The sequence below is a fragment of the Saccopteryx leptura genome, chromosome 3 (assembly GCF_036850995.1).
Source record: "Saccopteryx leptura isolate mSacLep1 chromosome 3, mSacLep1_pri_phased_curated, whole genome shotgun sequence".
NCBI classification, from domain to species: domain Eukaryota; kingdom Metazoa; phylum Chordata; class Mammalia; order Chiroptera; family Emballonuridae; genus Saccopteryx; species Saccopteryx leptura.
The window spans coordinates 227383724-227525317 of NC_089505.1; the positions used below are offsets into that span (position 1 = coordinate 227383724).

A 141594-nucleotide genomic window follows, 5' to 3' on the forward strand; every position below is an offset into this window, starting at 1 on the left:
TTCCAGTACCAAAGCAGACAGCCCCTGATGCAGACAGCTCTCCCAAGACTCCAGACCAGTCCAGTCATACATAATTCCACCCAGAAATCCTTGCACTGTTCTTCCTTTTGACCACCTTTGTTTAATTTACTGATTATATTGCTATCATAACCTAAGTTTTGCCTGGACAAAACTCTTGAGAAAACATTCTTTTCTTAGCTCTAATCTTAAATTTTTAAGACTTTATTCATTTTAGAGAGGAGAGAGAGAAGGAGAGAAGGGGGAGGAGCAGGAAGTATCAACTCTTATATGTGCCTTGACCAGGCAAGCCCAGGGTTTCAAACCAGTGACCTCAGTATTTCAGGTTGATGCTTTATTCACTGTGCCACCACAGGTCAGGCTTAGCTCTAATCTTAAAATAAACATACTCAAATGTTATGTCTGCTTACTAGAATGACTACTCTACATGCCCTTCAGCACTCTTTTGCTACTGCCATTCAATCCAACAACAGAGGTGGATTTAAAGGCGGGCACACCAGGCACGTGCCCTGGGCCTTGACTTCTGAAGGGCCCCTCAAGACCCCAACTTTACACTTTTTTCTAATGTAAGTGGCCCAATATCTTCTTCTGTGCCCGAGGCCTCAAATGATCTTAATTCACCTCTGCAACAGCACCAATTTAACTGACTGCTTTAGCATAGGATAGGTAGCTACCGGACAGGAGAAGGGAAAGGGGGAACAAGAGGGTGTCTCTCACCCACTGAATGAGTCAGCAGTAGTAAAATCTGCCAAAACAAGATTACCAGATGTTCCAACTGCTCGGTAATGACACAAAAGGGGGACCGTTGAAACTCTATATGTTAGTTCTGATATCCAAGGAGGGGACCTTGAAACTTAAAACACCTTAAAACCCTTAAAACAACCCAAAGGCAGGACACTCAGACTAGCTGAGTTTCCCACTTGTGTTTTCTGCCAAGTATATATTCTTCTAATAAATTGCTTGCTTTGCTTAAATGCTGCAATTTTTTGTTGAGCCTGAATTCTTTCTTGCAAGCATGACAAAAAAGAAGGGGAAGGCCCCTGGACTTGGGTCTTCCCCAGTGGCAACTGTAGAATAGTCACCTGAGATCATTATACTCATGATGAAACCAGAATGAGTGGCTTGGCCTTTCAGCCTTGAAAGCTTACAAATTTAACTGGACATAGAGCTGGATTTAAAGTCCTGTTTTACTCTCAAACTTCAAAAAATGTTGATGGAGCACACAACCTTCCTGCATTTGTAGACAGATTCAGCCATAAGGTTCCCCGAACCCACAAGGGAATACCCACAAACGCAATTTGGATTCTTATTGATAACTTCTCTATTTTGAAAAAAATAAACAATTCAGGCAGTATCTTGAATTTTGTCTTTTTATAAATGTGTAACAACACTCTTTTGTATGATTCAGATGAGCATGAGTAGCATCTCAATGGGCCTTAAGCAACTACCATATTACTTCCTGCATTGTCACTCTATTGTGGGGAAATTCACGGAATAACAGCACTCAATCCTGAAAAGCAGATGCCCTTTCACTCCCAATACTACTTTGAAACTAGATCAAGAATCAGTATTTAATAACAAATAAATGAAATCTATCTGTTAGGGAATCCCTGATGGGAAACTTGGAAGAATCAAACCCTTGCTAATCTTTAGATCCTGACCCAAAAATATAGAGAGCACCTGAGGTATATTATCATCTAATATATGGAGGACATAAAGTCACTGCCTCAGAAATAGGATTTATACTTTCCTCAGAGCCTGCTTTGAAGGGCCTAACTATGTGTTCTCTTTGAGAGCACCTGGTATGTCTTCTTTTTATTTCTTTTCTTAAAAATATTTTTTATATTTCAATTACAGTTGCCAGTCAATATTATTTTATAATAATTTCAGGTGTACAGCATAGTGGTTAGACATTTATATAATTTATGAAGTGATTCCCCCCACTCACACACACAAAATCTAGTACACACCTGGCACCACACATAGTTATTTCAATATAATTAACTATATTTCCTTTGCTCTACTTTATGTCCCATGACTATTTGTGCTTCTTAATTCCTTCACTTTTTCATCCAGCATCCCCAACCCCCCCTCAAATCTGGCAAACATCAATTTGTTCTCCATATGAATCTGTTTCTGTTTTATTTGTTCATTTTGTTCTTTAGATTCCACATATAAATGAAATCATATGGTATTTGTCTTTCTCTCTCTGACTTATTTCACTTAGCATAATACATTATAGGGCTATATTCATGTTGTTGCAAATAAGATTTCATACTTTTTATGGCTGAGTAATAATCCATTGTGTATATGTACCACTACTTCTTTATCCATTCATCTATTGATTGGCACTTAGATTGTTTCCATATCTTGGCTATTATAAATAATGCTGCAATAACATAGGGGTGCATATATCTTTTCAAATTAGTGTTTCGGGTTTCTCTGGGTAAATACCCAGGAGTGGAATTGCTGGGTTATAAGGTATTTCCGTTTTTAATTTTCGAAGGATACTCCATACTGCTTTCCACAGTGGCTGCAGCAATTTGTAGTCTCACCAAAAATGAATGAGGGTCCCCTTTTCTCCACATTCTTGCCAATACTTGTTTGTTGATTTATTGATAATAGCCATTCTGACAGGTATGAGGTGACATCTCATTGTGGTTTTAATTTGTACTTTTCTGATTATTAGTGATATTAAGCATCTTTTCATATGTCTATTGGCCATCTGTATACTCTCTTTGTAGAAGTGTCTATTCAAGTTCTTGGCCCATTTTTTAATTGGATTGTTTGTGGTTTTGGTGTTAAGTTATATAAAATTCTTACATATTTTGGATATTAACCCCTTATCAAATATATCATTGGTGAATATCTTCTCCCATTTGATATGTTATCTTTCGGGGTTTTTTTTTATGGTTTTCTTTGCTGTACAAAAACTTTTCAGTTCAATGTAGTCTCACTTGTTTATTTTTTCTTTTGTTTCCCTTGCCCAAGGAGTCATATCCCCAAAAAAATTACTAAAAAAAGTTACTAAGAGAATTTACTGTCTATGTTTCCTTCAGGTTTTATGGTTTGAGATCTTACATTAAAATCTTTAATTGATTTTGAGTTTATTCTTGCATATGATGTAAGAAGGTGGTCTACTTTTATTATTTTTTGCATGTATCTGTCCAGTTTTCCCAATACTCGTTATTGAATACTATCTTTACTCCATTTTATATCCCTATCTCCTTTGTTATAGGTTAATTGGCCATATAGGTATGGGTTTATTTCTAGGCTCTCTATTCTGTTCCATTGATTTATGTGCCTGTTTTTATGCCAGTACTATGCTGTTTTGATTAGTATATCTTCATATCATACTTTGATATCAGTTAGCACAAAATCTCCAACTCTGTTCTTTCTTCTCAAAATTGCCGTGGTCATTTGGGGTCTTTTGTGGTTCCATATAAATTTTAGAATTATTTGTTCTAGTTCTGTGAAAAATGTTATTTTGATAGGGATTAAATCTGCACATTGTTCTGAGTAGTATAGCTATTTTAATGATGTTAAATTTCCAACCTATGAGCAGGGTATATACTTCCCTTTATTTGTATCTTCTTCAATTTCTTTTTTCAATATTTTATACTTTTTTAAGTACAGGTTTTTACCTCCTTGGTTAAGTTTATTCCTAGATATTTCACTTTGTGTTGTAATTGTAAATGAGATTGTTTTCTTAATTTCTCTTTCTGATCATTTATTATTGATTGTTGGTATATAAAAATGCAGCCAATCTGAATATTCATTTTGTATTCTGCTACTTTAATGAATTCATTTATCAGTTTTAATGTTTTTGGCAGAATCTTTAGGATTCTTCCTATTAGTATCATGTCATCTACAAACAATGACAATTTTACTTCATCCTTCCCAATTTATTTGCTTTTAACTATTCCCTGTTGTATATGATCTCAGCTATAGGTTTGTCAATATGGTATTTATTATGTTGTGGTATGTTCCTTCTATTTCCATTTTGCTGAAAGTTGCTGAGAGTTTTTATTATAATAGGATGCTGGATTTTGTCAAATGCTGTTTCTGTTTCTGCATCTATTGATATAATCATATGATATTTTTACCCTTCATTTTGTTTTGTGGTGTATCATGTTAATTGATTTGAGAATACTGAACCAACCTTGCACTTGATCATGGTATATGATCAGTTTAATGTAATATTGAATCGAGTTTACTAATATTTTATTAAGAATTTTTGCATCTGTGTTCATCAGAGATATCTGTCTATAATGTTGTTGTTGTTGTGTTGTTTTGTAATGTCTTTGTCTGGTTTTGGAATCAGTGATGTCAGCTTTCTAACTGGAACTTGGGAGCCTTCCCTTCTCTTCAGTTTTTTGGAATTGTTTGAGAAGGACAGATGTTAATTCTTTTTTTGAATGTTTGTTAAAATTTACCTATGAAGTCATCTGGTTCAAGACTTTTCTTTATTGTGAGTTTTTGGGTTACTGATTTGGTTTTGTCAGCAGTAGTAATCGGTCTGTTCAAATTTTCTGTTTCTTCTCAATTTAGTCTTTGAAGATTGTTATGTGTCTAGGAATTTGTTGGCATAATGTTGTTAATAGTGTTTTCTTATAATCTTTTATATTTCTGTGATGTCAAATGCCATTTTTCCTCCTTCATTTCTAATTTTATTTATTTGCGTCATCTCTATTTTTTTCTTAATGAGTCTGGTTAAAATTTTATCAATTTTGTTTATCTTTTCAAAGAACCAGCCTCTTGGTTTCATTGATGTTTTGTATTACCTTTTTAGGATCTATTTTGTTTATTTCTGCTCTAATCTTTATTATTTCCCTTCTTCTACTCAATTTGGGCATTCTTAGTTGTTCTTTTTCTAGTTACTTTAAGTGTAAGAGTCAACTGTTTATTTAAGATTCTTCTTCTTTCTTGAGGCAAGCCTGTGTTGCTGTGAATTTCCCTGTGAATTTCTGCATTCCCTGTGTCCTATAGATTTTGGGTCACTGTTTTCATTTTTATTTGTCTCAAGGATTTGTTGTATTGGAACAGCGAGAAACAAATGTCTTGCCACACACACAATCAATTAGCCAAATTAAGAAATTAAGCAGTCTTTAATGCCAGCGCACAGACCACAGGGAGGCCGAAACCTTGCAAATCAATGTGGCGGGGAACATAGTTTGGGGCTGACTTTTAAAGGGAAAATTACATACTGACTGAGGAATGGGGAGGAGAGGAAGCATAGCAGTAAAACAAAGCAGTGAAACAAGTTTTCTTACAATGTTTATCTATAGGGTTAATTCAGGGAGAAACATTCTGAGAACACCTGCGACTTTGCAGAGCTAGTCCAAGGCCACAGCCTGGGAAACCAGCCTCTCGGCCAGGAATATGGAGTCTTTTCAGACAAAGTAAATTCTGCTAAAAGTCTCTTTGTTTTAGAGAAAGTAAGTTTTGCCAAAAATTATTCATGTTAAGAGCCTTTCTTTTCTACACTTCAGTTTCTTCTTTGATCTCATAGTTAATTTATTCATTTAGTAGCATGTTCTTTATCCTCCATGTGTTTGTGTTTCTAGTTGCCTACCATTATGTTCAAAGATGATTGATATAATTTCAATCTTCTTAAATTTATTGAGACATTTTTTTTGTAGCCTAAAATATGGTCTATCCTGGAAAATATGCCATGTGTCCTTGAAAAGAATGTATATTTTGCTGCTTTGGGGTGAAATGCTCTAAAAATTTCAATTAAATCTATCTGGTCTAATTTGTCATCTGTTTTCTTGTTGATTTTCTGTCTGGATGGTCTATCCAATAATGACAATAGTGTGTTATTGTTCCATAGTACTGTATTACTGTCACTCTCTCCCTTTATGTCCATCAATATTTGCTTTCTATATTTAGGTGCTTCTATGTTGGGTGCATAAAGGCTTACAATGATTATAACTTCTTGTTTTCTTGATCCCTTTGTCATTATAAGATGCCCTTCTTTGTCTCTTATGATACACTTTCTTATAAGTCAATTTTGTTTGAATATTGTTACCCCAGCTTTTTTTTTTTTTCATTTCTATTTGCAGGAAATATCTTTTTCCCTTTCTTTATCTTCAGCCTGTGTGTGTTATTTGATCTTGATTGAGTACCTTGTAGACAGCATATGTAAGGGTCTTGTTTTTTCTTTTCTTTTCTTTTTATATGCCTTAAACATGGGCCTTCAGCAGACTGAGTAACCCCTTGCTTGAGCCAGCAACATTGGGCTCAAGCTGGTGAGCTTTGAGCTGCTTTTAAGATTCTTTCTTTGTCCTTTACCTTTGCCTTTTTAAAAATTTATTTATTTATTTATTTATAGAGACAGAGAGAGAGAGTCAGAGAGAAGGATAGATAGGGACAGACAGACAGGAATGGAGAGAGATGAGAAGCATCAATGATCAGTTTTTCGTTATGACACCTTAGTTGTTCATTGATTGCTTTCTCATATGTGCTTTGACTGTGGGCCTTCAGCAGGCCGAGTAGCCCCTTGCTCAAGCCAGAGACCTTGGGTCCAAGCTGGTGAGCCCATCCAAACCAGATGAGCCCATGCTCAAGCTGGCAACCTTGGGGTCTTGAACCTGGGTCCTCTATATCCCGGTCCTATGCTCTATCCACTGCACCACCACCTGGTCAGGCTGCCTTTTTATTTTATTTATTTATTTTTTCCATTGATTTGAGAGAGAGAAGAAGAAGGGAGAGAGATGTGGGGGAAAGGAAAAGAAAGAGAGAGAAGCATCAACTCATTGTCCCATCTCATTGCTCCATTTAGTTGTGCACTTATTGGTTGCTTCTTGTATGTGCCCTGACTATCAAACCCATGACCTCGCTCACCAGTATGACACTCTACCCACTGAGCCACTCAGCCAAGGATGCCTTTGTCATTTTAATTATGATGTGTCTTGGTGTAAGCCTCTTTGGATTCATCTTGCTTGGTATTCTCTGTGCTTTCTGGACTTGTGTGTCTATTTCTTTCACTAAGTTAGAGAAGTTTTCAGTCATTATTTCTTCACATAGGTTCCCAAACTCTTGCTCCTTCTCATCTGGTATCCCTATGATGGCCATATTGTTGTGCTTGATGTTGTTCCAGAGGTCCCTTAAACTATCCTTATTTTTTTATTATTCTTTTTTCTTTTTGCTGTTCCAATTGGGTGTTTTCTGCTATCTTGTTTTCCAAATCACTAGTTTGACTCTCTGCTTCATCTGATCTGCTATTGATTTCTTCTAATATGTTCTTCATTTTTGTTATTGTAATTTTCTTTCTGACTTTTTCTTTTTTATGGTTTCTATGTCCTTTCTTTACACTTATCATCTCTTTGTTGAAGTTCTCACTAAGTTTCTTGAGCATCCTTATAACCAGTGTTTTGAATTCTGCAGCCAGCAGTTTGCTTGCCTCCATTTCATTCCATTCTTTTTCTGGAATTTTGTCCTGTTCTTTCATTTGGGAGATGTTTGTCTCCTCATTTTGGCTGCTCTCCTGTGTTTATTTCAATGTATTAGGTAGATATACTAATACAGATTACTGATTCTTAACCACCACACATGATGTGAGACATCTCCCAGTCTTGGTAGAGTGATTTTTTTTTTTTTTTACAGGGACAGAGAAAGAGATAGATAGGGACAAACAGACAGGAACGGAGAGAGATGAGAAGCATCAATTATCAGTTTTTCATTGCAACACCTTAGTTGTTCATTGATTGCTTTCTCATATGTGCCTTGACCGCAGGCCTTCAGCAGACCAAGTAACCCCGTGCTTGAGCCAGTAACCTTGGGTTCAAGCTGGTGAGCTTTTTTGCTCACGCCAGATGAGCCCGCACTCAAGCTGGCAACCTCAGGGTCTCGAACCTGGATCCTCCACATCCCAGTCCGACACTCTATCCACTGTGCCATCACCTGGTCAGGCGGGAGAGTGGTCTTATATAGTAGGTGTCCTGTGGGGCCCAGTGGAATAGTCTCCTTGCTCACCTGAGCCAGGTGCTCCAGGGGTATCCTTTGTGCAAGTTGTACGTGCTCTCTTATTATAACTGAGCCTTGATTGCTATTGGCATGTTGCTGGCTGGGATTGATGTTCAGATGAACTGGCTGTGAGAACTGGCCTTGACTACTGGGGATAAGCTCGTAGGAGGCAGGGAATAACTTCATGGAGCAGGATTCACTTTAGCAGGTCTCCAGTGTCTCTTGAGTCTACTCTTTGGGGTTGTCATTTGGGCACTAATTGAGTGGTGCCCTGTTGTGTTCTGAAGCCAGGAACCAAGTGTATTGGTTCTGGGGACTCTTGGGAGAGGCTCCTGTGCTGGTTAAAGTCAACTTTGTGCCTGGCCTAGGACCATCTGGTAGGAGCTATAAAGTAATCTGTGGTTGGTAGCTGTTTGTGCTGAGTTTGGAGGCACCTGGGTGTTATGCTGTGAACCAAAACCAGTTTCCACTAGTGCTGCGTTTAGGATCATGTAACAAGAGGTACAGGGAACTCCAGGGAGACTAGCTGCTACTTGTTTGGAGTTTATGGACCTTTTAGACATTTTAGGAAAGTTCTCAGTGCACAATCAAGACTGGCTGCTTTTGTGGATTAGCTTATTTATTTATTTTTTACAGAGACAGAGAGTGAGTCAGAGAGAGGGATAGACAGGGACAGACAGACAGAAACGGAGAGAGATGAGAAGCATCAATCATTAGTTTTCATTGCACGTTGCAACACCTTAGTTGTTCATTGATTGCTTTCTCATATGTGCCTTGACCGCGGGCCTTCAGCAGACCGAGTAACCCCTTGCTGGAGCCAGCGACCTTGGGTTCAAGCTGGTAGGCTTTTCCTCAAACCAGATGAGCTCGCACTCAAGCTGGTGACCTCGGGGTCTCGAACCCGGGTCTTCTGAATCCCAGTCCGACGCTCTATCCACTGCACCACCGCCTGGTCAGGCATGGATTAGCTTTTGAAAGAGGTTCCATCTAGGTGTATAAATTGGGTGGGGCAAGAGCAGTGGTAGGCAGATTAATGGAGAGCACTGATTTGGTTTGGCCTGTGCCTTAAGACACTGTGAGTGAGTGCTCAACAAAAGTACAATGGCACCTGCAGGCACTTTAACTGGAGAAAGCTGCTCCTCCACCTCTCCCTGAAGCCAGACAATTCAGTTTCTCCTTCTATGTCCTCAGCCCTGGAACTTGGAGCAAATGAATCTGTCAGCAACTAAATCCTTGCTTGGCCCTTTAAAAAAAAGAATACATGGGACTTCAGCAGCTCACTGTCCAATGTGAATGGAATCCCCATTGATTTCCACAGCCAGATGTTGTGAGGACTCCTCTTCTCAACACTGGTAGTCTGAGTTGGGAGGGGCCCAGTGTGGGACTGGGACTCCTTGCTCTTGGTGGGAGATCTGAAGCTAATATAGCCTTCCTGATTCTTAACCACCACACATGATGTGAGACTAGCTCATTTCATGTCTCCACCTTTCCTGCCAGTCTCAATATGGCTTCTTCTTTATATCTTTAGTTAGAGGCATTCTGTTCAGCTAGTCTTCAGGTTGTGTTCAAGGGTGGTTGTTCTATAATCTTGTTGTAATTTTGATGTGGTCAAAATTTGATGTGAAGCAAATACAGTTTACCTACTCCACTATCTTGATCAGAAATCAAAACTGAATGTTTGAACTGGGTTAAATCAAATGGCTACATCCTGATACAGTTCCTGGAACTGGTTCTGCATTATTGAACTTTCTATTTAAAAAATAAAAATTTCACCAAGCAATAGAAATAAGCAAATAATCAGGTATAGCATATGGTAAGTCTGCTTGTCAGCACCAATCACAGGTCTTTCAAAACAACTTGTGATCCTTTTGAAAGCCTCCCTTTTTCTGTCCTTATAAACTGTGTCCCTTTCTTTTCTCTCTAGAACACAGTTGGGTTTTTACCAAAATCTGTCTCCTGGATTACAATTTCTACAAAAGTCCACCAAATAAAGCTTTTGTTTGTCTTACAGTTCTCAGTCAAAAATTAATTTTCATGCTCCTCCAAGAGGTGTCCTTGAGCTCTGAGAAATTTCTAGCCATGCCCTCCCTTAAAACTCTCATGGTTCTTTGTTAATAGTTCTTCTCTTATATCTCATTATGTTACTGGTTTTATTTGTTAATTTGTTTTTAAATATTCTTTTCAGTTAGACCAGTTGGTCCTTCAGGGCAAGGACCATGTCTTAGAGGAGCTCAAGAGTCTGATGGCCTCGGTTCAAATCCTGGCTTTGCTACTTTGTAGCCATGAGACCCTGAGGTGTTTAACTTCATTTCCCTAAGGTTTTCCAAGCTTCACCTTCCTTAGATAACATATGGGAATAAGAAGATCCTGGCCCTGGCCGGTTGGCTCAGTGGTAGAGCGTCGGCCTGGTGTACAGAAGTCCCGGGTTCGATTCCCGGCCAGGGCACACAGGAGAAGCGCCCATCTGCTTCTCCACCCCTCCCCCTCTCCTTCCTCTCTGTCTCTCTCTTCCCCTCCCGCAGCTGAGGCTCCATTGGAGCAAAGATGGCCCGGGCACTGGGGATGGCTCCTTGGCCTCTGCCCCAGGCGCTGGAGTGGCTCTGGTCGCAACAGAGCAAAGGCCCGGAGGGGCAGTGCATTGCCCCCTGGTGGGCAGAGCGTCGCCCCCTGGTGGGCGTGCCGGGTGGATCCTGGTCGGGCGCATGCGGGAGTCTGTAAGACTGTCTCTCCCCGTTTCCAGCTTCAGAAAAATACAAAAAAAAAAAGAAGATCCTACCTCAAAAGGGTGTTTTGAGAATAAAATGAATTAATTTGTGTAAAGCACTTAGCATAATGCCTCGCACATAATAGGCACTCAGCAAATGTCTGTGCAATTTAATATAATGAAAAGAATAAGGACCTGAATCTACATGTGTGAATATGTGTCCCACAGCTTCCAGAAGAATTTCATCTGCGGCGAGCTGTTTCTTGATCTGGGCTGCCCTTGGACAACAAAAAGCCTTCCCCTTATGTTTTTGTCTCTTTCCCTCCTTTGTTTTACTCCTACTTCTCCTGTGATTGCTCACAGGAAACATTCCTAGAAAAATCTCAAGAGACTGACTTTGTGCTTCAGGGCAGCAGACAGAGTTTGTGTTCTGTTGGTTGCAGCTGTGCTCCAGCCCTGCTGGGGACTGAGGGAAAGACAGTCTCTCAGAATGATGAGATTGGGAGTTGAAGCAAGCTGAAGCCCACCAGGAGAAAAAGACAAAGACAATGGCTGGGCCAGAACTGCTACAACAAGGTGGTAGTAGAGGGCCAGGGATTCCTGATCCCCTGCTTCCTACACATCCTCAGATTTGGCTACTACAACTTCCTTCCTTTCTGTCTACCTATAAAATAGTCACATCAGCATCATCCCTAACTGCCTGGAAAATGCCAGGTCCTCAGGAAGGCACAGTTTTTGTCTTGGTGCCAGATGAGAGCCATTTGGCTGGCGCAAAGAAACAGCCCATCTGGAGGGGACTAAAGACCTCAGTAATTTGAACCAGCGATTCCCCTCATTTTTATTTATTGTAAAAAACAATATTGTAACAACATAAAAGGACATTTCTTAAAAAGGAAGAAAATATTACTCATGATCCCACCATTCTAACACTAAAACTATTTTCCTCTCCCAACCTCTCTTCCAGTTTTTGACCACATGATAGAAGTTTGCATATAATCTATGTCCTCTTTTTTGTTTACACTTAATATGTTATCTTAAGCCTTTTCCAGTGTTCACATAATCTTCACATTGGCCTGTCTCTCTCTCTCTCTTTGTGTAAACTGTGAATATTTCAGCTGATCTGATTGAGGCATTATTAATGATTCTTTAACCCTTGGGGATTCTTGCTCATGCCCTTGAAGCTTTGAGGTTGGCTCTTGGCAAACTGTAAATGAAAGGAAGATTGTTTTCTGGGCCCATCTGCTTTCCTTACAAATCTTCTTTCTTCCCTGATAGCAATTTTAGCCCAAGAGTGCTCCTGGCAGGTCCCAATGCCAACCTGCTCTCTCAACCCATTCAGTGGGCTACTAAAAAATAATAATAGAGTTCTAATTTTTCCTTAAAATAAAAGTAATACATGCTCATGTGTCCAATTTGGAGAGATACAAAAAAATAAAGAAGATTAAAATCTGTTATCCTCTTACTATTCAATATCATATGCCACTGTTCCCTATTGCTCTAAAAAATGTTCTCAGCACATTTGACTCCACTTGTCTCTGCTAAGTTCCTTTCCTCACAGACCCTGCTCTGCCTTTCAACTTTACTTCAGAAGCTAACTTGTGTTACAATGATAATGGCTGAATGAGTAAAGCCTAGAAAGTATATTATCTGAGACATTAGGTACTTGTTTAGGTAAAAATATGCACGAACGGGTCACAATGCATGAGTTGAGGCATCTGAGGTTAACTAGTTTAACCTACAGTGGAATTTACTGGCTCATAAAACTGGAATGTACAACAGTAGGATGGGCTGCAGGGTGGTTTGAGGTAGTGGTTCAAAAATGTCAGAAAGAAAATGGTTTCTTTCTAACCCCTCTCTCTGCTTCCCACAGCATTATTCTCTTTTAAAAATAAGCTCTTCCTGTAGTCTAAAAGGCTGCTTTTTCAGCAGCTTTGTAGGCTACTTACTGCGTGGTTCCTGTCTATCAGGAAATGAAAGCATCTCTCTCCCATTATCCAGTACTTTCCTGAGATTCCCTCTGATCGGGTCAGTCTGGTTCTTATGGCCACCCATAAACCAATCCTAGAGGCAAGTTGGGTAGGATGAGTCTGGGTGGCTTAAATCAGTAGATCTGAAACTCTGGTCTCAAGATCCCGTTATACTTCTAAAAATTACGGAGGATCCCAAATAATCTTTTTAATGGAAGTTTTATCTATTGATATTTGCCAAATTAGAAATTAACTGTGCTAGCCTGACCTGTGGCAGCGTAATGGATAAACTGTCAACCTGGAACACAGGTCACTGGTTTGAAACTCTGGGCTTGCCTGGTCAAGGCACATACAAGAAGCAACTATGAGCTGATGCTTCCTGCTCCTCCTCTCACCTTTCTCTCTCTCTCTCTCTCTAAAATCAATAAATAAAATATTTTAAAAAAGAAGAAATTAACTTAATAGAAGACAAATGAATTTTCATATCTGCTTCTGCACTCAATCCATTGCAAATTGTTTTGGTTAAAGTACATGAAGGGAATCTGCTTCTCATTAATATGCAGTTGCAAAAGGGAGGAGTCTTTTCATAGCTTTTAAAGAAAATTGTGGAGTGACGTCACGGAAATGGCGCCGTGAGCAGCGCGTCCGACAGATCTCCCCAAAATCTCAACAAATTTATCAACTAGAAACAGGAAAATTTATCTTCGGAGCATTACGGAGTTCCACACAAACTGAAAGCAAAAGGACTGTTATCACTTGAATCTGAGAGACGAGGGTGTGGAGGAAGCTACCGCAGGGACGTTCATTCAAGCCGCGAGGAAGTGCGCCTGTGGTAAGTCATCCCGCACTCGGGAGCCGCGAGCAGCAGCCGCCGCCAGCCGCCGCCAGCCGCCACCGCCGCGAGCAGCGCCCGGCTCGGTTGCAGAGCGAGCACCGCCCACACTCCGGAGCGGCGAGCAGCCGCTGGCGCGCGCCCGGTCTGGTTGCAGACCAAGCATTGCAGACCGAGCACCGCTAATGTTCCCAGCGGCCCGCGCACGGGGAGTGGGAGAGGCCCCAGGGCGGTATTCCCTCCTTGGGAGATTCTCTCCGCGGGCGGGGCACCTCACCCAGCCATTCAAGCTAACAATCAAGCGTTGGGGGAGGGGCACGCGCAGGCAGCCTGAAATACCTTCGGGAGCACAGCTGCGACCCAATTACTAAAATTAACTTAACCCGTGAAATCTGCACACCCTCGGTTCTAATTGATAAGATCTCTCTCAGTTCACGGACCCAAGACAAGAGGCGTGATATTTTTTAGTGCCTCTCGCTAAAGGGGCGGGGGCAACTTCTGATTGATAGAGCCTCCATATTCAGGGATAAACGCTAACAAGAAGGACTTGGCAGATAATAAGATCTATACTACACTAGTCGCAAGCAGAGACTAGTGCCTCTTCTTACCAGCCAAAACAGGCTACAAAGTGTGGAAAGCCTGGGTTGAGAGGTCCAACTGAATGCTAGGCGCTGAACAGTCACCTTGACAACAATTGACTCCCACCCCCGCCTGATTACACTGGAGGCCCTGACTGCCAGAGCCCTTCCCAAAGCCTTGCACTGAGTGGGGATAGAGTGGGGATTTCCCAGCTCTTTGAGCCTCTTACTCCCCAGGCAGAAGCAGTGGCAGCCTTATAGCTGGATCACCAGGCTGCTAATTCAGGAAGGGGGGACTAGGAGAGAGAATCCACTAAAGCAAACTCTCTCATCGTTGGACCCTGCAAACGCCAACAAGCCTTGACTACCAGCAAGACTAAAGCCAATTATATGACATTGCCATAGAATCCCATCAACTGCAAATCCCTACCTAAATGTGACACAGGGGCAGAGCCTGGGGTACAGAGTCACCGACCAGGAAGAGGGAGAGAAAAGAAAAAGGAAGAAGTTAACATCTCAAAATCAAGAAAAATCCACAGACTTTACAACTTGTTCCACTAATTTTTTTTTTTTGTTGTTGTTGTTGTTGTTTGTTTCTTCTATCCTATTGCCTTTATTTCCTCCACCTCGGTCCTTCTATTCTCTGCCCATCTTATGCTTCCCTTTTCTTGAACTACACTACCCATAAGTGTTACATTTTATTTCTCTTCTTCATCCTCACCCTCCTTTGGGGTTATACTCCAGGACACTTAACTCTCACTCTCTCCTCTTTTGTTTTTTTTGTTGTTGATGTTGTTTTTTGCTTTATTTTGTTTTTTTTCTCTTCCTTTTTTATTTCTTCCTTCGTTTTTCTCTTTTTCTTATTTTTTCCTTTCTATTCGTTTTTTCTTTTCTCGTTTTACTTTCCTCCCATTTAATCCTCAATCACGAACAAATTAGTTAATTTGGGACTCAAGGCTTTTTTTGGCTTTATTTTTCTTTTTCGCTTTTGTTTTTGTTTTTTTCTTGTTAGTTTATTTTTGTGGCATTTTGGGTCCTCCCAACCCAAGGTCTCCATTGTATTTGGTCTTTGCTCCACTTAATACAACAGATTTTTACTTATTATTTTTATTTTTTTCTTCTTTATTATTCCTTTTTTTGTCCTTTTTTCTGGTTCCCTCTTATCCCTCTCATTATATCTCTTAGTTGACCATCACCCGCAGGCAGATCAACTTATGCTTGTCTAAGATTTTCTTCCTTTTTTTTTTTTTTTTTTTTGCATTTAGTAGGTCCCTACTCACCTTTTTTTTTTCCCCTTGAACTCTTCACCGCAAACCAGGCCCTCCATTATAGGCATGATATTTCCCTGAGGAGGGGAGAGGAGGGAAGGAGAAGAAAGAAAAAAAGGGGGGAAATAATAAATTATTACTGCTTTTTTTTGTGGGGTGTTTTACCCTTTGGGTTTTTTTTGGTTTTTTTTTATTTTTATTTTTACTTTTTACTCTTTATTAATTCTAATTAGTGCTATCAACAAGACCACCCTCAGATGCCAATAAGAAAGAGGAAATCGAATATTATGGATACAAAAGAAAGAGAGGTAACACAAATAGATGTGGAAAAATCTATGGAGAAAAGACTTAACATATTGGAAGCCTTGGAGCTAAATGACAGAGAATTTAAAATAGAAATCTTAAAAATACTCAGAGATATACAAGAAAACACAGAAAGGCAATATAGGGAGATCAGAAAACAACTCAATGAACACAAAGAATATATTACCAAGGAAATTGAAACTATAAAAACAAATCAAACAGAAATGAAAAACTCAATTCACGAGCTGAAAAACGAGGTAACAAGCTTAGCTAGCAGAACAACCCAGATTGAAGATAGGATTAGTGAAATAGAAGACAAACAACTTGAGGCACAACAGAGAGAAGAAGAAAGAGACTCAAAAATAATAAAAAACGAGAAAGCCCTACAGGAATTATCTGACTCCATCAGAAAGAATAACATAAGAATAATAGGTATATCAGAGGGAGAAGAGAAAGAAAATGGAATGGAGAATATACTCAAACAAATAATAGACGAGAACTTCCCAAGCCTGTGGAAAGAACTAAAGCCTCAAATTCAAGAAGCAAACAGAACACCGAGTTTTCTTAACCCCAACAAACCCACTCCAAGGCACATCATAATAAAGTTGACACAAACCAATGACAAAGAAAAAATTCTCAAGGCAGCCAGAAAAAAGAAGAGTACAACATATAAAGGAAGGCCTATTAGATTACCATCAGATTTCTCAGCAGAAACTCTACAAGCTAGAAGAGAGTGGACCCCAATATTTAAAGCCCTGAAAGAGAGGAACTTTCAGCCAAGAATACTATACCCATCAAAGCTATCCTTCAAGTATGAAGGAGATATAAAAACATTCACAAATACAGAAAAGATGAGAGAATTTATCACGAGAAAGCCCCCACTCCAGGAAATACTAAAGGGGGTTTTCCAACCAGATTCAAAGAACAAAAGAAAACAACACCACAAGTAACAGCTCCACCAAGAACACAATAAAACCAAACTTAAACTGTGACAACAAAGGAAAAAAAAGGGGGGAGAGAATGGAGATTAACAGTAGCAAAGGACGATGAAGTGCAGAAATACTTATAAGATAGGGTACTACAATGAATATGGTAGGTACCCTTTTCATTACTTAATGGTAACCACCCTAGAAAAAACCACCACAAAAACACATGACTTAAAAAAGGTAGCAACAGAGGAAAGAAGTATGGAACACAAACAAACAGAAACAAATGATAGAAAAACAAAAGAGAAGAATCAAACTAGATACAAAACTAACAGAAAGCAATTTATAAAATGGCAGTAGGGAACCCACAAGTGTCAATAATTACACTAAATGTAAATGGATTAAACTTACCAATAAAAAGACACAGAGTAGCAGAATGGATTAAAAAAGAAAATCCAACTATATGCTGCCTACAAGAAACACATCTAAGCAACAAGGATAAAAACAAATTCAAAGTGAAAGGCTGGAAAACAATACTCCAAGCAAACAACACCCCAAAAAAAGCAGGTGTAGCAATACTCATATCTGATAATGCTGACTACAAGACAGAAAAAGTACTCAGAGACAAAAATGGTCACTTCATAATGATTAAGGGGACACTGAATCAAGAAGACATAACAATCCTTAATATATATGCACCAAACCAAGGAGCACCAAAATATATAAGACAGCTACTTATTGACCTTAAAACAAAAACTAACAAAAATACAATCATACTTGGAGACCTCAATACTCCGCTGATGGCTCTAGATCGGTCATCCAAACAGAGAATCAATAAAGATATAGTGGCCTTAAACGAAATACTAGAACACCTGGATATGATAGACATCTACAGGACACTTCATCCCAAAGCGACAGAGTATACATTTTTCTCTAGTGTACATGGAACATTCTCAAGAATTGACCATATGTTGGGCCACAAAGACAATATCAGCAAATTTAGAAAAATTGAAATTGTACCAAGCATATTTTCTGATCATAAAGCCTTGAAACTAGAATTCAACTGCAAAAAAGAGGGGGAAAAACCCACAAAAATGTGGAAACTAAACAACATACTTCTAAAAAATGAATGGGTCAAAGAAGAAATAAGCGCAGAGATCAAAAGATACATACAGACAAATGAAAATGAAAATACGACATATCAGAATCTCTGGGATGCAGCAAAAGCAGTAATAAGAGGAAAGTTCATATCACTTCAGGCCTATATGAACAAACAAGAGAGAGCCGAAGTAAACCACTTAACTTCACACCTTAAGGAACTAGAAAAAGAAGAACAAAGACAACCCAAAACCAGCCGAAGAAAGGAGATAATAAACATCAGAGCAGAAATAAATGAAATAGAGAACAGAAAAACTATAGAAAAAATCAATAAAACAAGGAGCTGGTTCTTTGAAAAGATCAACAAAATTGACAAACCCTTGGCAAGACTCACCAAGGAAAAAAGGCACAGGACTCAAATAAATAAAATCCAAAATGAAAGAGGAGAGATCACCACAGACATCATAGATATACAAAGAATTATTGTAGAATACTATGAAAAATTATATGCCACCAAATACAACAATCTAGAAGAAATGGATAAATTCCTAGAACAATACAACCTTCCTAGACTGAGTCATGAAGAAGCAGAAAGCCAAAACAGACCAATCAGCAGGGAGGAAATAGAAAAAACTATTAAAAACCTCCCAAAAAATAAAAGTCCAGGCCCAGACGGTTATACTAGTGAATTCTATCAAACATTCAAAGAAGACTTGGTTCCTATTCTACTCAAAGTCTTCCAAAAAATTGAAGAAGAAGCAATACTTCCAAACACATTTTATGAGGCCAACATAACCCTCATACCAAAACCTGGCAAGGATGGCACAAAGAAAGAAAACTACAGACCAATATCTCTAATGAATACAGATGCTAAAATTCTAAACAAAATACTGGCAAACCGAATACAACAACATATTAAAAAAATAATACATCATGATCAAGTGGGATTCATCCCAGAATCTCAAGGATGGTTCAACATACACAAAACGGTTAACGTAATACACCATATCAACAAAACAACGAACAAAAACCACATGATCTTATCAATAGATGCAGAAAAGGCTTTTGATAAAATACAACACAATTTTATGTTTAAGACACTCAACAAAATGGGTATAGAAGGAAAATATCTCAACATGATAAAGGCCATATATGATAAACCATCAGCCAACATCATTTTAAACGGCATAAAACTGAGGACTTTCTACCTTAAATCAGGAACAAGACAGGGTTGTCCACTCTCTCCACTCTTATTTAACGTGGTGCTAGAAGTTCTGGCCAGAGCAATCAGACAAGACAAAGAAATAAAAGGCATCCATATCGGAAAAGAAGAAGTAAAGGTATCACTTTTTGCTGATGATATGATCCTATACATCGAAAACCCGAAGGACTCCACAAAAAGATTATTAGAAACAATAAACCAATACAGTAAGGTCGCAGGATACAAAATTAACATACAGAAGTCCATAGCCTTTCTCTATGCCAACAATGAAATATTAGAAAACGAACTCAAAAAAATAATCCCCTTCACGATTGCAACAAAAAAAATAAAATACCTAGGAATAAACATAACAAAGAATGTAAAGGACCTATATAATGAAAATTACAAAGCATTGTTAAGGGAAATCGAAAAAGATACAATGAGATGGAAAAATATTCCTTGTTCTTGGATAGGAAGAATAAATATAATCAAAATGACCATATTACCCAAAGCAATATACAAATTTAATGCAATTCCCATCAAAATCCCTATGAGATTTTTTAAAGAAATGGAACAAGAAATCATCAGATTTATATGGAACTATAAAAAACCCCGAATAGCCAAAACAATCCTAAGGAAAAAGAATGAAGCTGGGGGCATTACAATACCTGACTTTAAACTATATTATAGGGCCACAATAATCAAAACAGCATGGTATTGGCAGAAAAATAGACACTCAGACCAATGGAACAGAATAGAAAGCCCAGAAATAAAACCACATATATATGGTCAAATAATCTTTGATAAAGGGGCCAACAACACACAATGGAGAAAAGAAAGCCTCTTCAACAAATGGTGTTGGGAAAACTGGAAAGCCACATGCAAAAGAATGAAACTCGACTACAGCCTGTCCCCGTGTACTAAAATTAATTCAAAATGGATCAAAGACCTAAATATAAGACCTGAAACAATAAAGTACATAGAAGAAGACATAGGTACTAAACTCATGGACCTGGGTTTTAAAGAACATTTTATGAACTTGACTCCAATGGCAAGAGAAGTGAAGGCAAAGATAAATGAATGGGACTACATCAGAATAAAAAGTTTTTGCTCAGCAAGAGAAACTGATATAAAAATAAACAGACAGCCAACTAAATGGGAAATGATATTTTCAAACAACAGCTCAGATAAGGGCCTAATTTCCAAAATTTACAAAGAACTCATAAAACTCAACAACAAACAAACAAACAATCCAATAAAAAAATGGGAAGAAGACATGAATAGACACTTCTCCCAGGAAGAGATACAAATGGCCAACAGATATATGAAAAGATGCTCAGCTTCATTAGTTATTAGGGAAATGCAAATCAAAACTACAATGAGATACCACCTCACCCCTGTTAGATTAGCTATTATCAACAAGACGGGTAATAGCAAATGTTGGAGAGGCTGTGGAGAAAAAGGAACCCTCATTCACTGTTGGTGGGACTGTAAAGTAGTTCAACCATTATGGAGGAAAGTATGGTGGTTCCTCAAAAAACTGCAAATAGAACTACCTTATGACCCAGCAATCCCTCTACTGGGTATATACCCCAAAACCTCAGAAACATTGATACGTGAAGACACATGTAGCCCCATGTTCATTGCAGCACTGTTCACAGTGGCCAAGACATGGAAACAACCAAAAAGCCCTTCAATAGAAGACTGGATAAAGAAGATGTGGCACATATACACTATGGAATATTACTCAGCCATAAGAAATGATGACATCAGATCATTTACAGCAAAATGGTGGGATCTTGATAACATTATAAGGAGTGAAATAAGTAAATCAGAAAAAAACAAGAACTACATGATTCCATACATTGGTGGAACATAAAAATGAGACTAAGAAACATAGACAAGTGTGTGGTGGTTACCAGGGGTGGGGGGAGGGAGGACAGGGGGAGAGTTAGGGGGAGGGGGAGGGGCACAGAGAATTAGATAGAGTGTGGCGAAGGACAATCTGACTTTGGGCGAGGGGTATGCAACATAATTTAATGACAAGGTAACCTAGACATGTTTTCTTTGAATATATGTACCCTGATTTATTAATGTCATCCCATTACCATTAATAAAAATTTATTTAAAAAAAAAAAAAAAGAAAAGAAAATTGTGGCTATTCTTATTTGATACTACACCAAAACTCTCCAAGAGGCAATTTCTTAAAGGTTTGTTGCATTGTGGAACCTGAAACCTTATCTATAAATTTTTCATATTGTTTCTTTCAAATCTATTGTCTGCCTTGCATAAAAAATCAATCTTACATTAGCCACTTGGAAAACATTGATTTACTGAGTAATTGCAGGTCTTTCAAATGTTGATACATTATATATCCAATATTCAAAAATCACATTCATTAATATCATCATTGATTTCATTAATGTCCTTAAATGGGACAGCCATTATGGAAGACAGTATGGTGGTTCCTCAAAAAACTAAAAATAAAACTACCAATATGACCCAGCAATCCCTGTAGTGGGTATCTACTCAAAAAACTTGAAAACATTGGTACATAAAGACACATGCACCCCCATGTTCATCACAGCATTATTCATAGTGGCTAAGACATGGAAACAACCAAACTGTCTCTCGATAGAGGATTAAAGATGTGGTACATATATCCAATGAAATACTACTCAGTCATAAGAAATTTTGACATATTGCCATTTACAACAACATGGATGGACCTTGAGAACATTATTCTGAGTGAAATAAGTAAATCATAAAAAGCTAAGAACTATATGATTTCACACATAGGTGAGATATAAAACTGAGACTCATGCAGTGGTGAGATTCAGCCGGTTTGCACCGGCTCAGCGGAACCAATACCTAATTTTCTGTTGAGTTCGGTGAACCGGTTGTTAAATGGCACTTGTAATCAGGGTTCTCTCTAAGGTGGCGCCTGAGCAGCTGCCCAATGTGGAAATCACAAATTTACATTCCTTACTCTTTTTTAATGTTCATCTGTGCAACAGCGTACTCTAAGTGCCCATAGTAATGATCATTCTTTCCATAGGTGAAAAAACTTGCAAGTGAGGATGCCAATCAAAAAGCAATATGGAAATGTCTTAAACAACAGTTTTATTGTTTTTTTGTCAGGTATTATTTAATATATTTTTACTAATATTTTAAAACTCTTTCTTATAATGATCTAGTTTTGTGTACCTCTTTGTTGCTCTTATTTAAGTATTAAGTGCATGAAATAATAACAACAGTCATTAAGGCAGAGAACTGGTTGTTAAATTATTTGAATCCCACCACTGGACTCATGGACAGATAAAAGTAAAGTGGTTACCAGGGAGGGTTGTGGTGGAGGCAGGTGAGGGAAGGGGTAAAGAGGGACAAGTATGCAATGATGGAGAGTGACTTCACTTTGGTTGATGGGCACACAACACAATCAACAGTTTAAATGCTCTAGAGATGTTTATCTGAAACATATGTACTTTTATTGATCAGTGTCACTCCATTAAATTTAATTTTCTAAATTATAAAAATTGTCCATAACTACTGAGAAGATATCGAACACATAATAATACATGTCTTGAAAATTCTAAATTTCTTTTGAAAAATGAAATTTTTTCGTTATTGGCAACAGTCAATTGTTTTCCAGACAGGCTCACTTAGTTCATTTTCAAGAAAATTTCTACCAAATAAGCAAGTTGGAATAGCCATAATTTGTCAGTTGTTTTCTCAAGTAAAAATGGAGTTCCATGAAATAAAATAAACATCTAGTTCAGCTTGCAATGCAAATTATTGCCCAAGTGCTTCTTCTTTAGACAATCATTATACTTTAGTTGGTAGCAAAAGAGTTTTATGTGCAGTTTTCATTTTGCCATTTTGTTGTTTATTGAGATTTTAATAAAGTTAATAGTTTTTAGTGCTCTACCAAGAACATTCTTAAGTGAAACTTTTTTTTTTTTTTACCATTAGTATGTAGTGGTGGTGAATATTAGTGCAGTTTAATTTGGTGCTGCTACCTTGATCTGTGAAGGCACTTCTTGCTTTTGAACCATCAGTGAAAAGGGTAAGCAATGCCTTAGATTATGATTAAATAATTTTGACTTCAGAGATTCCCTGAAAGGTTCTCAGGGACTCCTAGGGGTTCCATGACTTGTCCCTTAGACCAGTAGTTTTCAACCGCTGGTCCAGAAAAGAGTTAACTACCTGATGTGTACAAATTATAGAGTCTATAGTCACTGAGTCTATAATCTTCGCACAACACCAGGTTGGTTATCTCTTTCGCAGACCAGCAGTTATAAACCACTGGCTTAGACCAATTAAACCACATGCACAGAGCTAAGAATGGAGCAAACTTACCTAAGAGGAGAAGGGTGGGATGGATGCTGTGGGCAGCCAAACACCTACTAACAGAATGACCAAACTAATGAGCATAAGGAATTAAAAAATTAAAAAATCATGGTTGCTGTCCTGGATTTACAGTCTCCTTTCTAGTAGGGTCCAGAAGCTTTTCTGACACCAGTCAATGACTTCCAGGTGAGGCTTTGAGATCTAGTGGCTGATCCTAATCTACTGTTTGGGAATCTGTCTTTACCCAGGGTAGTAGCTAAAAATGGCTCTGCCACCAGTGAACACGATGGTTTGTTTTGTTGCATAAGTGGGTCAGCCTGTTTCCCCACCAAATGTGAGTGGGTTGAATGAGAGAGTGGGTACAAGGTTAAACAGTTGTCTTATTCATCGAGATAGAAGGCGGCTTCAAGCTCCCATTCTTCTCACCACTACCTCACACCCACTTTCCAAGTCAGGGTACTGCTGACCCCCAAGCCAACCAAAATGCTTTTTAGGATTCTATGGACAAGGAATATATGGGAGAAAATGGGAAGAGTAACTGAGGCAAAGAAATCTCCAAGAGAGAGTGGTGAGGTTCTCAGCATTCTCCTTGCAGCTGCCTGGACCCAGGCAGCTGGTTTGCCTGGCCAGCCTCCGCCAATCTTCTGGATTAGATCTCTCAGTGACAGCTTTTCCTCCAATTTTTCCAAAATGCTCAGATGTCTTCACCTTAGCATAAGCCAGCAATATGTTTATAGCAAAATCTCTTTGGGAAATAGGAAGTCAGAGTCCTCCCACCCTTTCCTACCAGAGACTTCCCTCCTAATCTTTGTAACCCAGATACACATTTCTTCCAGAACTATTGCCCCCCAAAAGGAATACAGGTATCTTTAAAACCTCTTTGCAGTTGTGCAAACCCTGTACAAGCCCTTGCAATTAAAGTGGCAAGACTCTCAGTTTATGCAAATATATTTGACTCAAAGTCTAAAGTCTAGGATCTTCCTTTTCAAACAGGAATTGGTATTACAGGCACATAACCATCATGCTCTGAGTTCATAAAGGAAATTAAAGGAGCCTGACCAGGCGGTGGCACAGTGGATAGAGCATGGGACTGGGATGCAGAAGACCCAGGTTTGAGACTCTGAGGTCGCCAGCTTGAGCACGGGCTCGTCTGGCTTGAGCAAGGCTCACCAGCTTGGATCCAAGGTCGCTGGCTCAAGCAAGGGGTTACTCAGTTTGCTGAAGGCCAGCGGTCAAGGCACATATGAGAAAGCAATCAATGAACAACTAAGGTGTTGCAACGAAAAACAGATGATTGATGCTTCTCATCTCTCTCTCGGTTCCTGTCTGTCTGTCCCTGTCTCTGACTCTCTCTGTCTCTATAAAAAAAAAAAAAAAAAGAAAAGAAAAAGAAAAAAAAGAAAGGAAATTCTGAGAGCAGACCAACTTCACTGAAGAATCAACAACTTCTCAGGCACAAAAATGTCGCAGGCACATACTTCACAGCCGTGTTACACAAACAACATAGTAGTGTTTTAAACTCTTTAATTTCTAAATTTTGGGATTCACTAATGTTTGTTTTTTTTAAATTCTAGTATCAAAAGGAGAATCTGGAGAAATGGAGTGCGCGCTCCAAGTACAGGTTCTGATACTGGCTCTGCCACTAAATGATAGGGTGACTCACTTCTGCTCTCTGGGCCTCAATTACTCATCTGTAAAACTGGCAGATAAATCAGCGCTCTCTCGCCCCCTTTTATCATACACGAGGAACAAAAGAAGGCTGTTCCATAAGTTTCCAGACACGCCCAGGCGGCCTTCCTACGGGACCAGAGGACCCCTGGAGCTTGGAACCAGGATCGCCTGGGGTGCTGTGCTGGCGAGTAAAGCGCGCGACTACCAAAGCCCCTTCGTTCACTGGCTCAGCACCTACGTCCTCCATGCAGTTACAGCCTATAACCAGTCTGAATACGCCTTTTGTTCCTTCCACCATATAACTTCACTGGAGCTCGAAAGAGCGGAGGATGCCTGGGACGCCCACCCCAGCACGCCCACCGCCCTGGGTGAGTCCACCTAGGGACGCCCAACTCCTCCAAACCCGCAGGGTGGAGGGGCTCGCGTCCTAGGGGCGGGGCCTCCGCGGTAGCCCTCGCGCACTCCGATTGGCCTTCCGTGTCCTCGTGACGCGAGATCCCGCCCCCACGCCCCTCCTCCGCATCCGCGCAGGGGAGCAGACAGTCCGGGACTGAATGGGCGCGAGCGCGGCGCCGTGGGCGGACGGGCGCGCGGGGTCCCCGGCCGGCTGCAGGCCGGCGCCCCTTCCCTAGTATGCGGACGAAGGAGGCGGGCGGCGTGGAGCGGCGTCCTCTGCAGCCGCGAACCAAGGCGGTGGCGGCAGCGGCACCTGCCGGCCGAGGTACGTGGCGCAGCCCCCTCCTCGGTGCAGCTGGGCCCGCGGGTTGGGGGCGGCGGTGGCTATCGTCTTCACCCCCGCTTGGCACTGCTTGGCGGCTCCGCCCCAGCCACCGCGGGCAGCGCCCAGGGCACGGCTGCCCCAAATGCGCCCTGCGGGGACGCGAGCTGAGAGTCGTGGCCTCTAGCGATGTAGACGGGCGTGGGGCGCTGCGGCCCGCGCAAGTGTGGACGCGGTGGAGGCGCAGGGCGAACGGCGCGGGTGTCGAGTCCACCCCCAATGGCCCTTTCCCCCCAGCTTTCCTCAGCGGCTTGGGGTTTAATTCATTGTCGTAACCTTCCAAGCCGGCAGAGCCAAGTTAACTCCTTTCCCTGGGACGGGAATGGGGGACGTTTTATAAGGTAACTAGGAGCTCCGGAGAAACTGGCCTTTGCATCCATCGGGTAAGCGTACGTGTGATGCCTGCAGGTAGAACTTCGCTGGTGACCTTTGTTGCCCCTACTCTGCGTCCAGTCCTGGGGAAGAGACACGTTTTGGTAACCTTTGGTTTCTTCTGAATTGTAGGCATTGACTTGACCTGAGTGTGCATTTATTATGCACCTTTAGTGTTTAGGTAACACAGGTTTTCGGAGAGCATCTCCGAGGAGCTGGGCGAATAGGGAAAGGCGGGGTCCTACGGCTACCCTACACCATCATCTGGGTGACCTTGGCCGGTACCTATGCCTGTGTGGGGCTCAGTCTCCTGGTGTGTACTGGGAAGCTTGACCTGCTGAAGCCGAGGTTCCTTACAGGCTCCTGGTTCCGTGGGTCTGACCACAGAATGTGTTTAGCAGTGAAGATGGTCCTACAGCATCTCTAGCTGACTTGAAGGACTAATTTTATGTCCTTGTGTCTTAATCATGTACTGTATGACCTGTGCATAATTAGGTATCATTTCTTTAAAAGAGAAAATGGTTTTATGTGCTGTGCTTTATTTGGCACCTTTGGGTTGCCTCTTCATTGTACCAAGCACAGTGCTGGGTGTTGAGGTGTTAAAGGGGAAGAAGACTGATCTCCTGCCCTCTAGGCTTGTGACTGCTAATCCTCTTCCACAGAAGAGGGATGCATGTCCTAAAACTGTGAAGAATCATGTCTGCAGAGTGAAGGGCACATACTCAAAACTAGTCAGGACTGGTTGTGGTTTCCCTTGTGTAATCCTGCAAGCTTGACATCTTTGAAGAATGTCTTACATCTCTCCTGGTAGTACTGGGTTGGCCAGAGAGAGGCCGCTATGAGCCGCGAGAGCACTGTAATCAAATGTCTTGGGTATTTTTTACATGTCTGTCTACTACATGAATGCTGTTGTTCCTGTGAGATAAAATGAGCCTTGCTTATAATCAGTAGCAGTTTGTTCCTCTAGGCAGGAAAAGAAATGGGTGAGACAAGAAGGCATGAAGGAGTTAATGGAAGAGTGAAAGAGAGAGCTGACAGGCATAAATTTTAAAAACTTGCATTTACAACTGTTTTGAAAATGTATATAATTTTGGCACAAACTACAAAATTGTTCCGTTATCAAAATAGATTGGTTTTTAATTTTAAGGATATATTCAAGGCAGAATAGGAACAAACCCTTTGTTCTTTGATTTGCCTCCTCCAGTTCTTCCCTGATTTCCTTGCTGGGCTATTTGGCAACAATAAGGGGCATTTATATAGCAGGCTGGCTCATGGGAGGTGAATGGACAATAAAAGAGGACGTTAACTATTACCAGGCAGCCCTTTCAGTTCTCATGTCTTTATAGGGCTCCTGTATGTATGTATGTATAAAATTTGTTTTTCTTCTGTTAATTTGTCTTATATCAGTTTAATTATTAGGCCAGCCAAAGAACCTAGAAGGGAAAATATTTTTGTCCTTATTCTCCCAGTCACTACTTCCTTAAGGGTAATCCCTATGTGTGCTTTGTAAGTGGGATCCAATAGTATACGACTTCTTTCCTTACAAGTTAGGTTTCTGTGATTCACTCATGATGCTGCCTGTCGTAGTGTTCACTCTCTGATTTGGCCATTGAGTGAATAATATACCACATATTTATCTGTGCACTGTTAATGGACACTGAAAAGTTCCAGCATTTGGCTATTACAAATAATGCTACTGTGACTATTCTTGTACTGGTGTTTGGTATATATTGTATATATGCATGCATTTTTTATGGGGATATACGAAGGGCTGTGATTGTTGGGTCATGATTGCATGTGTATGCTCAGCTTTGAGAGCTACAGAAAAAGCTATTTTGTTCAAATTTTGGGATTACTACATTGGCAGTTCCTCAGTACTAGCTGATGAGTGAAGCTCACTTATCAGCAAGTGATGCAGGAGTTGGATCAGGATTCACATCAGTTTCTACCTGGCTGTGTCTGTATGTTTTCAGCAAGTAGGCCCAGAACTCTTTAGCTTCAAGAGTCTCTGTCTTCAGGGAAGAATTTCTCTGGCCAAACTGCTTTTCTTTGTCTCAGCTCCCTTACTTCTTACTGCAAAGGCATCTGGGAACCTCTCCTCCCTTAACTTTCTACTTTCTATACTTTGTTTGTACTCCTCTGACCTGCCTTCCCTGCACCTCTAGGTTGCTACTAAGAATACCCCCATGATACCCCAGAGCAGTGATTTCCCACTGATGTGCTACAAGAATTTGTAAAACATACAATACTTGACTATTTAGTCAGGGGTACTGACCTCTTTTCTCTTAAATTGTCAAAAAATGACAACAGGCAACACCACAATAGCCATCTGGTGTGAATGAATCAAAATTATACCTGTTTTTTTGTCAGATTGGCAGAAGGTATAATATATTTTCTGGTGTGCCACAGAATTTTAGTAGTTTGTGCCATAAGATTAAAAGGTTGAAAATCACTGCCCTAGAAGAAAAGCCCACTTCTTCTTTTGTCTTTTTGAGGCCATAGTAGACATTTTGTTTTCCTCTTATATGCCATGAAAAAGTATCTAGGTTAAGTGATTGGATGGTTCATCAACTCCTATACCCATGAATTTTTCCCTCTAAGTATTTAATATCTGGAATCATAGTAAAGTATCATATGGTGATTTGATTCATTCAAAAAGGAAAAATTGATGAAAAATCAAATTTTAAAAGCCTACTTTGATGACATAGTTCTGTCTTTTAAACGTTAAGCCTTTTTTAAGTCTAGGTGTCACGTTCATAATTAAAGATTTGTTACACTGAGAGCAGAAGCAGTTTTTCTATTTGACACAGAGTTCCTTTTTCCCTGACCTTCCTCTCCCCTCAGCTTCTTATTTCTGCTTCTGCTTCTGCTTCTGCTTTTCATCCTCTGCTCTGTTCTTCACCTTTGATCTGCTTTTCATATCTTGTGCTCATTTCCTATATAAGACTGCAGCAGCCAGAGAGGACAGAGTGTGGTACTTTATCAAGGCCACCAATATGCTCTTCTCTTTGCTTGTCATTTTCTGTAATCAAGTCCTTAGTCATCAGGACTTGGTGGCTGGAGCAGGCTTCTTGCTTATCCTTCCCTAGACCAGAGCTGTCCCATGGAAATATAATCCAAGCCACACATATAATTTAAAATTTCCAAGTAGCTACACTTAAAAAATACTAAAAACAAATAAGTGGATCAAAGTTTGAATTTTCCAGGAAGATAAAAACTTCTCAACTTCTAAACACCTGATAATACAGCTTGAAACAATGTAAAGTAAAATGTAACAGAATGACAGAAAAGTTGACAAATCTACCCTAGTGAGAGATTTTCATATACCTCTCTCGGTAACTGATAAAAATAAGCTGACTAAAAACCAGTAACAGTGCTCATAACATTCTCTCCGATGGGAAGCTCATTTTCATCATCACCAGCTGAGATTGACAGCTGCCATTTGTCAATCTTAGCAACAGTACAACACAAACCAGTTTCAAGGCATGTCATCTCTCCACCTGGCCCTAGTCCCTACATCACTGGCCCAAACCCTCTTTCATTCTGTGAACTAGGGCCGAAAAACAACACACCTTAGTAATGAATTATTCTAAAACACAATTGATCAAACTGATTCCATAGAAAGTATAAGCCCAGCAGGTGAAGATTATACTTTTACAAAATTTGAGTATGTACCAGGTTGTAAAGTAAATCCTAACATATTTAAAATAATCAGTATCATACAAAGTTCTCTGAACACAATGCAACTTAATTATATATAAATTTTAAGAGAGAAATTTTGAAATTTTTTGAAAATTTGAATTAAATTTGAATTTAAATTTAAAAGAGAATTAATAAAAATATATATCAAAACTTTAGGATGAATTACATACTTAAAAAAGTTATGGTCTGCAATTAAGTATTTAGAGAAATGTGTAGTCCTTTTTTTTTTTTTTTTTTTTTTTTGTATTTTTCTGAAGCTGGAAACAGGGAGAGACATTCAGACAGACTCTCGCATGTGCCCGACTGGGATCCACCTGGCAGGGCAGGCCCACCAGGGGCGACGCTCTGCCCACCAGGAGGTGATGCTCTGCCGGGACCAGAGCCACTCTAGTGCCTGGGGCAGAGGCCAAGGAGCCATCCCCAGCGCCTGGGCCATCTTTGCTCCAATGGAGCCTTGGCTGCGGGAGGGGAAGAGAGAGACAGAGAGGAAGGAGGGGAGGGGGGTGGAGAAGCAAATGGGCGCTTCTCCTATGTGCCCTGGCCGGGAATCGAACCCGGGTCCCCCGCACGCCAGGCCGACGCTCTACCGCTGAGCCAACCGGCCAGGGCCAGAAATGTGTAGTCTTAATTGCTTATATTAGCAAAAACAACAACAAAAAAAGGCATCAAAGAGATATTCAGCTAAATCTTTTTTTATTTATTGATTTCAGTGAGAGTGAGGGGAAGAGAGAGACAGGAACATTGAGCTGTTCCTATATGTGCCCTAATCAGGAATTGAACTGGCAAACTCAGGCAGTCTGGCCTGCTCTAATCAAACAAGCTGTTTGGCCTAGGGCAAAGCTAATCAGCTAAATTATGAAGTTTGGAACTTAGCAGTTAAAATAAGTTCCATGCACCCTGGCCAGGTAGCTCAACTGATTATTTTCCCCAATATGCCAAGATTGCAGGTTCAATCCCTAGTCAGGGAACATACAAGAGTCATCCAATGAATACATAAATAAGTGGAATAACGAATCAGTGTTTCTCTCTCCCTCTCCCCCTCACCCCTTTCTTTCCTCTCTCTAAAATAAAAATAAGTAAATAAATAAATAAATCCAGTGAATGAGAAGGAAGAAATTTTTTAAAACAGATGAAATTAATTTTAGTTAATTAACCCAATATGTTGAATATATTATCAAATCAAATTATAAAAATTGTTAATGAATGATTTTACATTTTTCTGTTAAAGTAAGTCTTCAAAGCCTGGTGTGTTTCTTAGACTTATATAGAGCACATTTCAATTTAGTCTGGTCATATTTGAAGTACTCAACAGCCACATGTGGCTACTGACAACTGTATTGGACAGCACAGCTCTAAATCTTAGCCAGTAAATGTTGAGCTGATTTTTCTTGACATAGGAAACAGGAAACAATCAGAGCTAACAGTGGTGGGATTCAGTTATTTGCCAAGTGAATCCAGAGTCCTGGTAATCTAGCAGTGTTTTTGTGCTTGGCAGAAAGAATGGGCTCTTAGTGGAAATCTTGGTACTAACCGTGCCCCTCCCATCCCCAGCAAAAAGACATGCTACAAAACATAGGGCAGGAGAAAGGATAAATACTCTACTGATTCACTTAATCTTGACCTGTTCTAGGCATGTTATATACATCAGCCCATTTAATTTTCACAAAAGTTTGGTGCCATTGTTATTCCCCTTTTACAAATGAGGATACTGAGGCTCAAAGAGGTTATGAAACTCTGGGGTCGGCAAACTCACTAGTCAACAGAGCCAAATATCAACAGTACAACGATTGACATTTCTTTTGAGAGCCAAATTTTTTAAACTTAAACTATATAGGTGGGTACATTCCTTATCGAGGTAGCGCCTGCACCTGGTATTTTGTGGAAGAGCCGCACTGAGGGGGCCAAAGAGCATGTGGCTCGTGAGCTGCAGTTTGCCGACCAGGGCTCTAGGGGATAGAGCTGGGATTCAGACTCAGGCAGTCTGGCCTGCAGGTGGTAGATGAAGCAAATGCATCTCCACCTTTGTAGCATATAGTGCATTCCCACCCCAACCCTCAGAAAGGCACCTTTGGAAATTCCTGGGAGGTTTTAGCTGAGGTTGGTGAGATGGCGCTGTTCCCTGGTCCAGGTCATGTATTCCTAGGCACATCTCCTGACTGGTCTCTCAGCTCACAAGAGGTCTTCCCTATCACCAGTCTAGCCTCAAGAGAGGTCTCTGCAAAATCCAATCTGGTCTCAATCCCACCCCACCAAGCTGTTCCTTTAGGATAGAAGTCCAACCTGCCATGGCATGGCCTGCTTCCTTTTCTAGCCTCTCTTGGTACATTGTTCACTCCTGGGCTGCACCTTCAGACATTCCACTGGGAGTTTTCCCCTAGGCACCTGCTGTCCTTGCTCAAGTGGTACCTCCCTCCCTCTGCCACCCCCCACAGCAAGTCCTCCTCATTCCTTCCTCTCGGGGAGCCTTTTCTCAACCCCCTTCCAGACACACATGTGTACCCCTCCCAAATCTAAAACATATCCTTACACTGCCCTCATGTCCTGTGTGGAATAAGTTAAAAAGAACTACTACGAAAATAATTACATTGATGGTAAATCTACTCATCCAATTTTTAAAATAAGATTGTGAGAGCTTTTTGAAGAAGAGACTATGTTGCTTGTTTCTATATCCCCAAGTGCATGCTTCACACTTGATTTAAAACTGGATATGTGAATGAAAGTATGCCTGTTTGGGAGCCTGCCTGAATGCTTGTTTCCAGGTTTTGAGGGCAAAGAGTAAAAGGGATAAATGATTTGGGGCGTAAAAAGAAAGGGATGTTTTAGCCATGCTTCCTATAGACCTATATACATATTGTTGGTTTTAGGAATTCAAACATATTTAACTTGTTCTGAGCTTGAAGTGGCCATAACAAAACTTTCCTTTGTCTCCTATAAGATTGCTCTCTGTCCTTCAGAAACTGACAGGGCCTGTTTCCAGTGACCTTCCCTTTGCTAGGGTCAACACCACTTGCCGATTGCGGGTTTTATAGACCACTCTGATTCTTCTGTTCCTACAGGACAAATAGACTCATTGAATACTGGATAATTGTATAACCTGCCTATGGAATCCTCCACCTTCCCTTACCTATCAACCCGGCCAGGCGTTCTCTGAGGAGTACTCCATTTCCCCATATATAAGATGCACTTTTTTTGGAAAAATTTAGAGTCTAAAACTGGGAGCGTCTTATACAGTAGTTGTAGATTTTTTTACTTGCATTTCCTGCTTGAGGAATTGTATGAATTTTATGATGAATAAAACCTTAGTTCAATAACTTTATGTAATATTCCCCCCCCCCAATTTTGGGACCCAAAATTAAGGCGCATGTCATATACATGGGGAAAAACAGTATATCACTAAGGTCCCATTTAATGATATCACTTAATAATTCCACACCTTAAGAACCCATACCCCTACCATTCTTTTTGGGGGTGGGGTCTCGATTGTTTTTAGAATTGGCATACACTCTCTCCCATTGTCTCATTCCCTGTGTTTTCCATTATAATTGGGTTTGGGGGAAGTCCCTTTGTTGGAGCTTGCTTATATTGGGCCCAGAGTTGCTTTTGTTAACTGTTAATTCTACTAACTTTCACTTTCTCTTATTAAGGATTATTTATTCTGCCTAACTACTTGTATTTTCCCTTCCACTAAGAGTGAAATCTCTTATTAAAAAAGATAGCTCCTAGCCTGACCTGTGGTGGCGCAGTGGATAAAGCGTTGACCTAGAAATGCTGAGGACGCCGGTTCAAAACCCTGGGCTTGCCTGGTCAAGGCACATATGGGAGTTGATGCTTCCAGCTCCTCCCCACCTTCTCTCTCTGTCTCTCTCTCTCTCCCTCTCTGTCTCTCTCTCTCTCCCTTTCTCTCTCCTCTCTAAAATGAATAATAATAATAATAAAAAGATAGCTCCTAGAGTTTGCTTTATTTATGGCTCTTGTGGGGTTAACACAAACTTATTCTTCTGTGTCATATTCTGTATATATAATTTGGTGTCACAGGGGCCCACCACTAGAAAGCTATTACCTAAGGCCTTTTGTTAGAGCTTGGAGGGGCCCCAAGAGAAGGGGAAATTCTATGAGCAGTTTCCTCAGTTTACCCCAGTGTCACATCTTATTCCCTCTGGCCCCCACCTCTTCTGTTAAATCATCTCAGAACTGTGGCAGCATGTGGAGCCTTCTTGCATGCTTTATACTTTTCCATTAGCGTCCTGAGTTTGCTGTGCAGGCCGATCTTGGCTGACCAGCTGCTGTAAGAGCAGCCTCTACCATGTCACTCACCAAGTTCTGTGGTGTCTTCTTCCTGCACAGCTCTTGGCCCCCTTCTTGACGTCCCTGCTTTGGCTCAGCTTCCCCCTCACCTCTGGCTGCAGTGATCTCGGCGGCCCCTTGACCATCATCTTCTTTGGTCACCTTTGTCCCAGGGTGAGCTCTCCAACTTTCTGCTTAAGAACCACTTAGGGCCACCTACTGCCTCCTTTGGGGCCAGTTCAGAGAGCCCAATCCCTCTTTAGTTGCATCTCCCACAGGTCCTCTGGGCATTTGGCATGTTCTTGACATCTGTCGCTGAAATCTTGATTAGCCTTCAAGGACCCATTTACACATCATCTCAGCGCAGCCGCCCTGATTTTATTGCTCAGCTTGCTCATATTGCTCTGATGCACTAGTGGTGCATTGCCCAGGCACACCAGGTGCACAGCCACTCCTCTATCATGGCGTTATTCAGTATTTGGGGTATGGAGGTATTTTTGCTTTCCCTGGCTGAATTATTCATTTAAAGAGGGAGGGAGTTGTGTCTTATTTATTGTTACATTACCAGTACCTACATATGTAAGGTGCTTATTAAATGCTTATTTAATGGGATATTAGGTGAACAAAACAAGTTACACAATGCAGACCAGGGCTCCTCAGTTGGGCTATACAGAGAATTTAGCCCTAATACTCTAAGGCAGCCATTGTATGTTATGAATAAGTTCTCTTCTATGCCTGTGGAGTGAATCTAAGTATAGTCCATCCTTGGGAGAATTGAGAAAGTACAGAAGATACTCAAATCCTTTTCTGTAGATGTCCAGTGCAACTGAGCTTGAAGAAGACTGGTATAGACAGTATGATCCCAAACCTGAAGAAATATTACCTATGCAAAGAGAAAAGATCGATAGAATGTTAACAGTGGATAGCACTGGGCTGTAGTGTAACAACCAGTATGTGATACCACAATGTTCTTGCTGCTTTTATCCAATTTCTGAAGTTTCTAACTTTGTGATAACAGTTTTATTTGTTTGTTTGTTTATTTATTTATTTATTTTAGGTGAGAGGAGGGGAGATAGTGAGGCAGACTCCCACATGTGCCCTGATGGGGAGACCGAGATCCACCTGGCAACCCTGTTTGGGGCCAATGCTCAAGTAGTGAGCTATTTCTAGCACCTGAGGTTGATGCTCTTGGATTAGCCTAGCTATCCTCAGCGCCTGGGATCACACTCAGACCAGTTGAGCCACTGGCTGCAGGAGGGAAGAGGGAAAGAAAGGGGAGGAGGAGTGGGAGAGAAGCAGATGATTGCTTCTGCGTGCCCTGACTGGGAATAAAACTTGGGATGTCCATACGCCAAGGCAATGTTCTGTCCACTGAGACACCTGCCAGGACAGAATTTTGAAAAATGTTTCTCGAATAAGTAAAATTGGAGTTCCCAAACTTGGTTATGCCTCAGTATAAGGCAGTGGAGAGTTGGAGTTTTTGGGTTTTTTTTTTTTTTTTTTTTTAAGATTTTATGTATTGATTTTAGAGAGAAGAGAGAGAGAGAAAGAAGGGGGAGAGGAGTGGGAAGCATTCACTCATAGTAGTTGCTTCTTGTATGTGCCTGGACTGGGGTAATCCTGGGGTTTTAAACCTGTGACATCAGCGTTCCAGGCCAACGCTTTCTCCACTGTGCCATCACAGACCAAGCTGGAATTTTCATTTTTAAATATAGCTTCCTTATGTGAGGGTGATTAGCTGTCAGGTCTCTGCACCTGGGTGTCCCTTTCTGCTGCTGCTGGAAACCTTGTGAACTGAAGGGTTGAGTTCCCAGCAGGCATAGCTCACCAGGAGAGAAGCTAGCATGTTCATAGGTACTCATGGCTGCTCTCACAAACAAATCCAAAGGTGGTGGGTTTTTTTCTTAATAGCTAAAGGTGGACACGAACTGGAGTTTTTTAATTAAGTCTAATAGAGGAATCTCACATGCTTATCAGTTACCACTGCAACCAGCTTTAGATTTTCCCTTGAAGTTTGGCCTTGTTTGACCTCACACACAATTTTATCTTTATCCAGGGAAGAATCTACCAGTGGGTATTGAAACAAGTAGGTTTGGTGAGGAACAGGATATTTACTTAATCTCTAAGTATCTCAATTACTTATTAATTGCAAAGGGAAAATTGTAACTTGACAGTGGAGAAACCCATGTCAACACTTTAATCAATTGATCAAATTTAACACTAGCAATACTGGGACAAATCAACATCACATGCCTCTGGGGCAGCTGCATCAGGAAGGGTACAGAATCTCTGCTGTGGCATTCCTGCCCCAAATGGATAACTTAAATCTAATCATGATGAAACAGACAAACTGAAATTTAGGGACATTCCATAAAATAATTGCCTGCACTTTTTAAAAAATGCCAAGGTCATGAAAGAAAGAAACTGTTACAGATTAAAGGAAGATAAAAAGATATGACCGCTGAATGCTCTTTTTGCTCTAAGGCCTTCTTGTGGACTACTAGACAATTTGTTTATGGTCTTCAGAGTAGATAACTCTGTGGAAGAAAAAGTAGTTTCCTGATTTTTATCATTATACTGTGGTTGTTGTTTGAGGGAATGCCCTTGCTTTTAGGAAATACTAAAATATTTGGGTGTAAATATCATGTCTTCAACTTACTTTCAAATGGTTAAAAAAGTAATATGCGTGTTTGTATGGCCAGTAGTCACTGCTATCACAACTGCCAGGCAGGTGCAGGTCCCCATTAGATTCGAACAGATGGTAAAGAAACAACGGATCCAAAAACTGGTGGGCCATACCTTTTATTCTAGCCTCGCACCCAGCTGGCGAGTAAACACACACAGAGTGCTCCAAAACCCACTCACACATTATCCGGTTCCACACCAGGAGAATCTTTCCTGTTTTTCCTAGAGTCAGAGGCCCCCCCACCAGTCTCAGTCAGTCCCCTCTGGTTCCCCATCTCCTTCTCTCTGCACAAACTCTGTACAAACTGGCTTCTCTTTCGGCACCCTGCCATCTTGGCTGCCTTCTCTCCAGCACTCTTCCTCCCTGCTCTCACTCTGCAAAAACATGGCTTCCTCCCTCCTTCTCCTCCTCCTCCTCCTTCTCTTAAAACATTTTGCCGGAAATCCCCTCCTCCAGTGCACATTAGCATAACAAAGCCCCTTCCCAAGCAGGAAGGTAATTAGCAGTTTCACCTGGCAGTGCAATTTACTTAGGCAGTAGCCATTTTTAACAATAAAAGTGAGCAAATCAGAAAATATGAATTTTACAAACTCATTTGCCCAACAGTGTAATATAATAGAGTATGGTAACAGGGCTGATGTGTTGGATATTAACAACTGGGGAGTCTGGGTGAAAGGTGTATAGGAATTCTTTGAACTATTTTTGCAATCTTTTTTTTAAATTAGAGACTATGTCAAAAAATAAAGTTTAAAAACTCAGAAGCCTCAGGCCGTGGTGCTGCAGCCAGCCTGGTTTCAGAGCCACAGTGGGGCTTCTCAGTGTCTGCCGTTTCTGTGGTTGGTACTGCAGTCACTCCCCACAACACTGATCTCTCTTCAAAACTGGCTGTGTTTCCTCTGGCACCTGCAGAGCAGGGTGGACAACCACTGATGGTGTGACTTCCCCTGACAGGAAGCTTTCTTCCGCTGCTGCTGCTGCTGGACCAAGAGACTTCACTTCTGCCTGTTGTCCTCAGGTATCGGGTCAACCATTTCCGAGTCACACATTTACCTGGTTTGGATCAGACCTACAACAGTTCTGAGAGCCTTCCCAGACCAAATGTGAATTTTGTCCATGTAAGAAACGTCCAAACCTATAAGAATTTTTATGAGTTTATTTGTGCCAAACTGTTAACAGTTGCCGGGAAGCAAAAATCTCGACGGATTGGGAAAATGTTCCAGAAAATGGCAATTTCACCACTTATTTTCTACATCAGAATCAAAGGGGAGACATAGGGGTAACATGAAATCCATTGGTGATAGATGAGGGAGGTGGGAGAAAGCAAAGGGGGGGATCTCTGGACTGGGAGAAAAGTGAAGGACTAGGGAGGGTACTTACATAGGCACTTTCAGTGTGGTTAACAGTTAACAAGCTACAGGATGATAACAATGAGATTTGTAGATAGTTTCTGCTCTGGTGGCTGGTTGTGCCCTGAGGGAGCAGGAAAAGAAGATTACTCATATTTCAAAGGCGTGTTATCAGGTATGTTATTGTAGATGCAAAAGACAGCAAACAGACTCAATTAAGGTGAACATTGACCTGTTAGAGAAAAATACCCCTCCTAGGACATGACTCCCTCACCGGAGCTGCTTTTAGTTAGAAAGTTCTAATTTCAGACCATCCTGTATGGTGGTTACTTTAGGTCTCCGAGTCTGCAAGGCCCCTATGCTCCTGAACTGGTCAGGTTCAGCATGTGGCTCCTATTTCATCTACTCTTTGAAAACATATTGAAGTGCAGTTGAGTGTTTGTGTGTGAATTCAGTGCACTTCACCAATGTCAATGTAAGAAATGTCTAAACCTGTAGAGAATTTTTATGAATTTGTATGAGCCAAACTTATAATACATGCCAGGAAGCAAGATCTCAAATTCTCCAGAGAATAACAGTTTTGCACCTTTTATGTATTTAAAATTAAGGAGGGGACATAAGAAAAGTTGGAGAAGGCAAAGTAAGGACTGAATTATAGTATAGGTGACAAAATTATATGTTATCTTGAGGGTTAACACCCCTTCAGGGAGTATAACTTGTGATATTTCAAAGGTGTGTTAAACTAGATGCTTAAAAACAATGGACAGGGTTGGCTTTAAACCTTTTGCTAAAGAAGTTATAGGCAGGACTACCCACCATGCCCTACTCTGTTACAATGAGATCACCTTGTGAGGTTACTTTCCAAAGAACCCCTTGTTCTCATCCACACTGGGGCACTGTGGTTGAGCCCTTGCCAGCAAGGCCCAGGCCCTCAGAAGTGTTTTTTACTAAGGTAACCAGTCATCCTCCTTTAGGGAGGACGTCCTTCTTTTGTAAGTTCCATCTTTCCTCGAAAAGTGTTCTCCTACATGTCCTCCTTTTTGATATTGGAAGACTAATCTATAAATGTCCGTATTCAATCGATGCAGAGTCAATCCATTGTGAGTGATGTGACGTATTTGTATCTAAGTGAGTACTTTTTTCTTACAATTATTATTAAAAATTAATAGGCATGTAAGCATAATTATAATATAAAATATTACAAATATTTTTATTACGCATTTATCATGTTATAGTATATTATTGTTGCAATGAATAAAATGTTTTTTTTATTTATTTTGTTTCCTTCCATTTATTTTTGTCCTGTTCATTGTAAAAAAGTTGGGGTCACCTTAGTTTTACCCAGAGCCCCAACACTGGCTGGTTAAAGATGGTCCCCTCTCCCGGTTGTATGTTTTGGTAGAGATCCTGCAGCTCCAATGTTCTGAATGAGGAGGGGGGGTCTTTTCCAGCCCCTGGTTCATTTTAACCCAGGGGAGACAACCTTCTGTGCTCTGGCTGTAAGCTTTCCTGTAGATGTGAAAGGTCACAGACCAGACAGGAGTCACATCAACAACACAGAGCCCACAGTGTAGAAAAGAGAATTTATGTAAGTGCCTGGGTGCAGGCAGGCTGAATGCAATAAGGGAGTCAGCGTGAGCAGGGATGGGGGGTTAGTTTTATACTCTACTGCCTCCTCCTGGCAGTTTCTGTTGACGCGGGTTACCAGGCATCCCACCTGGGCCTGTGGTATTCTTCTGTTGTTTCGGTTCCTGCCTCCATTGGTAACGGGCTCCTTCTGCTGTTTCTCCTCCTGCCTCCATTGGCAACGGGCTCCTTCTGCTGTTTCTCCTCCTGCCTCCATTGGCAACGGGCTCCTTCTGCTGTTTCTCCTCCTGCCTCCATTGGCAACGGGCTCCTTCTGCTGTTTCTCCTCCTGCCCCCGTTGGCATCGGACTCCTGTTTGGTCAACTTAAAGGTTGAGTACAGTTCATCACATACTGGCTGAGGAACGGTTGGGAGGGGGCAGTTTTGAGCCTTGAGGGTATATATTTGTTCTAACAGGGTAGAGGAGGCAGGGACATTCTTGAATTCAAAAGGGGAGCTGGAAGTTGGGGCCTGAGGTCAGTTTTTTGGTGGGTCTGCTTATCAGAATTTACAGAGAAGAGTTCCTCTGAAAGTTGTCGATTCCAGAGAGCAGAGCAGGGTAAGAGTGGTGACAAAGCTGTTCCTCCTCTGTCTTTCCTGCTCTTCTCTCACAGAAAGTCCTACCCTTGACCCCACTTCATTTCTCCTCTCTTGTGTCTGTTGCTCTCTCCCCTTTTATCTTTTTTAATCTATCTTCTTCATCTTATTCCAGCTTCCTGTTTTTCCTAAATAGCCATAAAGTGTTAGTATCCAGCGAATAAGCTAAGTTTTATGTTTCCTGTTTGTACTTTGAAAAGTTGGCGAGGCTCAAAATTTTGGTTGAGAAAGGGACAATAAAAGTGTTCTCACCCAACCCTGCTTTTTAGGTATTAGCAAATGGACTCCCAGAGGTGACTTGGCCACAATCAAATAGCCAACAGCAGAACAGTAGTGTATTTTACCTCTTTCCTCTTCTCTTAAAAAACATAGTAACAACAAATCTACTAGCTCCTTTTTTTCCCTGTGGTGGTGGGTGGAACAGTCACTTGAGTATGTTTATTTCCTTCCTCAATATATACACAGTGATTCTTTTTTGAAAAAGAATTCATATCCCTGTTCTCCATGTGCCAGGCATGCTGTGGATACTTCATAAACACCCACTGGTTGTGATACCTGGACACAGAAAGGTCCTGTCTTCACGTCTGCTTCTTGTTAGGACCATGCTGAATTTCAGTTAGCTTTTCTGTGGGGATCTAGATGCAGGCCACTGGTCAGTGCATTCTTTCTTAATACATTCATCAGTTCATTTATTCAACAAGTATTTGTTAAGTGCATTTTTATATGCCAGGCACTGGCTTAGGTGTGAGGTTATAGCAATGAAAATTGATTCTCTTCTCCAGGAATCACCTAGTAGAGAGAGCAGACAATAGGCAGATGTGTATGAGTAGCAATGAATGCTCTGAAGTACAGTGGTACCTTGAGATATGAGCAGACTAACATATGAAATTTTTTAAGATATGAGCTGTGACTCTGTATTTTTGTTCGAGATCTGAGCGAAATTCTGAGATATGAGTCGTGATTCAGGAAGCTGCTGCTAGTTGGCGCGTTGGCACACGGGTCCAGTATCGCCAGCACAACACCAGCATCTCGTTCTTTCTCACATGTTACCCGCAGAATTAAGTCGAATCTCGTGAACTGTACTTGTTCTTGCATCATTTTTGCATTTTTTACTAACATTTTTTGTGTGCTATCATGGGGCCGAAGAAAGTGAGTGTAAAGGATAGTGGTGAGAAGAAGAAGAGAATGATGTCAATAGAAGTAAAGCAAGATATAATAGAAAAACATGAGTGTGGTGTACGAGTGATTGAACTGGCAAGGCTGTACGACCGCAATACATCTACAATTTGTACCATCCTTAAACAAAGGGATGCCATCAAAAGCACAAAGGAACTACAGTTCTGTCCCAATTAAGGACAAATATCCATGAAGAAATGGAGAAGCTTCTGCTGGTGTGGGTGAAAGAGAAAGAGCTGGCAGGAGATACAGTGACGGAGACTGTATATGTGATAAGGCACATATTATTTATGGGGACTTGAAGAAGAAAGAACCATCAACCTCAAAAGAGACAGCAGAAGATACGTTTAAGGCAAGTCATGGCTGGTTTGAAAATTTCAAGAAGAGATCTGGCATCCACTTAGTGGTGAGGCATGGTGAAGCTGTGAGGGCTGACGTTAAGGCAGCTGAGGAGTACATCACATGTTTTGTTGCTCTTATCGCAAAGGAAGGCTACATCTCCCAACAAGTGTTCAGTTGTGACGAAACAGGATTGTTTTGGAAATAAATGCCCCAGAGGACTTTCATCACCGCAGAGGAAAAGAAGCTGCCAGGCCATAAACCCATGAAGGACCGTCTGACCCTTGCATTGTGTGCAAATGCTAGTGGTGACTGTAAAGTAAAGCCACTGCTAGTGTATAATTCCGAAAATCCTCAAGCCTTTAAGACTCACCAGATTCTTAAAGAAAAACTGCAGGTTATGTGGCGCGCCAATGCAAGGGCATGGGTTACGGCGGCAGTTTTGTATTGAATGGGTAAATCTCGTCTTTGGTCCTGCAGTGAAGAAATATCTTCAAGAAAATAAACTCCTGATGAAAGCATTACTAATCCTTGATAATGCTCCAGCCCACCCACCTGGTCTTGAAGATGACATTCTTGATGAGTTCAAATTTGTCAAAGTCCTCTACCTCCCACCCAACACGACTTCAATCTTGCAACCTATGGATCAACAGGTCATTTCCAACTTTAAAAGCTTTACACAAAGCACTTGTTCTGCTGCTGTGAGGTGACTGAGAATACAATTTTAACCCTTCTAGAGTTTTGGAAAGATCACTGCAACATTGTGATATGTTGACGCATTATTGACTTGGCATGGCAAGAGGTTACAAGAAGAACCTTGAACTCGGCATGGAAAAAGTTATGGCCTGATGTGGTTACAGACGGGGACTTTGAAGGATTTAAACCAGAGACCGAGACCAAGGTAGAAGCATTGGAGGAGATTGTGTCCCTTGGAAAGTCAATGAGTCTGGAGGTAGATGAGGGTGACGAAAATGAGCTCATTGAGGAACATGAGGAGGAACTCTCAACTGAGGAGTTGAAGGAGCTACAAATGATGCAACATAAGGAGCTTCTGCAAGAGATTAGTAGTGAGGAGGAGGTAGAGTCGGAGGAAGTGATTTCTACAAGTGAAATGAAAGACATGCTGGCAATGTGGGAGAAGTTTTCAAGTTTCATTGAAAAGAAACACCCAGAAAAAGTTTCAACTGGTCGTACTTCAGCACTTTTTAATGACACTTGTTTGTCACATTTCTGTAACATTTTAAAAGGCAGGCAAGGCCCTGGCTGGTTGGCTCAGTGGTAGAGCGTCGGCCTGGTGTGCAGAAGTCCCGGGTTTGATTACCGGCCAGGGCACACAGGAGAAGCGCCCATCTGCTTCTCCACCCCTTCCCCTCTCCTTCCTCTGTCTCTCTCTTCCCCTCCCGCAGCCGAGGCTCCATTGGAGCAAAAGTTGGCCCGGGTGCTGAGGATGGCTCTATGGCCTCTGCCTCAGGCACTAGAATGTCTCTGGTCGCAACAGAGTGACGCCCCGGATGGGCAGAGCATCACCCCCTGGTGGGCATGCCGGATGGATCCCGGTCGGGCGCATGCGGGAGTCTGTCTGACTGCCTCCCCATTTCCAGCTTCAGAAAAATACAAAAAATAAGTAAATAAATAAATGGCAGGCAGGCAAAAGCAAACCTCTTTGAATAGATTTTTACTCAAAAGTCCTGCAAGTGAAAGTGCCGAACACAGCCAAAAAAGCAAAAACAGGTGATGATTAAATGAAAAATATGTAATGTTAAGCTTAGGTTAAGTTTAAAGTTAAAAAAGTGCATTTTTGGCCCTGGCCAGTTGGCTCAGTGGTAGAGCGTCGGCCTGGCGTGCGGAAGTCCCGGGTTCGATTCCCGGCCAGGGCACACAGGAGAAGCGCCCATCTGCTTCTCCACCCCTCCCCCTCTCCTTCCTCTCTGTCTCTCTCTTTCCCTCCCGCAGCCGAGGCTCCATTGGAGCAAAAGATGGCCCGGGCGCTGGTGATGGCTCCTTGGCCTCTGCCCCAGGCGCTAGAGTGGCTCTGGTCGCGACAGAGCGATGCCCCGGATGGGGCAGAGCATCGCCCCCTGGTGGGCATGCCGGGTGGATCCCGGTCGGGCGCATGCGGGAGTCTGTCTGACTGCCTCCCCGTTCCAGCTTCAGAAAAATACAAAAAAAAAAAAAAAAAAAAAAAGTGCATTTTTTTTTACAATTAAGTTTTTGTGGTTTCATTTTCAGTAAAGAAAGTGCAGTTTTAGTTTTGTTTAAAGTAAAGAAAATGCAGTTTTAGTTTACGTTTAGTGTTAAGAAAATGCAGTTTTAGTTTACGTGTCTACAGTGCCTGCATCCCTTCCTCCCTCCCTCCCTCCTCCACCGCCGTTCACCTCCGTTAGCTGCACTCGTCTGTCTCCAAGGTAAGCATACAATACTAAATAACACTTTTTTCTTTTATTTCATATATTTTGTTATGCATTGGTAAAGTATACATGTGCGTTTCTTAATTAAAAACGTCTTTTTTCATCATTTAGGATGGTTTGGGGATGTTTCACAGGGCTGGAACAGATTAAATCTATTTCAGTTATTTTAAATGGGAGAAATTTGTTTGATATACGAGTGGACTGACTTATGAGCTCAGTTACAGAACAAATTAAACTCGTATCTCAAGGTGCCACTGTAAAGCCGAGCAGGCAAGTGAGTAACAGGGTTTCGGCGGTGGGAATGTTGTTTTAGAGAGGGTGGTCAAGGAAGGTGACTTTTCAACAAAGATCAGAATAAAAATGGTGAGGGAGGTAGTGTTCTGGAGGAGGCAGAAGAAACCTCAAGTGGAGCTCTGAGGTTGGGATAAAAGGGATGGTGGTTGGAGGAACAGTGGAAAACGTGCTAGGCTGAAGTGGAATGAGGAGGAGAAGAGTGTAAGAAAGTTGGAGAGGGTAGCCTGACCTGTGGCAGTGATTAAAGCGTCAACCTGGAATTTGAGGTTGCTGGTTCAATTCTCTTGCCCAGTCAAGGCACATATGAGAAGCAACTATAAGTTGATGCTTCCTGCTCTCCCCACCCAGCCTGCCTTTCTCTTTCTCTCTCAAGTCAATAAATAAAATCTTTTTTAAAAAAAAAAAGAAAGAAAGAAAGAAAGAAAAGAAAGGTGGGGAAAATGCTCTGGATTTGACCCTGCAGAGAATTGCTGCCCTCTTAACATCTTTGCCACTTCAGTGAAATCTTAGAGAAATACCATCTGTAGTCACTGGGCATGGTCTAGTTTTGGAGAATGTTTTGTATTCTGAGGACTCAGAATTAATTGCCTTAACACTAAACAGTTGTAAAAAGCAGGCAGCTGACTGATGGTAATGATGTGTTCTCAACATTAGAGGAATACTGGTTGTTTAGAAATAGATTAAAAAGGAAACCTCAGAATCACTGAAGTGCTTGCATCTTGGTTGGTGGTCAGATGGTCAGAATTAGTAGTGTGTAGACTGTGCATTCACAGAGCAACACTTTTATTTTTTGTTGCAGGAGACAGCTCCTCATAGTTTGCACAGTTTGTAGGATCTGAAAATCCTTAGTCTAAAATCTGTTATATTTACAGCTGGGGGAAGCTTGCGGGAGAGCAGGTTTCTCAAAGTGTTGCACCCACATAACTCAGAGGGAAACCTGCTTACAGTCACATTTGGTGTCCTTACCTGGTCCTACTAGATTGGAGATTGTGAGGATAAGGTCTGGGCATCTGAATATATATATTACCACTTCCTCCATGGATTTTTGTGCCTGGTTGACCTGGAGCATCAGTGACTGAGACAGCCATGGAGGCATTGGTACATTAGTTTGAATAAATACTGTAAGATATTGGGGATGATTGTTGTGGTCTCAGCACCAGTTCTCTTGCCAGCACTTTCTTTATGGCTTTCATATCATGGGTGAAGTTTCATGTTTCTGAAAGATAAATGAGACACTGCCTACCCAGGGAAACACAAGTACCGTATAGTGGGGGTTTCCCTCTGGGTGGTGGGAGTGGAATGAAATGGTTAAAGGAGCTCTGCTTGAGTTGTAGGGATCCAGGAAGAGTCTCGTCCTCCAACCTTGTGCGCATCTATCTCTGAACTCCATATTGGCAGGCTGGTGTGTAAATGCAGGCCTGTGCGTGCCAGTTGGTTCCTGATTAGATAGATACTGAAGCTCAAGTATGGATGGGATTGGGGGGGGGGGTTGGGTGAAAAAGGTGAAGGGATTAAGTAAAGGAAAAAAACCTCATAGACACGGACAACAGCATGATGATTAAAAGAGGGAATGGGAGGAGGGGAAGATAGAAGAGGGTAAATGGGGGATAGATGGTGATGGAAAGAGACTTGACTTGGGTTGGTGAACACACAATAAAATATACAGATGATGTATTATAGAATTGTACACCTGAAACTGATACAATTTTATTAATGTCACCCCAATAAATTCAATAAAATTTTTTAATTAGAAAAAGTGTCATCAATTTATAACCTACAGTCTTTGATTTTCAGTTTTTGTACTAATTACCTTTTGTTAACCTCTAAATAAAAGGCCACAGAGAGGCAACATGTGTTTGAGATCCAAAAGAATGGTTACTCCTGAAGTGCAGATTCAGGCAGAAACTCAAATAGTGTTTTAAATAGGGGAAGGCAAGAGGTATTAATGAGAAAGGGAAGGGGAACAACTACATGAATAGAAGGAAGGAATTTCTATAGGTATAGATTAGCTACATAGTGATGATGCTGATTCTAAAGAATATATCTAATTTTCAGCTCCTTAGTCATAGCAAACCGTTGTTAAGGACACAATGCTGCTTTAGGCCCAGTCCGAAGGTTACTTGTCCAGTTTTAACATTCCAAGGTTTAAGGAATAAGATGTGCAAGTCAATTCCTCTGGTATGGCAGCTCTGACACCATTTTATTTATTTACTTACTTATTCATTTATTTACTTATTTATTTTTAAAGTGAGAGGAGGGGAGGCAGAGACAGATTCCTACTAGCGCCCAGACTGGGATCCACCCAGCAAGCCCCCTACAGGTTGATGCTCTACCTGTCTGGGGCGTTGCTCCATTGCTCAGCAACTGAGCTATTCCTAGTGCTTTAGGTGTAGGTTATGGAGCCATCCTCAGCGCCTGGGCCAACTTGCTCCAGTTGAGCCATGGCTGTGGGAGGAGAGAGGGAGAGCAAGAGAGAGAAAAGGGGGAGAAGGAGGGGTGGAGAAGCAGATAGTCGCTTCTCCTGTGTGCTCTGACTGGGAATCAAACCCAGGACATCCACATGCCGGGCCAATGCTGTACCACTGAGCCAACCAGCCAGGGCCCTCCAATTTCATTTTAAAGTGACTGTTCATGTTATTTTTTTTTTTATTTTTTTATTATTTTTTTTTATTCATTTTAGAGAGGAGAGAGAGAGGGAGAGAGACAGAGAGAGAGAGGAGAGAGAGACAGGGGGAGGAGCTGGAAGCATCAACTCCCATATGTGCCTTGACCAGGCAAGCCCAGGGTTTCAAACCAGCGACCTCAGCATTTCCAGGTCGACGCTTTATCCACTGCGCCACCACAGGTCAGGCCTCATGTTATTTTTTACACATTCAATAATTTAAAAATGTGGCACTGTTGGAATTTTAATATATACAATAACTCTATCCCAATGGGTAAAGTCGGGGTGATTTTGCTCCCCAGGGGATATTTGGCATTATCTGGAGAGACATTTTTGGTTGTCACAATTGGGAGAGAGGGGCAGGACCAGAGCTGCTAATAGCATCTAGTGGATAGAGGCCAGGGATGCTGCCAAACATCCTGTAATGCACAAGACAGCCCTCCACAACAAAGAATTACCCATTTTGAAATGTCAGTAGTGCCATGGTAGGGACATCCTGCAAGAGAGCAACTGAATGCTTCTTTTCAGTGTTAAATGTTAGGATTTTAAGTCAGCATTTATATAAAAAAAGAGTTCCAGGGCTAAAACTAGTTTGAAATTAGTTATCTGGATCATACAAGTTTGGCAGTCTGCTTGGGTGGACAAGTTGACTTCTGAAATCAGTAAGAGAAAAATAATATGTCACCCAGAGCTTCGTATGACAGCAGATAAAACCATGGATTTGAATGTGTCCTCTTGAGTATGTATAAACCATTGTCTCCCCACCCCCAGATTTCCCTCCCTATGGGGTGGGGAAAGAAGAGAGTTTAGTTTAGAAGTACACTTGCACATACTGCTTCTGTCGTGGTGCCCACGGATGGGCTTTGGCAAGACAGCCTAGGGAGTCAGCTTACTGACCGCACTGTGTCTGTGTCTGTGCTGGTGTCAGACGCCACACTTCTGAACAGTCTCCTTTCTCTCTCAGTCCTCCCCACACTGTTGTAGTTCCATTCCTGTTTTCATTTCCCTGGACCTTGAGTTTCTAGAAAGCGGGGACCTCACCTGCACAGGCTTCCTCCTCCTGTGACCTCTCTCTACAAAGGGTGCCACCTTCCCTCCCTGTCTTTTGCGTTATTTTCCCTCCTTCCTGCTTTCCACATCTGATGTGTCTCAAGCCCCGTCATTTCTGTGGCTGGAAGCCTTTCCTCACCACCTGGCTTCCACCATCTTTGCTGGGACAGACAGGATGTGCTGTGAGAGGGCCATGGAAGCCCTCACCAGCCTTCCATCTCGGCCTCGCCTCCTTGTCCCTGGCTTCCCCAGTGATCTTCCTCCACGTGTCTCATGATCCCCTGTGAGTGAAATCTTCAAGGGCTTCTTGTGATTGTCCATGACCTTCTGTGATTTTCCGTATGTTGACCTTGCTGAGCTAATGCCCGTTTTAGGTCAGGTCCTGTGGAAGCGGAGCCTGAAACAGGAATTCAAGAGCTCCTGGTTTATTGGAGCTGTCAGGAGAAAGAGAATGAGGGAGGACAGTGGAGCAGGAGGAGGGGCTGTCCAAAGCTGAGCCCTCAGGAAGCTTTGGAGCTTGGATTGCTCGCCTGTGGTGATCCCACCTGGAGGCAAGAAGTAAACCCTGTCAGTGTGCCATTGGCTGGGGACAGAAGGCAAGTCTGCAGAGAAGGGGACAGCTGTGTGCTGTTAGCAGCCAACATAAGCTGAGATACAGCACCAGCCCTGGGGTGTCCAATAGGACCACGTACTGCATTTAACTCCTGCCTGCACCCCCCACCTCCACTCCATGCCATACTTTCTCAGCTGTGCCCGATTATTTGCTGTGCCCCAAACTAACCAGGCCTTTGTGCTTTGCTCATTCCATTCTTCCCATAGTGTATGTCTTCCCTCCTCACTCAGCCCTCTCTCAGCTCCTGCTGCTCTTGCCATTGCTGCTGTGCATGCTTCTTGGCACTGTGGCATGTTTAATCTGTGTGCACCCGAGGCTGTCTTCCCCCTGAGGGCAGGCTTTCTGCTTTCTGTTCTCTTTTATCAAGTAAAGTTCTTCATCTAAAGCACAAATCCCCAAACATGACTTGAGTGACTTTTCTCAACTTTCCCTTGGATGGTATGGAACTCATGCCAGGCTGGATTTACAGGAAAGTAGTTAATTTATTCCACAGAAAGGCTGGCTGGTGGGATGGCCATTCTGTTGAGCCCCAGGCCGCATTGCCAGCTGCCTCCTGGGCTTCTTTGTGTAGTTATTTATCTTCTCCAATTCATTACATCGTTATGACTAACTACAAAAACTGACTTCTGTTCCTATTTCTTTCCATAACCAGGACCCAGATTTATCTTTGTGTGCTTCTTTTCGTCACCAGTCTTACTGTCACCGTTTCTCAGTAGATGTCTGTCCCCATCCCTTCCTTCACCTTCTCGCCTCCGACTTGCAGCAGCACGCATTGACCGTCCTGCCATCCCCAGCAGCCTGCAGGAGCAGACCAGTCGGCCTTCTCGCCTGCTATGAAGTCCTGCTCTCAGCAGTCTCCCACCTTAAGAGACATGCTTTTTCGGCTGCTGTACTAACATCTAAGCTGTACCTGCTCGCCTTCCCAGACAGTCCACTCCAGCCATGTTGGTTTATTTACTGTTTTCTCAACTTCAGATTTTTGTTTATAATGATCTGTGCCTTGGTATGCCTCATTATTAAAAACAAAGCAAAACAGCCCTGGCCAGTTGGCTCAGATGGCCTGGGCGCTGGGGATGGCTCCTTGGCCTCTGCCCCAGGCGCTAGAGTGGCTCTGGTCGCAACAGAGGGACGCCCCGGATGGGCAGAGCGTCGCCCCCTGGTGGGCGTGCCGGGTGGATCCCGGTCGGGCGCATGCGGGAGTCTGTCTGACTGTCTCTCCCCGTTTCCAGCTTCAGAAAAATTAAAAAAAAAAAAAAGCAAAACAAACAAAAACATATATGTATATTTTCACATATATGTATACCCACCTGTTCTAAGACCTACCTTTCCCAAGCCTCGCAGGTGGAAGGGCATGGACTTGGAGGCCGATAGATGTGGGTTGGAATTCTCAGCTGCTTACTTAGTCACGTGTGAGTCATGTGTGGCCTTTGGCAGGTTTTTTTTTTAACATTTGTGACATTTTTAAAATTTATTTATTTTAGAGAGGAGAAGAGAGAGAGAGAGAGAGAGAGAGAGAGAAAGGGGGGAGGAGCAGGAAGAATCAACTCCCATTTATGCGTTGACCAGACAAGTGCAGGGTTTTAGAACCGGCGACCTCATCGGTCCAGGTCGACACTATCCATTACGCCACCACAGGTCAGGCTTTATTTATTTATTTATTTATTTATTTGAGAGAGAGAGAGAGAGAGAGGCAGAGAGAGACAGGCCTTTGGCATGTTAAATGCAGCTAGCAAGCCAATGAAGTAATTGCTTTTTTTTTTTTTTTTAATTTTATTTAATTTTATTTTTTTACAGAGACAGAGAGAGAGTCAGAGAGAGGGATAGACAGGGACAGACAGACAGGAACAGAGAGATGAGAAGCATCAATCATTAGTTTTTCGTTGCGCATTGCGACACATTGTTGTTCATTGATTGCTTTCTCATACATGCCTTGACCATGGGCCCTCAGCAGACCGAGTAACCCCTTGCTTGAGCCAGCGACTTTGGGTCCAAGCTGGTGAGCTTTTGCTCAAACCAGATGAGCCCACGCTCAAGCTGGCAACCTCGGGGTCTCGAACCTGGGTCCTCAGCATCCCAGTCTGATGCTCTATCCACTGTGCCACTGCCTGGTCAGGCTGAAGTAATTGCTTTTAAAGCTTAGTGATATCATGTGTAGGCTTATTCCTCTCCCACAATTTTTATGCCCTACACACCCTTGCACCAGCCACTGAGTGGACAGTTAATTTTGCAATTCATCATATACTACTTTGTGGTATCTGCTCTACTCTTGTCTTCAATAGTTCTTTCTTTTTTTAGAGGTGGGGGGAGGGGAGAGAGATGAGAAGTATCAACTCATAGTTGCTTCACTTTAGTTGTTCATTGATTGCTTCTCATATGTGCCTTGACCAGGGGTGAGGTGGGGCTCCAGCTGAACCAGTGGCCCCTTGCTCAAGCCAGTGAATTTAGGGCTCTAGCCAGTGACCTTGGGATCATTTCGATGTCCCAGGTTTAAGCCAGAGCCCTCAGCATCCCGGGTTCATGCTCAATCCACTGCGCCACCACCAGTCAGGTTTGAATGGTTAATTCTTAATCTTGAAAATATTAGTGCCAGTTCTGCAAATGGGCTGAAAGTGTGGGCCCTGCCCTTATCTTTGTTCATCAGAGCCTTAATAAGAATTCTTTCAGGCATGCAAGTGTTTAAGAAGAATCGGTTAGATTTTTATATGTGAGTAGAAATATGTAATTTTGAAAACCAGGTTTTTCTGCATAAAGATGGTTAGTGAAGCAATGATGTGGAGGCTCTTGCCATGGCATTCTGAATGAGAAGAGGCTCAAATTTATGATTCCTGAGACTCAAGCTTCGTGTAGCAAGGCTTTAAGGACTAAAGCATATTCCATGTGGTTTGCACCATAATTTACCAACAAATTTCCTCTTCTTGGGCATTTTAGATGTTTCAGTAGAGTGTGTGCTTTGTTCTTTGCTGCTATAATTTATTTACATTCACCTTTAATTTTAGTCTTAAATATAATTGAGGAAATACTGTGGGGGGAGGAGCTTATCTTGTCTGAGGACAGGCCATAGGCATGTAATGCGCAGTCCAGCCAGTGCGAAGTGTTTTTTGGCTGTGTGCCAAGCCCTGTACTAGCTGTTGGAGATACAAAAATGAACAAAGTTCTGGCCCTTCAGCTCAATCCTCCAGGTGCTTGTAAAAAGGGAGAGGAGACCAAAATGTTAACAGAAAATCTCAGTAACATAGAGAGCAAAATGCTCAGCGACAACTATGGTATTGAAATATGTTCTTCACGGAAGAGAGCATTAAATTCCCACTGGGAGTTTGACCTCTGGTGGCGCAGTGGATAAAGCGTCGATCTGGGAACACTGGGGTTGCTGGTTCAAAACCCTGCACATGTCTGGTCAAGGCATATATGGAAGTTGATGCTTCCTGCTCCTCCCCCCCCCTCTCTCCCTCCCTCCCTCCCTCCCTCCCTCCCTCCCTCCCTCCCTCCTCTTTAAAATGAATAAATAAAAAAATAAAATAAATAAATTCCCACTGAGATTCCAGACTGAAGGAGACATCATGTGCAAAGGCACTAAGGCAGTAGTCTGGCACATCCAGGATTCCAACACTACTACTTTGTGACTAGAATGTTACCTGGTGTTATAGAACCCGAGATGAGCTGGGAACTACTAACAAGATGTGTAATTTGGAAAGAGCTTTGAGGGGACAAAATTGAGATATGGGAGTCCAGGAAAGTGACCTAAGGGAATGTCAGTGAGCATGGGAAGTTGAAGAAGTTAAGATTTAGAGGCCCTGGGTATTAATGAGCTGGGAATGAAAGAGGGAAGTCTGGGGTTGACCTGCAGATTTTTGGTTTGGACAGCTGAGTGGAAGGTGCAGCTACCATGTAATAGGGATAGAGGATGAAGCCAGGTTCTGATTTGTAATGGTGTCTGAGATGAAGGTAGAAGGGCAGGTCATTAAATATACAGGTCTGAGCTTGGGTGATGGGTCTGCATAGAGAGATGGATTTGGGGGTCCACATCCTGGAGGAGGTAAAAGGCAAATGATGAAATCTTTAGTGAATAGTGTGGGGCAAAAAGAAAATTGTGCCGAGGGTGGAAACCAGGACCCTGGAGCCAAAAGATGTGCATGTGGAGTATAATATTGCAGAGGCCGTGAAGGACGTATGGCTCCAGGCTTCCCAGGCATGGTGTGCAGACCTTGTGGAGGAAGATAAGACTCAGGCCAGGAGTGACTCGGCCATCACAGGGAGCAGTGACAGTGGGGGCAGGAGGCCAGTGAAGGTAACCAGATGAGTTTAGAAAGGGGTCAGTAGAGGCATACTGACTGAGACCTGACCTAGGCTGAGTGCATGCGCGGCTTGGGGAGGATGTTGCTTCTCCGGAGACACCTAGGAAAGAAATGGAGTAGACTGAAGAGAGGACTCTGCCACAGGGCTAGAGCCAAAGCCTATGGCTGGAAGTGAGGGTAACTGCAGGACAGCAAAGGCCTTAAAGTCCTGTCAGATGAGTCATCTAAAACAAAGCTGGGTGCCTGTAACTTCCCTCAACCAGCGCTTCTGTGATGCTTGTTATGTGCAATCAAAGTTCCCCATATTAATCCTCAGAGTGGGTAAGAACATTACACCCATTTCACAGGTGAGGAAACTGAGCTGCAAGAGTTGGTCACTTGCTCAAAGCATCATGGCTGGTGGTTGGAGGAGCTGAGCCCAGGTGTCAGGCTATAGATGCTGTGGTCTCCTGAGATCCTCTCTAGTGTGATTAAGAGAAATATAATGCACACACACACACAATTTTTTTTTTTTTAGTATTCAGATGGGTCGTGTGAGCATGTCATGGCAGTGATGGTAAGAAGAGGAAAGTGTTCAAGACTGTAGACCCTCCTATCACCCCCAGAGCTCCTCCTTTCCTTGCTCAAGTCATTTTCCTGAAAGTGCAGAAGAGGGATCACCTGATGTACCAGTCAGTGCCCAGTAGGAAACCAGAAACCACATAAATACTTAAGGCAGAGAGGGCTTTCACGCAGGGGATTGATTACAAAGACATTGGCAGGCCTGAAGATGCTGAAGTGAGAAGGAAGTGTTTAGCCAGAGATCAAAAAGCTGCTGTCACCTGGGCTGAAGCTCATATGTATCACAGAGCTTCTGGAGGTGCCTTCACTTCTATCTAGTAGAAGCCTAGAATGCTGGATGCCAACCACCACTGCTGGAGTCACATGTTGTCACTCTCCATCACCTGCTACTGTTGCTGTTCCACCAAATCGGGAATGGAAAGCCTGCTTCTTTCTTCTTGTCTTCCAATATTCCTCCAGGACGTTCCAGAATCACAACTTAACGGGGAGCCAGCTGGCAAGACAGTCTGGGAAATGTCACTTACAGGTTTATAGCCTGAGGGCCAGAGTAGAGTACCAATAGCAGTGGTGGAAACCGGGCTCTTTGTGACATTATGGTCAGCCTTGTTCTCTGGAAGTCTACTTAACTGACCATGTATTTAAGTAACTACAAAGTTGTGGTGTTTGAAAACCTTCCACAGTTTTGGTTGTTCTAACTTCTCATTTAAGAATTCAGTAGTTGCCTAACCAGGCGGTGGCGCAGTGGATAGAGCGTCGGAGTGGGATGCAGAGGACCCAGGTTCGAAACCCTGAGTCGCCGGCTTGAGTGCGGGCTCATCTGGTTTGAGCAGAAGCCCACCAACTTGAACCCAAGGTCGCTGGCTCCAGCAAGGGGTTACTTGGTCTGCTGAAGGCCCACAGTCAAGGCACATATGAGAAAGCAATCAATGAACAACTAAGGTGTTGCAACACGCAATGAAAAACTAATGATTGATGCTTCTCATCTCTCTCTGTTCCTGTCTGTCTGTCCCTGTCTATCCCTCTCTCTGACTCTGTCTCTGTAAAAAATAAATAAATAAAAATTAAAAAAAAATTCAGTAGTTTATGGTTGAATAGTATTTCATTGTATATATGGACCACATCTTCTTTATCCAATCCTCTATCCAAGGATACTTTGGTTTTCTCTGTGTCTTGGCCACTGTGAATAATGCTGCAGTTAACATAGGGGTGCATATATCTTTGTGAATAAATATTTTTGAGTAAATACCCAGTAGAGTGATTGCTGAGTCATATGGTAATTATTCTTAATTTTTTGAGGACCTGCCGGACTGTTTTCCTTGGTGGCTGGACCAATTTACATTCCCACCAGCAGTGAATGAAGGTTCTTTTTCTCCACAGCCTCTTCAATGCTTGTGATTACCTGTCTTGTTGATAATGGCCAATGTAACAGGTGTGAGGTGGTATCTCAGTGTAGTTTTAATTTGCATTTCCCTAGTAGCTAGTGAAATTGAGCATTTTTTCATGTATTGGTTGGCCATTTGTATGTCTTTTTGGGGAGAGGTGTCTGTTCAGGTCCTCTGCCTATTTTTTAGTTGGATTGTATATTTGGTGTTCAGTTTTATGAGTTCTTTGTGTATTTGGATATTAACCCCTTGTTAGAGTTGTGGTGTGCAAATATCATCTCCCTTTCAGTTGGCTGCCTTTCTGTTTTGTCAGTTTCTTTTGCTGTGCAGAAGCTTTTCAGTTTGATATAGTCCCATTCGTTTACTTTTGCCTTTACTTCCTTAGTCTTTGGAGTCAAATTCATAAAATGTTCTCTGTGACCAAGCTTCATAAGTTTAGTACCTATGTTTTCTTTTATGTAATTTATGTTTTCAGATTTTATGTATTTAGGGCTTTGATCCATTTTTTGAGAGAGAGAGAGAGAGAGAAGCATCAACTCATTGCTTTACTTTAGTTATGCATTGATTGGTTCTCTTACGTGCATTGACTAAGGGACTCAACCAAGCCAGTGACCCCCTTGCTCAAACCAGCAACTTTGGGCTCAAGCCATCGACCTTTGAGATCCCATGAATGACCCTGTGCTCAAGGTGTCGAGCCCACATTCAAGCCACTGAACCTTGCTGGCAACCTTGGGGGTTTTGGACCAGGTACCTCAGTGTTTCAGGTCGGTACTCTCTCTCCACTGAACCACCGCTAGTTAAGCAGGTCTTTGATCCATTTTGAATTAATTTTTGTACATGGGGACAAAACTTTAATCAAGTTTTATTCATTTGCATATGACCTGCCAATTTTCCCAGCACTGTTTATTGAAGAGGCTTTCTTTTCTTCATATGTGTGTTTATGGCTTCTTTGTCAAAATTATTTGTCTGTAATACATGTTATTTTGTTTCTGTGCTGTCAGTTCTGTTCCATTGGTCTATGTGTCTGTTTTTCTGCCAATACCATGCTGGAGATTGTTTAGTTTTTTGGTTTTTTGTTTTTTTTAGAGAGAGACAGACAAGAAGGGAGAGAGATGAGAAGCATCAAGTTGTAGTTGCATCATTTTAGTTGTTTATTGATTGCTTCTCATACATGCCTTGACCAAGGGGCTCTAGCTGAGCCAGTGACCTCTTGGACTCAAGCCAGTGCACATGGGATCATGTCAATGCTCAAGTTGATGCCTGTGTTCAAGACAGATGAGCCCACATTCAAGCCTACAACCTTGGGGTTTGAAACCTGGGCCCTCAGCATCCCAGGTCAGTGCTCTCTCCACTGCGCCAACACTGGCCAGACTACCATGCTGTTTTGATTATCATGGCTCTGTAGTATAATTTGAAGTCAGGCAGTGTGATATCTCCAGCTTTGTTCTTTTTTCTCAGGATTACTTTTGTGGTTCCATAAAAATGTGATGATATTTTTGTTCTTTTTGTTTAAAAGTGACATTGGGATTTTGATGGGAAATGCATTAAGTCTGTATATTTCTTTGGGTAATATGGCCATTTTAAGTATGTTGATTATTCTAACCCATGAACACAGAATATTGTTCCATTTCATTGTGTCTTTTTCAGTCTCTTTTAATAATGTTTTATAGTGATCAGTATATAGGTCCTTTACATTCTTTATTATGTTTATTCTTAGGGTTTTTTTTGTTGTTGCGACTATAAATGGGATTATTCTTTTGAGTTCATTTTCCGAAGTTTCATTGTTGGCATATAAGAAAGCAGTAGACTTCTGTATATTAATTTTGTATCCTGTGACCTTATTATAGTGGTTTATTGTCCCTAATAGCTTTTCTGTGCAGTCGTTGCGGTTCAGGATCATGTCATCTGCAAAAAGTGAAACTTTCACTTCTTTCCCAATATGAATGCCTTTTCTTTCTTTCTCTTGTCTGATTGCTCTGGCTAGAACTTCCAGCCCTATGTTGAGTAGGAGTGGAGAAAGTGGGCAGCCTTGTCTTGTTCCTGATTTTAGAGGAAAAGTTTTCAGTTTTTTACTGAAAAAATGACCTTAGTATGATGTTTACATTAATGGCCATTATTATGTTGAGATATTTTTCTTCTATACACATTTTGTTGAGTGTTTTAAACATAACAGGATGTATTTTATTGAATGCCTTTCCTGCCTCTATTGATAGGATCATAGGGTTTTTGTTCTTTGTTTTGTTGATATGATGTATTACGTTAACTGTTTTATGTATGTTGAACCATCCTTGTTTTTCTGGGGTAAATTCCACTTGATCATGATATATTATTTTTTTAGTGTGTTGTATTCGATTTGCTAGTATTTTGTTCAGGATTTTTGCATCTGTATTCATTAGAGATATTGGTCTGTAGTTTTCTTTTTTTGTATTGTCCTTGCCAGGTTTTGATACGAGGGTTATGTTGGCCTCATAAAATGTGTTTGGAAGTATTGCTTCTTTTTCAATTTTGTAGAAGACTTTGAGAAGGATAGGAATCAAATCTTCAAATGTTTGGTAGAATTTGTTAGTATAGCCATCTGGCCCTGGACTTTATTTTTGGGGAGATTTTTGATAGTTGTTTCTATTTCCTCCCTGCTTATTGGTCTGTTTAGGCTTCCTACTTCTTCATGATTCAGTCTAGGAAGATTGTATTGTTCTAGGAATTTATCCATTTCTTCTAGATTGTTAAATTTGGTGGCATATAGTTTTTCATAGAATTCTATAATAATCCTTTGTATATCTATGATATCTGTGGTCATTTCTCCTCTTTCATTTCAGATTTTGTTTATATGAGTCCTCTCTCTTTTTTCCTTAGTGAGTCTTGCCAAGGGTTTGTCAATTTTGTTGATCTTTTCAAAGAACCAACTCTTTGTTGTATTGTTTTTTTCTATAGTTTTTCTGTTCTATATTTCATTTATTCCTTCTCTAATTTTTATTATTTTCTTTCTTCTGTTTTTGAGTTGCTTTTGTTCTTCTTTTTCTAGTTCCTTAAGATGTGATGTTAAGTTGTTTACTTGGGCTGTCTCTTGTTTTTTCATGTAAGCCTGTAATGATATGAACTTCCCTCTTATTACTGCTTTCACTGCATCCCAGAGATTCTGATATGTCGTGTTGTCATTTTCATTTGTCTGTATATATCTTTTTTTTTTTTTTTTGTATTTTTCTGAAGCTGAAAATGGGGAGAGACAGTCAGACAGACTCCTGCATGCACCCGACCAGGATCCACCCGGCACGCCCACCAAGGGGCGACGCCCTGCCCACCAGGGGGTGATGCTGTGCCCCTCTGGGGCGTCGCTCTGTTGTGACCAGAGCCACTCTAGCGCCTGGGGTAGAGGCCAAGGAGCCATCCCCAGCGCCCGGGCCATCTTTGCTCCAATGGAGCCTCGCTGCGGGAGGGGAAGAGAGAGACAGAGAGGAAGGAGAGGGGGAGGGGTGGAGAAGCAGATGGGCGCTTCTCCTGTGTGCCCTGGCCGGGAATCGAACCCGGGACTTCTGCACGCCAGGCCGACACTCTACCACTGAGCCAACCGGCCAGGGCCAATTTATCTGTATATATCTTTTGATCTCTGCTTTTACTTCTTCTTTGACCCTGTCATTTTTATAGAAGTATATTTAATCTCCACATTTTTGTGGGTTTGTTTACTTCTCTTTTGCAGTTGAATTCCAGTATCAAAGCCTTATGGTCAGAGAATATGCTTGGTGTAATTTCAATCTTTCTGAATTTGTTAATGTTAGTTCTATGGCCCAGCATATGGTCTATTCTTTTTTTTTTTTTTAACTTTTATTTATTTATTTATTTTTTACAGAGACAGAGAGAGAGTTAGAGGGATAGATAGGGACAGACAGACAGGAATGGAGAGAGATGAGAAGCATCAATCATTAGTTTTTCATTGCAACACCTTAGTTGTTCATTGATTGCTTTCTCATATGTGCTTTGACCGTGGGCCTTCAGCAGACTGAGTAACCCCTTGCTCAAGCCAGCGACCTTGAGTCCAATCTGGTGAGCTTTGTTCAAACCAGATGAGCCCACACTCAAGCTGGCGACCTCAGGGTTTCGAACCTGGATTCTCCACATCCCAGTCTGATGCTCTATCCACAGCATCACCACCTGGTCGGCCTGGTTCATTCTTGAGAGTGTTCCATGTACACTGGAGAAAAATGTATACTCTGACATTTTGAGATGAAATGTCCTGTAGATGTCTATTATGTCCATTTGTTCTAGTGTTTCATTTAAGGTCGATATTTCTTTATTGATTTTCTTTCTGGATGAACAATCTGAAGCTATCAGTGGTGTATTGAGATCACCAAGTATGATTGTATTTTTGTCAGTTTGTATTTTTAGATCAGTTAGTATATGTCTTATATATTTTGGTGCTCCCTGGTTTGGTGCATATATATTAAGAAGTGATATGTCTTCTTGATACAATGTCCCCTTTAGCATTATGAAATGACCATCTTCATCTCTGGTTACCTTTGTTGTCTTATAGTCAGCATTGTCAGATATGAGTATGGCTACACCTGCTTTTCTTTGGATATTATTTGCTTAGAGAATCATTTTCCAAGCTTTCACTTTGAATCTATCTCTATCCTTGTAGCTTAGATGTGTCTCTTTAGGGCCCATACAGTTGGATTTTGCTTCTTGATCCAATCTGCTATTCTGTGCCTCTTTATTGGTAAGTTGAATCCATTTACATTTAGTGTAATTATTGACATTTGAGGATTTCCTATTGCCATTATTTATACTGCTTTCTGATAGCTCTGTGTCTTGTTTGGTTTTTCTTTATTGTTTTTCTGTCATTTGTCTTTGTTTGGTTGAATTGTATACTTCTATCCTTTGTTTCTTCTTTTTTTAAGCTATGTATTTCAGTAGTGGTATTTTCAGAGGTGGTTACCATTAAGTTATTAAAAGAAAAATTATCGGCCCCCTGCAACCCCCGCTCCAGCCGAGCCACTTTTTCCCTTTGTATGCTCAGCCCCCACCCTGCCCCTATCCAAGCGTGTCCCGGGACCACAGCAGCAGAAACCGCACCATCTCTACCCCCACTTCTCCATGCGGGACACGCAGCTGTGCCTACGAAGTGTTCATAAAGCAGAGATGAATAATACTGCAGCCAGCCCCATGTCTACTGCAACCTCAAGTAGTGGAAGAGGTTCCGGGAAGTCTCCAAGCTTTGCCTCAGAATTGCAGAGTATGATGTTTTCTTTAGGTGATGCTAGGAGGCCTCTTCATGAAACAGCAGTTTTGGTTGAAGATGCGATGTGATACACACTCAGTTGATTAATCTGTTACAGCAAGCTGCTGAAGTTTCTCAGCTTCGGGGAGCAAGGGTGATATCTGCTGAAGATCTTCTGTTTTTGATGCGCAAAGATAAGAAAAAACTTAGAAGACTGCTAAAATACATGTTTTTCCGAGACTACAAGTCAAAGATTGTCAAAGGCATAGACAAGGATGATCTTTTCAAAGACAAATTGAGTGGCAGTAATAATGCAAACAAAAGACAAAAAATTGCTCAAGACTTTCTCAACTCTATTGATCAAACAGGAGAACTCTTGGCAATGTTCGAAGATGATGAAATTGATGAAGTTAAACAAGAAAGAATGGAGAGAGCAGAAACACAGACTTGCCCTGGTCGGTTGGCTCAGTGGTGGAGCGTCGGCCTGGCGTGTAGAGGTCCCGGGTTCGATTCCCGGCCAGGGCACACAGGAGAGGCGCCCATCTGCTTCTCCACCCCTCCCCCTCTCCTTCCTCTCTATCTCTCTCTTCTCCTCCCGCAGCGAGGCTCCATTGGAGCAAAGATGGCCTGGGCACTGGGGATGACTCCTTGGCCTCTGCCCTGGGCGCTAGAGGGGCTCTGGTCGCAACAGAGCGATGCCCCGGAGGGGCAGAGCATTGCCCCCTGGTGGGCAGAGCGTCGCCCCCTGGTGGGCGTGCCGGGTGGATCCCGGTCGGGTGCATGTGGGAGTCTGTCTGACTGTCTCTCCCCGTTTCCAGCTTCAGAAAAAAATACAAAAAAAAAAAAAGAAAGAAAGACAGACTCGAATTATGGATTCAGCTCAATATTCAGAATTCTCTGAAAGTCGACAATTAAGTTTCTCCAAAAAAGCCTCCAAATTCTGAGACTGCTTGGACTGCAGCAGTATGAAGATAAAACCCAGTGTTATCAATATGGAGATTTTAGCATATTTAGTCTATGAAACTGTGGCACAGTTGGTGGATCTGGCTCTTCTTGTGAGGCAGGGCATGGTGACCAAGGCTGGAGACCCGTTCAGCCACGCCATCTCGGCAGCCTTCCTGCAGTATCACGGCTCTGCCGAGGGGCCTAGCATGAAGTCCTACCCAGACTCTCCCGAGAACACACCTCCTCCTACACCAGTAGTGCCACCATCTGGGTCACAGCACGCAGGAAAAACCACCGCAGGACCCCTAGGGAACAGAAATGCTGGACAAGATTCAGCTAAAACCAAGCAAAGGAAGAGAAAAAAGAGTACTGCAGTCTGTGGTGTCGAGGCTCACAGCGATGCCATCCAGCCCTGCCACATCAGAGAGGCCATGCAACGCTACAGCCACAAGATTGGCCCCCTTTCCTCATTCACAAGTGCCTACCACAGGAATGGGATGGCTTTCCTGGCCTGCTGATGGGACTGTGGCTGCAACAGGAAAGGCGACAGTATATTAAGGTGATTTCTGTTCCCCTCTTTGGACAAAATAAAATACAAATTTACCTTGAGAAAAAAAAAAAGAAAAATTATCATATTTATTAGAGTCCATTATCTCATGAGTGCTTCTGCACTCCATCCTCCTTTGCTACTGCTGATCTTTATACTCTCCCCTTTTATGTTATTGTTGTTGCAGATTATCTTTGCTTTTTATTGTGGTCTTGTTGGAGCTTTTACTTGTTTTGTTTTGTTTTGTTTTGTTTTGTATCTAGTTGGATAACCCCCTTTAGTATTTCCTGTAGTGGGGGTTTTCTAGTGATAAATGTCCTCAGCTTCTCTATGTCTGTAAAAGTTTTCATTTCCCCTACATATTTGGATAGCTTTGATGGATCTAGTATTCTTGGCTAGTAGTTCCTCTCTTTCAGTACTTTAAACGTTGGGGTCCAATCTTTTCTGGCTTGTAGAGTTTCTGCTGAGAAATCTGATGATAGCCTAATGGGCCTTCCTTTATATGTTATATTCTTCTTCTCCCTAGCTGCCTTGAGGATTCTTTCTTTATTATTGATTTGTGATCATTTCATTACAATGTGCCTTGGAGTAGGTCTGTTTGAGTTGAGGTAACTTGGTATTCTGTTTGCTGCTTGGATTCGAGGCTCTAACTCTTTCCACAGGCTTGGGAAGTTCTCGATTATTTGTTTCAAAGTGTTCTCCATTCTCTTTTCCCTCTCTTCTTCTTCTATTGATAATGAACCCATTATTCTTATATTGCTCTTTCTGATGGAGTCAGACAGTTCTTGTAGGGCTTTCTCATTTTTTTAAAATTCATGGGTCTCTCTCTTCTTCTCTCTGTAGTATCTCTAGTTGCCTGTCTTCTATGTCACTAATTCTCTCTTCTATCTGGCCTGTTCTATTAGCTAAGCTTGCTACCTTATTTTTCAGTTCATGTATTGAGTTTTTCATCTCTGTTTGGTTCTTTTTTATAGTTTCAATTTCCTTGGTAAAGTACTCTTTGTTCATTAAGTAGTTTTTTTATTCCACTAAATTGCCTTTCAGTGTTTTCTTGTATCTTATTATTTTTAAAACTTCAATTTTGAATTCTCTGTCATTCAGCTCCAAGGTTTCTATGTAATTGAGATTTTTTTTCCTGGAGATTTTTCATCTATCTGAGCTACGTCTCTGTCTTGTTTATCCACATATGATTTCTTTTTCTTTGATGGCATTTAAGAGTGGTATTGTTAATAACACTAACAAGAGATAACTAAAAATAAAAATTGAAAAAATACAGTGAAAAAATGAAAATTCTGTAAATAATTTTAAGTAGAACAAAAAGCAGAAACAGAAAAAATTAAAAGAGAAAAAATGAAGTAAAAAATAAGCAAAACACCACAAAAAGAAGTATGAGTCCAAAATATAATAATTTGATGAAAAATGCCATTCAGGTGAGAGGGGAAAAAAAGAGATAAAAAAGAGAGAAGGGGAAGAAAAGGGAAGAGAGGAAAAAAAGAAGTAAAAGAGAAAGTGTCAGAAATGGAACTCTTGCAAAAAAACAAGAATAAAAAATATAACAGCTAAGGATAATGAAGTTTAAATAGGAGAAAGAGGAAGAAGAAAAAGAAAAAGCAGAGGAAAAGTATTTTTTTCCAATTTTGAGAGGTAACTGTCTTTTTTCCAGTAGGAAGTACTGTACTACAAGATTTGCCCTTTCGAAATTCTTGGGCACAGTTCTGCTGAGGCATCCCTGTGGTAATAATGTAGGCAGGGCCAAAGCTGTGTTTGTAGGAGGGGCTTGTTGTTAGCACTTTGCAATTTTATGACTCTAGCAATGGCCTTCTTGAGGGTCCTCCAGTGCCCCAACCCACGTCCCAATAGAGCAGGGGATCGAGCACCCAGGCACCCCTGCCTCTCACAGGAGAGAGCAGCCTGGAGACCCAGCTGAGGTAATTCACCACCACCACTGTTCACACAGCAAGGGGAGCAATGCTGGACCAGGAGGATAGGGTGACACAGCCTGGTCCCCCTGGTACCACTCAAAGTGCAGCCCTGGGCAGGGCAGGGCAGGGGCTGCATGCCACAAGCTGGTGCCTGACCTTCAGGAGCAGATGGGACACAGATCGCAGATCAAGCATGCTTCCGGGCCACACAAGCTAAGTTCCACGGGCTGCATGGGCAGCTGGAACACGCCTCAGCGCCCCATGGGCCGATTTCTATGGGCTATTCACGTGCAGATCTTGGTAGCGTGCCACAGGCTTTGTGTGCACCCAGTGCCTCCAGTTGCAAACAGGTGCAGCACACTTCAGGTGCCCTACTCCCGGTCTTGGTTGCCAGCCTTCCTGGCAGCTCCTTCCCCTCATTAACCTCCCAGCTCCAAGACAGAGCCCATGATAAAAGTGCCTACCTCCCTCAGATAAGTGAGGAAAGAGAGAAACTTAGTCCTCCAGCTTTGAGCAGATTCTCTTTGGCCCACCTTCTCACACAGTCATACCTTTATCTATCTGGTGTGTGTATATTTCAGGTTCATCTGGGGTTTTTTCTCTGCTTATAGTTGTAGAATTTGTTGGAATTTCAAGGGGAGAGATAGGGAGTATCTCACGCCGCCATTTCTCAGAAAAGATAGGTTTGTTCTTAAGTTGAATATGTATATAAGTTGGAACTAATACATTTACCTGTTAAATGCAACTTAGATGTTTGTCTTAACTTAGTATTTATTTTTACCTTTCTCTGTATATTAGTACTTAAACATTTTCAAATACAACCTTAAACAGTCTTTGGTGATGCTGAGGATGATGGACTTGTTAGAGCGGCTGGGACTGGTGTTAGAGTCAGGGTTTGATTCTGCTGCTGGAGTCAGTTTCTTGAAGAAGGCATCAAGGGAAATTTGTACAGAGCTTTTCTTTTCTCATCATAAATGGCCCTGGAGCATCTGAGGCCTGTGGTAACTGTACGGTAGACTTTGGTGGACCTCTGTGTATCAGGATCTTGCTCCTCTAACTTTGCCATTCTTGCTTCTCTGAGACAAAAAGCATCAACTAACTCTTGTAGAAAACTTTTTTGGTTCTGGAGTTTCTAGGTCCCTGTTTTCTTTCCTAGAGGCTGTCATCTGTTGCTCTAGTTCCTTAAAGTCTTTATTAGTTAGTTCTTTGCCATGGGAGTCGAGTAACTCCATGATCTCATTTTCACTGGTGTCCAGCTGCAACTGATTGCCATAGCCCTTATGGCGCTCCACTCCTAAGTACCAGTTGTACTTAAGTCAGACATTTATCACATCCCAGGACTTACTGTATCTCTAAAAGGTAAAGGCTTTTTTAAAAATTAGACTATATTTTGGAGTAATTGTAGATGCACATGCAATTGTAAGAAATATTCTTACTCAGCCTGACCTGTGGTGGCACAGTGGATAGAGCATCAACCTGGAATGCTAAGGTTGCCAGTTCAAAACACTGGACTTGACTGCTCAAGGTACACAATAGAAGTGACTGTGGGTTGATGCTTCCCACTTCTCCCTTTCCCAGCTTTCTCTCTCTCTCTCTCTCTCTCTCTCTCTCTCCCCCCTCTCCTATAAATAAATAAATAAATAAATAAACTCCTTAATAAAAGACAGAAAAAGAAATAATTCTTAGTAGTCTTTATTTAGTTTCCCCCAATGGTAGCACCTTACAAAACCATAGTACAATATCACAACTGGGATATTGACATAAATATAGGCAAATTACAGAACATTTTCATCACCACAAGGATCCTTCTTGCTGCCTTTTTATAGCTGTACCTGCCATCGCTTATATAACTCCTGATAACTAAATCTGTTCTCCATTTCTATAATTTTTTTCACTTCAAGAATGGTCTATAAATGTAATCATACAATATGTAACCTTTTAGTCTTTGACTCAGTATACTTCTTCCTAGATTCATCCAAGTTGTTGTATGTATCAATAGTTCATTCCTTTTAGTACTGAGTGGTATTCCTTGGTATGGATATATAGACAACATAAAGACTTTAAAAACATCAACCACCTAACTCATCCCTCTTTTTCCTCCTCCTGTCCTCTTCCTCTCTCTTCACAGCAATGCCAAGTGAGTATCACTGTGTGAAACAGAGAAACGATAGCTCAGAACCCTCCCTGCAATGGTACACCCGAGCTGAAAACAAGATGAGAAGACCCCGCTTGTTGTTAAAAGACATTTTCAAGTAAGTACGAGCCCTCGGGCCATAAGATCACCCTGATCTGGGCCAACTATATGGATTTGGGAATAAAATTCAATGAGAGCCCTAATGATGACTCTTACACTTGGTCACACTTGGCCACAGGAGCATTTAAAGGCACATGGATTAGAGATCCAATGCACAGATGCCCTGGGTTTCTGCATCAGACTGCGCTTGGTGACAGCAGTGCCCAGCCAGGGGGCTCTCAGGCTCTGCACCTGTGCTTAGATGCCCCAGAGAGCAGCTCTTGACATTGCACAGCTCTTCCTGGCATTATTTAACAAAAGGGTTTTTTCCCTTAGCTATTTTAAGTTAATCTAAAATATGATTAGCCCTGGCCGGTTGGCTCAGCGGTAGAGCGTCGGCCTAGCGTGCGGAGGACCCGGGTTCGATTCCGGCCAGGGCACACAGGAGAAGCGCCCATTTGCTTCTCCACCCCTCCGCCGCGCTTTCCTCTCTGTCTCTCTCTTCCCCTTCCGCAGCCAAGGCTCCATTGGAGCAAAGATGGCCCGGGCGCTGGGGATGGCTCTGTGGCCTCTGCCCCAGGCGCTAGAGTGGCTCTGGTCGCAATATGGCGACGCCCAGGATGGGCAGAGCATCGCCCCCTGGTGGGCAGAGCGTCGCCCCATGGTGGGCGTGCCGGGTGGATCCCGGTCGGCGCATGCGGGAGTCTGTCTGACTGTCTCTCCCCGTTTCCGGCTTCAGAAAAATGAAAAAAAAAATAAAATAAAATAAAATATGATTAAAGGCCCCGAAAGGCGTTTGAATAACATTAAATATTGAATACTAAAAAGGATGACAGGTGTCTCAGCTGGGTCACTCATATATCCTAATAAGTGGTGTTAAAGAGGGGCTTATCAGTTTTATTTGGTGCCAGCTGAACCAAGGTGAAAATTACCACTTTTCATGTTCAAATATAGAAATGGAACCCTGAAGTCTAGTTTCCTATCTCACTTTACTAATTTAAAAGGTATAGATTTTAAAAAGTGAGGAAAGGAAGTGTACATTCATAAACACCTGTGTTGTTTTTCATCTCCTTTTAGTCATGAAGCAGCATTTTCTGAGGCCTACATGTGCCTGGCACTGTGTTGGGTGCTGGGTGCTGGCCACATGGCAACAGGCAGAAATAGACCTGTGCCCCATGCATCTCACAGTGTGAGCAAGACAGACTCATGACCAGTAGTTACTGTATAGTGGGCTCAGTGCTGTAGACACTGGGCCTGCTTTTAACACTCTTTTTCCTTCTTTAAAAAAATCAAAATATGGGAATTATTACATGCACTGCAATCATACCTTTTCTAGGGGCTGAAGTGAAGAATATAAAATAGTGTGTGTGTGTGTGTGTGTCCATCCGTCTCACCCCACCACACACCTTACAAATAGAAGCATCCTAGTCACTTAACATTGTACTTGATCCCAGGGGAAAAAAATTAAAGTGCTTATCCAGATTCACATGGGGAGCCTGTTAAGATGAGAATCAAGTGTTGAAAATACTTTTTAGAAATACTTTCTTACATCAGCATCCTCAAACATTAAGAAATATTTAGCATCTATTGTGTGCAGTGTACTTTGCTAGATGCTATATTTTTAAAACCACCCCTTTCTTTAGGAAATAGGGTTTTTCTCCTTAAGTTTACTCCTTAAATGTGTTTTTTCAAACACAAATTATTTAAAGCAGTGGTTCTTAAACACTGTGTTTAAACTTTTTTTCAGCTTTTGGTTTGTCAGTATCACTTGGAGCTTTAAAAATGAGATTTCTAGAACCATAATTAGACTTAGTTCTTCTCTCAAACTCCTATGTATGTGTGTGCTTATGTGTGTTTTAAACTATATAATAGTGCAAATTTATCAGATCTTTAAAAGCAGTTTTGTAGAAAAGTGACTGGTGGCACTGTCTTATGTTAGCCTCATTTCTGGGTCGAATTCTTTTGAGGAATAATAAGTAGATTCTTTTCTTTTGAGGATTCAGTCTTTCTCCCCCAATATTTTTTTATTGTGGTAAAATACACAATACATAAAATGTACCATCTTATCCATTTCTAACTATGTGATTTAGTGATGTTAAGCATATTCACAATGCTGTGCAGCCATCACACCGTCATCTCTAGAATTCTCTTGTAAAACTGAACATCTGTACACATTAGATACTTAACTCACCTTCCCCTCCCCAGCCCTTGGCAACCATAAATCTACTTCAGTCTCTGTAATTTTGGTTACTCTGTGTACTTCATATAAGTGGAATCATACAGTATTTGAAGGATTAACAGTATTTTAAAGTGGCAAAAAATTAAAACTGAGATTCTGTAGTTCAAAATATACTGTTTTGTTTTTTTTATGTCCAGTAATCTGCATTTTGATTCAGATTTTATGATGGTGCCTTTGTGGAAAAAGGTTTTTTCTATATTTGGTCATTAAAAAGACAATCATAAATGATTAATTTATCTTCTCAGGAAATAAGAACTAGTGCCTTAAGTTGACCACTGAGGTCATCTTTAAAGATGGTATTTCTTTTTCTTTTTTTTTTTTTGTATTTTTTTTTCTGAAGTTGGAAATGGGGAGGCAGTCAGACAGACTCCCGCATGCGCCTGACCAGGATCCACCCGGCATGCCCACCAGGGGGTGATGCTCTGCCCCTCTGGGGCGTTGCTCTGTTGCAACCAGAGCCATTCTAGCGCCTGAGGCACAGGCCATAGAGCCATCCTCAGCACCCAGGCCAACTTTGCTCCAGTGGAGCCTTGGCTGTGGGAGGGGATGAGAGAGACAGAGAGGAAGGAGAGGGGGGGGAGGGGTGGAGAAGCAGATGGGCGCTTCTCCTGTGTGCCCTGGTCAGGAATCGAACCCGGGACTCTTGCACGCCAGGCTGACGCTCTACCACTGAGCCCACCGGCCAGGGCCTAAAGATGGTATTTCTATGCTGCATGGCAGGCCAGCTCAGTTTGGATTGGGTTTTCACTTATTTCACATGAATCACTCTTTATTATTATCACATGACTACATTATACCTGATTTTTTTTTTCTAGGTGTATATTGCTTGTGTTTGGAGTATGGATCCTTTATATCCTCAAGTTAAATTATACTACTGAAGAATGTGATATGAAAAAAATGCATTATGTGGACCCTGACCGCATAAAGGTTAGATATTCTATTGGTGTGGTTTAAATTGAAACATTTCCAAGTATACAAGGAGTCCTTGGTTTACAAAACTCTTCCATCTCTACGACAGTGACACAACGCAAATTTTGGTGTAAGTTGAAATACACCATAGCCTAAGTCACTAACCTATCCTAACACAGTTGTAAAATCATAATCTAGAACATAAAAACAGAGCTAAGCCACAGAAAAAGAATACTGTGTATTTTTCCACGGCATGCAACCAAACTAGTTCATCCACGTAGTCCGTAAGGACAACACTAATGGAGTAAGCTGAAACACTCACATCTCAATTTTTTAAAGTTTTTATGGGAGTGAGTGCCATAAACTCAAAACATCATATGTCAAGACTCGTAACCTGAGGACCCATTGTACATTCAAACAGTAATATCATCTCTAAAATATTATAAATAAATGCTTATGAAAATTATAAACAGGGGTAAACACCTAGTCTTAGCACTTAAAAGCAGAATCAGAGATAGCCCACCCTAAAAAAAAAACAACCAACTAACCCACAGTATTCTTCCCTTTTACTGAAGTCATGGAATGGGTGTGAGTCCCATTCAACAAATTCCGGACACCTGTCATGTAGTTAATATGTCATGATGCTGTCAGTGTGCATGAGCTTAAACAGAATGGCTCCTGTCATTCCTCTATCATTCCATTTTTATTTTTAATGATTTCACATTGACATTGTATTTCAAGATTTTCCCTTAAATTTATAATATTTACTTTTCTAAATCAATTGACTTATTAAATGCTGATTTCACTAATTGAGTGGTTAAGTTATTCAGATAATGTTTAGCTTTGGATGAAAGAAGGTGTGATTTAAAATATGGCAATGTGGTAATAATGATAGCCAAACATATATATTTCATGACTGCGTATTTTTTCATTACTGGGAGATTTCTCTATTTCTTTATAGATGATGGCCTGAGAGGTTAAGCTGCTTGCCCAATTTCACATCTAGTTTAGTAACTAACCTATTAAATCTAGTTCAGTGTGTACTGTGTAACTGTTCTAAAAGTGCTTTACTAATATAAACTCATTTAACCCTCTGGACAGTCCTGGGAAGTAGAGGGGCAGGAGATTATCACCTGTCTAAGGTTATCATAGCTAGTAAGTGGTAGAGTCATGGTGGGGACCCAGCTGTGTCATTTCAGAGTCTGAGCCCCTAGTGACCCTGCTGTCTGCCTGGGAAGGGAGTATCCACTGAGAAGCCAGAGATGTAGGCAGTTTGATGCAGCCAGGAGGGAGCTTAAGTTTATGACCTAGATTCAAATGTAAATGTCACTTAGTGCCAGTTAGAGCTTGGGAGAGTTCTGAATTGTTTTGAGACCCAGTGTTCTTAGCTGTGAAATACAGGTAACAGCATTTGTTCAGTAGGGTAGTCAAGTTGAGTTAGATAATAGTCACAGAGCTCCTTTTCTAATCCAGATTTTTATCCATATGTGTCTGATTTAATCTGTCTATCCTAAGTGCCTCAAATTTTTGGTAGTATAGACCAATAGTTTTTAACCTTTTTGTACTTGGGACCAGTGAAAATAGGATAATTATTTTAGGGATGCTTAGGCAGAAATCATCCAGAGCATAAGCAAATTTGACTATGATCACTGGGTCTATAATCTTTGTACAGCATTAAGGTGGTTAACTCTTTCGCACACTGCCACAAAATTTCTGGCCGACCGACACCAGGGACCAGCGGTTAAAAAACACTGGTGTAGACAGGTATAAACAAGTAAATGAAAAGAGTGTAGTTAATAAATGCACAGCTTGGCCTATACAGTCCTTGAGTCTCAGGGATCTTGCTGATCACAGAGCCTTCCTGTTTTTGCTATGTCCGCCCTCAGATGTTCGCTGACTCACCTGCTTTCCTCAGCATTAGCACATCTGCTCTGTTGGCCCAGGATGTGTCCAGCAGCCCCTCCTCAGGCTCTCCCTCCCCAAATCGGGCTGGTGGTCCAGACATCCCCAAGTCCCTTCAATTCCAAGGCCCTTCACAGCTCTCTTGGATAAAGTTGTTTTAGACATCCAGTCTCTTTGTCTCCTAGGAAAGGCCCAAATGGGTGACACTTGATATGACTTACTGATACCTGTGGACTCTTCCCTTTATTTCTTATGCACTCCCCACATTCTCTATGCATTCTCTTGTACACTGTTGACCACCTGACCAGCTGCAAAGATAATTGCTCTTGAGTAAAGATTAACTGAGAAATGTGAGCTCTTGTGCAAGGTCACCATTTCACAAGTACAAAATGAGACAACAAAATATGTTTCCCTGCTAACTAATGATGTTGAACATCTTTTCATGTGCCTATTGTCCAGTTGTATATGTTCTGAGAAGAAATGTCTATTCAAATTCTTTGTCCAACTTTTAATTAGGTTATTGTCTTATTATCATTAAGTTGTACAAGTTCTCTATACATTTAGGATACCAGTCCCTTATATCAGATATATTATTTGCAAATATTTTCTCCCATTCTGTGGGTTGTCTTATCACTTCTATTATTTTCAGCACAAAAGTTTCTAATTTTGATTAAGTCCAATTTATTTATTTTTTCTTTTGTTCCTTGTGCTCTTGGTGTCAGACCTAAGAAAACATTCCTTAATGCTGTGTTTTCTGCTAAGAGCTTTATAATTTTTTATCTTAAAGTTGAGGTTTTTATAGTTCGTGTCTTTGATCCATTTTTGAGTTAGTTTTTGTCTATGGATGGAGGTAGGGATCTGACTTCATTCTTCTGCACGTGGCTCTCCAGCTGGCCCAGCTCCATTTGTTGAAAAGACTTTCTTCTGTGTTTGCTGCATTCTTTCTTCTCTGCCTGGAGCCTTTCCCTCCCTTTGCCTCTCCGTTACTCATCTTTTATATCAAATCTCTGCTTGAGGATTACCCTTTCTAAAAGCCTTCTCTGCTCATCCTTCTTTCTGGTTTCTGAAAGGCCCTTTGTACCTTAATCATAGCACTTACCACTGTGGCATATTGACTGTTTTCCTCACTGTCCAATAAGCAAGCCCTTGGGAGACAGGGATTATGTGCTAACATTTTACATTAATGAATATGTACTTACTATATTAAACTCTACGGGGGTGGGGAAATATTACTTGAACTACAGTTTGGTTTCTCATCTTTGAACTCCAAATTGTACAGAAAATCCACAGTTAAAAAGCAGGAAATGCTTTGAGTACTTTCAGTAATGCACATTAAGTTTAAATTCCTTTCAGGAGTAGTACAAATACTTCCTGTTCAACTGTCTATATTAACCAGTAGGCAGTAGAAGAAAAAAAAAAACTCCCCTATCATTTTCCCCACAAAACAGGGAATATGAGTCATTCATTTAGGCTTATGGGCCAGTTTTAAAACCTAAGTTTACTGCTGGATCAATAACAGACTATGACTGCCGCCAGTGCCCTGCAATGATTGGCTCCAGTGAGGATTCCTGAGCAATCGCTGACAAGGGGGATGGGAGTACCTAATGGGTAGGGTCAGCTTCCCAAACCCAATTCCTGCATGGAGAAGAGGTGACTAAAACTGACTTCCTACAAAAAAGGTAAACACCACGTCAACCCAGTTGTAAAGGATTTCTAAAAGATTATTTTTTACAATTATAAAAATAACACCCAAAATTCAGATAATACATAAATGAGTGAAGTGGAAAGTCCCTGTAATGTGTAGGGGAAAGGAATGAATGGGGGCCAGTTATAGAAGTCATACATGTTTGTGACCGTCTTAACTCAGAAATTAATAAAGTAGAAAGGAAAACCATCTTATAACCATGGTGGAATTAGGGGTCTCTTTTATTCTGTAACTTGAGACTTTTTTTTAGAGAGGGAGAAAGAGAGACAGGAAAGGAAAGAGATGAGAAGCATCAACTCGTAGTTGCGTCACTTTTGTTGTTCATTGATTGCTTCTTATACGTTTCTTGACCAGGGGCCTCCAGCCAAGCCAGTGACCCCTTGCTCAAGCCAGTGACCTTGGGCTCAAGCCAGCTACCATGGGGTCATGTCTATGATCCTCATGCTCAAGCTGGCAATCTTGCACTCATGCTCAAGCCAGCAAGCTCAGGGTTTCAAACCTGGGTCTTCAGCATCCTAGGTCGATGCTCTATCCACTGTGCCGTCACCTGGTCAGGCAAGACTTATTTTTTAACATAGCTTTTTAATACCGTTGACCCTGTCAGAATGCCACAATTTTCACAATGGTCCTCACAGGTTGTCCTGCTTCATTTCAGGCAGAGAAAACAGTATGTGTAAAAAACAGGTGCCTCAGAGGACCTTGCACATTAGAGGAAAGCAAGAGTTGGATATTGCTGAGTATTTGAGGTGGGGAATAGCAGAATATGAGACAGAAAATGAGATAGGTCCAGGGAGTGCCAGGCCTTGAAGGCCACACTAAGCAGCTCCTAAATAGGCTATGTAGTTGTGCATCATTAAAATAAGAACAAAAAATAAGAGCTCTCGCAAGTCCCCAGAGTGGAGGAAATGGTTGAGGAAGCTGGCCAGTGAGGTCATGGTATTCTGATTGGCTGTGAGATGGTAAAACCGGCTTCTTGCCCTGGCCGGAGGGAGGGGAGAAGAAAGAAAGAAAGAACTGGCTTTCAGCCTATTGGTGGAGTCAGCCCAAAGTTTTTGGACAAATTTAAATTATTGTGGATTTATATTAGTAGAAGAGGGTCTCAAGGCCATGAGGGTGGGGTGCTGTTAGCTTTGCTGATGACATTCAGCAGCTTGCAGTGTTAGTGGGACCCTGCTTGCACTGGACCTGGCCTACAGTAATAGAGGTGTGTGGCTGTATTGGTTGTGGGTTTTGTATTTCTACTTATAAGTGTCCCTTAATGTACCAGTGGTAAAAATAAATAAATAAGTAAAAATGCCTGTACACTTTGAAGGTATGGTTCAGATGTGAAATTGCACTTAACCCTCTTCAACATCCCCCCACTCCCTTCTCCTCTGATAAAAACCACCATACTGTTGTTTGATTGGATAAAAAAGATGTGGTATATGTACACACAGTGAAATACTACTCATGTACAAGGACTTCCTGCCATTTGCAACAGCATGGATGAACTTGAGGCATTATGCTAAGTGAAAGAAGTCAAACAGAAAAGACAAATACTGTGTGATCTTCACTTATATGTAGGATAGAAAACAAAAAGCAACATACTTTTTTAAATACCTTTCCATGAAATATCACATTTGTTTTCCATGGCAAATTGCCTGTCATTGACATTTGCAACTACCAGATGTCTGTTTATTCTTAATTGTGGACAGCCAGCAAGCTCAGCTGGGAAGACTCTTAAAATTGAAGCCCCTAGTCAAATGCCTTACTTTGAGAGCTGTGGGAGTTCCGTGTCTTTGAGAGTCCCCAGTTCTCTACTTCCTGGTGGGCCTTACCCTGGGTGAATGCCATCCAGACCCCGCCGCACCCTTCCTCGCTTGCCTGCTTTGCTTCCCACCTCGGAGCTGTCTGTAGCAGGGACTAGGAAAGCCTTCCTATCTGTCACAGCTCCACGAGGTGAGGTTTTTACCCTGGTCAGGTTTCCCCTGGGCTTTAAAGCATGCAAGGAGGAGAGAGGCTGGGAATTTCTGTTAGAAGGAATTACCCCTGGGGGCTTTCTGAGAGCTTGTTACACATTTTTGGAGGAATTAAAACAAAATAAAAATACTGCTGTGGGTTTTTAGGTGTTTCTAGTGGCATTTGAAACATTTATTTGCTAGGGATTGACTTATTGCACCCCCTGTCAACGAGGTCCAGGAGGGGTCACAGTCAGAAGATGGTTCTAAGCCGTATGCTCACCTCACAGTCTAGAAAATTAATTTGGAAGCCTGAAATGGAACTCTGCCAAAATGGAAATGGAATGAAATTTCACCCTTTCCCAATGAAACGTCGTAAGAGAAGGTTTGGCAGCCCGGCAGCCTGGTGCAGGTGTCCAGCTGGTCATCTACCTCTTTCCATCACTGATCCTTCACTGAGCTTCTTACATCTCTCTTGGCACTTCTCAGATGTCCGTTTCTATCCTGGGGGGTTCGGAAAACCACATGCTTCGGGTGTCATTCTGTAGTGAAGAACTAGACCTTTGTCCTCTAAAAATTGCTGTTTCTAACCTTCAGACCCAGAGTCTAGCAACAAATGTGTATAGTTATGTGCAGCCCCTCTGCCTTGCCCCTCCAACTAGGCATTAAAGGCCTGCTGGGTAGCAGGTTGGGTCCGGGGCTGACCTGCAGCTCTGGGGCCGTCTGGGTCCTGACCAGCTCCTCACTGGGCTTTCCCACTGATTCTTCATGAAGACGCCAATTCAAATTCAAACTTGTTGTCAGGGAAGTTAGTATACTGCTCTCTGCTTGAGAGGCCATGGTTTTGAGGTTATGGGAAGTAATCCTTAGCCCAGGTTAGCTTGCCAGCTCTGCCCTTTCTGGTTATGCGACCTTGAGCCCACAGAGTGACACTATTAGCGATGGTCTTTCAAGGTGTCATAGGCATCACGACACAAACTGAGACAGAGATTATGCAGTGTCTGCAGCACCGTCTGAGGTTCAGATGATACCACGTTCCATTGTTAGAACTTGGGCCAGGCCTTCAGATGAAAGTGGTGTGATCTTTCTAGGTACTAATAACGTTTGAAGCTTTAATTTTCTTTAAAAGGGGGAGTGGGGCTCTGCTAGAATAAAATAGCTGTGTTTCTACATAAAATTGATTATAGCAGCTGCGGACAGAGGTATGGGGCCGTGGTGGCCAGCTGCAGGGTGCAGAGCCACGAGGCCACAGTAGGCGGGTGGCCATGGAGGACCTGTTCAAGGAACAGGGCAGTCTAAGGTGAAGAGAATACTTGACTAGAAAGTTTCCTGAAGAGGGGAAGGCTGGAAACGTTGTCCAAGGAATATCTTATCAAATCTGCCAAGAAGTAGTTGATGCTAATACAGAAAGCTACATCAAGAGGTGCAGGTATTGGGTTGAAATTATTCATCTCCACCACAGTATCACTTAATCATGGTTAAAATTTTTTTTTTCTTTTAATAGTATAGTGACTTGTTTTGTTTACCAGTAATCCAGTGAAAATCGTAGTGTAGTAGAGTCTGTTATTTGCCTCTGATGTTTTTTATTATCTCACATCTCTAAACTGCCGTTGCCTTGTATCATTAAAATAATGTCAAGGAGAAGGATTTTTTTAATAACTTGTTAAAGTCAAGCATGTTTAACATTAGAGACTTACATGTTATACCTGAAATCATAAAGCTAGAGGAAAACATAGGCAGAGGCAGTAAACTCTGTGCCATTGCTCTTAGTAATATTTTTTTGGATATGTCTCCATGGGCAAGGGAAACAAAAGAAAAAAAACACATGGGACTACATCAAACTAAAAAGGTTTTGCACAGCAAAGGAAACCATCAACAAAACAAAAAGACAACCTATCAAATGGGAGAAGATATTCACTAATAATATATCCAGTAAGGGGTTAATATCTAAAGAACTCATACCACTTAACACCAAAAGGACAAACAATCCAATTAAAAATGGGCAGAGGACCTGAATAGACATTTCTCCAAAGAGAACATATAGATGATGCTCAGTGTCACTAATTATCAGAGAAATACAAATTAACACCACAATGAAATATCATCTCCCACCTGTCAGAATGACTCATCAAAAAATCAACAAACAAGCATTGATGAGAATCAAACAAACAAACAAAATAGAAATAAACTCATAGATACAGAGAACAAATTGACAAGTTGCCAGATGGGAGGAGGGTTGGGGGGTGGTGAAAAAGGTGACGGGTTTAAGAAGCACAAGTTGGCATTTATAACAATAGTCATGGGGATGTGAAGGACAGCACGTGGCATATAGTCAGTAATATTATAATAACCACGTATGGTGTCAGATGGGCACTGGACTTACTGGGATGATCACTTCATAAGTTATATAAATGTCCAATCACTGTGTTATATAGCTGAAACTGATATTGTAAGCCAAATGTAATTGAAAAATAAAGAATGTCACCCCAATAAATTCAATTTTAAAAACACAAAATAATGTGTTATACAAAGAGCTGACAAAAATAACAAGGCTTTGAGAAAACAACTTAGTAGGGGCAAACATTTAAAATTATGTACAACAATAATGATCCTCAAAATAGTATTGACATAGTTCAAAGGACATGTTCAATCCTAAAAATATTCCAGTAAATATAGGACTACACACACACACACACACATACACACACACACGGTGGTTTGATGATAGGAAGTATAAGGCAGGGCCAAGGCTGCCTAGTGTGGAAATGGGGACAAAAAGCACAGTGATGAGGGAGAACTTTCTGCCAGGCAGTGGGATCTGAGGCAGCATTCGGCCAAGAGGAAGACTGTGGGGCACATGTGCATTTGTACCATGTTCTTCCATAGTTTCTGTCCAGCTGGGGTAGTGTACTTGGCATTGATAGTTGTTCTTTGTTGATACAAAATGTTAATCTACAGGGAAAACTGTATGTGGAATCAAGGCAACATCTATGTTGACATGACCTTATTCCCTGATTCCATTTAGAGTAATTTGCATTCCAGACTATGTGAAAGTCATTATCTCAACTGATAAATACGCGTGTTTATCATCCTGCTAGATTGGAACCTGAAATATAAAAATATGTTTAACTGTGGTAAGAAATACATAACATGATATCTATCACCTTAACCATTTTTAAGCACTAAGTGTATTCACATTGCGAATCAGATTTCTAGAACTTTTTCATGTTACAAAACTGAAACTCCACCCATTAAACAACTCCCCATTTCCTCTTCCCCCCAGTCCCTGGTAGCTACCATTCTACTTTCTGTTTCTATAAATTTGACTACTTTACATACGTCATATAAGTGGAATCGAATGGAATCGTACAGTATGTGTGACTGACTTATCACTCATTTTTGCCGGCCCAAGTTTGCTGAGAAGTCCATGGCACAGTTGTTCGAGCACAGGTACAGCAGGGGCTTACTGCCTTTTGTGAAGAAAGCCCCCAGCGTGAATGTGGCCGAGTACCAGTATAATGTCCTCAAGGTTCATCCATGTTGTAGGATGTGACAGGATTTTATGAAACACCTCAAAGTGTATCTTTTTCCCCCAAAATTTTTTGAACATGTTAGGCTGGGGGTGATAGGAGGTGGAGGTCCTTTCTACTTTATTTCTGTAATGAAATAAATATTCTTGAGTCTTATCTCCTTGTCATGTGATTCTGCCAGGTCTTTTTCTGCAAGTTTCTAGCATAAATTAACTCTTAAAAGCAGATGTTCTATGTTAAAAGACAATTATCAAAAGGGGAGCCAGGTCAGACAGCTTACAGATGACACAAAGTGTCATCTATGAGTATACTTCTAATGCCTGAGAGTATGGTAAACTCACACACAGATTGGTGTGATTCTGTTCCAGAGGGCTCAGAAGTACGCTCAGCAAGTCTTACAAGAGGAATGCCGGCCCAAGTTTGCTGAGAAGTCCATGGCACAGTTGTTCGAGCACAGGTACAGCAGGGGCTTACTGCCTTTCGTGAAGAAAGCCCCCAGCGTGAATGTGGCCGAGTACCAGTACGATCCTCCTTTTGGATTCCGGAGGTTCTCCAGTAAAGTCCAGAGCCTTTTGGAAATATTGCCTGAGCATGACTTTCCGGACCACTTGAAAGCAAAGAGTTGTAGGCGTTGTGTGGTTATTGGAAGCGGCGGAATACTCCATGGACTAGAACTGGGCCGTGTCCTGAACCAGTTCGATGTTGTGATAAGGTACGTTAGTTTTAAACCAATCTTTCTTCTCTACAGTTAAGTTCACTGCTGTTGATCAGTGCAGTACTGCATGTCTCAGCCATCTGGAGGTTAACTGTTTAAGAAAATTGAAACAAAAACTTGAAATAATTAGATGCTCCAAACTGCTGTACGGACCCCAGTTTGGCAAAACAATTTTAGAAGAGGTGATGTTTAGAAGGATGGGTAGGTTCAGTTAAGCCAGCAAAGGAGGAAGACTGTCAGGCAGGGTCAAGAGGAGGATGAGGGGCCGACTGAGTCAGTAGGGTGCCTGGCCTCTGGGAGCAGGGCTTGGCATGGGGTTTGGTGTGAACGAGCCTGAGGCGGCTGGCTGTTGGGGTGCAGGAGGGAGACAGGAGTGTTTACCCCACACAGCAGAACACAAGGCAGTCAGCCTACATTCTCCTTGATTTAGCTGGTTAAAATTTTTCTGATTAAAGAAGTAAATATTGGCCCGACCTGTGGTGGCCCGGTGGATAAAGCGTCAACCTGGAACGTTGAGGTTGCTGGTTCGAAACTCTGGGCTTGCCCAGTCAGTCACATATGGGAGTTGATGCTTCCTGCTCCTTATCCCCTTCTCTCTATCTCTCTCTTTCTCTCTCACTCCCCCCTCTCTAAAATCAATACAGTTTTTTTAAAAAAGTAAATTATTACATCTTAAAGATGAAAAAATACAAGAAAATATAAGGAAGAAAATATTACAGCACAAATAACCAACCACTATTAATTTGCTGAATTTTTTTTTCATTTTCTATACATATACTAATCAGTACATTTATATACTTAAGAAGTTTAGATTTTTAAACTTAATATTATGAATCGTTTTTGAGGTCATTACATATCTTTGGGAAACTAATTTTACTAAGTGTTCATTATTCCTTTAACTGATTATATGCTGTTATTTACCCACTTTCCTACTGCTGGGCGGTTAGATTGTTTCCAGTTTCTTTATTAGTGTGAAAATGTTTTACACATTCTCATATATATGTCTACATGTACATCTCTGATTATTTCCTTGAAAATAATTCCAAGAATTCCTAAAATTGTTAACTTAAAGATATTTGAATGTTTTTAAGGATGTTGATATATTTTAGTAAATTGTCCCTATCTTAAGGGTGTACAGAATCAGGAACATGATGAAAGTTGAGTTGTAATTAAATTTGCTAAGAGCAGGATGTAGAGTTGATTGAAGGCAGGAGAAGAGATGGGCGGGCACTGGGGTTTAGAGGTTGCAGCCAGAACATGCAGAGTGGGGACCTGGTATGAGACAGAGAAAGAGGAAATTGAGGCTAACATAATCAAATAGGAGAGGCATATTGGAAAAGTAAATTACAGGACTTTCTGACACTTTAAATGTCAGAGGACAACCAAGAGTTCTAGTCTAGGAGTCTGAGACAGTAGTGGTACCTACTGTCAGAAATGAGGACACTCTCTAGCCTGACCAGGCAGTGGTGCAGTGGATAGAGCGTCGGACTAGGACACAGGACCCAGGTTCGAAACCCCAAGGTCACCAGCTTGAGCGCGGGCTCACCAGCTTGAGCATGGGCTCACTGGCTTGAGTGTGGGATCATAGACGTGACCCCATGGTCACTGGCTTGAGCCCAAGGTTGCTGGTGTGAGCAAGGGGTCACTTGGTCTGCTGGAGCCCCCCGGTCAAAGCGCATATGAGAAAGCAATCAATGAACAACTAAGGTGCCACAATGAAGAATTGATGCTTCTCATCTCTCTTTCTCTCTGTCTGTCCCTCTCTTTGTGTCACACACTCACAAAAAAAAAGAGAGAGAGAAAGAAATAAGGACATTCCCAGTGAATGAGGGAGGATGACGAGGCTAAAATACGTTCTCTTGGTGCCTTTGTCCCTAGGAGCTGAGATCCCGGGCAGGTTTCCTAACTGCCCTGTGCCTTCGTGTCCTTGTCTGTAAGCAGAGGCAGTAGCAGCACATACCTGATGGGGTTACTGTGAAGATGAAACCAAGTTAACAGATTTAAAGCACTTAGAATAGTGTCAGTAAATGCTCAATAAATATTAGCATCTACTTTGGGGGATGTGTAGGACTGTGGGAGCTAAGGAGGAGAGGGCAAGGGATATAATGTGTTTTTAGGAAAGAACCAACCTTTTTTAAGTTTCAAGAGATAAAAGAAATAGGTAAGAACCAAGTTTTAAGGCAAGAGGGGTGGGTACCATTGGCCCCAGTGAGCAGAAGGCAGCATGGTGTGAAGTGGGAATGTAAAGATAGGGGTGAAGGCAGCTATAACCATTGCCTTTCACCGGCTGATGTGTATGTGACAGTGCATGTCATGTGCTTTAGATGTTCTTATTCTTTGGTGAAGCTATCACTGTTGGCCAGTGTCATACAAGCCAGACCCCAGCATTCTAAAGGCAGGGTTTTGAGGCTTCCAGAACTCTATCCTGGCCTTCTGTTATCAGCTGGATGGTCTTCTGTGCACAGGCAGCACTGGGGGAGACAGAAGGGCCCTCTGCCCATCTAGCGGTGCCTGACTGGGATATGGGAGGGAAAGAGGTGAGAAACGGGTGCCTGTAGCGTGCACTCTGGCACAGGGGAGAGAAGTGGGAGCAACGGGCGGCCTTGAGCAGAACAGCCGTGGGAATTGGCTCTTCAGGGGGAGGAGGGTAGGCAGCAAGATCTGGGAAAAAGGCCTCACCTGGCAGGAGGAAGAAGCATCCTTGGGAGAGCAGGAAAGGGGGCTGGGAAGGTGCCCGGTTATGGTGGATGCCAAACTGGGGGCATGGACTTCATGCGTAGGCACTGGGAGGCCGCTGAGCACAGGGGACAGAGAAAGGGTGACAGCATAATTATGAGGGAGAAGATCGGTTAAGAAACTTTTGAGAGATAATTTTTAGACTTAAAGTGAGTCCAGATTTAACCAAAAAGTTGTAAAAATAGTATAAAGAACTCTCATTTACCCTTCGCCCAGGTTCCCCAGTTGATAAAGCTGTATCACATTGGCTTTATAATTTTCCCTTAATATATACTATTATTCTTTTCTGAACCCTTTCAGAGTTAATTGCAAATATCTAGCTACTTGACCCATAAATACTTTAGTGCAGTAGTTCTCAGAGTGTGCGCCAGGGCACACTGGTGTGCCCTAGAAGATTTCCAGGTGCGCCCTATGGTATTCCAGAGAAATATGTGCCTGTTGGGGACCAAAAAACCAACAGGGCTTTTGGAGTTTAGATTTTAGGAGGCAGAGGTATAGGGAATTGGCTGTAAGCTGACAGTCTGCCCAATCCCCCACCTCACTTGCCTGATTAGGTTGCAAAAGGCTGTTAAGCTGTTTTGCTGGATTGTTTACCCCCTATGTTCCCCGGAAAGACTGGAGGCAAGTTTCTTCTATCCTTTGTTTGGTGTAAAGTTAAGATAATATTCTGGTGGGGGTTTTCTACACTTGGTAAAATTCTTGAGTTGCCTTAGAAACATGATCAAAGATCTCATTGATTTACTAATGGCCCACTTTGCCCTATAAATAAAGCAAGATGCGATTTTGGGGCACACTTTGTTCTTGCCAGCAGCAATTACAGGGCCCTCCCAACCTCGTATTTTCTTAATTCCATACCATTCCCACTCAGAACCTGGAATTACTAGCTGTGCTGGTTCACGGCATGTACCCAGATATAAAAATAAATATAGTTACTCTAGTATACCATTTTATTATGGAAATACCACTCTTTGTTAACACGTCATTATTATATTTATTATTAACACATCATTCTATTATTTTTAGATAAATATACCCAAATAAAATGGATAGATTTCTCAAAAAGCGTGATATTGAAGAATCCGATTCTGGAAGTGAGCAAAAATTAAGTGTAAATAAAATAGGACTTGAAGGCTGACGGGCAGAATTTAATTTATAGCATTTTCCATCACTTAACACTGAACAATACGATTGGATTAGAAACCCATTCATGAGCTTTTGCACAGCAAGAGAAACTGACAACAAAACAGACGGCCAACTAAACGGGAGGTGATATTTTCAAACAACAACTCAGATAGGACCTAATATCCAAAATATACAAAGAACTCATAAAACTCAACAACAAACAAACAATCCAATAAAAAATGGGAAGAGGACATGAACAGACACTTCTCCCAGGAAGAAATACACATGGCCAACAGATACATGAAAAGATGCTCATCTTCATTAGCTGTTAGAGAAATGCAAATCAAAACTACAATGAGATACCACCTCACACCTGTTAGATTAGCTATTATCAACAAGACAGGTAGTAACAAGTGTTGGAGAGGCTGTGGAGAAAAAGGAACCCTCATCCACCGTTGGTGCGAATGTAAAGTAGTACAATCATTATGAAAGAAAGTATGGTGGTTCCTCAAAAAATTAAGAATAGAACTACCATATGACTCAGCAATCCCTCTACTGGGTATATACCCCCATAACTCAAAAACACTGGTATGTAAAGACACATGCAGCCCCATGTTCATTGCAGCATTGTTCACAATGGCCAAGACATGGAAACAACCAAAAAGCCCTTCAATAGAGGATTGGATAAAGAAGATGTGGTACATATATACTATGGAATACTACTCAGCCAGAAGAAATGATGACATCGGATTATTTACAACAACATGGATGGACCTTGATAACATTATACTGAGTGAAATAAGTATATCAGAAAACACTAAGAACTATATGATTCCATACATAGGTGGGACATAAAAATGAGACTCAGGGACATGGACAAGAGTGTGGTGGTTACCGGGGGTGGGGAGGGGAAGAGAGGGAGTAGGAGGAGAGGAGGGGCACAAAGAAAACCAGATAGAAGGTGACGGAAGACTATATGACTTTGGGTGGTGGGTATGCAACATAATCAAATGTCAAAATAACCTGGACGGAGGACCCGGGTTCGATTCCCAGCCAGGGCACACAGGAGAAGCGCCCATTTGCTTCTCCACCCCTCCGCCGCGCTTTCCTCTCTATCTCTTCCCCTCCCGCAGCCAAGGCTCCATTTGAGCAAAGATGGCCCGGGCGCTGGGGATGGCTCTGTGGCCTCTGCCTCAGGCGCTAGAGTGGCTCTGGTCACAACATGGCAACGCCCAGGATGGGCAGAGCATCGCCCCCTGGTGGGCAGAGCATCGCCCCATGGTGGGCGTGCCGGGTGGATCCCGGTCAGGCGCATGCGGGAGTCTGTCTGACTGTCTCTCCCTGTTTCCAGCTTCAGAAAAATGAAAAAAAATAAAAAATAAAAAATAACCTGGAGATGTTTTCTCTGAACCTATGTACCCTGATTGATTAATGTCACCCCATTAAAATTTAAAAAAAAGAAAGAAACCCATTCATGAAAGCTTCAAGTGATTTTGGTTTAACAATACAGAAGAACTGGCAGCTATATCCACTGATCGTGGATTGGTGATTAAACATAAGGAATTGTCACTTGAAGCCTTCTGGATTTCTATAAAAGAAGAATATGTGGCAAAATCTAAAAAAGCTTTAAACATCAAGAGCAAAAAGAGAGGAATTCTTCAATGTATTGATGAGGAAATGAGAGTTTGCCTTTCAAATATATGCCCAAACATTGAAGAAATCTCTAGGACACATCAGGCTCATGTTTCTCATAAACACAAGAATGAAAAAACTTAACACATTCATACTGGAACCTGCCAAATTTACTAAATCTTACTAAGAATGTATCTATATATATAAAAAGATAACTTTTTTGTTGTTTTTTTATTTTTCAACTCCTCTTTTTTACGAATTCTAAAAGCATAACAAAAAATGTAACATAAAAATTTTTTTAATGTCAGAATAAATTTAATTTTGTTGTATTTAATTAACATAAAAGCACGCTTGGACATTATATTTTTTTCTTTAATATTTGACTTAATTATTATAACATATTTCTCAGAAATTTGTATATCGTGCACTTACAATTATTTGTAGGATTTTAAATGCACCTCGACTTCAAAAAGTTTGAGAACCACTGCTTTAGTGTGTGTTTTCTAAGAACAATGATATTGTATTATAGAACCACAGAACAATATTTAGAATTAGGAAATTAATACTGATACAGTAGCCCTTATTCATTTGCAATCTTTATTCAAATTTCACCAGTTATTCTAATAATGTCCTTTATTTTTAAAAAGAAAAGAAAGGGGCTGGGGGAGAGAAATAGAAAGGAAAAAAAACCTTGTCCAGGATAATGTCTTGTATTTAGTTGCTATGTCTAATAATATCTTTTAATAGTCCAGATTAGGTGTCTTGAGATCTAGAAGAAGAAGTGACAGTGGAATAGAAAAGAAAGGTTAGACACAGGTGACATAATACAGGTGAAGAACCAAACAGACCATAAAACTGTGTAATAGGGTGAGTAGTATTACTTCAGGAAGAATCCTTAGAGTTTTCCCCCAGACAACCACCTTGTTTAAGCTTTGTTGCTCTAACAGCTGTAAGTGTTCCCAACTCTTGGTCTAAGACTAGGCTTCCACCCGGCTCATTGCCCTCCCTGTCCCTATAGAACTGCCACCGTGGCTGGCATGGTTTCTAGGTTTTCCTCTCTGATTACCCTTTTGAAATTCTGACAAAAGCTACTAATATCTGAGCACAAGGGGGGGGGGGGGGGGGTTCAAGGAAGCATTACTAATGCAGAGAAAGCCCCAAATATAATATGTTTGGATTGGCTCAAAATGGCAGGAGCAGAGAGAATTGCTTGACACTCAGAGATCAGATCTAGTGTCCTTCACTGGAGACCAAAGGCTGCATTCATCAAGCGCCTGGAACAGGCTGAGCTGGAGGGAGGGGGCTGGTAGGAGGGACACCCTGCCCCCAACCACAGACTCATTTCCAGCCCTAAGACAAGTGTGGAGAATTTGATGAGCGGATTATTCTGTGATGTGATACGATAGTTAATGGCTTTCTTTGTCATTTTGTCCTTTTTATTTAACTAGGTTAAACAGTGCGCCAATTGAAGGATATTCAGAGCATGTTGGAAATAAAACTACTATAAGGATGACTTATCCAGAGGGTGCCCCACTGTCTGATTTTGAATATTACTCCAATGACTTGTTTGTTGCCGTTTTATTTAAGAGTGTTGATTTCAACTGGCTTCAAGCAATGGTAAAAAATGAAACCCTGGTAAGCATTAGAAATTCAGCCATCAAATGTGTCTTTGTGAGAAGTGAAGGGGTCTCTAATTGTAATTACAGACTCTTACTTGTAAACAAACACATAATGGAATGCATACGCTTTTGTGTTGTCTTTTAAATAACCACTTCTTTTGTAGAAACCCCTCAGAACTCCGTGCTGGAAATTGCTTTCAGAACTTCATTGAGTCACAGGTGGAAATCATGGTCTTATTTAATGGGAATATCAACTTTTGTACCAAAATTGTTACTACTAAATTCAATGACCCAATTTATTCACCAGACATGAACTTATATAGCTTTTGGCTATTTGTAGAAAGTAGTTTACATGGGTTAATGTAAACCATTATTGAGGATATTTAAAAGAATAGACAAAAAATCTGTTGAGAAATATTCTCAAGGAGCTTCTCCAAAAATGCTTTGATTGATTGGTAGTATTCTTACAGGAGTAAATTCCTAGCATTCTGAGGGGCAGATGTAGAGAAGATGTCCCTCACTTGGCCATATTTCTGTTGTTTGTCTTTACAATCAGTCACATTACTTTATAGTCTGCCTATTGTATTGAAATAAATTTTAGAGGCCAGCTGTCATGGAGTGTGTGTGCATTTATATACACATGCACAAACTCTGTTCACATAAATTAATTGGACATAGTAGACTTTTCACATAGGCTTCTTGTGTTGGAGACTTTTGTCTCTCCAGAGCTTGATTCTGTACAGGTTATCCTGGTCTTCTGGACTTTCTGTTGAGTAAAGGTTGTTCTGGTTGGGAGGTGAAGCACATATGAAATGATTTATGGTCAGTTACAAGACTTCGCAGAACTGGGAAACAGACATGGGGTGGGGGCGTGTTAGGAGCCAGGCGCTCACAGCACCATTGCCCTTTAATTGGCTCTCTTTGCTTAGTCTCCCCTGAGTATAATGGTGGCTCTCAATCCTAAAAAAATCTACCCTCTGGTCATTCCCTGAGGAACTTCTTCCCCAAACAAGAGCCGCTTCTGTAGTTTTCCCCTTGTCTAGTGCCACCTTCATGAATCGGGCCCTGTAGAGTTGCTTTTCTGAGTTAAAATACTGAATTTGCAAAACTCTGACTTTGCTACAGAATGCATGCCCGCAGGGAATCATGACCACAACTTGGCCTATTATCAGGGGATATGTCCTCTCCTCCACTGATCCAGATGACTGCTAAGTGCCTCTAATGAATGCTTGTTTTCTTTCCTTAGCCATTTTGGGTACGACTCTTCTTTTGGAAGCAGGTGGCAGAAAAAATCCCATTACAGCCAAAGCATTTCAGGATTTTGAATCCAGTTATTATCAAAGAGACTGCCTTTGACATCCTTCAATATTCAGAGCCTCAGCCAAGGTTCTGGGGCCGCGATAAGGTATTTTCGTTGCTACTGAAAGTTAACTGTTCTTCTCTTTGTTTGAGGGACATCTGTACAGATTTCACTTAGGCTCAGCTGTCTACCCAGAGGCACAATTCAGGGGAGAAACCTAGCCCATGGTTAGCAGCTTCTGCACTGCTCTGCACCGTGACTTCAGGGCTCCTTATTGCTTAGTATAGTCAGCCCATTAACATATGGGTCACTGAGATGTTATTCAAGGTATTCTTACTCTGGGACTCCATATAACTAATAACAGGATGCTGAAAGATATTGTGATAATCTGGAAAGTTCTTTACATTTTGATTCTGTGGTGAGAATTTCTCACTTTATAGGGGATAGTAAATAAAGTCAGCCCCTAGAGCAGTTCTTTTCAGTTGATGCCTGGGTCCTTCCCCAGACATTCTGATTTAATTGGTCTGTGCTGTGGTCTATACATTGGGATATTCAGAGTTCCGTAGATGATTTTATTTTGCAGCCTAATTTGAAAACCTCTGCTCTAGAGCAGTGGTAGTCAACCTGTTCCCTACTGCCCACTAGTGGGCGTTCCAGCTTTTATGGTGGGCGGTAGCAGAGCAACCAAAGTATAAATATAAAGATAGCTTTAACTGTAGTAAGTTGTTTTATAAAGATTCATCCTGCCAAACAGCAAAAATCTGACATAAAGTACTTGGTAAGTAATTATTATTATATGCTTTAACTTGCTGTAACTCTGCTTTATAAATTTTATAGAGTAAAGCTACTTCCCTACTTTATAAATCACCATGACTGTGGAACCGGTGGGCGGTTAGAAACTTTTACTACTAACAGAGATACAGAAGTGGGCGGTAGGTATAAAAAGGTTGACTAGCCCTGCTCTAGAGGCTGTTCACTGGTCAGTTCTTTACCTGAAATTAGCCTGTGTTGCCACCAGGGGTTGGTGAGTCCTTTATTATCTCTGATTTGAAATAGACTTGTGTCTCTAAAACTTGTCAGTAAAGCAGTGAAAATCATTCTTCAACAAAAATTTGAGCAAAACCTTTATATGTAGAGAAAATCAAGGAATTTTGAAATGTAGGGGCCACTGCTCAAACTGAGGGCCTGAGATCTCTCCTAGGAGGCAGAGCTGGTCAGGGTCACAATTTGCAAACACTGAGCTAGACTCTTAGCTGTAGTCCCTGGTAGGCAGATTAGCAGGTTCTTCTATTTGCCATATAGATCAAATTCTAATTAAAAGATTCGTGAAAACAACTGTGTACATTTTAAAGGAAGAATTCTGTGATTATTATGGAAAACAAACACCTAAATATACTCCTTGAAAACAAAACCTGGTTCTTAACTTTGATCAGTGACAGCTAAAGTCAACTCTGGCCCCAGCCTCAGGCATGACTGCCTGCTCACCTGGATGCTTCAGTATTGAAGCTCTTCCCCTGGGCAGCTGCCATTGTCCTCAGGTGCTCTGCCCTCTGTGCTCTCCTGCCTCTACACCCACGGCAAGCCCACACAGTCCTGTAGTCCCTGCCCGTGCAGGAGCACATCCAGGGCCAGTCCTCCCCTCAGGAGGTGCGGTTTCCCTCTCAGAGAAGAGAGGCTCTGCGCCTCCCCAGTGGCTGTCAGTCTGTGATTGGAGTCATTTACTAGGGTGTGTTAGCTACTCTCTCCCATGTGGAAGCACATAGGGGCTCAGAACACGGTCATCTGTTAGTATCACTTACAATGTTAGACTTAAACAAACTGGGGAGATTCTTAAACTAAGTTATAAAGAGGTTATACTATAAATCTACTTGGGTATCTCTCAGTAGTTTTATATTTTTGTATCTTTTAAAGTGTCCTATTTCTTTATTAAATTCCATGGTAATTTTTAAACATGGGCAAATGGTCATTTGCTTATTTATAGGTAGATTTTATTTAAAAGGTAGGTAACCTTTTAAAAATGGACATCTTTGTGTAAAATATGAAATTGCTGAATGACAAACAGTATCAGAAAAGTTAGAACAAAATAACTGTTTGTGGGGGGGGGGGGGTAGCAAATATATGACAGTCAGTGTTCTCAAAGTACAAGGAGATCTTAGTAAATCAAAAAGAAAAAAAGATGACCCAAACAAAAATAAACTATGAACAGACATTTCACAAAAGAATAAATTAATACAGCTAAGGAATACATGATAAAATGTTCGACCTCACAAATAATTAAGTAAAAGCAAATTAGAGCCAAATAACATTTTGCCTATTTTCTTAGCAAAGATTTAAAAGCTTGATAATGTCCTTGGGGTGTTTTTGGTTGTTTTTTCTTTATTGTTATTATTAACAATATTGGGCGGGTAGGCAGCGGAGAGGGAGGGATGAATGGCAGAGCTAAGAAGTCTGATTGCATAACAGAATAGGCTTTTTGGGAAGAAAGCAGATAAAGGCATTGAATTTAACTCTTTGATTTGGGGCAGAATTTAATTGTTAGCTTTTGCGTAGATTTATATGTTGGCACTTTTTCTGGAGGGTAATCTAGCAATTTTAAATCTGAGTAATTTTGACCCAAGAATTTTACTGTAAAATTTTTAGTATAAAGACATTAGAGGTATCTGAAGAGATGGATGGCTACTCTAAGATGCTCACCGTAGCTTTAATAGCAAAGGACTAAAAGCCTAAACATTCATTATCAGGGAGTTTTATAAACGTATTATGATATAGTCAGTGCAGTGTTGTGTAACTGCTAAAGATGAAGAAAACCTAATGGATATGAACACCTCCATAATAAATAAGAAAATTGAGTTACAGATCATTTCATGCAATCCCATTTTTTACAAAATAAAAATATGTATGTAGAGATGCACAGGAAAAAACTTGGAAATAAACATCAAGTGAAGAACGCCCTTCTTGAGAGAGCGAGTCTAAGAAAGACTTTTACTTCTACATTATAATCCATGTATCATTTGAATTGAATATTTCTTTATGTTTATAGTTGACAAGGTGGCATTTTTCTTTTGGATGAAAACAGTAACTTAAAAAGATGATTTGTGGTCTAAAAAATTGCATTGTCAGAGACTTCCTCATGTGTATGGCCTTCTGCAGAGAGTAGAGTGTGTTGAACAATTTATCTTACAGGGTATATTCTAGAGATAACATGGTTTGGGTAGTTTTTGACAGTTTCTGAGTTTCTCTCCGTACATTGTCCCTGTGAACAGTTGATTTTCATAACCCTGATGTGCTGGATGACGAGGTAACCACAGGTAGAGATAGCAGAACACTGCCTTAGGGCCTTAAGGCTAAATAGGAGGAAGGCTTCCATTGGGTTTATTTCTCTTGGTTTCTATTCCCAACATGCAGAATGACTCAGTTCCTTTTTAACAAGTGAGGTTGGCTTTGAGAAGTAGATGCAACACACTGTGAAGCAGGAAGCTGCTTTGGACCAATGGTGGGTGCAACAGGTGCTTCCTGATCCCACCTGTTTACAGAAAAGGAGAGTTATTTGTGGAAACCACAGATGTAACTAAGATGAACAGAGGAGGTACATTTGTACCTGAAAAAAATGTACAACAAAATATATCGGTTAGTAAATCAGCAGCAGCCTTCAGAGAGGCCTGGAAGGTGTTGCAGGGCTTTGCTGTTCCTTCCTGCCCTGTGTGTTGTCTGTACCCACGCTGGGTGGAGATCCTGAAGGCAGGGCTCCAGACTTGCTAGTGGCAAGATATCAGCCACGAGGAGGGAGCACTGGTACAGGCAGAATCCAAACTGGTTTGGGCATTTGGGGCCTAAAACTATCTTTGCCCAAACAGAAGGGGTGAGCAGAAACTGACTTAGCAGCTATACATGTGCCTTCAAGTGTTATTTGCCAGGACAGCAAATGAAGGCCTGACATGGGATGTGGTACGTGGCTTCAGGTGAGAGGTGAGCGCAGCCGCACTGGCGGTGCTGATGCTGCACTGTTCTGAGGCAGAGCTGTCCACAGGTGCCAGCCAGGGAGGGACAGGTCCCGAGAAGAACTGTGGAAGGTCCTTTGGCCACTTACCTCAGAACAGACCATAGACCAGAGGTCGGGAACCTATGGCTCGTGAACCAGATGTGGCTCTTTTGATGGCTGCATCTGGCTCTCAGACAAATCATTAATAAAAAAAAAACGTAATATTAAAAATATAAAACATTCTTATGTATTACAATCCATTCATTTTCTATCACTCATGTTCATGGTTGCAGGTGGCTGGAGCCCATCACAGCTGTCCTCCGGGACAACACCAAATTTTTATTGGATAATGCATAACATATACGGGTCATTGTAGGGCTCTCACGGAATTACATTTTAAAATATGTGGCATTTGTGGCTCTCTCAGCCAAAACGGTTCTCGACCCCTGCCTTAGACCTTTGTTGTGTGAGAGAGGAAGTGGGCTTGTTTTGTAATACTGGTCACCATATGTAGGATCAGTAGGTAAAAGTTTTAGGAAAAACACCTCTTAGCTTGGTACAAAGAGAATTGCCAAGCTGCCTATTGGTGGTGTGTTAAAAGTATTCGCATCACAGACTGTTTTAGAGTCTAGAATACTAACTTGAATAGCAAGTCAGACTTTAGAATTCTGTGATACATAAAATTGTGTGATGTTTCAAACTGCAACCCCCATGCAGCCTTTGTTACTTGGCATAGCATGGATACTACCTGGGAAGCAGTGCACTGTACTAAGACATTTTTGTCTTTTTTCTTTTTCAGAATGTCCCCACGATGGGTGTCATTGCTGTTGTGTTAGCCACACATCTGTGTGATGAAGTCAGTTTGGCAGGCTTCGGATATGACCTCAATCAACCCAAAACACCTTTGCATTATTTTGACAGTCTCTGCATGGCTGCCATGAACTTTCAGACCATGCACAACGTGACCACGGAGACGAGGTTGCTTCTAAAGCTGGTCAAAGAGGGCGTGGTGAAGGACCTCAGCGGGGGCATTCACTGCGAGTTTTGAACACAGAAAACCTCACTTGAAAATGCAACTCTGACTCTGAGGGCTGTTTTCATGGCCTTCTTGATGCATTTTATCCTGCAAATTCTTTGAAGTGCAGCTGGTATTTTTAACTTTTAATTTAAAGAACAGTTTAGCTCTTCCCATTTTTTCCCCCTATTTATTTGAGGTCAGTGTTTTTGCACAAAATTTTATAAATTAATTTTGGGAATTGTATTAGACTTTTCAAAGAGAATTGAATGTAATGATATTTTGTATTTTAAGAAAGTTATTTAATTTGTAAAAGCCCTGCTCATGTCTAGTGCACATAGAATACCAACCAGTTCAGTAGAAGTCCCCCTTTGACAAGAGCCCTGAATGCCTGATTCTGGTTCTTGTTACTCCATGTAGTGGGACAAATGGCAGAGGCACTTTCAGGGTGACATGCTCAGTAGCTAAACCACTAGTCCTGGTGGGGCCATGCTGCAGTGTGAGGTCTGGGCTGGCTGGACAAGCTCATGGTCCGTCTCTGCTGGTCAGCCTCCTGCCAACAGGAATCAACCAGGAGAACTGTCCTGAAGATCCTGGTCAGGGAGAGAAACAGAAGACATTTCCTGTGTCCTCTCAGCACTCTGAATCTGGAAGCCACTGTCTTCCCTGCAATGATGACAATTCTTGAATTTCTTGAGAGTTTTTTGTTTGTTTTGGGGTTTTTTTAAGTGAGAAGCGGGGAGACAGACAGACTCCCGCATGTGCCCGACTGGGATCCACCCGGCATGCCCACCAGGGGGCAATGCTCTGCCCATCTGGGGTGTTGCTCTGTTGCAACTGGAGCCATTCTAGCACCTGAGGTGGAGGGCATGGAGTCGTCCTCAGTGCCTGGGCCAACTTTGCTCCAATGGAGCCTTGGCTGCGGGAGGGGAAGAGAGAGAGAGGAAGGAGAGGGGAAGGGTGGAGAAGCAGATGGGTGCTTCTCCTGTGTGCCCTGACCGGGAATCGAACCCGGGACTTCCACACGCCAGGCCAATACTCTACCACTGAGCCAACCGGCTAGGGCCTCTTTGGAGTTTTTAACTGCCCTTTCAAAGCACTTAAATGTTCATCTAAAATGTTCCACTCTGTCTGAAGTGACTTTCACAAATTAGGACATAACCTCTGTTGTCCAGAGTGGTAGAAGAATAAACCTTTTCCAAGAATGAGTTCATTCTCTGAAACACTGAAATGAAATGTTCCCAGTGTTATAAGTTGCCTATTTAAAAAAAAATTTTTTTAATGCCTGCCTGGCATTATGTACCAGGCAGCATGCCAGTCAAAAAATAAAGTTTTTGAGGAGCTCTCACAGTATAGTTAATTTGAGTACTTTTTTTTTAAAAAGTAAAGTCTGTCTGAGATGTCCTTTTTGGATGCTGCTCGGTGGAGACCTCACTGTGAGCCGGCAGTGGGGGACCGAGAGTGAAGGCTGCCTTGGCCTGCAAGGGGCTTCACCCCAGACAGCTGCAGACCTTTAGAGAGATGTTGGGCATCAGTGGCTTCTTCCCAGAGAACAGGCTCGTTCAAGCTTTTGTCTCGGAATTGCTCCGGTCTTTGCCGTCAGATCTGCGTCTGTATCCTCCATCCCTGCTGCTCCCGCTGCTGCTTCTCTCTCAGTCCTCATTTCCCATCACTGCTCCTGCGGCCCCAGCGCAGCGTCAGCTCCCGGCCTGTTCTGGTGTGTTCTGTACCTGCCGTGCTCGGTGTGTGCAGCTGGAACCAGGTTGGAACATTCTGACAGAGTCCTTGGATCTCCAGGGCTCTGGGGTCACACCAGATTAGCCAGCATAACAAGATAATTTTTCTCTGCTTTTATAATTTTCTATGGATTTTGATTTCTACTTTATAAGATTATGTAAGAATATGCTTTAAAATTCTCCCCAGTTAAATAACTTAAGATTTGAAGACTGAGACTCGGGAAGGTGGTCTGTAGCTGTCCTGTCACTCGTGTGGCCAGGCCTGTACCAGACACCGCCAGCCCCTCATCGTTCAGGGGCTACTTACAGCCTAAAAAGACTTTCTTTAGACAACTTTCCCAGTACTGTGAGCGCCACCTCCCAGGTTCTGTGGACTCGTGTCCTCGCAGGGCTGCTAAGAAGTGTATCTCAGTGCCCAGCAGATGTCCCCCGGGCTGCCCCGCCCCTCATCTAGATGTCCTTTTCTGCATCCTTACACTGCTTTACCATGACTCTTTTCATTTCTAGCAGGCAGTAAATGCCCTAAATGATTAAAAAGGCATATTTTCCAGACCTTTCAAGGAGCACCCCAGCCAGCTGGAGTTGATCGGAGGCCACTTCAGGAACGTTAACACTTGGGCGGTTATTTGTTGGAAGTTACTGCTTTGCTTCAAAGTTACTCCTTCCTTACCGCCCCCCCAGCCTCACCCCCATACACACTTGCTTTTCTGGAAACAGACCTCTGGGTGCTTCAGGGTGTCATAGTTGAGCTCTAGAACTCAGGTTTTGTCATGGCTCCTTAGCTTTCTAGAGCTTTATAGGCACACTGCACATCCTTCTCCCATTATGATCATAGGTTGTGGACAACTTAGGATGACTTACACATGTTATGTGTTTTAACATACTTCTTACTGGAACTTTGAACCACAAAAAAAATCAGTGAACTCTAGAGTTTTATTTGTTTTTGTTTTATTTCTCCTATGGAACGCATATTCTCTCCAGAAACCTTGGCTGGCCTTAGAAAAATGCTTTGGGATTGGGGTGGGTGGGTAGTTCCCCCTGACATGTCTCATGTTCTTAGGCAAAAGCTAAATTGGAATCTGGAAAACCCACATATTCTGGGTGTTACCTTGCTTGCTTCATTGCTCCTTTTGTGTCGCACTTATTTTTTCCCCATTTCCCAAGAATGTATTAATAAGGTATTGACGTCTGTTTCCACAGAATTCGTGGGGGAGGGTCTCATTATTTGTGTCTGGAGCCATCAGTTGTCAAACCAGCATTTTTGACACGTGCTTGTGTTGAACCTCTTGGCCATCAACTGTCAGTCCGGTTTGTGTGGTAGACGGGCTTAATTGTATCATAAAAGAAAAAGCAGTGGGCACACCCTAGACTCCCCAGGTTATTAAAAATTTCTAAAACCAAGGACCGCTTTGTTTTAGCTACATTCTAATCCCAGCGCTTTGGAACTTGACATCAAAAGGATTGTTGAATTTGCCGCCTTGGCTCAAGAGACTTTCAGACCAGTGTTGCAGGAAGATTAAGAAATGGTGGCTTAGTCTCCTAGGCAGGTTTACAGCATCTGAGTGTGGGTTATGTGTCATCTTTTCTTCAGGACACCTCACTTAAGAAGAAGAAAAGGAGCGGTAGCTATGATCTAGCAAAACTCCCCTCAGAATGGCGAGAGCTTTCAGGATGCTGAGTAGCAAGCGAGAACCATGTCACACCAGCGTCTTCCTTCACACACGTGGTAACAAAACTTCCCTTAAACGACCCCGTGTTTGCTGCCCGTGCCACCAATGCCCTCTTCGTCTGGTCCGCTCTCAGACCAGAACACAAACAACAAAGGAAGCAGACCCAGTACGTAGAGCACACCCAGAAACGGGGTCCCCTGCCATTCCCCTGGAGGTTGAGACACCCTGGCCCAACCCTCTGAGTCCTTATTCTCCTTTCCCATGTCCCAAGTCTTTAAACAGCATGGATTTGTGTTCTGAAAACGTGTTTCTCTGTCTTTACCTACAACCAACACTCAATAGAAGACTAGAGGAAGAGTACATTGCAAAGGAGAAACTATTCGTTGAACATGCACACTCAAATTTTATTGACTAGGGCCTGACCTGTGGTGGCGCAGTGGGATAAAGTGTCCAACTGGAACACTTAGGCTTGCCTGGTCAAGGCACATGTGGGAGTTGATGCTTCCTGAACCTCCCCCTTCCCTTCTCTCAATCTCTCTCTCTCTCTCTCTCTCTCTGAAAATTGAATACTTAAAAAAAGTTTTATTGACTAGGAATTAATGTTCCCCAAAAGGAAATTGCAGTCTTAGTAGTCTGACCTTTATTATCAGAATAATTAGATCTGACTAATGGCCAATATTAAATTTCAACCCATTTAGCAAGAAGAAAAGCATCTGTATTGGCAGCTGTGGTGCACAGGAGTAAATAGCATGCGATGAAGTTTAGTCCTAACTTCTTTCAAATCAGCTTTTCCAATGAGCTGTGTCCATAAACATGTAAGAAAGAAGACAATTTATAAATTTCCTTCTGTCTGAAAGAAGTGAGATGACAGTGTTGCCCTGGCATCAGGCTGCCTGCCATCCAAGACTTGGCAGATGTAGCCAGTACTGCCTTCGTGCAGATGGGAATGTAATGGTGAATTTTCAGAAAATGTAAACATTTTTTTTTTTCATTTTTCTGAAGCTGGAAACAGGGAGAGACAGTCAGACAGACTCCCACATGCGCCCGACCGGGATCCACCCGGCACGCCCACCATGGGGCGATGCTCTGCCCACCAGGGGGCGATGCTCTGCCCATCCTGGGCGTCGCCATGTTGCGACCAGAGCCACTCTAGCGCCTGGGGCAGAGGCCACAGAGCCATCCCCAGTGCCCGGGCCATGTTTGCTCCAATGGAGCCTTGGCTGCGGGAGGGGAAGAGAGAGACAGAGAGGAAAGCGCAGCAGAGGGGTGGAGAAGCAAATGGGTGCTTCTCCTGTGTGCCCTGGCTGGGAATCGAACCCGGGTCCTCCACACGCTAGGCCGACGCTCTACCGCTGAGCCAACTGGCCAGGGCAGAAAATGTAAACATTAAAGAAACTAACTATTCAGCAGCAATACTAATGCTACCTCATGGCAGCAATACTAATAACTATACTAAAAATTTGTAACTTCTAAAAGAGCAATTTATTTCCACTGTATCCTTTTGTTACCTGGCTTATGTTTTTTGGCTTAGCAAAAAAAAAAAAAACGGTTCCAAGAAAATTTGATATTAAAAATGATGAGTCTATTTAAAATGTTGGTTAGGTCCTTGATTTAAAAGAGCATTTTAAATTACCAGACAGTAATGTGAATGGGACAAATGGCTAAGGGTGATTAAGGACAATAGTCAAACCTCTGGCCAATGGCTCAGTGGATAGAGTGTCAGCCCAGCATATAGACATCCTGAGTTCAATTCCCGGTTAGAGCACACAGGAAAAGTGACCATCTGCTTCTCCTCCCACTCTTCCCCCCTTTTCTCCCTCTTCCCCTCCCGCAGCCAGTGGCTTAGTTGGTTCGAGCGTGGCCCTGGGTGCTGAGGATAGCTTGGTTGGTCTCAGTGTGTCAGCCTCAGGTGCTAAAAATAGTGTGGTAGTGGAGCATCAGGCCCAGATGGGATTGTTGGGTAGATCCCCAGTCAGGGCACATACGGAAGTCACTCTCACTATCTCCCCTTTTCTCACTAAATAAATAGATAGGTAGGTAGGTTGGTAGATAGATAGATAAACAGTAGTCAAATTCAAAAGTCATTAGTGTGCATGTCTGTCTATCTCCCCTCCTCTCATTGAATGAATGAATGAATGAATGATGAATGAAACAGTAGTCAAACGCAGAAGTCATTACTCATAATGTATCAAGATATCCTATCAGGCAAGCTCCTTTGGGGTGCATGTCTGTCTGTCTCCCCTCCTCTCATTGAATGAATGAATGATGAATGAAACAGTAGTCAAACGCAGAAGTCATTACTCATAATGTATCAAGATATCCTATCAGGCAAGCTCCTTTGGGGTGAGAAGAAACTGACCATTAGCCCTAAAACAATGAGAATTTGAAAGCTCATCCATAATTTATAAACTCTAGTGACAGAATTTCACATTTTATTTCATCTATAGAAACTATAAAAAGGCATTGCCTATTGTAGGTATTAAATATGTTTTCATTTTATTCTGTGTCTAATGGAATTTAGACATGAGCAGTTGATAGTCTGAATATAATGGAAAGTTCTTGGGTCTAGAAGCTGGGTGAAGAGTGTCTTATGCTAAGAGGAACAGAAAAGAAACTAAAGCAATAAATGAACATAGCCATTTTTTCTGTATGTAATTGTCCTAGTGATTTAAATGGTATTTTTAAAGAATATGCCAAAAGCTGAGCAGGCCTGTTTAATGGCTGTATACATTATCCATACATTTTGGAAAACTTAAGTTATTGCCTAAGTATCCAAAATAGGTCTATACCTTATCTAGTCAAAGACTTGCTGTGTTGTGGTTTATAGTAAGAAATGTATATTTGGTCTTCCTTCCTTTTCTGGCACAGAGCTTCCCAAATCAGTGGAATTCCCTAAGTAGTGAGTGATAAAGGTGTCTGTTGCTATGTTAATGATGACTTTTGGAACTCACCTAAGGATGGGAGCTGATTTCCAATGAAGCCAACCATGTGATTAGAGAGTTGGAACTTTTAGTCCCACCCCCTGACCTCCTGGGTGAAGGTTGAGTCAGTTGCCAATGTCTAGTGGTTACACATACCATGCCTATGATATAATGAAGCCCCCCTAAAAACCCAAAAGGATGGGGTTCAGAGAGCTTCCGGGTTGGTGAGTGTGTAGAGAAATGGAAAAGGGGTGCATGTGGAAAGAACATAGAAGAACCTCTTCCTTTCCACATACCTTTGTCCTGTGCATCTCTTCCATTCGGCTATTCCTAAGTTATATTCTTTTACAATAAAGCAGTGATCTAGTAATATGTTTCTCTGAGTCCTGTGAGCCACTGTTCAATTAGCAAATTAATTGAACCTGAGGAGGGGATCTTGGGAATCTCAGATAGCCAGTACGTCAGGAATACAGGTGACATCGTGGATTTGCAATGGACATCCTGAGTTGGAGAGAGTTGCTGGAACCTCCAGTGTAATCGTTTAGTCAAAAGTACAAGCCAGGGCTTGGAATTGGCATCTGATATTGGGGGGGGGGGGTAGTACTGAGCCCTCAATCTGTGGAATCTGATGCAGTCTTCAGGTAGATAGTTTCAGAATTGCTTTGAATTCCCTGACACCATGCTGGTATCTGAACATTGCTTGGTGGTGGGGTGGGGAGTCCCCACACACACACATGCCCACACATTGAAATTGGGTGCTCAGAACACAGGAGACCTGCCAAGGTACATCAAGGTAAGGGTTGACTTGAAGATTATAACGGTAGCTCATTTTGTATTCAAGGCCATCGTAGTGAGTTTATTATACGGTATTTGTAAACTAAAATAAAATGCCACTAATGTATCTGCATATTTGGCTGCCTTTTTGTTATTATTATTATTATTGTTATACATAGTTTCTCAGTAGAAGCTATTTTTAAAAGATGGTAATACTAAAGATCTGATCGTTTTGAATCATGCAGCCCTCTTTAGTGGTGGACAGAAGACCTGACAGGCTTTGTTCTGAAACTGCTTTCTCTTCCAGTATGTGTTCAACATGAAGAATGAGTGAGATTCAGAACATACACACACACGACACCGTACAAGCATGACTAGATTCTAGTGTCAACTAAGAGTCTTGTCCTAAAATGAAAGGCTGAGTGAAATGTCACAGCAGTGACCTTTCCCTCCCCATCGTTGGCCTGTGGCTCAACTATGTCACTTTTCTCTGCAAATCTGACCTAAGGGTAAGGACATGGGTGCATTGCAAACCCAGGGGGTGAGCTGAGGAGAGGTCAGAAGAGACACACCCTCTTTCTTCTTGCTAACCTCTCCAACCTTCTCAATACAGTCACCACTAGTCACGCGGAAGACTGATGGAATGAGAACCATCTGGTGCAACCTCTTGCTTCACAGAGAAGCATTTCCTTTCAGGGTTCATGCACATTAGCCTGCACCCCTCATCTGGAAGGAGTGGACAGTCTTAGTTCTAATTACACTGTCTAAGAATATTATCAAGTATTCTGATTTTTTACTTTGGACCATATGACCCCCATACTCATTGCTTTATATGCTTATTTGTAGTGACCTTATTTTGTGTTTTTTAAAGTATTGATCCAGAGACATTTGTAGTCACTTTTAGGAGGTGTTCTCCTGACCACTTTCATCTCAGCCTGCAGCTACTTCAAAGTCTTCAGAATTTTCCCCAGACCACTCTTCCTAAAGAGCTAGTCTTGATTTTCTTCCCGTTAGCTTTTTTCCTTCCTCTTTAGGAAGGTGGCAGAACGGGGCTGGCAATCAAGGAGGTTCTGGCCAGAGGCAAGGACAACCACCTTGCTGCTGTTTGGTGGGTGTCAAAACTTCCTGCAGAAACAGACTCCGATTTTTTTTTTTTTTTTTTGGTATTTTTCCAAAGTGAGAAGTGGGGCAAGGGGCAGGCAAACAGACTCCCACATGCGCCTGACCGGGATCCACCCAGCATGCCCACCGGGGGGCAATGCTCTGCCTTTCTGGGCTGTTGCTCTGCTGCAACTGGAGCCCTTCTAGCACCTGAGGCAGAGACCATGGAGTCATCCCCAGCGCCCGGGCCAACTTTGTTCCAATGGAGCCTTGGCTGCTGGAGGGGAAGAGAGAGATAGAGAGAAAGGAGAGGGGGAAGGGCGGAGAAGCAAATGGGCACTTCTCCTGTGTGCCCTGGCCGGGAATCAAACCTGGGACTTCCACACACCGGCTGACGTTCTACCACTGAGCCAGCTGACCAGGGTTGACTCCAATTTTTGTCCAATTTTGAACATGCCTGAATGTAATTTAACATTGAAATATGAATAAGGCCCTGGCTGGTTGACAATGGTAGAGCGTCAGCCCAGCATGTGGATGTCCCCAGTTCAATTCCCAATCAGGGAACACAGGAGAAGTACTCATCTGCTTCTCCACCCCCCCCTCTCCTCTCACTTCTCTCTATCTCTTCTCCTTCCCTCCTGCAGCTATGGTCCGATTGGAGCAAGTTGACCCTGAGCTCTGAAGATGGCTCCATGGCCTCCACCTCAGACACTAAAAAAAATGGCTCCAGTTGCAACCAAGCAAGGGCCCCAGATGGACAGAGCATCGCCCCCTAGTGGGCTTGCCGGGTGGATCCTGGTCAGGACACATGTGGGAGTCTGTCTCCGCTTCCCATCCTCTCACTAAATAAGAAAAGAAAGAAAAGCTTATATAGACCCTTCTTTTATTTAGCCTTTTTGAAGTCTTTCTGTGAGTAAAGAGATATGTGACCTCCTTTATGTAACAAACCTCTAGTAGTATACACTGATACGACTCTATTGTAAGAGAGAAGGGAGAAGGAAATATTTTTGAAGTGTTAGTCCTATGAGTCAACAGCCCAATCAGACATGGCATGGTGGGGTGCTTGTCCACAATCAGCTTTGGGCTGTCATTGTCCGGTTCAAGGGTCTATTGGTCCCAACTCTGAGAGAGTTCTGACTAGGTTAGAGCAAAGTCCATGCTGAGACCAACCTGCTCCAGATGCACCCTCACATTTAACAAAACTTGGAACTGAATGCAAACTAAATGATTGCTGTATTTTCAAACATATTAAGATATACCAGGTCTTGGAATATGGAAATGAGACTAAGTGGGAGCCCTTCTGCACGATGCTCAGTTCTGCAGCTTTGGTTAACCATTTTGGCAGACACCATTTATTCAAATGCAGATGCTCTTCCCACAGTGCCAGACACTCTTGGCTGTATCTCAGTACCCAGCAGGGCTGTCCTAAAGACACTGCCCTGTGATGCCTAGCACCAGCTCCTCTCCTGCTCTGCCTTAGCCCCCATAGCCTCGGAGAGTCACAGATAGGCTGCCAACAAATAGACCTGTCCTACCACGCTGGAGTTCAGTCTAGAGGAAAAAAGAAGTAAACATGACAACAGCAGGTGTTAGACCAAGGTGGACGTGCACCATGGAGAATAAGAGGGGCTGTCAGGGAAGACACCCTGAGCCAAAGCAGTGGTTAGAGGAGCAAAGGACAGCGTGGGGAAGAGAGTCCTGGCAGAGGGAACAGATTTGCCGAAGCGATGCAGCATGACAAGCTTTGTCAGACCAAACCCGAAAGGCAACATGGCTCAGTGCGCAGCTTCCGGAGGAACGTAGCCCCCACAGGCCAGGCTGAGAAACATCAAGGTAAGGAGCATTTTGGAGCCACCAGGGTTTTGATGGCAGAGTGATTTGACCCAGCTTGTCCTGAAAAATATCACGGTGGTTGTGGGTGGAAAGAGAACGGAGGGTGTGGAAAGTGAGTAAACCAAAGAGGGTGATTGACTGTGGGCAAGATCGAAAAGTTGGTTGTGCTGGAGGTTTCGGTCTGGTGGGCCTCATGACCCTCCAGGCCTCCTTTGGGGTTCTGACAGCCATTTCTCTAGATGTGTCTCTGGGAGGTGACTAGAGAGAACTGGGGACAAGAACCGGGAGGTGAGGAGGTTGGTCCGCCTTTGCCATCACACCCATATATGCTCTGGAGCAAGTCTCAAGCTTCTCATCTATTAAGGCATTTGCAAGGCCCTAACACATTGATTTCTTTTTTTTTTTTTTTTTTTTATAAATTTTTATTTTAATGAGGTGACATCAATAAATCAGGGTACATATATTCAAAGAAAACATGTCGAGGTTATCTTGTCATTCCATTCTGTTGCATACCCATCACCCAAAGTCAGATTGTCCTCCGTCACCTTCTATCTAGTTTTCTTAGTGCCTCTCCCCCACCCCACCCCCTCTCCCTCCTTCCCTCCCCCCACCCCCCGTAACCACCACACTCTTGTCCATGTCTCTTAGTCTCGTTTTTATGTCCCACCAATGTATGGAATCCTGCAGTTCTTGTTTTTTTCTGATTTACTTATTTCACTCCGTATAATGTTATCAGGATCCCCCCATTTTGTTGTAAGTGATCCAATGTCATCATTTCTTATGGCTGAATAGTATACCATGGTGTATATGTGCCACATCTTCTTTATCCAGTCTTCTATTTTTTTTTTTTTACAATGATTAAAGCCTTTAAGCAAACTCTTGGCCAATACAGCAAGAATCCATAAAAGAGTAGTGTCCTTAACATGTTCACCAAGTCCAAGTTGGCCCCAACACCATTCCAAATCCCTGTGAATGCAACCCAACCCCAGTTCAGTCTGTTAGGAGCTGTCACAGGGAGCAGGAGTCCAGGAAAAGTCCATATCCAGAAAAAGTCCGCATGGCACTGGAATTTTTGTCACGATTCTATACTTTGCAGCTCACGTCCAAGTCCCAATGACAGCTGCTTCTAGCTGGTAATGATTCATGTAGATTTCTTTTTTTAACAAAAAGAAAATGGCCTAGGCTAAAAGGAGTGGCTGTTAGAGCGGGGCGCAGTGCCACCTAGTGTTCATGAGGAGTGTGTCCCCCAGTGCACGGCAGCCTCCACTCCGTGGCTGCGGGGGGGGGGGGCTCCCCTCCTTCCCTCACTCATTCTGACCCCTTCTCCTGGCTCCCTTCTTCCTCCCACGCCTCTGCCCTTGATCCCCTTTTCCTTCTTCCTTCCCCTCTTGCTATAATCTCTTCCTGGGATCAGCACTGCCATGAGTCAAACCACCCCCTTTGTTGCTGCCTCTTTTTATCCTAACACCCAGGTCCGCAGTGGGGCTCCCAACAAGTCTCAGAGCCTCAGCCCGTCAAGTCCACCTTCTTCAGGACATTGCCTCCCCCTCTGCTCCCCACCAACCTCAGACTCCAAGGGCAGGGAAGGCTGGGCCTCCCGCTGGAGCTGACACAGCTCCTCCACCGAACAGCTCACTTTCCGATAGGCACCATCTCCCAGGCACCATGACTCGGTTCTGTCCAGCTGCTGGCAGGTCAGGTGGATTCTCCCTCTGTGGTGTTTCTTACGTCCAACTTTGTCACTTGTTAAATGGATGGTTTGGAAGAGTGAGGCTCCAAAAGTGATGGAGTCCCCACAGTCACTACAGGGCCCGCTCTGCAGTGACACTTCCCTGACCTGCTGGTCTCTGCACACCCACAGCCCCCATCTCCCTGGCCTGCCATTAGAAGGAAACGCTACTTGTGTTTTTTCTCCTTGGTTAAAATAATACATGTCACTGAAGATACATTCAAACATACATTCTCATAGAAAGACAAAAAAATGAGAAAATGTCAATCAGCCATGTTCTCATCCAGAGGTCACACTATTCAAAGTTTAAGATCTATTCTCTGAGAGTATTTTTCTATGCATGTGAAGCCTATGATTGAGACAGAGTGACTACATCTAGATTAGATTTTGCAAATGGAATCATATGGGCCATACTTCTCTGTTATACCTCCCACAGATTTATTACACACCTTTAATATATGTGGTAATTCATAGAGATCTACCTAATCAGTTTTTTGGGCTATGTTTAAATACACCATAATTTATTAAACCAATCCCCTCAGAAAAGACAAGTAGATTGTATTAATTTTTTATATATATTTTGAATTCTTGTTAGATAATTTTCTTTTTTTATTGATTTTAATTCATTGTGCTTACATAGATTCAAGTGTCCCACCGAATATACCTCCCTCCCAACCACCCCCTAGATAATTTTCTTAAGATAAATTCCTAGTAATAGAAATCTTTAAAGGGATACTTTAAAAAAAATCTTGGTATATATTCTCAAATTGCCCTCTAAAATGTTCGTTGTAATTAATATTTCCCTCAACTGTATAAGCAAGTGTGTGTTTACATATGAGCTTGACAATACTTGATAGTATTACTTCTCATTTTCAACAATTTAATAACAGAAAAATGAAATAGTCTTCTGAATTAAATATCTTTCACTCAGATACTTTTGATAGACTCAATTTTTTTCCATGTTAATTGACCATTTCTATTTTTTTAAAAGTGAATTACCTGTTGCTCTTTGCACATTTTTTTTTTCTGAGAGTGTTTATCTTTTTCCTAACAATTTTATAAGACCACTTTACATGTTTTAAAAAATATTCTTTGGTTCCACTTCCAAGATGAAAGGATTTAGAGCCCTACAACCCCTTCCCAGTAAAACAAGCAAAACTGATGAAAACTATCAAAGAATTTCAAGTGTCTGGAAATTGTCTTAAGCAGCATTTCAACTGGTGTGCCAAAAATTTTTTTAAACATGCAATACTTGGCCCTGGCTGGTTGGCTCAATGGTAGAGCATTGGCCCGGCATGTGAAAGTCCTGGGTTTAAATCCTGGTCAAGACACATAGGAGAAACGCCCATTTGCTTCTCCACCCCTCCCCCCTTGCTTCTGTCTCTGTCTCTGTCTCTCTCTTCTCCTCCCCTCCTGTAGCCAATACTCAATTAAAGGGAGCTGGCCCAGGGTGCTGAGGATGGCTCCATGGCCTTGCCTCAGGTGTTAAAATAGCTCGGTTGCCGAGCAGTGGAGTAGTAGCCCCAGATGGGCAGCGTATCACCCTGTAGGGGGCTTGCCGGGTGGATCCCAGTCAGGGTGCATGCGGGAGTCTGTCTGCCTCCTGCCTCTCACTTAATTAAAGAAAAAATAAGAATTGTACATCTGAAACCTGTATCATTTTATTAACCAATGTCACCCCAATAAATTAAATTAAAAATAAATTAAGTTGTTACTTTGAAAAGATAAACAAAACTAACAAGCTGTTAACTACTTTGATGAAGAAAAAAGAATACTAAAATTACTAAATTCAAAAATAAATGGGCCCTGGCCGGTTGGCTCAGCGGTAGAGCGTCGGCCTGGCGTGCGGGGGACCCGGGTTCGATTCCTGGCCAGGGCACATAGGAGAAGCACCCATTTGCTTCTCCACCCCCACCCCTTCCTTCCTCTCTGTCTCTCTCTTCCCCTCCCACAGCCAAGGCTCCATTGGAGCAAAGATGGCCCGGGCGCTGGGGATGGCTCCTTGGCCTCTGCCCCAGGCGCTAGAGTGGCTCTGGTCGCGGCAGAGCGATGCCCCGGATGGGCAGAGCATCGCCCCCTGGTGGGCAGAGCATCGCCCCTGGTGGGCGTGCTGGGTGGATCCCGGTCGGGCGCATGCGGGAGTCTGTCTGACTGTCTCTCCCCGTTTCCAGCTTCGGAAAAATACAAAAAAAAAAAAAAAAAAAAGAGAGGACATTACTACTGACCTTATAGATATAAAAAATAATCATAAGGGGCTACTATAAACACCTGTATGTCAACAAATCAGATAACAGATAAAAAGACACCTAGAAGGATACAAACTATTGAAATTATCTCAAGAAAAAGGAAAATTTAAATAGACCTATAACAAGTAGAGATTAAATAGACAATTAATAAGCTTCTCACAAAGAATAACCCAGGACCAGATTGTTTCAGATTGGTGAATTCTACCAAACATAAAAAGAAGTAATACCAATTCTTCATAAACTCTTCCAAAACAGAAGAGAACACTTCCTAACTCATTCTATGAGGCCAGTATTACCCTGATATCAAAACCAGGAAAGACGTAGAAGAAAACTACAGAACAGTATCTCATGCATATAGATGCAAAGACCATCAACAAAAGCACTAGCACATTTAACCCAGCAATATATAAAAAGGATTATATACCATGACCAGGAGTTTATCCCAGGAATGCAAAGTTGGTTTAACATGCAAAAAATCCATTTTTATAATACACTTTATCAATAGAATACACTATGATCATCACAATAAATGAAAATAAAAACATTTGACAAAATTCAACATCCTTCCATGGTAATAAAGAAAATAAAACAGGCCTGACCAGGTGGTGGCACAATGGATAGAGCATCAAACTAGTATGTGAAGGACCCAGGTTCGAGACCCCGAGGTCCCAGCTTGAGTGTGGGTTCATCTGCTTTGAGCAAGGCTCACCAACTCAAGCCCAAGGTCGCTGGCTCGAGCAAGGGGTCATTCACTCTGCTGTAGCCCCCTCCCATCAAGGCACATATGAGAAATCAATGAACAACTAAGGAGCCGCAACGAAGAATTTATGTTTCTCATCTCTCTCCCTCCCTGTCTGTCCCTATCTGTCCCTCTCTCTGACTCTCTCTGTTTCTGCCAAAAATAAAAAATAAAACAAAACAAAAGCACTCGACAAAGTAAGAATAGAAGGAAACTTCCTCGCCCTGATAAAAGGTGAATGGCATCTATTAAAAGACCACAACTAATGGATTTTTACTTAGTGGTGAAAAACTAAATGCTCTCCCACAAATATCAAGAACAAGATAAGGCCTGACTGGTCATAGAGCAGTAGATAGAGCATTGACTTGGGATCTTGAGTGTCCCAGTTTGAAATCCCGAGGTCACCAGCTATAGAGTGCAGGCTCATCGGCTTGAGTGCAGCGTCGCCAGCTTGAGTGCAAGATCACTGACACGAACCCAAGGTCACAGGCTTGAGCCCAAGGTCACTGGCTTGAGCATTGGGTCACTGGCTCAGTTTGAGCTCACCAGTCCAGTTAATATGAAAAGCAATCAATAAACAACTAAAGTGAAGCAACAACTATGTGTTGATGCCTCTCCTTTCTCTCTCTCTGTCTCCCTTCCTATATCTCTCTCTAAAAAAAATAGAAAAATAAGGATGTCTGATCTCATAATCTCTATTCAAGATTGTACAGAAGATTCTATCCAGGGCAACTAGGCAAGAAAATGAAATAGAAAACATTCAGATTGGAAAGGAACAAGTACAACAGTCTCTACTTGCATATAACATGGTCTTTTATTACTTTGCTTAATCCCTTCACTTTTTTCACCCATCCCTGCAACCCCCTCCCCTCTGACAGTGTCAGTCTGTTCTTCGTACCTATGAGTCTGTTTCTATTTTGCTTGTTAGCTCATTTTGTTCATTAGATTTTACATATGAGTAAAATCATATGGTACTTGTCTTTCTCTGACTGGCTTGTATCACCTTGCATAATGCTCTCCAGGTCCATCCACTTTGTCTCAAAGGATAAGATTTATTTTCTTTTTTACGACCAAGTAATATTTCATTGTACAAATGTACCATTGCTTTTTTTATCCACTAATCTACTGATGGACACTTGGGCTGCTTCCAACTCTTGGCTATTGTAAACTAGAAAGCCTGGCGGTCATACAAAATGACCGCTGTTCTAGATATTATAAATTGTAATTAAAATGATTTGTGCAAAGGTGTCTGCTAATTCAAACTGAATTACCCAGGGCAGGGGCGAGGACGCCCCTTTGCTTAGTGCCCCACGGTGTTTCCCCCTTCTACTTGCTTAATTGCTTAAAGTAGAGTGCAATGAAGGAAACCACTGGCGGTACATTTCTTAAGAGCCACTGCTAGCTCAATAAATAAAGGTGATTAAAATAATAAAATGTTAATTCACATGTCAAAGATCTCTTTGTACACAACATTTCTTGTGTAGATCTTTCCATCATTTTTAAGCTCGCCTTGCAGAGGACCATCAATTATTTTTAATTTTATGTCCGTTCTTTCACAAACTCTTGAACAGGCAACATAAACTTGACCGTGTCCAAATGCAGGCTCAGGTAAAAAAATGCCAACACACTTAAGCGTTTGGCCCTGAGACTTATTGATGGTCTTAGAAAAGGCAAGTTTTACAGGAAATTGTCTATGTCTCAATTGAAATGGCAACCCTGTTTGAGATGGAGCCAAATCAATTCTTGGAATGACATGTATTTCACCTTTAGAGGAACCAGTCAAAGACTTAGCTATTATGACATTAATTTTCCGTGCCGAACTGGCTTCTGAGGGATCAAGTATATATAATTGAGCAAACTTTCTTTTCCCGTCAGAAGGATGCAAAGTTCCAGTTTGATGGTAAACTTGACCATGAAGTCGAAAGCAATAAAGTCCTGGTCCAGGCAAGTCAATTGGTTTGTTTCCCATGGACGCAAAAGCAAACGAACTATTAATGGATCGAATGCTATCCATGTACTGTTTGCTATTTGGATGCTGATTAGTCAATAATTTATTCAAGAGTGGTGGATAATTCTCAATTAGTGGAACTACAATGTTTCCATACTTGCAACATTGAGAAAATCCTTTCTTGCCACAGTCAAATTGATTAGTTTCTAACTTGAAGTTTAAGGACTGACAGTGTTCACATTTAATATTCATGTCACCAGAGGAATGCTCAAAAATTAAAGTTTCTCCATTTGAAACTGTTTTAATCCTTTTTGTGTTTCGGTCAGCATTACTCTGTCGTTTTTTTTTTGCATTTCTCTCCTGCCTTTGTTCAAGGGACTCATTTTGTTGAGACAGGCTTTTTTGTCTTGCATCTGAGGCAAGCCTTGTTTCTCTATGCTCATCAGTCTCATTTTGCCGAGAAAGACGCATTTGCTCTGCGACTGAAGCAAGCCTTGTCTTTCTCTGCTCAGTGGTTTCTTTTTGTCGAGAAAGCCGTTTTTGTGCAGCTTTAGCTCCTTTTCTCTCCTTTTCAGTGCTGTATTTTCTAGGAGGCATTCTTAAAAGAAATTACGTTAAGACGTAGTTTTTATGTAAAACAGATGATTGCCAATGCAAACAAATGTTCACCTTCCCCCTGACCTGCTCAATTTGCGTTCAGCCGTGGCAACTTCACCCCATTGGCTAGTACAGTTACGCAAGCAACCAATAAGCTATCGGCAACAAACAGACACTTAAGCCGCATATAATAAAGATAACTCTGCAATGAACATACAGGTGTCTATATTCTTTCAAATCAGTGTTTCAGATTTCTTTGGATATATTCCCAGCAGTAGAATTGCTGGGTCATAAGGCAGTTCCATTTTTAATTTTTTTCTTTCTTTCTTTTTTTTTTTTTTTTTTTTTGTGTGTGTGTGTTTGTGTTACAGAGTCAGAGAGAGGGACAGATAGGGACAGACAGGAAGGGAGAGAGATGAGAAGCATCAATTCTTCATTGAGGCATCCTAGTTGTTCATTGATTGATTTCTCATATGTGCCTTGACCATGAGGCTACAGCAGACTGAGTGACGACCCCTTGCTCAAGCCAGCAACCTTGGGTTCAAGCTGGTGAGCTTTGCTCAAGTCAGATGAGCCCGTGCTCAACCTAGCTACCTTGGGGTTTCAAACAAGGGTCCTCCGTGTCCCAGTCCAACTCTCTATCCCAGGGGTCCCCAAACTACGACCCACGGGCCACATGTGGCCCCCTGATGCCATTTATCCAGCCCCCGCCGCACTTCCAGAAGGGGCACCTCTTTCATTGGTGGTCAGTGAGGGGAGCATAGTTCCAATTGAAATACTGGTCAGTTTGTTGATTTAAATTTACTTGTTCTTTATTTTAAATATTGTATTTGTTCTCATTTTGTTTTTTTACTTTAAAATAAGATATGTGCAGTGTGCATAGGGATTTGTTCATAGTTTTTTTTTATAGTCTGGTCTTCCAATGGTCTAAGGGTCAGTGAACTGGCCCCCTGTGTAAAAAGTTTGGGGACCTCTGCTCTAGGCAAAGGAGGAGAGATAGATACTAAAGGGATTTGTGAATGACTTTGATTATATTACCTTGAAGGTTTTAACGTTTTCTGTAAATCCCCTAGACAAATGTTAATCTTATTAATGTAACGTAAATCTTGTCAAATGTTATAATCTTGTTAATGATTGTGTCATGCTATCATGTCCCCCAACCTGTATGTGGTCAAAGGGTATATAACCAGCCCCTGAAATATACTTGGCACACACAATTTGGGTCTTCAATTGCCCTGTGTTAGCCATATGCAGGCGGCATATTTAACAAATCTCCTCCTTCAATAAAACTCTTCCAAATTTATCTGGACTGGGTGTCTCTATGTGGACTCGATGAAGTAAAGTATGGTGCCTTTCAGAATCTGGGGTGCAATACTTTAACACTATAACAAAGCCAGACTTAGAATCTATTGCAGAAGGCATAATGTCCGAGTGTTTAGTCTGTGCCCAAATAAATACTAAGCAAAGTAAAGAAATTATAAAGAGAAACAGGGAAAGAGAAACTTTCCCAGGTGAACATTTAGAAATAGATTTTACTAAAGTAATTGACACCTTTCTAGGATAAGTAGAAGCTTTCCCTACTAGAAATGAGACTGCAGGACTCCCAGATTTAGCTTGCCCATTAATATTAAGTTTAATAATAGGCCTACGTCTATATCTAAGGTCTCGTAGCTAGTAGGAAAGGCACTCAATATTAATTAGAAATTACATTGTATTTACAGGCCTCAGAGTTTGGGAAAAATAAACAAAACTCTGAAAAAGTCCTGACCAAATTCATTCTAAAAACTAGTAAAAACTAGATTGGCTTACTCCCCCAGTTTTGCTAAAAGCTAAATGCACTTCCTACTGGGAAAAATTCACCCCATATAGAATTGTATTAGGCAGGGCAACATCTCTTCTCCCTAAGCTCCCTTGGAGACCCCCTTGGAGATGGTGCAAATGGATCCCACCAACCCCTGTAAGTTGACCCTGAGAAGGACAACATGCCTGCTCCAGCCACAAACTGGAAGCTGGCTAGTCTATGCATACAGAAGCTTGAGGAACCTCACCGTGGGACTCCTTATAATTGAACTTTAGGAAGGGAGGGAAACTAAAACCAGAGCAAGTCATCTTAAGGTTTGATGCGTGTGCTGCTGTACGTCATACAGAAGGGAGAGATATAAGTCCCTTTGCTGGAAGGGAAGCTACAAGATATATAAAAAGTATATATATGCTTATAGCTACCCCTATAAAGTAACCTATAAATATTAGCTACTAAGAAGGAGGACACCTCCAAAAAGAAGTATATTTTTAAAAAATTGCTTGTTGTCAGCTTGGTTGTCACTGAAGGTTAAGATTTTTTAAAGTAAGAGTTCTGATTAAAAAGGAATTGTATAGTTTCAATAATAAAAGGTATAAGGTATAGAGATACTGTTGGGCAGATAAAATGTATTATGCTTACTTTGTTAAAGGGGCCGTTGCCCAGGTGATACTAATGTGTGTTGAGAATCCTTGTAGCTTGGGGCTTGGTTTTGGGATTAAGCCTTTCCCACCCATTTTTGATGTGGGGTGGTACAATCCTATCATGCCTCAGAGGGTGACTGTATTAGAGACTTCCCTATTTTGTATATTGGATTAAGGGTTTGGATTTCTACACTATAAAATGGGGACGAAGCGGGAGCTTGCGCTCTTGGTTCCTGGGATGATTAGCATGAGAGAGCAGAGGGAGCAGAGCAGAGAGCAGAAAGAGGCCATGTGGCCAGGAGAAGCAGCCAAGATGGCGGAGTGCTGAGTGAGATGCCAGTTTGTGCAGAGTTTGTATCTGGGATAAGGAAGGAGATGGGGAACTGAGGAGAATAAGGCTGGTGAGCTAGAAACCTTTGATTCTAGGAAACTCGGATAAGTCAGTAGCTTTGTGAGCACTGAATGTGAGTGGGTTTTGGAGCCCAGTGTGTATTTTTACTTGCCTGCCGGGTGCAAGCTAGAATTAAAGACTATGGCCCATCAGTTTTTGGCTCTGCTGTTTCTTTACCGACTGTCCGAATCCAATGCGAACCTGCATGGGCCAGAAGGCTGTGATAGTGGCCCTGGCCTTAGATACTGGCTCTACAGATACTTTTAAAAGGAAAAAGTTGTTATAAAAGCTAGTTATTTAAAGTTCATAAAAGTTAAGGGTTTATATAAGTTGCAGAAGGTTTACACAGGTTGTAGGAAGTTAATCAGTTGCATTTATTTCTTCAGTAGACTATATTGCTGTTAATGATAACATCAAGTCTATCTGTTAAATATGTACAAAAGGCATCTCCTTTCTGTTCCATGTTATAGGCTGATGTTCCTACTTACAGGGTCTGCAGATCACTGATCCTAACCTTTACTTTAGGCCTCTGTCTACTCAACAGCCTCATGCATGTCATTAAAATGAGTCAACGATTTGACTCATGATATAAAACCAGTGGGAAATGTGCTAAGGTGCCAAGAAACTATAAAACTTAGCATTAGCAACACCATTTTAAAGAGGAAAAGTCAGGCCTCTCACCCCCTCCTTTGTGTGGAGAAAGGAAAGAGAAGAACGCAGGAGGGCTTGCAAGGGCAGCTGGGTCAGCTAAGTCATAATTTAACTACAGAACAAGGAAGATGGAACTTACCTGAGAATCCCTTCACTTTTCTTTTCTTAAAAGCCTTTAGGGCAGTGGTTCCCAACCTTTTTTGGGCCACGAACGGTTTAATGTCAGAAAATATTTTAAAGGACCGGCCTTTAGGGTGGAACGAATAGATGTATCACGTGACCGAGACAAGCGTCAAGAGTGAGTCTTAGATGGATGTAACAGAAGGAATCTGGTCATTTTTTAAAAATAAAACATTGTTCAGACTTAAATATAAATAAAACGGAAATAATGTAAGTTATTTATTCTTTCTTTGCACTGGTACCGGTCCGCGGCCTGGGGGTTAGGGACCACTGCTTTAGGGTGTAGCAATGTTCTCTTTTTGATAGATCCTATAGATAAACATTGTAACAAGGCAGTAAAATTCAATGAGCTTGTTAATGAGATTAATGACTTTTGTACCATGCTCCCCCTCCTCCCAAACCCAGCCAGTATGTAATTTGGTCTTGGAGCTGGTAGGGGCTACAGGATTTGGATTTGCCCTAGCCCTCTGTAGTCACCAGCCAATAAACTCCTCAAAAATTCATCTGGACTTGGTGTCTTTGTAGAACTCGCTGGTCACTTTACAACACAATGACTGGACTGAAGTCTCAGCTGCTCACCGCAGGCTGACTCCACAGGAGAGACTGCAGGGACTTCCCAGAAGCTGCCAATAGTACTTTACTTCAGAGACTTACTCTGCACTCCCTCTCAGAATATCAACAATCATTGGGGAGTGATAGGCTCCAAGACTGGGTAAGTTGAACTTCTGTGCACACCGGGAATCCTGTCTCTGCCATTTAGGCTCTGTGCCCTTTGGACTCTGTAAAGGTCATTTGCGGTACTGATTGGTATGAGTTAAGATGATAAGATTAGTGTCTCAGTCCCTCCTTCCAAGGACTTTGGTTTGAGAGTAGTCATTTGTTTGAACTTTGTCTTTGTTGGACTTTGTTTCTGTTTTAAAATGAGTGTCTCAGCCTCCGTTCCACCAGAATCCATTAGTCTATATTCTAGCTGGTTGATTAACTTACAGCTATAAGCCAATGACTAAGAGGAAAATTATTTTCTACTGTAGTACTACTGCATGGCCTATGTATGTGTTGGATTCTAAAGAAAGATGGCTTCTAAACAGGTCCTTAAATTATTACACTATTTTACAATTAGAATTATTTTGCCAAGGGTCTGGTAAATGGGATAAGAGCTCTATGTATAAGCTTTCATGTCGTTACATAATAAGGAGTCTACTCTGAAAAGATCAATGATACAAAGAGGAGGAAAAGATCTCACGCCCCTCCGACAGTAAAACTCAGAAAGAAGGGGAAGAAATGAGGAAATGAATCTTTTAAACACCCTGAATCCTTCTCCTGCAGCCCTGAGAACAATGGGGAAATTAATGCCACCCCCAAACCCTGTGCAGGCAGGGAAAGCAGCGGGAACAACTGCCCCACCCACTGCGAAGGGAACAGCTGGCGCTTTCAAAGCTCCAGCGACTCAAGCAGCCCGCGCCTGATACCCCCTCATCTCTTCTCCAGCCTCCTTAAAAGCTGTCAAGGACAAATGAAAAATCTTGTCTTCTTCACAATTACTAGTAATTATGTTTATATGTATGGTAAAAAATAATAATAAATGCTATCCCCAATTATTTTTTTCAGGATTGTGTGGTCTGAGAAAACATAATAAAGCCAGTTTAAATTTGGTTTGATGTCTTTTAGAATTATTAACATTGCCTGGGGCTGTCTCTGTTATATCACTAAGTGTGATTATGTTTGCCAGTGAAAAACCCTGTTTCTAGAAGCTGTAAAAGATATTCACAAACTTTCCATTCTAAAGAATGCTAATTACTTACTTTTAATTGTGACTAGAACTAGGGTTTCTAAGCATTCTAACAAATTAAAAAAAAAAACCTGTATGTTTTTGGTTATAAAAGGCATAAGGCATGGGGATATATTTTTAAGGAAATGGGAAAAATGTGGTTGGTCTATGTAAAGCCAGTATCCATGGCCACCATCACAGCTGCCTGGCCCATGCAGGTTTGCATTAGATTCAGACAGACGGTAATGAAACAATGGAGCCAAGAACTGGTGGGCCATTAGCTTTAATCCTAGCTTGCGCCCAGCGGGCAAGTAAAAACACACACTGGGCTCAAAAACCCACTCATTCAGTGCTCACAAAGCTACTGACTTATCCGAGTTTCCTAGAATCAAAGGTTTCTACCTCACCAGACTTATTCACCTCTGTTCCCCATCTCCTTCCTTCTCTCTGCACAAACTCTGCACAAACTGGCTTCTCCCTCAGTACTCCACCATCTTGGCTGCTTCTCCTGGCCTCCTCCATGTGGCCTCTCTCTGCTCTCCTCTCTAATGCTAATCTCAGGAACCTAGAGAGAGAGCAAGCTCCCGGTCTGCCCCACTTTATAGTGTAGAAATCAAAACCTTTAATCCTATATACAAATAGGGAAGTCTCTAATACAAAGTCACTTATCTGAGGCATGATGGGATTCCTCATGAGAGTGCACCACCTCACATCAAAAAGGGTGGGAAAGGCTTAGTCCTAAAACCAAGCCCCAGGCTACAAGGATCCCGCCTGCCCCCAACACACATTAATATAATTACACCCATTCCAAGCAATTACCTGGGCTACGGGCTTCCTCGTGGGCAGTGCCATCTTTAACAAAGTGAGCATAATATATTTTATCTGCACAACAGTCTACAATTGGTTATTTCTAAACAGGTTAAGAAGAAGGCAGCTAAAAAGGACTAGGAAAACTGTGGAGGGTTGACGAGGTGCTCAGAGGACAGAAAGAGAAGGGATGCAAAAGGGTGTGGAAGGAAAAGACCCCGAGGTGAGTACCACTGAGCACATCGCAGGGAGGACTTTGGGAGGACTTTCCTGAACTCAGTAAGGGAAATGGGAACGGGGAAACAAGAAATGAGAGACAAGCAGAGGCCTGTAGGTGGGTGGTGGAGTGGAGCGAGGGCTCTGGTGATTAATGAAGAGGCCCAGGAGCACCCCTTGATTTTCAAAACCAATTGTTATTTCCCCACGGGAGCCCTGAGTACAGTTGACAGCGGGGAAAAAATTGATTGATTTCTCAGTCGATATTAGAGCCACTTATTCAATTCTAAATACAAAAATGGCCAAAAGAAGTTAGACGACTGTCTCATTAGCAGAAGTTACCAGAGAGATGCAATGAAAGGTCTTTCTCCAACTTTCTCAGTGTTTAAACTTCAAGAGACTTTTTCTTAATCTAGAAGTGGCTTTGAATTATTCTAATAGGCCCCTGTGATACCTCAAGGATTGGTTCTCTCTCCCCATAAAAGAGAAAATTTAAACTAATTAGGCCTATTTGAAATGCTTGAAGTACATGAAAAGCTTTGTCAAATAAAAAAATAACTATATTCTGTTTGTCTGTATATATTTGTATTAAAGTGCATGTTCTGGAGATTATATTAAAACCTCAAAGAGTCTACAAAATTCTGCTATACTTCCAGTTGTAATTCTAATTGTTATTTTAAACTGTTGTTATAACAAGCAAATTCCTTTGTCAACTGTATTATAATCAAATCAATAACTATGTCATTTTAATTTTTTTTGTCATTTACAGACGGTCATCTTTTTACTATGATGCATTTGCAAATATGTTACCATAAGGCTGGTGGCCATGGCCAGGCAGGTTCCCATTGGATGTGGGCAGACGGTAAAGGAACTGTGGAGCCAGAGGATGGTGGGCCATTCCATGTATTAGAGTCTGGCAATGGCAGACAAGCAAGCAGATAGGGAAAATCTCTCTCTCTCTCTCTCTCTCTCTCACACACACACACACACACACACACACACACACACACGACTCACAAGCAAAAAGGGGGGAGACCCCTTCTCCAGTAAACAATAAACAATAGCAAAAAAATGGCCCCTCCCAATGGCAGCAGGCTCTCTGCAATCTACCATCTGCTACCTCGAGGGTAAGCACCAATCAGGCAAAGTACAAGGCAAGCAAGCCTAACACCACTGTTTTCCCCACAGTTAAATCTTCAGAAACATCCAGGGAAAGGACTCTGACATGCTACAGTATGGGTTTCTGAGAATCAAATTTCAGCTCAGACATTTGAACTGGATGAAAATTTATAGAACTCTAGGGAATAACTGAGTTCATGGAAATACTGCAAATAATCAGGATAAAGAAGAATTGGCTGGTTCAATGGATACAAAAGTCCCGGGTTCAATCCCCAGTCAGGGCACACATGAGAAGTGACCATCTGCTTCTCTACCCCTTCTCTACTTCTTCCCCTCTCACAGCCAGTGGCTCGACTGGTTCAAGTATCAGCCCCAGGTGCTGAGGATAACTTGGTTTGTCCAAGCATCAACCTCAGGTGCTAAAAATAGCTTGGTTGATTCAAGCATTGGCCCCAGACAGGGATTGCCAGATGAATCCTAGTCAGGGCACATGCGAGAGTCTGTCTCACTATCTCCCCTCCTCTCACTTAAAAAAAAAAAAAAAAAAAGAATTGATTATAGGACTGAATGAAGTTGAGGATAGTTATTTTTATGACTTTGTTCAAAATATTGCTGACTTTTAAATCTTTTTTCCCCCAGATATAAGGAAACTTGTTTTTTTTTCCTTAGTGCAATTTGGTGACTTATACCTTTATAAGCAATATAAAAATAAAAATATGTATATTTTTCTCCCTGCCTGATCATTCCAGTACTTAGAAACCCTTAATTGTGAGTATTATTGTTTTCATGGCAGTATGTTTGGTTGCATAACATCAATAAGAATCTGTTCTTTGTGTAACAGGACATATGTGGAAACTGGCTTTATTAACCTAAACTTTGAAACTTTATGTTTGAGAGAGACACACTTAGACTCTGGATGTAAGCAAAAAGCTTTAAAGAATTATGTCGACTTTGCAAGTCGCTCTAAGCCCCTTTGAAACACAGCCTGGTACCTTGCTTATTTACATGGTCCAGAGCAGTCTTTCGAGGTAAGACATGAAGGTTGCTTTCCTAGGATATGGCAAAGAAAAAACCTCAAGACATTTTTAAAGAACTTGAGGAATTTATCCACAACAGAGCAAGTCTGATGACAACTATGTGGCTGGCTTCTTTGCTCTGAGAGGCTAAAGTTCAACCTGGAAATTCCTTATAAGATTCCAGCAAAGCAGATTTAAGAGAGGCTATGTGATCAATAGCTATTCTTGTTGTGTTTATGCAAATAGGCCAAATTGAAACTGGACTTAATGCAGCAAGTTGTGTGTGTGTGTGTGTGTGTGTGTGTGTGTGTGTGTGACAGTGACAGAAAGAGGGACAGATAGGGACAGACAGACAGGAAAGGAGAGAGATGAGAAGCATCAATTCTTCATTGCGGCACCTTAGTTGTTCATTGATTGTTTTCTCATATGTGCCTTGACCAGGGGCGTGGGAGGCCTACAGCAGACTGAGTGACCCCGGGCTCAAGCCAGTGACTTTGGGCTCACACTGGTGAGCCTTGTTCAAACCAGATGAGCCCGCGCTCAAGCTGGCAAGCTCAGGGTTTCGAACCTGGGTCCTCGTCCCAGTTCGACACTCTATCCACTGCACCACCGCCTGGTCAGGCTGCAGCAAATAGTCTTAATTTGGCTATCTTTGATTTAAAAAAAAAAAAAAGAGGGTGATTTTAGGAGGAAAATTGTGTTTCAATAAAATCTATGATACACAGTTGTGAATATTAGACTCTGGTTTAGTTCATCGAAAAGTTTTATTTAACACATAAACTGGAATGAATCCTGAATTTTTCTAGTTCTTTTAAAATTTTGGCTACAACCCTCTAAAAACTAATGTTTAATTTTTCTCTCATCCTTTGACTTGAAGTTACTGAGCACTAAAACATTTTCTCTGAGCTTTGCAATTGCAAATTGCATGTAAAGGACATGACATAAACTTGAAAAATCACAACAGTTTAAACGATTCATCGCGGTGACTCATGCTGCGTAAGTCATGCAGAATTTACCTGAGCCCAATGATGACATCACCAGATACATTCAAACTGCAGACAATGAGGATCATCAGACTGTCACTGTCTGCTTTCATTCCAGCAAGAGAGACTTTGGACTCTTCTCAACTGAGAGCCTTACAAACTCAGACACTGTTTTATAGTTTGCTCTGATGATGAACCTTTTTGTTTTTTCTTGTTTTCATAGACATACCTCTTATTAAATACCCGATTGCCTCCTTATGTAATACTGTATAAGCCTCATTTTGTCAACCCTTCTGCGTCATCCCCTCCTGAAATGAGAGTCAGCAATTTAACCAAATCAACTACTCTCAAGACTGAATGTAGGTCAAATAAGTTTGCATATATGATGTTTATGTTTGCTCGCTTATAGTTTGCAATGGGTGTGGGAGACAGGCTGTAAACTGGAAAAGTCCTTATAGCTAAGGCTTAGTTAGTTTTAAAACTAAGCCTTTCCCATCCTTTTAATACTAAGATCTTTTCAAAACTAAGCTTTTCCCCACACCCTTGACTGTTGCATGATGTGGGGTGGTGCACTCTTATGAGGAATCCCATTTATGCCTCAGATAAGTGACTTTGTATCAGAGACTTCCTTATTTGTATATTGGCTTAAAGGCTTTAATTTCTACACTATAAAATAAGGCAGACCAGGGGCTCTCTCACTCAGATCCTGCCATCAGCATTGCAGAGGAGAGGCAACCAAGATGGTGGAGTGCTAAAGGAGAAGCCAATTAGTACAGAGTTTGTGCAAAGAGAAGGAGATGGGGACAGAGGTGAATAAGGCTGGTGGGGCCTTTGATTCTAGGAATATTCGGATGAGTCAGTGGCTTTGGGAGCCCTGAATGGAAAGGAAAGTGTTTTCCCACTGTGTGTATTTCTCACCCGCCGGGTGTGAGCTAGGGTTAAAGGTAATGGCCCACTAGTTCTTGGCTCCGTTGTTTCATTACCATCTGTCCAAATCAAATGTAAACCTGCATGGGCCAGGCAGCTGTGATGGTGGCCACAGCTACTGGCTTTACACTGAATGATTGAGCCAATGAAATGAAACAATCTACCAACTTAGCTTCCAGAATATAAAATTTTTATTATTTAAAATTTCAAAGACAGGACTAAAGAGACCAGGATCCTGCCACCTGGGGCTGCTTTTTGGAATTTCAATTTATGGCTGTTTTTTGGGAAACAAAAGACTCAGGAGGAACCTTTGACCCTTCACCCCGTTCCTGTCCAAGAAATTCAGGCAGAAAACTTGCTTCAGAAAGGAAATCTTGGGATGCTCCCCTTTCCCTAATTTGAATTAAGTACAGTAAACAAGAGGGCTTCAGGCAGGTGCCTGTTAGCTAAATGCCTCCTTATTGCAAGGTATGGGAAATTGTTTCTCTGACTTATTTTTCTTGGTACTATCCAGATGAAAGTTTTTTCTGGAAGGAATTATAAAGTTAGGCCTAACCATCCTATTACTACTATTACTCTTTTGTAGAATGTTTAAGATGATCATTTTATGTACAACAAGGATATGCAAACAAACTGTAGCAATTGGAAAGCAAATGCACTTTGAGGCTTCTCCAAATATATCTTGCAACAAGTTTGGACATTTCATGCTAAATTAATGCCCCTGGGCTCTGCTACGGATTACTCAGGAAACTTCCATGAAAATGATGACCTGTTAACCAATGTGTGGCTGCAGATAAACAACATGTTTGCTTAAGAATTCTAGGAACTAACTTCAAAAGAAGCAGACTCCGACCTTCAGACACTCTGGCTCTGGGAGATTTGCTGACCTTTGCCCAGTTATCTGAACAGACCTTATTGAGTCTGTTGACTTGCATATAGTCCCTCAACAGAGAACTTGCAACCCCTCCTTTTGATTCCTTTATTCTGTTTTTCTTTCTTCCTCCTCCTTCCTTATAAAAACCCTTGGCCATGTCAACTTGTTAAGATGGTCTTTGTGATGTCAGTCCACCATCTTCTCAGGCTTGCTGGCTCTTGAATAAACCTGCTTTATTATCACTAGCTTTTGTCTCTTGACTACTGGTTTTCAAGTGGCAGGCAGCAGAACCTGGGTTCAGTATCATCCTCAGGACCAGGGACAGAAGGCAGCCTGGTGTCCCCACAGGACATTATGAAGGAGGGTTTACAAACTCAGAGAGATCCTGCAGCACAAGCATGAGGGGCCCAGGGGGCCTATGTTCAGTGTGCAGGTGGGATGCCAACCAGTCAGAATTCATCTATAGGATCAGGCAAACAGAATATTCAGTATTGAAACTGTGTCTTATCTGCCATAAAAATCTACTAGGCACTAAGCCAAGAAATTTGCAAATATCGCTAATCCTTATGATAAACCTGTAATGGTACATGGCATCCCTCATGTCACAGATAAGAAAATTAAAGCCCCAATGGAAAAAGATGTCTGACCCAAGCCACAATGCTGATAAGTCTAGAAGCCAGGATTCATTTCACAAGTGAAGCAACAGAGGTTCAGAGAGGTGACATCATTGCACAAGATCACATAAAATGGCAGAGCCCTGGAATTTAATGTTCTCTCTCACGGCAGGCAACCTTGCACAAATACTCCCCTGCCTGACCTACAGTTGATCTCTGAGTTTCATCAACCCCCGGGAAGCCCTGGGAAGGAATCTGGATCTGCAGAAATCAGAAAACCATAGGAGGGGCTCTCCCAGATAGCAATGGGGCAGACAATCTGGAGAGATCCTGTTACTGCTATAGAGATCCAGGTGTCCCAAGCCATAAGGTTGTTAGACACAGCTGGCATTTGCTGCCAGAACTCTAGTGCAACAACAGTCAGGCAGTCTGTTAATCGTCCCAAACCTGGATGGTAGTTTATTGGTACGTGTTGTTGTTGTTTTTTACCACGATAATAATAATAAGAGATTGTGAACTTCATTGCAGCATTATTGAGAAATAGCAAAAAAAAAAAAAAAAAAAAAAATGAAATTACCTAAATGTCCAACAACAATTGCCAGCGTTCCTTGGATTGTTGCTAAATGCCAAGAAAATTCTGAACATTTTATGTGCATTATCATAACATCCTAATGATGTAAGTACTATTACTATCTTTATTTTTTAAATAAGTAAACTGAGGCATGGGGAGGTTAAGTAACTGTCCCAAGATCACACAGCTAGTACACGGTAAAGCTGGGATTAGCAGTCTATTCCAGAACCTGTTATCCTAAACACTGAGTTGTTTCAGTTGATTATACAGTGTGTCCGTAAAGTCATGATGCACTTTTGACCAGTCAGAGGAAAGCAACAAAAGATGATAGAAATGTGAAATCTGCACCAAATAAAAGGAAAACCCTCCCGTAGGATGATGTGGCAGCATGTGCGCATGAGCAGATGATGACGTAACACCGTGTATACAGCGGAGCAGCCCACGGCCATGCCAGTAGAGATGTGGATGGTACAGAGGAAAGTTCAGTGTGTTCTGTGGCTCGCTAAATTCGAATTTATGACCAAAGTGCAACGTGAATATCAGTGCGTTTATAACGAAGCACCACCACATAGGAATAACATGACTGGGTGGGATAAACAGTTGAAGGAAACTGGCAGTTTGGTGGAGAAACCCCGTTCTGGTAGGCCATCAATCAGTGACGAGTCTGTAGAGACTATACGGGATAGCTACCTAAGGAACCCTAAAAAATCTGTGCATGAGCCCACATCGAACTGCACTGAATAGGTATGAAACTGGGAGAGTTTTCCTTTTATTTGGTGCAGGTTTCACATTTCTATCATCTTTTGTTGCTTTCCTGTGACCGGTCAAAAATGCACCATGACTTTACGGACACACTGTAGTTTATACCTTAATTTCTTTTTAAATTTACCACAGTTGGAACTGCTTAAATTTTTGTCTTATGTAAAGTGGTTGAAATCCAGTTACAAAATGGCATATGTTAGCCCTGGCCAGTTGGCTCAGTGGTAGAGCGTCAGCCCAGTATGTGGAAGTCTCCGGTTCGATTCCCAGTCTATTCCAGAACCTGTTAGGGCACACAGGAGAAGCGACCATCTGCTTCTCCACCCCTCCTCCTTCTCTCTCCCTCTCTGTCTCCCTCTCTCTATTCCCTTCCCGCAGCCATGGCTAGATTGGCCTGAGTGAGTTGACCTCGAGTGCTGAGGATGGCTCCATGGCCTCCATCTCAAGCGCTAAAAAGTAGCTCCAGTTGCAAAAAAGCAACAGCCCCAGATGGGCAGAACATCGCCCCCTAGTGGGCTTGCCAGTGGATCCTGGACAAGGCGCATGTGAGAGAGTCTGTCTCTCTGCCTTACCTCTTCTCACTAAAACAAAAACAAACAAAAAAACATTAGAATATGTAGAATTATATCTATTTTGGGGAGGTACAGCTATTCAGGAGCACAATCTTATAGCACTTAGTCAAATGTAGTATGGACATACCTATGATCTGTGGCAAAACAGTTTCACTCCTGAGTATATATTTTAATTGCAGAGACATTCTCACACAGATTTAAAAGGAGGGCATGTATAAGAATATATTAACACAGCATGTTGGATAGCACTCTGGGTGTCAACCCTAGGGGAGGGGACAGGTGTAGTGTGGTCAATGCACACCCTATGATGCACTACACAGCAGTTAGAAGTGACAAACCTCACATCGGTGGATCTATCTTAAAATCAAAGAGCTCAGCACCAAAAGTAAGTGAAAGAATGAGATATGTGTCAGCCAGTGTCCAATTAACTAAAAGGAAATCACTGTAAACATTTTAAACAGAGAGAATTTGCCTGACCAGTGGTGGTGCAGTAAATAGAGTGGCAACCTGGAGTGCCAAGGTCACCAATTTGAGACCCGTGGTTGCTGGCTTGAGCCCAGGGTCACCAAGGTAGCCAGCTTGAGCTTAGGGTTTTCAGTTCGACCCTGAGGTTGCTGGCTTGTGCTCGAGGTCACCAGTTCAATCCCCATTCAAGGCACATATGAGAAACAATCAATGGACGCACAATTACATGGAACAAAGAGTTGATGCTTCTCTCTCTCTTTCCCTTCTCTCTCTCTCTCTCTCTCTCTCTCTCTCTCTCTCTCCCTTCTTTTATATAAAAAAAAGAAAAATAAAAAAACAGGGAATTTATCACAACATTAGTGATAAAGGAGTTGAAATTGAAGGTCAGAATACCTACAGTTTTCTACCTGCAGAAAGCAAAAAGAAAACCCAGTTACCAAGAGCCCATACTCACGGGATGTTGTTGCTGTTGTTACTGCCACCATCACTGCTACTATTGTAACAGAGAGTTGCTACCAGATGCCCCATCCCCCCAGAAATGCTTCTCCCATATCCCCTTTCCAATCTCCCACCATTGCCTCTCATTGGCAGAACCTAACGGGTAGAAGTGAAAGACAGTCTAAAAATAAAGTGTTCAGACTTGCAACTCTTGCAGTCTAGAAGTTGATATAGATGGCCAAGTGGGAGACACAGACATGACCCAGCACAGTCCACCCTTTAACTCCTCTCCATCCATACCACCCATATTTAAACTTCCAAGTGACAACAATCACTACACCCCATGTTTCTGCCTAGCAGGAAGCAACCATTGTTTATATGAATGAGGACACAGCACCCTCTCCACAAAATATTAGACACAAATCCCACTAGTTAATGCCTCTGTCTCTGGGCAATGTTAATTCCTCTTCTAGTTCAGTCAACAGTCCCATCTGAACTTTCTGTTACCTAGAAACTATATTGTTACATTAGATACCACTAACATTTCTTATCTAATTAATTAGAGAAAAAACAGGAGAAAAAATAATTAATGCATACAACAAGGAAGAAAATATGCACACCTGTAACTAGTCACAAGGCCTTGGCTGCTATAGGAATTTCTGTGTTTGTAGGACACAAATAGATAGTACTTTGGGGATCAAATCTAAGCACTCAAGAGCCCCCATCTCTATTGAGAACCAAAGTTACTGGGCAGGTGGACATGCACACAAGATACTATTTGCTGGTATAAGTTAGGTAAGTCATGGTCCACTCCCCAGGTACCTGAGTGCAGACCCTAGAAACCCAAACCCAAACATCATCCAACATTGTGGTTAATAGTTTATCCTCTGGAGTCAATGAGCCAACTCAAGTCCAACTTGTACTTCCTAGAAGTGTGGATGTGGGCGTGTCCCTAGCTTCCCACTGTTTCTCCTCTATAATAAAAGATTAAATGAGATAATCAGTGTAAAGCACCCCATAAATGTTAGCTATTAGGATGAATAGCTGTCACTGTGAATTATTATTTTATGTCTGAGGGCAGTCCAGAAAGGACTACTTACAATTACTTACGTTTTAAATTAATGTTCCATTCATTAAAATAGAAATAACCTAGTTATCTTTAAGCTGTTATGTTCAGTTTAAAAATCTTGTTATTGTGTTTATAAATATGGCAAGATAAGAACAATGACCTTCAGTTTTATTTATTTAATGTCTTATTAACTCAACTTAAATACCCTACACTTTCTTTAAGAATTATTTGCAAGCTTAATTAATTAAATTCCCCTAAACACTTTGAACTGCATTTATAAATTTAATATATTATATTTCCTTTGTAAGCACTTCAGTTGTCTAACAAAGCAAACGTAGGATTCTAACAAGTATATAATAAAATGTGACAATATTTCCAAGTAATAAATTCTTATTAACCAAAGAAATGAAATGTATTAAAGAACCAATTTTCTTTCTTTCTTTCTTTCTTTTGTTACAGAGACAGAGAGAGAGAGAGACAGAGAGAAGGACAGATAGGAACAGACAGGCAGGAAGGGAGAGATATGAGAAGCATCAATTCTTCATTGCAGGACCTTAGTTGTTCATTGATTGCTTTCTCATATGTGCCTTGACCGTGGGGCTACAGCAAAGCAAATGACCCTTTGCTCAAGCCAGCGACCTTGGGCTTCAAGCCAGTGACCTTTGGACTCAAGTCAGCGACCATGGGGTCATGTCTATGATCCCACGCACAAACCAACCTGGGTCCTCTGCGTCCCAGTCCAATGCTCTATCCACTGCGCCACCACCTGGTCCGGCAGAACCAGTTTTCTTTAAAGTCCCATTAATATTCACAAAAATGGAGCCAATTTTTTTCTTTTTCTAACTTAAAATCAAAAATTTAAATTCTATTAATATTTCAAACTGGATGCATCAGGTTTTAAATTTTTATTGATTTTTTTTAGAGAAAGAACAAAGGGGAGAAGGAGAGAGAGAGAGGGAAACATCAATTTACTCTTTCAGATATTTATGCATTCATTGGTTGATTCTCACATGTGCCTTAACTGGGGATCAAACCTACAAGCTTGGCGTATAGGGACGACACCCTAATCAACTGAGCAAACTAGTCAGCAGTTGTCATCTTCATGTTAAAACCTAAACTTTTCCAGGTTAAGAAAGTGCCCTTGAAGAAGCAGATGTACCATGTCTAGTAGGCTAAGGGCGCCACCCTCAGGGAACTGGTGACACTAGGTTTTTTGGTCGGAGCTTTAAAACAAGATTGTGGATCTGGGAGCTGCAGAATCCAGAGGGCCTCAGTTGGACCCTCCAATTCATCCTTTCTATACTTGGGATGACAACAGGAGACCCAAAGTTCATTACTTTCAGATAGAATTGGCTTTGCAACCCACAATCTTGGGGGCATTTAGCCCCTTACCCAACTTTTTGTAACTGCTTTCCAACTTTTATTGTAGTTAGGAAGTTAGCATGCCTAGCCCGTGACCATCCCTAACATCAGGTTTCTTCAGTTGGATTCAGCCAACCTACTAGGCTGGCAGCAGGTGTCAGAAACACGGGACTGATGTCCACTTTGTCTCCCACCTCCTTAAAGCAAGCTGGCTTGGGCCCCTATTCTGCCTCCTTCCCACAGGGGTGTCACCCATCACCCCAAACCATGTCTTTTTGGTTTATTTGTATCACAAAGATCACTCCAAGGACATTGCATCACCCCCACTTCCCAGCACACATTGCTGCTGCCTAGCACGGAGTTCAGAGGAGAAGGAACTTATCTGGAAACAGTCATTTGCTATTCCATCTTGATTTTCCTCCCCCTATTCAACCTACTATCCTGCTTTTATTTTCAGGATCTTGAGCAATTTAAAAGGATTAGGCTAAAGGTTGGGGAGAGGAGAACGAAGTGGTTTGGGGAGAACTCAGTGCCCTCCAGGGAGGGGCAGGCCCTCAGGTGGCAGGGCTGAGCTGTGTGGGCTTCAGGAGAGGGAGAGGGCCTGCCTCAAGGCCCGGGGCTGCTAACCTTGGCAAGGCTGCAGCAGATTCTTCTTGAGGTTCAGACGCGGAGCTCTCACAATGGCCCTGACACACTGAAGGTTTAAACCCTCACCTTCTGCCGCCACCCCCACCCCCCCCCCCATTTTCTGGCGTCACATTAGACTCCTGGGCTCTTGCACAGACTCAGGGAAGAAGAGCCCCACTCCCACCTCCAAAAGCAAGAAAGAATAAATTTTTCCACAGCCTTCGCAGAGGTGGAATCAGATCTAATTTTATTTTAATGCAATAAAAAAGTGTTATTTTCAGTATTCTTGAGTTCTGCTATTTTCGCTTGAAATGATTCTCTCTGGAGTTGAAGGAAGAGCCCTGCAGGATGGGTCTGGCTCAGCCACTCAATAGCTGAGCAACTTACTTCATTTCCCTGGCCCTCAGTTTTCTCATTTGTGGACTAGGAATGAGCTTTCCATCTACCGGGGCCCCTCCCAGTCCGGGCCTGGCTCTCCTGCCTGAGTCCAGGGCTGTGAAGGCTCTCTCCCTCTGGGGGTAAGAGTCACCCTCTCCCTGTGCCAAAAAGCAGCCTGTGCTGGCCCAGTGTGGCCAGCAGAGGGCACTGCCACACCATGCCTACTGTTCCTGCCTAGTTCTGAAAGAACAGGGCTGTATGGAGCAGGAGGTAATGTCCATCCCCTTTCAGTGGAGCGGTCCAGATGCCCAGACCCTTGAGTACCACCAACCTGTAGGCATAAGATGACATGTCTCCAGGTTCTTTGTTCCCTGAGCCTCCTGGTCACTGATCCTCAACCCTCTCAGTACTGTGCCCTGTTCGGAAGCTCTGTGGTGGCTCCCATATGGTCATAAACCAGCCTTCACCCACAGGGCACCACGCCAGGCATCTGAGGTGCCCCATACGGCATCTGTAGCACTCCAGAATCAAAGCAGCTTCTACCTGTACGTGGACCACTCTCCCAGGGGCCGAAGCTGAGACATGGTCAGGACAGAGAATAGCCGAATAGCCTCCCCCTCTCTGTGAGAGGAATGAGGACTCAGCCGTGAGTCCTACAGGGGCCAGACCAGGACACATCAGCCTTCCACCATCAATCCCCCCTTTCTCAACAGCTGAGGCTGGGTCACTGACCTGCATCATCCTCTCAGGCCCAACTCCCTGATGACCTTGAGGGTCCCAGTCACCCCAGTCACTCCCACTTCACAAACCAACACTTCAGCTCTTCCAGTGTTCCAGGGCTTCTTATGCCTCTTATGTCACTTCATCTAGAGAAAATGAGATAGACAGTTTCACCCCTCTTGGGGCAACAAGCTTAAGAAAAGGTAAGGTGACTTGTCCAAGACCTCATGGAACAGCAGTGTGAGGACTCAATTCCCAGACCTCCATTTCCAAAGGCCATGTGCTCCCTTCAACACTGTCAGGTTTCTTGGGTGTGGGCACTGGGGCTCCAGGTTGTGTGGGGGATGCAGGACGGGGGTGCTAGCTGTCCACAGAGGTTTAGAGCAGGGGTCCCCAAACTACGGCCCGCGGGCCGCATGCGGCTCCCTGAAGCCATTTATCCAGCCCCCGCCGCACTCCGGAAGGGGCACCTCTTTCATTGGTGGTCAGTGAGAGGAGCATAGTTCCCAATGAAATACTGGTTAGTTTGTTGATTTAAATTTACTTGTTCTTTATTTTAAATATTGTATTTGTTCCCGTTTTGCTTTTTTACTTTAAAATAAGATATGTGCAGTGTGCATAGGGATTTGTTCATAGTTTTTTTTTATAGTCCGGCCCTCCAATGGTCTGAGGGACAGTGAACTGGCCCCCTGTGTAAAAAGTTTGGGGACCCCTGGTTTAGAGGATCTGCCATGCAGGTACAGGCTGGCATGGCTCAAACTGAGGTTAGTGTCATGTAGAGAACAGGCAGGCCTGGAGAACAGACACTCTTTGGAGGTTGCTGGTTTGAGGTAGCCCAACCAGAAGGAGCTCAGACCCCAGTGAGGTGTCTGTCCTTCCCTGACACTGAGCAGAGCTCCTGGGAGGCCCTGTTGAGAGGACCATTAAGGGGGAGGTGGAGGCAGGGGTTGGCAGTGCCCCAGAAGTATCCATGAGTAGGGGAGCCAAGGCAGCTCCCCTAGGCTGGCAGCAGGTGTCAGGAACACGAGGCTGATGCCCACTTTGTCTCCCACCTCCTTAAAGCAAGCTGGCTTGGGCCCCTATTCTGCCTCCTTCCCACAGAGATGTCACCCATCACCCTAGATTTGCTATCAGTGAAAATTTATTTCCCCCAAGTCCCCAAGTGAGGGACCCTGCCTTGCACAAGAGACTGGGCCAGACCTTTAGGGTTCTTGGTGAGGGATCAGAATAAGTAGGACAAATACATCCACAGACCAGGGTGGCTCTAGATCAAGCAGTTGGGAGACTTGAAGTTACGGGGGTGGGTGGGGAGGCACAGCTAAGAGAATGAGCCTCTCTCACGGGCTTGGCAGAGAAAGACCTACTGCACAGGTAGTCAGAAGACTGAGCTTTGCCCCAGGGGAAAGGACTGAACCAAGGCCAAGACGTGGGAGAGCAGAGGGTTCAGAACCAGGGAGACGCAGTGCAGGCTGCAGGAGAGGGTGCTTAAGGGCACTTGGCAGGAATGGAACTGGCACAGTGGGCTGGGCTTAGGCGTGGGAGCTCTGTGACAGGCTGAGGATGCCTCGGGCATACACAGCTGACCAGCTGTACCTAAGACTGAAACATACTGCCCGGATTCAAACACTGCCCCAGCCACTCTGAGCTGTGTGACCTTGAGTAAGTCAGTCAATCTCTGTTGTTTTAGTCTTTCACCCATGAAGTGTGGTTAAAGTGTTACCTCCTGGGGCTACTATGGCGATTAAACGGTATGCATCACTTAGCATGTGCCTGGCACGTATGGTGCTGTTACTACTACTTCATGTAAATAAGAACAGCTACCATTTAGTGAGCATCTATGATGTACCAGACTCTCAGCTGTTCCCCTATGTACATCATCTCTTTGATGTTCACAGAAAACCTCAGAGGTGGCTTACCATCATTACACCCACTTTGCAGATGCCCATAGTCACGGAGAAGCAAAATGGTGAGCCAGATCCCTCCCACCAGGCTCATCCAACTCCAAAAGCTGACCCCTATGCTGACTCTTAGCCCCCACACACACTCCTCCTCTGCATCCTTCTGTGAGGGAGGGGGTGGCCTGCAGAGTGCTGGTTTATGGAACACGGTGGGGAGGGGGGTGCTGACCCAGCTTCATGCGCCTGGGACAGGGGGAGGGGGATCTCTTTCCCCTCCTCGTGCCCACACCCAGGCGGCTTGGTTTGAGGCGACACATCAATGCTGCCTGTTTAAACCAGAGCCAGGCGAGAGGAGTGGAGCCCTTAACAGTACAAACGTGTCCCTCGCCGCTCCCGATTCTCTGGCAGGCGCCCGCGCACAGACAGAAGTTGTGTACACAGGATTTTAGTGTTTCCTCTCCGGCTCCAGCCCCAATTTGAGGGCCTGTAAAAGTTTGAATGGCGTCCAGTGCGGCGTGGTTTGCTTGAGCTCGGCTCCAGCGCAGTCAGAGCAGCCCACACAGGGCCGGGAGCCCGCAGGGGCTCTGGGAGAGGGGCGCTGCGGGTGGGGGCGCTGCGGTGGGGGCACCCCTACTCAGGGCCAAATTCAGGAGGGCTGTGGGGGGTGGGGGGGGAAGATTCAACTGTGTGATCGGGTCTTCCCCCTGTGCCCTGAGGAAGAAAGGGTGAGCTGGAAACCTCTAACACTTTATTGGGTTGGGTGAGGCATTTCCCACACCCCCAGGGTGGCAGGCTTTTATAGTACCAGCTTTTAAACATGCCCCCAGCACCTTGGCCCCTGTCTGAAATCACCCAGTCTCAGTTCCCTGACTAGCTGTGTGAGTCTATACAACACACTCTCCTTGGGTCTCCGTTCCCTCATCTATATACAGGGGCTGGTGGGGCTCCATCTCATGTCCCCACTGGCTCCAGCTCCAGCTCCTGCATCTTGGAATACAGTACAGGGAGACCATGAGCGGCACCCACTGCAGGCAAGGTTCTCTCTGAGGGAGGGAGGCCAGGCTCTCCTCCAGGGACTGTGACCTGCACAACCAGCCAGTTTCAGGGCCAGGAAGAGAAACCCAAGGGAACCGGTCACTCAAGGAGTGGTCAGGGCCTTCCAGGGGTCACCTGCACTCTGAGCACATTTCCTTCTGTGAACACCACTCAGGTCACACAGGAAAGTCACTGTAGCGGTATTCAACTTACACTTCACAATCACTGCTCTGCAAATCCCAAAGCTCCAAAGACTGACCATGTGTGTCTACACATGTGTGTCATTTTGGGGGCTAAATCTGACCTGAACAGAACTTTGGTGACATGAGCTGACACTTAACTTAATCTGTGTTTATCCCATTTACTAGGACTATTCATACATTGCATTAATGAATATTGTGTTTGATTACAGGGTATAGTCCTCCACCCAACTGGTGAGGAGTTACATAATAAACACCATAGCACTATATTACTTTCTAACCCTCCTTTTTAAAAGAAAAACCTTAAAAATTTCTGGCCCCAAGAGTTTCAGATAAAAAGCTATGGATCAGTGAAAACCACAAACCAAAAAGACAGGGAGAGAGACATGGCAGTGGCGATGATTTGGGTGGTTCTACAATGCATTCCAAACAGTGACACACCCATTTCAGTTCCTGGAGGCCACCACATTAGGAACATCTTGTAGATGTAAAAGTGACTATAGTGTTTAAATATATGGATGCTTAGAAGTCCAAGCCACAGCAATTAGACAAGAAAAAAAATAATAAAAGACATCTAAATTGGAAAGGAAGAAGTAATACTGTCATTATTTACATATGACATGATACCATATATAGAGAGAATCCTAAAGACTTCACCAAAAAAACATTTGAACTGGAAAATGTAGTAGGATACAAAATATTTAGAAATCAGTTGCATTTTTATACACCAATAACAAACTATCAGAAAGAGAAATTAAGAAAATAATTGCATAAGAAGATACCTAGGATTAAATTTAATCAAGGAGGTAAAAATACCTGGAAAATTATAAGACATTAATAAAGAGCTTGACCAGGCAGTGGTGCAGTGGATAGAGCATCAGACTGGAATGTAGAGTACCCAGGTTTGAAACCCCAAGGTCACCAGTTTGAGCACAGGCTCATCCAGCTTGAGCATGGGCTCACCAGCTTGAGTGTGGGGTCGCTGGCTTGAGCGTGGAATCATAGACATGCCCATGGTCACTTGCTTGAGCCCAGGGGTCACTAGCTTGAAGCCCAAAGTCACTGGCTTGAGCAGGGGGTCACTCACTCTGCTGTAGCTCCCCACCCCTGGGGTCAAGGCACATATGAGAAAGCAATCAATGAACAACTAAGGAGACAAAGGAGCCCCAATGAAGAATTGATGCTTCTCTTTAATCTCCCTTCCTGTCTGTCTGTCCCTGCCTGTTCCTCTCTCTGTCTCTTTCTCTGTGTCTGTCACACACATACAATAAAAGACATTAATAAATGAATTGAAGATACAAATAAATGGAAGCATATACCATGCTCATGGATAGAAAGAATTAACATTATTTTTTTGTTTGTTTGTCTGTTTTAGTGAGAGAGAGGAAAAAGAGAGAGACAGGAAGGGAGAGAGATGAAAAGCATCAACTTGAGTAGCATGATTTTAGTTATTCATTGATTGCTTCTCATATGTGCCTTGACCGGGGGTTGGGGAGTGGGAGGAGGGGCTCAGGCTGAGCAGTAACCCCATGATCAAGCCAGCATCCTTGAGCTCAAGCCAGCAACCTTGGGCTTCAAGTCAGCAACCTTTGGGCTTAAGCCAGTGACCATGAGATCATGCTGATGATCTCACGCTCAAGCTGGGACCTCAGGATTTTGAACCAGGGACCTCAGCATCCCAGGTCAGTGCTCTATCCACTGCACTACTACTGGTCAGGCAAAAATTAACATTGTTAAGATGTCCATACTACCCAAAGCAATCTATAGATTCCGTAATATCCCTATCAAAATATCAATGGCATTTTTAACAAAACTAAAGCAATTAATCAAACTTTATATGGAACCACAAAAGACCCTAAATAGCCACAGCAATCTTGAGAAAGAAGAATAAAGTGGGAGATATTCCACTACCTGATATCAAACTATACTACAAGGCTATCGTAATCAAAACAGCACAGTACTGGTATAAAAATAGACACACACACACACACAAAATAGACACACAGATCAATAGAACAGAGTAGAATGCCCAGAAAGAAATAAACCCACACCTATATGATTAAATAATCTGTGACAAAAGAAGCAAGAAAATACAAGGGGAATAAAGACAGACTCTTTAATAAAATGTGTTGGGAAAACTGGACAGATACATGCAAAAAAATTAAACTGGGTCACTTTCTTACATCATATACAAGAATAAACTCAAAATAGATTAAAGACTTAAATGTAGGATCTGAAACCATAAAACTTTTAGAAGAAAACATACATAGTAAACTTTCTGACATTTCTCTTAATTGTATTTTTTGGATATGTCTCTTTGGGCAAGGGGGACAAAAAAAAACAAAAACAAATGTGACCACATCAAACTAAAAAGTTTTTGCACAGCAAAGAAAGCCATCAACAAAACAAAAAGAAAACCTACCAAATAGGAGAAGATAGTCAATGATACATCTGATATATCCAAAATATATAAAGAGCTCAGACAACTTAATGACAAAGAAACTAATGATCCAATTTAAAAATGGGCAGAGGACCTGAATACACATTTCCACAACAAGAACATACAAATGGCCTGACCAGGCGGTGGCGCAGAGGCTAGAGCATCGGACTGGGATGCAGAGGACCCAGGTTCGAGACCCCAAGGTCACCAGCTTGAGCACAGGCTCATCTGGTTTGAGCAAGGCTCACCAGCTTGAGCCCAAGGTTGCTGGCTCAAGCAAGGGGTTACTCGGTCTGCTGAAGGCCCGTGGTCAAGGTACATATGAGAAAGCAATCAATGAACAACTAAGGCGTTGCAACAAAAAACTGATGATTGATGCTTCTCATCTCTCTCCATTCCTGTCTGTCTGTCCCTGTCTATCCCTTTCTCTGACTCTCTCTGTCCCTGTAAAAAAACCCAAAACAAAACAAAACAAAAAAAACACCATACAAATGGCCAACAGACATGTGAAAAAAATGCTCAATATCACGAATTACCAAAGAAATGCAAATTAGGCCCTGGCTAGTTGGCGCCTCGGTGTATGGATGTTCTGGGTTCAATCCCCAGTCAAGGCACACATGAGAAGCAACCATCTGCATCTTTTCCCCTCTCTCTCCACCTTCTCTCCCTCTTCTTCTCTCATAGCCAGTGGCTCAACTCGTACAAGTGTTGGCCCCGGATACTGAGGATAGCTTAGTTGGTCCAAGTGTGACATCCTCAGGTGCTAAAAATAGCTCATGTTGATTCGAGCATCGGCCCTAGACGGGGTTTGCTGGGTGGATCCTGGTGGCGACACATGCAGGAGTCTATCTTACTGTTTCTCCTTTTCTCACTTAAAAAAAGAAAAGAAATGAAAATGAGGTGTTACCTTACACCTGCCAGAATGGCTATCATCAATAAATCAACAAACAATTGCTAGTGAGGAGTGGAGGAATAGAGAACCCTCCTGCACTGCTGGTGAAATTGCAAATTGGTGCAGCCACTGTGGAAAGCAGTATGGAGGTTCCTCAAACAATTAAATATAGAACTACTCAGTGGCCCAGTAATTCCACTTTTTCTGAAAAAAAAATATCTAAAACACTAATTTGAAAAGATATATGCATCTCTACATTTATTGCAGCATTATTTATAATAGCCAAGGTATGAGCAACCTAAGTGTCCATCAATAGACAAATGGATAAAGAAGATATAGTATATATATATATATATATATATATATATATATATATATATATATATATATATATACACACACACACACACACACACACACACACACACACACACAATGGAATATTACTCAGTCATAAAAAGAATGAAATCTTACCATTTGCAATAACACAAATGGACCTAGAAAGTATTATGCTAAGTGAAATAAGTCAGACAGAAAAAGACAAAACACTATGTGATTTCACCTATATGTGGAATCTAAAAAACAAAATAAAGGAACAAACAAAACAGAAACAAACTCATAGAGAGAGAGAACAAATTTACAGTTGCCAAAGGGGATGGGGGCTGGGTGAAAGTGTGAAGGGATTAAGAAGTACAAATTAGTAGTTACAAAATAGTCATAGGGATATAAGTTACAGCATAGGGAATATAGTCAATAATATTGTAATAACTATGTATGTATGTATGGTGTCATGTGGGTACTAGACTTAGCGAGTTATATAAATGTCTAACCATTAGGATGTATACCTGAGGCAATATAATATTGAATGCCAACTGTAACTGAAAAATAAATTTAAAACAACAGCGCATGATGTAAACCAGGCTTACGAAACACAGGAGTGCAGTGTAACAGTGAGTGTTCCTGCACCATCACCGAAGAGAATGCTTTTCGCGTGTACCACCCCACAGGGTGCCTGTGCCCAGCACAGACCTTTCCCCGGGGAGCGCCTCTTCTCATCCAAGAGAACGGACTCAAACACCCTGCCTGGCCCTACCAGGTGTTACATGCCACGTGGAGGATAAAGTGAACAAAGATTCAGGACAGAGAAATTGATTCCAGGTTTCTTAAGTGTCTGTGGGAATTTTGTAGAATGTATTGGAAAAATCAACCCTGGTGAAAATCCATTAATTAAAAACTTCATCTTCATTCATAAGATGGAGTAAAATTCTAACATGGATTACAACATATGTGAACATTGAAGACATTATGCTAAGTGAAATAAGCCTGACAAAAACTGTATGAATCCACTTATATGACATACCTAGAAAGTAGAAACAGAGACAGAAGGCAGAACAGAGGTAACAGGGCTGAGGAAGGGAGAGATGAGAGTTCCTATTTAATGGGTCTGAGTTTCATTTGGGGGAGATAAAGTTGTGGACATTGTTATGATGATGGCTGTACAACTCTGTAAATGTACTTAGTGCCACCAAATTGTACACTTAAAAATGTTCAAGGGTAAACTTTTGTGTTATGTATATTTTACCACAATAAAGAATCTCTCCCAAAAAGGGAGGAAAAAAACTTTAATGCCCAAAGCAAACTTTGTGCAATCACCTTAGCTGATACTGACACTACTTTGTAAATAAGAGCCCTGAGACCAGAAAACACCCAACCCCAAGACCAGCATTGTAGGGACAGTGCAGTGTGGAGGGCACAGGGAGGAGCCGGGCTCAGAGGGAGAGGAGGCACCAGAGCCCAGCTGGCACCATCTCCTGGCCCCACTGCTCAGTGTCACCCCACCACCCCCGCAGTTACTAGTGAGGAACCTTGAGCAGGGACACCAGAGTGTCACTGCACAGTATTTAGGGTCATGGATCTGAGTGGGTTCATATATGGTTGTCATGTCACAATGTGAGGTCATCACACTAAAACAAATTCTTTTTGTTGAGTCCTAGTTTAAACAAGGGGGAAGACACTTCAGCTGATTACCTGGGCCAGGTGGACGTTACTAAGCTTTTTTTTTTTTTTTTTTTTCGGTGAGAGGAAGGGAGGCAGAGAGACAGACTCCCACATGTGCCCCAACCGGGATCCACCCGGCAAGCCCACTAAGGGGCGATGCTGTCCATCTGGGGCGTTGCTCTGTTGCCCAGTAACAAGCTCTTCTTAGTGCCTGAGGTAGAGGCCATGGAGCCATCCTCAGCGATAGGAGCCAACTCGATCCAATTGAGCCATGGCTGCAGGAGAGGAAGAGAGAGAAAGAAGCAAGAGAAGGAGAGATGGAGAAGCAGTTAGGCGCTTCTCCTGTGTGCCCTGACTGGGAATCAAACCTGGGACACCCACATGCCAGGCCTGTGCTCTACCACTGAGCCACTTGGCCAGGGCCCTTACCAAGCTATTAAATTTGAAAGTCTGCTGTTCTGAGCGGATGAAATCAAGAAAGCCCTAGAGTGTGTTACTTACCATGATTCTTAGCTTGTCGGTGCTGTAACCAGGACCCAGTGTCTACTCCTGTAGCCTGTGCCTGCTAACCCGTAACCATGCATTTCCATCCATGTTGGCCAGGCTGGTGTCTAGATCGGCAATGCCTGCTGGGAGCTCTACTGTCTGGAACACGGCATCCAGCCCGACGGCCAGATGCCAAGTGACAAGACCATTGGAGGGGGATATGACTCTTTCAATACCTTCTTTAGTGAGACAGGCGCTGGCAAGCATGTGTTTATAGACCTAGAACCTACAGTCATTGATGAAGTTAGCACTGGTACCTACCACCAGCTCTTCCACCCTGAGCAGCTCATCACAGGCAAGGAAGATGCTGCCAATAACTATGCCTGTGGGCACTACACCATTGGCAAGGAGATCATTGACCTCGTCTTGGACCGAATTCGGAAACTGGCTGACCAGTGCACAGGTCTTTAGGGCTTCTTGGTTTTCCACAACTTTGGTGGGGGAACTGGTTCTGGGTTCATATCCCTGCTGATGGAACGTCCCTCTGTTGATTACGGCAAGAAGTCCAAACTGGAGTTCTCTATTTACCCAGTCCCCCAGGTTTCCACAGCTGTAGTTGAGCCTACAACTCCATCCTCATGACTCACACCACCCTGGAGCACTCTGACTGTGCCTTCACGGTTGACAATGAGGCTATATATGACATCTGTCTTAGAAACTTCGATATTGAGCGCCCAACCTACACTAACCTTAACCGCCTAATTAGCCAGATTGTGTCCTCCATCACTGCTTCCCTCAGGTTTGATGGAGCCCTGAATGTTGATCTGACTGTATTCCAGACCAACCTGGTGCCCTATCCCCGCATCCACTTCCCTCTGGCCACATATGCCCCTGTCATCTCTGCTGAGAAAGCCTACCATGAACAGCTTTCTGTAGCAGAATCACCAATGCGTGCTTTGAGCCAGCCAACCAGATGGTGAAATGTGACCCTCACCACGGTAAATTCATGGCTTGCTGCCTGCTGTACCGAGGTGATGTGGTTCCCAAAGATGTCAATGCAGCCATTGCCACCATCAAGACCAAGCACAGCATCCAGCTTGTGGACTGGTGCCCCACTGGGTTCAAAGTTGGCATTAATTATCAGCCTCTCACTGTGGTCCCTGGTGGAGACCTGGCCAAAGTGCAGCGAGCTGTGTGCATGCTGAGCAACACCACAGCTATTGCTGAGGCCTGAGCTCGCCTGGACCACAAGTGTGACCTGGTGTACACCAAGCGTGCCTTTGTCCACTGGTATGTGGGTGAGGGCATGGAGGAAGGAGAGTTCTCCGAGGCACGTGAGGACATGGCTGCCCTTGAGAAGGATTATGAGGAGCTTGATGTTGATTCTGTTGAAGGAGAGGGTGAGGAAGGAGGAGAGGAATACTAATTACCATTCCTTTCAGCCCTGTAACATGTCATACTCAGAACTTCAGGTGTTAGAGCTTTCTGACTAGATTGTCTTCACTTTTACCTGTGATCATGTCTGTCTTTTTCATGTGTACCTATAAGATTTCCCCCTCATGTCTCCAAGTAAAGACATTGAGAAATAAAAATTAAAAAAAAAGAAAGCCCTAAGTCCATCCCTCTTACTAGTATTTAGAGTCTATCCAAGTGAGGCTTGGTTCTGCCTGAATGTGTGACCCATGACTGTCCTTAAGGAGAAGTGACATTATTACACAACATATGAGAAGGTGAGGTGCGTCCACCTCAGCTCAGTTGCCAGCTCTGTTCCTGGGGTGAGCAGATCTCAAGAAGGAAGGGAAGTAGGGGTAGGGACACAGCTCAAGGGGAGAAGAGCGGGAGTCAAGCTGATGCAAAGCAGTTCTGGTTCTCTGAGGCTGGAATAAAGAGCTCACTCCTGGAGTTCGCAGAGTCAGTCCTATGTGCAGCCAGGGTGGGTGACGACCAGGTGGGGCCTCTTGGATGTGGGAAAATCCTGACCAGCTCCACCACTCGTTGCCTCACCCTGCTGCAGTGGACATAACTCCTTCGGGGCATAACTGCCCAGAGACATTAAGGAGAGTTGCACTAAGCAACATCTCATTTTTGCAGGGTAGATTTGTTAGGATAAAAAAAGCTCCCAAATTGTATTCTTCTCGTGGCACACAGAGAAAATGATAACAATTATATAGCTCAGTGGGGTAAAAGCACACGCTGCTTGTGTGCAAAGGCCACTGGCACAGGGCTGGGGGCGACCAGTAGCTTCACACACCTGTAACCTATTTCCATACACCAGGGAGGCCAACATTGGCTGGGACATTCTGGCTTTGTTAATATAGATGTTACTTTCCTCTCATATGGAAGTGTGAAGCAAGCCATCGAAGGCCCAGACCCCATCTATGTGGGTGCTCCTCCACCTCTAGCATTTTGCCCTCATCTGCAAGATCCAAGATCTTGTGTACCACACATCCACCTTTGATCCAGAGAGAGGGTGAAGGGGACACTATGTCCCCTGCATCCTGTTAAGGTCATGTATTAGTTGTCTATTGCTGCATTAAAAAATTACCCCAAATCTTAGTTGCTTAAAACAACAAACACTTATTACCTCAGTTTCTGTGATTCATCAGGAATTCAGAGGTTACAGTCAAGATGTCAGTTGGCACTATAGTAATCTGAAGGCTAGACTGGGCCTTATGGATTCGCTTCCAAAAGGGCACACTCATGTGGCTGTTGGGCTTCTGCAAAGGGCTTCTTGTTGTCCTCATGACATGGCAGCTGGCTTCCATGTGGATGATCAGAGAGAGAGCAGGGAGGAAGCCAACTCCTTCTTCTGTTCTAATCTCAGATGTCGCACACAATGACATCATTCTATTCATGAGAAGCAAGTCACTAAGTACAGTGTATACTTAAGGGGAAAGGAATTAGGCTTTACCTTCAATGAAAGAAGGAGTGTCAAAGAATTTGTGGACCTATATAAAACCACCATCGTACATACCCAGGAAGTTGTACACCTACCTCTTCTGCTCACACTGCATTGGCTAGATCTCAAGTCCCATGACCACACTGTCCACAGAGAGCTGGGATATACTGTCTTCATTGTAGTAGCTGTACACTCAACTAAAAATTGGCGATCTGTTAGTAGGGGAGAGGAATGGAGACCGAATAAAGTTTCTGCCTCAGGAGAAGCAAAAATGACATGCTAGGAGAGAAAAAAATCCTTTGGAATATAATTTACATTCTAGGAGAGGGAAAACATGTTTTCCATCCTTGTCATCCTTTAAGATGCTAGTGACATATGGGTGAGTGAAAAACACAGGTTGGATAACAGCATGATCCTATTTAAGACAATTTATGTACACATATCTCAGTGAGTGTGGAGACAGAGAGGTGAGGGAAAGGATGTTTGCAGCACAGTAACTGTGGGTATCTCCAGGTGGTTGCATTACTGACAGTCTTCTCATACATTTCTATGCCATTTTTCTGTATCATCTACTGTTTTTCCAAAAATAGAAGAAGCTATACAAATTTTTCTTCCCATCCTTTCTAATTAGCACCCCCCCCCTCCGATGGTCTAAAGAAAGAGGATTGGTGAGGAATCCCTGAGCATCCTACAGTGAGTCTTGCTGGTGAATCTGTCAGCTCTGAAGAAGGCCAAGTACAGGGCAGGTAGAAGAACAGGGCTAGAGGCGGTTAGACAGTCAGGATGTGCCAGCAGATACAATATCATGACGCAAAATCACACCTGGGAACATGGGGCAGATATCAAGGCAGGAGGTGTCAAGGCTAGAGGGTCAGGCCAAGAGCAGCCCAGGCATGGTGCCTGAGGGGCTGTGCCGCGGTCCGGACGATGTTTCTTCTGGGCTGAGGACAGTGTTCTCAGTTCCAACAAATCTCAAAGTCCATGAGGAAAAGAGATTCCAGAAAATGATGGGAGCCAGTGCAGACTGAAAATACCCCAGGTACCCCAGGCAGGGCACACAGCTGGGCAGGAGCAGCTGAATGGACTGCAGCTCCAGTGTAACCACGGTGCTGCTGGGAGCATGTCTCTGCCCCAGCAAGGGAGGCCCGGTGCTGACCGCACTGCCTTCTGCCCAGGGACGATGGGAGACTTGCCTGCCAGCTCTGATCTGGGACTAGTAGCTCCCTGGACTATTGGATTGAGAATGGCCAAG

The 141594-nt window shown here is 42.4% G+C and overlaps 1 protein-coding gene and 2 pseudogenes across 4 annotated transcripts; all 3 read left to right on the forward strand.

Moving 5' to 3' along the window:
* The first annotated feature begins 25416 nt into the window (after window positions 1-25416).
* ST3GAL5 (ST3 beta-galactoside alpha-2,3-sialyltransferase 5) lies at window positions 25417-94507 on the forward strand. 4 transcript variants are annotated; one of them, XM_066377828.1, is made up of 8 exons: window positions 25474-25605; window positions 53634-53665; window positions 65807-65930; window positions 68966-69077; window positions 78502-78845; window positions 85787-85973; window positions 87204-87362; window positions 92036-94507. In XM_066377828.1, the coding sequence occupies exons 3-8, from the start codon at window positions 65809-65811 to the stop codon at window positions 92282-92284; spliced, it is 1173 nt and encodes a 390-aa protein (XP_066233925.1). In that variant the 5' UTR covers window positions 25474-25605; window positions 53634-53665; window positions 65807-65808; the 3' UTR covers window positions 92285-94507. The 4 variants fall into 4 exon arrangements, with proteins under 4 accessions (XP_066233924.1, XP_066233925.1, XP_066233926.1 ...); XM_066377829.1 differs by lacking the exon at window positions 53634-53665 and adding an exon at window positions 37658-37721 and having other exon boundaries at window positions 25475-25605; XM_066377827.1 differs by lacking the exon at window positions 53634-53665 and having other exon boundaries at window positions 25417-25605.
* On the forward strand, window positions 60177-61727 carry LOC136400711 (transcription initiation protein SPT3 homolog; annotated as a pseudogene).
* A 43110-nt stretch (window positions 94508-137617) lies between the features above and the next one.
* Window positions 137618-138974, forward strand: LOC136397844 (tubulin alpha-1B chain pseudogene; annotated as a pseudogene).
* The last annotated feature ends 2620 nt before the right edge of the window (window positions 138975-141594 follow it).

What these genes read in the sequence shown, in the direction of transcription:
- ST3GAL5 (XM_066377827.1), top strand. Translation starts at nt 25,518, where the DNA reads ATGCGGACGAAGGAGGCGGGCGGCGTGGAGCGGCGTCCTCTGCAGCCG. An exon ending in CAGTTCGATGTTGTGATAAG is followed by an intron (nt 78,846 to 85,786) that starts GTACGTTAGTTT and finishes TTATTTAACTAG; the next exon opens with GTTAAACAGTGCGCCAATTG. An exon ending in GGTTCTGGGGCCGCGATAAG is followed by an intron (nt 87,363 to 92,035) that starts GTATTTTCGTTG and finishes TTTCTTTTTCAG; the next exon opens with AATGTCCCCACGATGGGTGT.